The sequence below is a fragment of the Panthera onca genome, chromosome E2 (assembly GCF_046562875.1).
Source record: "Panthera onca isolate mPanOnc1 chromosome E2, mPanOnc1 haplotype 2, whole genome shotgun sequence".
Classification (NCBI taxonomy): domain Eukaryota; kingdom Metazoa; phylum Chordata; class Mammalia; order Carnivora; family Felidae; genus Panthera; species Panthera onca.
Genome location: NC_138353.1, coordinates 46,644,310 through 46,788,488, shown reverse-complemented (window position 1 = coordinate 46,788,488; position 144,179 = coordinate 46,644,310). Strand labels below are relative to the sequence as shown.

The following is a 144,179-nucleotide window of genomic DNA, read 5'->3' as shown; positions in this document are numbered from 1 at the left end:
CCCCACATCAGGCTCTATGCTGCCAGTGCAGAGCCTGCTTCAGATTCTCTCCCCCTCTCTGTGCCCTCTCCCCACTTACTCTCTATCTCTCTCTCAAAATAAATAAAAATAAACTTAAAAAAACCCACAAAAAACAAAGGCACAAACTACCAGATGGCTGGAGATAACCAATGCTAAAGTACGGCAACTTTTGCCACTTTTAATCCTTGTAGTTTCTCTATTTTCTCATTGTAAATGAGTTTCATGATGTATTTGAGGGGGTCATGTGATGATAAAATTGAATCAAACAGGCGGATACCCCTAAAATCTTAATACACACATTTGTGTGTTTTTACTATCTGTTAATGAGAGCTGCATGAGGAGGAGTTGGATAATTTTGGCTACACCAGAAGATAGAGTTCTAAGTTTAGGAAACATTTCAACTGACCTCTCTGACGGGCTTGGCTTGTCATAGAATCTTATAATGCCCACGTGCAAACGATTAGGATATAGCTAGGTTATCCTATTTTATCACCGGGAAGATAGAGAAATTCTAACTGCAAAAATCTTAAATTTTAAGAGGAAGTTGAAATGGCTCTAAGTCATTTTAAAACATTACATATTGCTGTGTTCTCATTCAGTTCTATGGTTTTAATTACTTACATGTCCATGAGTTCAAAAATCTGAATCTGTAGCCCAGATTTTTCTCCTGAGCTTCAGCCTTATGTATCCAAAATGCTTGGATGGTGCGCTGGTGAACTCAGTGTACTCAAAGCTGAATCTTTCACCTCCTCTCTCCCCATAGTTTCCCAGCCTTGTTCTTCCTCCTATCTTCCCATCTCATCACTACCTACTTATCCCAAGCCAAAAATTTGGGAGTCATCATCAACTTCTCCTCATTCTTACCCTCTACATCTAATCAGTCACCAAATCTTGTTCTAATGCCTAAAAATTTCTCACACTCATCCTTTCTTCTCCATCATCACTGTCACTATCCTGGATCAGCCCCTCATTATCTCTTGCCTGGATTACTGCAGTAACCTCCTAACTGGTCTCCCTGATTCTGGTCTTGCTCTCTCCATTCCATCACTCACATCCCTGTCATAAGCATATAATCAATCTGGATGAAAAGGAGCTGTAAACGGCAATAGATATCAATGTCTTCAAATCATGTTCTTTAAAAAATATGATGTCATAGGTTAAGACATAATCAGTTAAACATAGTTCTCCTGGAGACAGGTTGACCGCTCAGCACAAGAATCAAATGAAATATAACAATGAACGATGTATCAGTTCACTTGAAATAATACTCATGGAGAACCGACATTTATTGGATTGTGCAGAGATGATGTGGAGGTTAGTAATGCTGGAAGGGCATGGTGGATTAAGATGAACTTCTCCAGCATTCCGAAGGCCATCTGGTCTTTGTGATCATGTCAGAGAAAGAATCATTTACTAAAGTCTATTCTATCTTGATAATTCCAGGAGCAAAAGTTACAACCAATAGGGACAAACTATGCTACCCCCTAAATGATAAATACATTGTTAAAGTGGTTAGGAAGGGGCTTCTTCAAACTTCATGACTACAGTGAACCCTCAAATACTAGGGGCTTTAAACAAAGATGTTACCAGAGCAGCTTTAATACACTTACTGCCTGCAGGTTAAAGGGGAGAAAATGGTCTAAGTTTAGCATGTTCAGAGAAAATGGCATTGAGTATAAAATGGAATAAAATCTGGAGATTAGCAAAAGCAAATAAGACTAGCAAAAAAACCCAGCAGAGATGAGACATGGTATTTTAATTAGCATTTCCTAAACTATCTGTGGTAAAGAGTTTTTTTAAAAAAATATCCAAACCATCACAGACTAATATTTTTATAAAACAATAAAATTAATACTAGAAAAATGAAATGTAAAATAAAAACAAGATGCTGTGACTGCTTTTTATGACTGGGTTACCCAGACATAAAATTTCCCAAATGCTCATTTTTAATTTTTGTGTTTATCTCATCATGAACCAGTAACAGTTCATAGGCTGGTACTGGTCTATGGACCATGCTCTGAGTAGCACTATTTTAAAGGATTTATTCCGAATAAATGGCAAAGACTTTTCTCACAAAGATATACTGTTGGAAAGACACTAATCTGTTAATTAATATTCATGTATCTTTCTTTCAAAGACTGAAACGTTTGGCTGTTTGGGTGTTGAAAAAGTTCCATCTCTCATCAGGTTAAGTTGAGACCATCTCTGAGAAAATGCCTATCAAACCGGTGAGCCTCAAGTCAGCCTCCAGAAAAACAATGGCTATGTGGATTAAAAACTCTCATCAGAGAATACATAAGCTGTGACTATAACGTTGACTGTATTGTTTAGTGATGGATTTTTCGGTCAATCAACCATTAAGAATGTCTTTCTATCCCACCCAGATCTCAATCAATTATCACGATGTCTGATTTGATAGGCTGATAGTCACAGTTGATAGAAACACTAGTGATAGGGCAGGTTCCTTAGACTATATCGGACAATAAATATCCATCAAGCATGAGCTATATTCTGGCTTCTTTCTGTCCTTATTCTAAATACAAGGGCAGCTGTCTCCCTCTGAAAAGACATGTATAGTCTGTGCTTAAACAGCAGATGGAAGATCTCAGCTTCTCCGATCCACTATTGTTTTAGGTTAAAGGGGCTAAGAAATACTGACGAATCTGGGATAGTGAAAGGATGGACAGAGACTTTTATTTCTTGCCTTAAAAATTTTGTTAACAGACAAGCTATTCTCAAACCGTGGCTTTAAATCCCATTACCAGACACATTTAACATGACTCTCATGGGTTGTTTTCATTATGGCCAATGGTGAAATGATGCTTAGTGATAAGTTTAGAAATAAGGAAATGGATATAAGGCATGGAGAGGATATGTATTAATTTATATATCAACTTGTAATTTGAGGAGACTGACATACAGAGTTTGGAGGAGAGAAGACTTCAGGAAGACACCCTTCAGGCAGGTAAAAACCAAAAATCCCATGGAAGTGGCAGCTCAGGATGGCAAACATGCATTGAATGTGTTCTAAGCATTGAGGATGCAAAGTTAAAATGCTGTCTTTGTTTTTGAAGGTCTAGTGTCAGAAGCAGACATACAAACAATTACAAAATAGTGGGAGACATGCAAAAATAGGAATTTGTACAAGGTACTGATGACAGGGTGATTAACTCTATCAGGTGGAACTGTAAACAAATACAAAAGGTTACAAAGTAATTTATGTTGGTAAAGTGACTCCCCAAATGTAAGGGTAAACCATTTTTAGAAGTTGCTAAAGGGAAACCTGAGGTCTAATTCACAAGTCAAGCATGCCCACAAACCTTCCACTTGTAAAGATATAGGTTAAAAACTCTCCATTAGAGGGGCGTCTAGGTGGCTCAGTCGGTTGAACGTCCGACTTCAGCTAAAGTCATCATCTCACACTCTGTGAGTTCGAGTGCTGCGTTGGGCTCTGTGATGACAGCTCAGAGCCTGAAGCCTGCTTCAGACTCTGTGTCTCCCCCTCTCTCTGCCCCGCCCCTGCTCATGCTCTGTCTCTCTCTGTCAAAAATAAATAAACATTAAAAAAAAAAAAACCTCTTCATTAGGAATATCACCCACCACCAAAACTATACACATATATACCATCATCCCTATCCATGAATCCAAAATACCCAGCAAAGCTCTTATTTAACTAAAACCATTTTGAATGAGCACTGGAGGGATCCACAAAAAGGCAAACAGTAATAGATAAAAAGAATGAATTCTACTTGACTTAAACCTTCAGGGGTTATTATAAATGGAATTTTTTTGGTAATTTCATTTTTGGATTTTCATTGCTACTGTATATCAATACAATTGATTTTTGTATATTGATCTTGCATTCTGCAACACTGTTGAACTTGTTTACTAGTTGTAGTAGTTGCTTTTTAATGGATTGCTTAGGATTTTCTATATACAAGATCATATCACCTGAAAATGATGATGGTTTTACTTTTTCCTTCCCAACCTGGGTGCCTCTTATCTCTTTCACTTGCCTACTTGCCCTAGATAGACCCTCCAATACAACGCTGAACAGAAGTGGTGAGAGCAGACATCCTTGTGTTGTTCCTGGTATTAGGGGGAAAGTACTTAGTCTTTTGCCACTAAGTATATTAGTCTTGGGGTTTTTATAGATGTCCTTTTTCAGATTGAGGGATTTTCCTTTTAATTCTAGTTTATTGAGTGTTTTTATCACGAAAGAATGTTGGATTTTGTCTAATGCTTTTTCTGCTATTTCTCTGTTTTTGAATTAAAAAATTGCATTGCTTGAGTCTGGCTTTTCTAGGAAGGCAGATCACCTACCTAATTGGTGGATTCAGGTGAAGAGGATAAGAAACAGAAAGTTACTAGTATGACTTAGTTTCTATTTCCTACATTTAACAAGGTAATACAAGAAAACAGGGGGCCCAAGAAAGAACTTGGCAGCTTGTAAATGGGGTTGAAAAATATAATTATTTTTCATTTCCAACTTGCAAAAGATGAAACTGAGAAATGTTTTGAGCAAGAAGACTGATTTTTAAAAAGCCTCACCTGCAAAACCTTATCATTATCAACATCACGGCCATCATTTCCTCTGCTAAAATCTCTGAGTTGAGTTGGTGGTACCCATTCAATGTTTTCAGTTGGACAAAATGACAAAGGAAAAGAAGTGATGATTGAACCATAATATGGCTAAGTTTCTCCTGGGAAATTGTACAATTTCATTTCATTGGCAAAAGAAAGTCTTATGGCAAAAGAAAGCCTGATGTCAAAGAGACAGTCACTTATATGAGTAGGGGCTGAAAATCAAATGAAAATGAGTGGTATGTATAATCATTTCATAGGGAAGGGGAGACAATAATTGAGAAGAGTAATAAAATCTGTCTATTCTTTTGGTCACAAATACTTGCTCCTTCTTTTATATGCAAAACACTTCCATCTTTTCTTTAAAGAAAACACCCCTAAGTCTCATCCAATCACATTTCACACTCAAAGCACTGGATCTCATATGGATCCTCTTGGTCCAGACACTTGTGAACTAATAAGCCAACTTACTTGCCCTTGCAAGCTCAATACATAGTGATGGAAGAGGGACAGGGTAACTACAATAAATATTTCCATTTACAAAGGGAAGCAATGGAAATCATACAGCTGTCACTGATTCTCAACAATTTTGGATTTTTGTGATTGGGGTAGGGAGTGTTCTTTACTTGGGCTCTTGTTCTGCTTCCTGGAGGAGTTTCCTAGTTCATTGTTTTCCACGGTCCTGGGAGATCCTATTATACTCCTTGGCCACATCTGAAAAGGGTATTGAAAAATATGCTTTCCACTGTGCTTTGGCCTGTTTTCTGTAGAAGACTGGGAACTTCAAAGTCATTTTTGTCATAGTAGCCATATAAAACAAACAAACATACAAACAAACAACTCTGTGGCAATGGCTCTTTGGGAAGTGTTGCAGTCGTAACAATAGTAAATCTTCCAGTCCATGACCATGGGATGTGTTTCCATTTATTTAGGTCCTTAGGCTGTAATTTCTTTCAAAATATTTTGTTTGTAATCTCTTTTAAAAAATATATTTGGCTTTGTATTTGTTTGATCCTGGGCAGGTCTCTAGGTCAATAATCAATTGCTTAATTCTTTTTGAGACATGCCTCCCTCTAGACTTGATTACAGGTATCTTGAGTTATGAGTTCTGTGGGAGAACCAATCATTAGTCAATCTATGGGCAATATCACAGACCATGTAGTACCTGCTATGTTTTCAAAATATGATGAGAAACATGAGCCTTGTTATACAAATAAAGTTGTCTCCAAAACATGGGACAACTAAGCCCATTTTGAAAAATGAGAACCATCCCCTCTAGTTCAGTGGTTTTAAACCAGGGGTGATTTTGCTCCCTAGGGGACATTTGGCAATGTCTAGAGACATTTTAGTTGTCACAACCGGGGGATGCCACTAGCATCTAGTGGGAAGAGGCCAGGGATGGTGCTAAACATTCTAAAATGCACAGAACATCCCCCTTCCTGCCTCTTCTCTCTCTCCCCAACAAAGAATTATCCAGCCCAAAATGTTAACAGTGCTGAAGTTGAGAAACCCTATTCCTAACAGTACCACTGAAACAGAAGTCCCATTAATACTCCCGATAGCTCTCCAGAGCAAAAACAGATAACATGTTTCTGTGTTTACCCCACCAGCCAGATCTATGTTCTTCAATTTTTTCTTCCCCAGAAGCAAAAAGTAGGATCAGAGAGACTATGAAAGCCCACTTGTTTTGATACTTGAAGGAATCACAATTTGTTTTTTAACCTTTCATTGTCTATTGACCACATCTCCATCTTCCATCTTGTTTGTTAAGATTTTTTTTACACAATACATAATCTTTTGATCCCTTCCTTTAGCTATCAAAGATTCTCCATCATGCTAAAACACATTCTTGATTGACATGGATTTTATTTCTCCTTTTAAAATTCTTTAAAGTGCAGCCTTTCTTTGGGTCCTTTTAGAAGGAAAAGAAGAGATACTGAGAAGTCCTGTTCTGGTTTTATAATAATGTCTGGTTTATCAATATTACTATCTAGCACCTCCAAGAATGTTCCTATTGTTATAAAGTGTTTGTGAAAAAAAATCCATCAGTTTCACACTAAAACAGGGGTTATGCTTGAGGGGTTTCATGTTCAGGACCTTGGAGTCCTCAAGCACCAGGGAGATATTTTAATAAAAATATGCAGAATGGTTCAGACAGACATTAGTCTAACAGGAGACAGAACACAGGAAAAGGGAAATTATAGATGAAAAAAATACCTATTATGTCATATAAGGTAGACCTTTCCTAAGAGACCAAGGTAGGCTGTACCCTCTAAGGATCTAGATTCTAGGAGAAGAAAAGAATATGCTGTTAGTCTTAGTTTTAGTCATGTCACCAATTTACAAAGCCTAGGCAGGATCCCAGTGACTACAGTAAGAGTCCATGCTTGATTATGACTGAATTTTTCTAATATTTCAGAAGAAAATACATAGAGAAAATTAGAGCAGTGTGACTTTTGGAAGCAGCATTTGCTTTCTTGGCTAGTTTTAGAAATCTCTACTACTTTCCTTAAAGGACAATTCTGTCTTCTAATAGAATTCCTGACTAGGCAGATAGTTTTGTTAGATAGATGTTCTATTAACATTTTGCTTTTTTCATTTCATACCATTTACCTTTTATTTCTTTGTATCATGGTTGAAAATGAATACGATTCTTATCTCTTCCTCAGGTTTTTCTTTTTTTCATTGTGACATCTGTGCATTAATCACTGTTTAGCCAAGCTTCAGAGACCTGATTCTTTTAATGGGAAGTGAGCATGCTTCTGTGGAAAGCATGCCAGCTTTTAAGTTAGAAGCCTGGATGCTAGCCTGGTATCTGCCATTCTCTGGTTGAGTGTTCTAGGACAAGTCACTTCTGTATTTTTTAGTACAATTAAGGTTGTACCCAAATATCTTTAAGGGGTCACTTCTATCTCAAATATTTTCCATATGTCTAATCTTTTGTGTATATGAGAACAGTAGCATGGTAGCTAAATATTTTCTTTTCTCTGCTTATTTTGCAACTATCTGTTAAGGTAGAGCGTGTGTGTATGTGTGTGTGTGTGTGTGCGCGCGTGCGTGCCCGCATGTGTGTGTATGATGGTGGTGAAGGTAGAAGTGGAGAATGGGGAGAGAATGGACCACTTAACCTTGGTAGCAATAACAAGGTATAATAATCTATACACATAACTTATGTTGAAGATATGCAGGTATTTAAATACCTCTGTTAGAGGAAATATGGAAGCATTCATCACGGTTACAAAATAGCATTCTCAGAAATGTCATTCTCTCCCTCCCCCAGGACAGATAAAGCACCTGCAGACTTTGACTGGTCACTGAAACAGCCATGAAAACCCTTGTGCTTTTATAAAGCAGGACAAGGCTTTGAAGCTCCAGCTTTAAATCGCCCCAGCATCTCCCAGCTGTAATGAGGACAGCATTTCCCTAGTCAAAACATCCTGATTCTATTTATAGGCTTTCACTTATCTGAATAATAAACAGAAATAGACTGTTCTTATATCATTTTCCTTCAACTATCCTACTACTTAATACAATGACAACAATTAAAAAAAATTCCAGAACCACAATACGTAAGAGTGGGTTTAGCTAATTACCTTAGAGAAGACACTGACCAATGTATATTTGAAAAGCCGAAGTCTTGCAAGAATGTTTGATTGGCTTTTGTTTACCAAGGGTTTCCAATATCTCCCTTGCTATTATTTCTTGGGGAAAAATGTTTCAGCCCTTTATATGATTCCAGAAATATCCAGTCTCCCCGGATGAAGGGAGGCTGTGTTCCTCTGCTAGGTACCTCCCTTAGCTGATGTTGCTTTAAATAAGGACGGCAGACAATACAGCATCCACGGAGACAGCCACAATTCATTTCTATTCTTTTTCCAATGTAAGTTTGTATTAGGTTATTTAATGGACCACAATAGATTCAGTAGGTACAGAAGCCATACCCCCAATGGCTGGTGCTTAATTCCATCCCTGCAGTCTGTTTTAACTAAGACGTTTTCTCCCGTGCATATAATCTTCATTATCATAGAAGTTATTTTTAATTTATAATTAACATAGTTTCCTTCTCATTATGGACGCCTTGATCGACTTAGCCCTCCAGACACATCTTGTCTGGCGCTGTGCTGGCTATGTCCTGCAGTTCTCTGAATGTGCAGTAGGTGTCTATCTTAGCCTTTCCTTCATCCTTCCTCCTCCTCTCGTCCCTGACACTGTGATATAGTGCATAATTCCAAAATGGCAGCTTTTTGAAAATTCACCTTGATTATCAGACATTAAAAGTGACTCATCCCGCAGTGACTGTCTGGCAGAAGGGATGGGATCAGACAGCAAGACAATGAGGGGACTGGGCGCATTAGCGCACTAGATTACAGAGCCCATCAAAAATACCTTTGTTCTGTCAAAGATCCAATCATTTACTAGTTGTGTTCTGCAGAGGAGAAAGAATGAGAAGAAAAAATCCACCAAACAAACAAACAAAAAAATCCATCCAAGAATTTAAAACCTCCTCAGATCTCTCTCTACTAAGAAGGGAGGGAAGTGTCTGATCAACCATTTCAAGAGGAGGCAAGATGGGGATTGTGCTTGGGAAATGGGAATCTATAGAACCCTTTCTTTCAGTGGCTATCACATTTTCTATCCTAGATTCTGTTCTTTGGGTCTTGGTAAGAGGGAAATAGACAAGTGAACAGGGTCTGGTTTTGCCCTCAGCTGTCCTCAGGCTAATTTATAGAGAATAGTTAGTAGACAAAATATCTCACAATTAGAACATTCATTTTCATTAAAAGAAAGCTTCTGATTTCTATCATATCACAATATAATGCTAACCAAGAAATGTGTGAGGATTAAAGGAAAATATGTGTAAGGGGTATTATTGATAAATACTTTATAAGCATTTAAACTAGCCCATATGAAAAGGCACTAGGATTCTTTGAAAAGATAGAGCATATGAATTCTTGCATTGAGCATGTGTGTGTTTGTGTGCAAAGGGGAGGAGGGAACTGGAGAACAGGGGCGGGGGTGATGGTGAGAGATGAGGACATTCGTGTTGAGCCCTGTGTGGGTGTATAACTGGGTAAGATGTGTGCTGAATCGTCAGCATGACTGCAAGCCTGGCTAGCTTGTCTGATTCTCCAAGGAGACAAATAACCAAATGGGAGGTTGGTGCCTGGCTTTCTTCTTCTTTTCTTTCTTTTTATCATTTTTATCATTTGCCTATGAACTCAGAGGAGCAGTTTATCAGTCACGGAAAATGCCCCAAAGGGGCCCAGATCAAAGGGAGGCTTTGCATTGTGTACTTAGGTGGATCTCCCTGCCAAATACATTAATGCGATTAAAACACAAATTCCATAAACAATTATTTTCCATCTGTTTAGCAACAGTAATAGTGATACGATGTGCCATCAAGAGAATCCTTCTCTTACAGAGATGTACCAAGTGAATTCAAATGCTCTTGTGCACGTGGATGCTGGAGCACTTAGGGAGGATTTGGAGGGTGTTATTCGCCAGCAGGACAGGAGAGTGGCTGCTGTTACCATGCAGGGATCTCTTGATAAGATGGTATTTCAAATGGCTGTCATTTATTAAAATAGGTTCATTAAAATAACTCAACGCATTTCACCGATTGTGCATTATACTTGGAGGTTTGTCGTTTTTCTCCCCTGCCTTCATACTTATTTCTACTCTCAGGTACAGAAAACATATCCCTTTTTTTGCCCCTCTTAATTACCCCTAATTGACTTCATGCTTTATTGATGGAGGAAGGCAGATTCAGCAGAACTGCCTGTCTGGTCAGTCGGACTCAGTAACAGTTACACATTCAGAGACCTGTTCGTGTTTGTTTGGGTCCACAACACATACTTTGAGTAGGAGAAAGAGAAATCTAAAAAGCTTTAAAAATCTCTCTCTAAACCTGACCAAGAGATTAAAGGGGAGGGCAAAAGGGGAGGGCCCAGACCAATTTCCACACATCAGCACTCGCAATACAGGGATGGATTCATGAAAGAGAGACCTGCAAGAGAGTTTTCATCAGTGGAATTTTAATGAGCCCTAAAGGTTAGCCTTCGACTTCGTTAACAAACAGCTCTAGAGATAATTTCCAATTTTCCGTGTTTATAGAATAGCGGTTCCTTGGTCATAATCAAATTCTGAGACTGTGGAGAGCCTACTCTGCATATCCAGCTGATGCCGAAACACAAACCACCAGAAATTATTAAATGTGTGCTCAAAATCAAATGTAGAAGAAACAAAAAGAAGAAAAAAATTTTTGCAAATTAAAATGATCACATTAACCTTCTCTGATGAAATCAGTTCAAATGAAAAATGCTTATTTTTTTAAAAACCTGCACAGATATTTTGGCTGTTAAAAGGGTAGTGATTATTATAATACTTAAATGGACAGAGACAAGAAAAAAAAGATAATAAACGAAAGAAGACATCATTCCTAGGAATGGCAGACCAGAGTCCCTGGTACATTTTAAATAGGTTTCAAAAGTGTAGGAGAAAATATAGAAGCACAATTTTGCAAGATTGACACTAGATAGGTCAGTTTGCCGGGGATGTGTCCCATCTTTACCCCGCCTTCTGTCTCCCCCTTCTTCCTTCTCTTTTCCATCTCTACTGAGCCCTTGCAGAATTGCCATAATTGTACCAGAAGGGGAACAAGTATGACTAGGATTCCAGCCATATAGAACAAGAGCAAAAGGTAGTTAAGACAAAGGGCCAAATCCAAAGACTTGACTTTTAAAAAAAGTGACTGCAGCATTGAATGGAAAGTGGACCACTTGCCCTGCAACGGTGATCGATCTCTTAATGATGGGGACCAACAGCAGGTGCTTGAGATATAAATGCTGAGAGAAATATTCTAACATGATGCTAACTTTTATTTCCTCCAATGCAACAGATCCCTTTTCATTTCCAGGCTTGCCACCTCTTGATCTGCAGAGGGATGGAAGGGGTTAAAAAAAAAAAAAAAAGACTGGCCTGAGGCTATGCAACTGTAAGAGATTAAGAGTGAGGCGCCCAGCTGGTGATGCTTTGTTCATTTTTTGGTACATGGAGGGGCACAAAAGGCACAATATTAGGGGCTGGAAGACCTGGGTTCTAATTCGGATTTTGCATCTTATTCCTTACTCCCCATGTAACCTTGGTGGAGGGGGTAGGTGGTCAAACCCTCTGAGTTACAGTTTTCTCCTAGGATAATAGGGACTGGCAAATTCAGGCAATGTTAGAATTGTGAGGGACTTCCAGGATCATTTAGTTAATTTTCCTCATTTGATAGATAGAAACTAAACAGTAGTAGTAGTAATAATAATAATAATAATAGTAATAATAACTACTACTATTACTACTGCTAATATTTTCAAGCATTTAATATGTGCCAGGTACTGTTCTAAGTGCTTTATAAATATTGTTCTACTTTCATAACAGCCTCATTTGGTAGGTAGTGTTTTTACTCCCATTTTACAGATAGGAAAACTGAAGTCAGTAAGATTCAATAGCCAAGGTGATATAGCTGGTAAAAATGGTGGAGGTGAGTTTTAAACCCAGACAGCCTGGCTCCAGAGGCATACCCTAGTAAGCTGTAAAGTCCCCATTTATTCTCATTTGCACAGGCAGTGCACTATCTGGATTAGTGCTGCACACGGTCCTGAAAGCATAGACTCTACGGACAGTTGTTCTCAGTATTAAGGCAATGCTGACAATGGCCACTCTGTTCCCTCCAAATTCCCTGAGATCCCAAGGTCTCTCCAGCCAGGCTTTGTGCGGGTACCCTGTAGTCCTCCCAAGATGCCCTGCTCTATATATTGCCCTTCCCAAAGTCAAACTGCCACCCAAAGTGTCTGTCTGCTGATCTTTTCTCTCTCCATTTCCTTGAAATTCCCTTAAGCTGCTATTGCACTTGTATTCAAACACCCAGCATGATACTTTTTACTTCTTTGCTCTAGCACTAGAACTTGCACACCTTTTGTTAGCCACATGGATCAACACTGCTTCTCAGAGCAGAAATATATTGCAGAAAAGAGAGCTCATGGCAGAATAAAAACCAGTGGCAGGAAAGACACTCAACTGAGGATAGCATGATAAAGCACTCATTGGGTAAGTCTGGTTATAGTGTTACACTACTGCTCATTGGTTGAAAGAAGAGACTACAGTTTGTCATATTAGTTTCCATTGGTTAATAGCACACAGTGCCTGGGGAAAATATATTAACAGTATTTGGTAACGGACTGTTGCTAAAAAGAGAATAGCATTGGGACATCTGGGCGGCTCAGTTGGTTAAGCTTCTGACTTTGGCTTAGGTCATGATCTCACAGTTTGTGGGTTCCAGCCCCACATTGGGCTGTCTGCTGTCAGCACAGAGTCTGCTTTGGATCCTCTGTCTCCCCCTCTCTGCCCCAACTTGCACTCTCTCTCTCTCAGAAATAAACATTAAAAAATTTAAAGGAAAATAAGAACAGCATTACTGTAAAATTATTGTTGCATGGAGAAGTGTTAAATAGGCTATGTGTACTCTATGCCCAAAGGAGCTTGTTGACTTGTTCAGACACCTGAACAAGGCTGTCTAGAGGAGAACCGTTCTGTGTTTTCCTTTTTTTCACACTCACACTTCTCAAACAATTCTAACACCAGATGTGCGGGTTTTTCACACCAAATAATTCTCCAACACTAGATGAGTGTCCCATAATTCAATTCAATTTTGACACTAGCCAGAATTAGCACAGGCCCCTACTGGTTAAGGGCTCACTCCCATAAGACCGTTCCCCATTTCTGACACCAATTTCAAGTAGCAGGTCCCTAGATTACTCACAGTATCTGTCGAATATGGCTACAATTTGAAGGTTCGCATCACCCCCTTCCTCAGGTCCAATCATTTGCTAGACTAGCTCACAGAACTCAGAGAAACACTGACTTACATTTACTATTTTATTATACAATAAAGGACATGATAAAGAATACAGAAGAACAGCCAGATGAAGATATAGAGAGGGTGAGGTCTGGAAATGTCCTAAGTGCAGGAGCTGCTGTTCCCATGGAGTTGGTAGGTGCTACCGTCCCAGCACAGAGATGTGGTCACCAACCTGGAAGCTCTCTGAACCCCACGCCTTTAGGATTTTTACAGTAGTTTAATCACGTATGCATGAGCAATCAATTATTAACTCAATGTCCTGGAGGATGGGAGGTGGGGTTGACAATTCCAAGCTTCTCATCATGGCTTGGTCTCTCTGATGACCAAGCACCCAACCTGAATCTGTCCATGAACCCACCAAGAGTCATTTCATTAGAACAAAAGACATTCATATAAACCAGGAAATTTCAGGGGATTTAGGAACTCTGTGCCAGGAACCAAGGGCAGAGACCAATATATATATTTTTTCTGTTATTTCACAAACCCACATAAGATTCTTTCTGATCTGGCCTCACCTGTCATATTAGCCACCTACTTCGCACCTTGATGTCCTCACACCTGCTGTCCCTTCTGCTTGAGGCAACAGCTCCTCCAAGCCCCTTTTATCATGCCCTCTTCTTCAGTTGTAAATGTCTGTTCATCTTTTAGGATCTGGCCCCAAAGTCACTTTCTCTTTGCAGCCTCCTGACTTCTGGCATTTTCTATAGTACACATGGTCAGAGCACTCATTGCAAAGGATTATAATTAATTGGTTATTCTTATTTCTCTTACTTACCAAAGAGTCCCTTGAAGACAGAGACTATATTTCATTTATCTGTGTATCTTCAATGTTTAGCACAGGGCCTGAATCATCTTATTTACTCAATAAATATAGAAGGAAGGAGGTAAGGAAGAGAGAGAGGGGGCAGGTGGGGAAGATGTGTCTTTTCTGAAACTACAAAACATTATGAAAATACAAAGAATTACTAACCAGAGAAAGACGTCTATTGTTTGATGTACTCATCCTATATAGGAATGAGCTCACTGTCTTCATAGGCACGATGCTTAGGCCTAGCATGGAGGCCAATGACAATGCTAGCAGGAAGCAGACCTCTTATTCCTCATTTACCTGCTGATGAAAAGGTAGGTAAACAATTTCCCCAAGACAGGATGAGTGCTCTTAACTAATGTCATCACTAGCAGTAATTCAGTTAGCTGAATAAGCATAAAACCTAAAGAACACAGAGACTTAAGAAACTGTTTAATTCATGGTACTAAGTTATTTTATCAGGTGGCATGTAGTTAAGTGCACTTAAATACAATCACATAGCATTTTGTTTGGTCATTCTCCTCTGGGGTGTTAGAAGAACCAGTAGAGAAAAGAAGCTTCCTCAGGGATTTTTCCTTACAGTACAATTTTTACAAAAAGCTGAGTGTACAACTTGCAAAATAATAAGCTTCAGTGATAACACAAGCTTCAGCTACAATTATCACAAAGAGCAACTCTGCTGCCCAAGCTCCTAACTTATCCTTGTGACTACAGAACAGTCCAAAATGTCACATTCAAGTTGAAGTGACTGCAGCCAATTAGATAATTTCTACCAAACTGGGTCCACTAATTGTTGGGCATTATCTTGAGGGACAAATAGGGGTCTGTGACAGGGTACAATGTGGCTTGTGAAATATTAGTTTTGGGCAATCACAAATGAAGATCCATGTATGTTAAATTATTCAGCATTCTTGACCTCATTTATTAAGTGACTTCATATGGGTTTTTGCTCATATTCATATAATCTTAGGCTCTAAGGAGCTTGATTTTGTTTCCTTTCCTTAGCTGTCTCCCGATTTCATCTTCATTTTGGCTTCTCCAGTGTTTATGTATCAGAAGTTTAGTATATATATCTCTTTCTATTTTTTATTCTGTTTAATTTTATAATTTAAAGGGCAATGTTTGAGAAATACACAATGGAAGCAGTTGCTAATACAAAGATACATATCAGAAATATGAGTACTAGTTAGGAATCTGGCTCCCATGCCTTTCTTTGCTAGCACACAACCTCAGGTAATACAAAAATCTTCCAAATTAACATCTGCCTTGGTCCACCATCTATGAAGCAGAAAGTTGTGATTGTGACATATGGGTCAGAGCTTTATAAATGAATAAGAACTTCAATGCCAAGTCTGCTTCTGGAAGTGTTCTAAAACGATAGCAATAAGAATGTTTTCCAAAACAAAGGGAGAAAGCCACAAAAACACTCCAGGAAGTTCATGTACCCAAGATGTTTGTTGATTCCAATTTGTTCAAAAGATGTTGAGAACAATAGTTCATTGATGCTGACAGGATTTCTCCAACAAATTAGTGTTCTTACATGTTGTAAAGAACCAACTGCATAACTATCCTAAGAATATTCCTAGCAGATATCTTTTAAATTTACAATTTAAAATATATCATGGGGGCAAAGCAATAAAATGGACCTGGAAAGTGAACATCGCCAGATAATGTGATGGAATTAGTGAACATCTACCAAAAGAAAGTTTTTACACTAATACTCTTTATGAGATTCACAAAAGAAATTAGGTAACATTAGGCTTCTCAAGGTAGTTTCTTCCTTGAGATATGTGTGTTTTATAATGTTGTCCATAATTCAAATCATAACCAATACTCTGAAAGTAGAGACACAGAATTCCATTTCATCATACCCAGTCCAAATGGGACCAGAACAGGTGTAATCACTTTAAAGTGTTCTTCTCTATAAATCAACTTCGGATATATTCCAGACTGGAGCTGTCAGCCCTTGCAACCCCCTGAAGTTGAGAATTTTTAGCAAACTAAACACAGGCATTAAAATAATGTTTGAATCACAGTGGCCTCTATTCTCATGCTTCTCAGGACCCTACTGTATCTCTTCCATGTGTGAGATGCATAGGAGGGCTGCACATGGGCAAGACTCACCAGAGTGCAGAGCAGGAAGGAGAATTTAGGTCAATTATCTTTTGAAGTGTGATCCCTTTAAACAGCTACTCAAGGTAGTATCTTGCTAACTGTGCTGTATATAATAAAGGTGACCTGTTCTGTTTCTTTAAATAGTGTTTTTGGTTATAAGCGATCAAAGTATTAAATTTGTGTAAGGAAAAAAAAAAGATCAAGAGAAGTGTCATCCACATTCTTTCTGGAATCTATTGGAAGGATTAGGTATGTGTTTTACCTCCTCTGAAAGCCTGGGCATGAAAGTAGGTGCATCCATTTGAGTCTGTCCCAGCTGGATCTTTGTTTTCTTTATCTATAAGCTAAGGAGACAAGTAGTTTAGATGTCACTTCAGGATCTTTGGTAAATATTTTTAAAAATGAAAAAAATATATGGAGTTGATGAATATATGGGGAGGTGGGAGGTGGAGGCAGACAGTATTTGCTATGGGTCCGTTCTCCAAAGCTTAAAAAATATATTGTGTGTGTGGATATGCATTTTCATTATTTCTTGAGGGAAAAAATCACTGAAAAAATGGTTTTGTGGTTTTTAAAATATCTTTTTTGGTGTGGAAAAATCTTAGAGTCTTTTAATTGGTAAAATACTTCTACTGCTGTTAGCATCACAGCAGGCTTTAAGAGAAAGCAAATAGATTTAAAGCAACATAATTAATACAGGGAATACCTCTGATAGATATTCAAAGAAAATGATGTAAAGCGTCTAAATATTACTTGTACAATTAATTGCTCTTGTGATTATAAAAATAATACACATTTGTGGTAGAGAATTTGAAAAATATGTAGACATATATAAAAAATACAAATCACCCTGGATCTTACAATTCAGAAGTAACAACTTACCAAATTTCCAGTATATAATGATACACACACACACACACACACATGCACGCACACGTTGAAAAAAGTGAAGAAGCAGTAAGATAGCTTGCGCATAAAACATTTTTTTTGTTTACTTGTTTAACTGTTTTCAAGGTTTTGTATCTAGCTATTTTTCCTTATCGTATACTGAGTCAGCCAAAAAATATTTTTAATAAAGTGAAAAAAAGTGAGTTCATTTCAATCCTATGAAGAACTATGCCAATGAAAATGATAAGAACCTGGTTTCTGCCATTGCCTTTTTTCCAGCAGGCTTATGGGTTATTAGAAAGTTTAAGATGGCTTTCAGAGATTAATTAGTTCCACGTTGAATTTCAACAAATATCCAATGGTAAGAGCATAGCACAAAATCCATTAAGCCTTGTGACTGTTCATTATGAAATTCTGAATTTTAACCGTCTAGCAACGTAATCCAAGCTTAGATTTATCTTTTGTCCCTCAAGACTGTAAATTCCAAACAGAGTATGGACCTCTTCTTTGGGCCTAGGAGGCTACAAGTAGGCAGAGGAGGAAAGAGCTCCTTTGCTCCCCCCCTGGGTTTTCTGTCTACATGCTTGCCTAGCACCATGGCTCATTCACCAAGCATGTGGGTGACTAGCAAAGAGATATCATTCCCCTTCTCCCTCTCTCCCTCTCTCTCTGTCTGTCTCTTTCTCTCCCCCATTCTCTCTCTCTCTCTCTCTCTCTCACACACACACACACACACACACACACACACACACACACGCACACACATATTACACAGCCATAAAAAAGGGAAGAGGTCATGCCACTTGAGACAACACGGATGGAAGACCTAGAGAGTATTATGCTAAGTGAAATAACTTAGACATGAAAGGCAAATACCATATGATTTTACTCATAAGTGGAATTTGAAAAACAAAACAACAAATAAATAAACAAAAAGCACAGTCTGACCTATAAATACAGAAAACAAACATGGGGGTGAAGGGAGGGGCAAAAGGGGTGAAGGGGAGTGGAAGATACAGGCTTTCAGTTATGGAATAAATAAGTATAGGAATAAAAGACACAGCATAGAGAATATAGTCAGTGATATTTTAAGGGCAATGTATTGGTACAGTTGGTAGTTATACTTGTGGTGAAGATAGCATAATGTATAAACTTGCTGAATAACTATGTTGTACACCTGAAATTAATACAACATTGTGTGTCAACTGTATTTAAAAAAGATCTTAGTGGAGCATACACTCTAGCGAGCACAACAGACAAAAAAGCTAACATTCTACGGTGAAAATGCCACAGGAAAAGAAAACAGCAGGGTAAGAAAGATTGAGAGTAGAGAGTGGAGAGTGTTTTAAATAGGATGATTGGGAGAAACCTCACTGAGAAGGTGGCATTGGGGTCAAGATGTGAGAAGGTAAGGGGATAAGCCATTTACACATGAGGGGAAGGGTTTTAGGCTGAAGGAACAGCCACTGCAAAGGCCCTGACACAGGATCAGGCTTGTAGGTTTGGAGAAGAGTGAAGGAGTAGAGATGATGAGATCCAAGATATAAGGGGTGGGGAGAGGTGTGCATGTAGGATCTTGAAACTTATAAGGATTTTAGATTTCTACTTCAATTTGAATCCTTGTACCACCACTTGTCAAAAGTCACAGACTCAGTGACTTGCTTGCTTGTCTGTAAAATGGGAATCTTATTGACTATACAGTATTTTTGAAGATTAAAATGAAATATCAAGCACAGTGTCTAGCATGTGGTATGTTTGCAACAAATGTTGGTTTCTTTATTCTTTTGGGTATTATTTTGTGTATTTTATAAATGTACACATAGGGGCACCTGAGTGGTTCATTTGGTTAAATGTTCAACTCTTGATTTTGGCTCAAGTCATGATCTCACTGTTTGTGAGACTAAGCCTCGTGTTGGACTCTGTGCTGAATGAGTGGAGCCTGCTTGGGATTCCTTCTCCCTGCCCTGCCTTGCTCCTCCCAGACTGTGTTCTCTCTCTTGTTCTCCCAATAAATAAATAAATAAATAAATAAATAAATAAATAAATAAATAAATATTTAAAAATAAATGTACATGTAAACATAAAAGGGTGATATAACCAATAGTTACCAAGAGGTATGAATCCAAGTATATTTTAACTCTGTAAATAAATAACAGTTTCCCCCAAAACAATAAACACTATTATCTAATACAAACTGTATCACCAATACAAACTAATAGATGGGTTGAGGATTCAAGTTGAGCAAGGAGCTAAATCTTGGTTGAATGTATTAGCCATTGGTGACAGCTGGTATATTAGTAGAAATGTACAGACAAATCTCATTATTTCCTATTTCCATTGAATGTCTATTTCAAGGTTAGAAAAAATGCTATCTGTCCTTCTGGGGGGCATCTGAACATTCAAACAATGCCAGATAAAATGGTCACTTGCAAACTTTTGAAAACACCATTGCCGGCAAGGTTGAAAGGGCCTCTCTTAGATAACAATTTGCTCTGCGTTAACTCTTTTTATATGATGGTGGCAGTTTTTCTCTTATGTGGTGGTATCATTAGAGTTTCATCTGAGTTCACAGAAACCATTTTCTGGCAAAGTTGCTACTCGAACCCAGTTGCTATAGAAGTTGAATATCAGTGGGGGAGGCAATTAGTTAGCTAGTTATTATGACTTTTCTTACTTAGTACATTTTTAGCAGAAAGAAAAATGACAAAAACCTAAAATAATTCTATAGAAATAGACAAATAACTTCTTTTACCCATAGATTATTAGCACAGTGGACAGGATTTCCAAGAATCTACCAACACCTATAACATCCTCTCCTGTTGTATTATTATGCAGTTGTAATCAGTTAATAGGGCCAACAGGAACCATTTTAATAAAAGTTACAGGGTACTTAGCATTAGAGGGCCTAAAACCATGGGAAGAACTAAAGATAGATTCCTCTTTGTAGGTCAACAGCAACTGTACATGTTATTGCCGAGACAGTTATACGACCTTTGGTGGTATGGCTTCTGGGAGCTTTAAAAAATATTTGCTAACTTTTCCAGGGGAACACTAGTCTCTGTTGACTATCCTGCAAAGTTTGCTCTTAAGCATTAATATATTATTTGATCTGTATCCTTTGGTCTGGATTCGGAAGTTTACAGATTACCTGATAAGGGCTTTTCCTTAAAAAATTGTCTTATGATTTTTGTACCATATATTAGGAGCCCAATAAATGCTGAATGAATGAATGGGAAAAAACCCACTTCCTTTTCCTTCTACTTTTTATGTTACAAATCAAAGATTGAGCACACACATATTAAATATTTTACCCATTGCAAAGTATATACATATACTAACGTATGCATAGATACGTGAAATCTGGCTTTTTAAAAAAAAACACACATACCAGAATATATAGCTCCAAATGAGAGTTGCTCTTTCTGAAGTTATCTAAAGAGATAATCCATTTATTTTTCTTTTTGAAATGTTAATTTATTTTTGAGAGAGAAAGAATGCACATGTGGGGGAGAAAAAGAGAGAAAGGGAGACAGAGGATCCAAAGCCAGCTCTGTGCTGACAGAAGAGAGCCTGATGTGGGGCTCAAACTCATGAACTATGAGATCATGACCCAAGCCAAAGCCAGTCGCTTAACTGCCTGAGCCAGCCAGGCACCCCTAATCCATTTATTTCTCAGATGAAAGTAAAAACTTTGGGAACTTTCCTCTGGGAAGTTCACTCATGACCTCTGGTCATTATTTTGGATACTGTCATAGTCAGCAAATGTTCACCACTTGATAGATTTGATTTCTAAAAATAGCTAAAAGTCAGCTGGAACCAAACTTCTGAAATAAGTAAATAAACAATCTGGATAATACTATTCTTTATCTAAAAAAATTGGGTAGTACCATAAAGTAATAGGTTAATACCTTTTTTTTTTTTTTTTTTTGTATGGCTTATAAATTGCTTTTTAAAAAATAAAACAGATTTGGGGCACCTGGCTGGCTCAATCAGTAGAGCATGGGACTCTTGATCTTGGGGTTGTGAGTTTGAGCTGCATGTTGGGGGAAGAGATTATTTAAAAACAACAACCCGGATTTATTGGGAAATAATTCACATTCCATATACAGTGTACAATTCAATTATTTTTAGTACATGCATAGATATGTGCAACCAACATCACAGGTAATTTTAAAATATTTTCATTTCCGGGGTGCCTGGTTGGCTCAGTTAGTTAAGTGTCCTATTTCAGCTCAGGTCATGATCTCACAGCTTGTGACTTCGAGCCCCATGTTGGGCTCTGTGCTGACAGTTCAGAGCCTGGAGCCTGCTTCAGAGTCTGTAGCTCCCTCTCACTCTGCCCCTCCCCTGCTCATGCTCTGTCTCTCTCTGTCTCAAAAATAAATCAAAACATTAAAAAAACTAAATAATATTTAAAATATCTTCATTTCCATGAAGAAAAACCCTGTACTCTTTAGCCATCTCCTCTCTTCCTTCCTTCCCTCCCTCCCCACTCTCCCCAGCCCTAAGCAAACACCAAACTGACTTTCTGTTTCTACAGATTTGCCTATTCTGGACACTTCATATAAATAGAATAACATGCTATCTTTGTGACTGCCTTCTTAACATAATATTTTCAAGTTTCATTTATATTGTAGCATGTATCATTCCTTGTTACAGATTAATATTTCACTGTATGGATATATGGCATTTTGTTATTCTTTCATCTGTTGATGGACATTTGAGTTGTTTCCTATTGTGTATAGAGTCGGTATTACCATTTATATACAACTTTTTGTTAGAATACCTGTTTTAAATTCTTTTGTGTGTACACTTAGGAATAGAAATGCTGGGTCAGATGTTAATTCTATGCTTAACTTTTTGAGGAATTATCAACTGTTTTCCATGGAATCTATACCATTTTACATTTCTATTAGTGCTTTATGAAGGTTCTAATTTCTCTATCTCTTTGCCAAAACTCATTATTTTCCACTTTTTGAAAAACGATGGCCATTGTAGTGGGTGTAAAGGAGTATCTCATTGTGGTTTTGATTTGCATTTCTCTAATGGCTATTAATGTGGAGCATTTTTTCATGTACTTATTGGCCATTTGTAGATTTTCTTTGGGAAAAAGTGTCTATTCAATTTCTTTGCCTACTTTTTTTTTTTTTTTTAAAGAGTCGCATGCTTTACTGACTGATCCAGCTAGGCACACCTCTTTGCCTACTTTAAAATTTGTAATGGGCACTTCCAGAAGAGAAGATCCAAATGTTTTGAGCCATAGCAGCACTGTTGGAACAAATGCATAGCCTCCTGGAGTCACTAAACTGGAGTGTGACACATCTTTGACCATAGAGTAAAAACTCAAGTAATCAATCATATCACTTTAAGATGATTCTTTGTCCTACATTTAGCAATACAATATCCATGGGTTTCTACAACAAATATTTACACATCTGTTGCATATTCATAGACTATATACTGCTGTGTATATAGTAGGGACTTACTAAATAACACTAGTGGCTACACAATTTCCTTGAAGGAAGGGTTTAGAGGGAGCAGTCTAGTTGGAAGGAGGAATGCCCTGAAGCTGTGTTTGCATAACACTCATATATGACTATCAAAGTATGATTACTCTACTACAAAGAATAGGGGAAGCCTGATAGAGATCATGGAGACCTAAAGCTTCTCCCTTTTGCCAGCATCTATAACTAACTGAGAATCTGAGGAACTGTAATCGGAGAAGGAAACATGGTTCCCAGATTTACCAATGGCTAGTCACATGGATATAGGCACAACACTCTTCTCTCCCTTTGCTCCACGTATGGATATATCCAAGCAAACTGATAGATAGATACGTGAAAGGTGGTGTGGATTAGCAGTAGGAGGGGTAAGCAAGCCAGTAAATGGATCAAAGACAGTAGCATCGTGATGGGAGAAAATGGACTGATAAGTGGGTAAAAGTATGGATGGGTAGTAGAGAGGACTTCTGTTTAGTGCAGCAACCCAGGCTGCTGGCAAGCAGTAATTCAATACAAGTCTTAATAGTCTAAAAGATTAGTCAGCTGAACCACAAAACCAGGTTCTGATGGGGTCCTTTTGAAATATTCAATTTCATCCACCCTGTCACCTCTGAGAATTAAAAATTGCCTCAGTGGGTCCAAGTGGTTCTGACTAATTTTTCCCATTCAGTTCTCTCCAGATCTTTGGTGTGGATCAAAACCTCTTGAGAAAAAATGAGCAAGGGGGCTGCATGCATTACTGGCAATCAATTACCCAAGGTTTTAAACTGGGAACACACAATGGTCTCAGCTTTTCCCAGGGCTGCTCTGTGAAGAAAGGACAATCTATGAGAACAGAATAAAAACACAAACTGAAAGAAGATGGAATTTGTGACCAGCTTAGGGATTTTCTCACTTCTCTCTAGGGTCTTCTGTTAGAAAACAAAATCAGAATTATGTAATACAATTCCTTCCATGCCTTTCTCTTGCTTGGAATTAAAAATCATCTACTGAAGACTTTCTCACTTCAAAACCCAGTCAGGCGCTTTCTACTATCAAGGAAGGTGCCTGAAGAATAAATTGCTCCTATCAGAAATAAAGCATTTTAGTTCTGCCACAAGCAGTGAGATCTATGTTTATAAGTCTCTCCAAAGGCAACTCCATTTTTGCTGCTCTCCTCTCATTTTCTTTTGATGCATAAAACCTGTAGACTGGAGCGCCGTGATTGCATTCGGCTCCGGAGCAGTGTAATTGTAAATATTCATTGGAATTCAAGCTAGCTTTCCCAGGTCTCTCCTAGGGCTGTGCAGCTATGCAAACAGCGGCGGTGCCACGTTAGCTCACAGCCCGGAGGCCGCCTCTTTCCCCACAGCCCCTAGTACCCTTTCTGTAGAGTGAGTGCGTGCAGAGAAACTGGCCCTTAAACACCATTTCAATCTACCATTTTACTTCTTTCTCTCCTTCTCCTCATGACCGCTGATCCTTAGTAATTCTGTCTGTCAGTCCCAAACATGTATTAAAGAAAGAAACATCCTCGACTAAAAGCTGAGTCTGAATGCTCTCACTGTGCCTGTGTTCAACATATTTAGAAGATTAATCAGATTTCAGTCACTTCATAAATTTATATACAAATACACACAAACACACACAGAATTATATATATATACATACATATATATACATATATATGTATGTATATATATATGTATATATGTATATATATATACAGGAACTCCAGGTGACAAACTAGGATAGAGATCTACTCTAATTAAGATATAAGAACATTCATGAGTTATTCTACCTTTTTCTAAGTTAAAATCTGCAGGAATCAAAAATAAATTAATATGGGATTAGGAAAAGTATATTACTTGTCAGAAACTTAAAGAGTTATTTACATATTTAAAACATAAAAATTGGGCCAGAAGGAACCTGTGTTTCACTATGCCGATTCAATTCTCAGTGTACTGCTGCTAAGGCTGAAGTTGAAGGTACAAGCCAGGCTCACCAGACCACTCCCTGATATACCTTCTGAATCGCAGATGATTAGATTCCGATGGAATTCAAGGCAACTGCAATATTAACTTCAAAACAATCCAAGGAACAGATCTATGCACAGAAAAATGACCTATACAAAATAATTTTTGGAGTTAAAAAAAGGGGAGATATGTTATTAATGTTGAAATATTTCAATGCAAAAGTAAGTCTAGATTGAAATTCTTTGGGTCTGGCCAACATTTAGATTTAGTGATGAAAGAGAATTACTTTAAGTGGCAAAAAATATAGAATGGTAACTTCATACTTATAAGGAAATTTATTTTAATTTTATTTAACTAGGTGAGTTCATGAGCAAAAGACACTCTGCTAGGCATTTTGAGGACTACAAAGATGACAGACGTATGCGCCTTACATCTTGAAAGCTTTAGAATTTAACGGCAGAGACAAAATGTGCAGAAATAGCTATACTACAAGAGGGGCAAAATACTATGTTACTTAGAGGGAGTGGGTGAGGTGGAATTGTGAGCAACCACATTGCAGAGGTGAAAACCAACCAGACTCTGAATGAATAGAAGCATTTGACAGATGGAGTTGGATGGAAGGAGAAATCCATCTCTACAGAGACGCGTCATGAGTTGAATTGTGTCCCCCCAAAAAGATATTGTTGAAGTTCTATTCACCAGAAGTTGTGAACATGACCACATTTGGAAATAGTGTTTGTAAATATAATCAAGTTAAGATGAGGATGAACTAGATGAGGACTGGCCCAAATTCAATGACCAGTGTCCAAAGAAGAAGAGGAAACTTTGGACCCTCTCCTGGGTAGGGGAGAAGGCCACATGAAGATGGAGGCAGACGGAGACTGGAGAGATGCATTTACAAGCTAAAGGAGCACCAAGAATTGCCAGTAACCAAATGAAGTTAGAAGAGGCAAGGAAGGATTTTTCTCCGAGAGTCTTCAGAGAGAACGTGATGCTACTGACATCTTCATTTCAGACTTCTAGCCTCTAAAACTGTGAGAGAATACATTTCTATTATTTTAAACCACCCATTTTATGGTGCTTTGTTATGGCAGCTGTAGGAAACTAATGTAGGAAGAAAAGAAGATGTGGCTCAGCAGTGGGAAGTGTGGGACTTATTCTGAAAGGTGAAGTTTGGGTTGGCCAGGGAGTAGTGTGTGTAAAGACCAACAGTAGGAATTACATCTAGGAAAATAAGAAGGCTCGGATTGTGGAGTTTGGGCCTTTATTCGTCATCTTTAAAGCATTATTAGGAAAGGGAGTGATAGAGGATTCAGGATGAGCTGGAAGAATACACAAGAAGAAACGGAAATAGCCAGAAGGCTGTTGGGATATTTGAGATAAGAAGTGATATACTGGATGGTGGCTGTGGTTATGGAAAGGGAGCTATGTGTTTGACAGAGGTAGAGGTAGAACTGATGGAATCTGGAGACTAATTAGGTAAAGTAGTCATGAAAAATAATTTGAACTTTGAAGTCTACAGGTTGAGATGGAAGGATGGAGAGGCTAGTACCAGAGACGGGAAACCCAGGAGGTATAATTGGTTGGGAGAATGTGTTGAGAAGAAGAGTCTGGATTTTAGTAAATGTAGAAGTCCAGCAGAATTCTGGAAATGTGGACCTGCAGCATGAGAGGTCTGTTGGGCTGTGAGTATAGGTCTGGGGCCATCTGCACTGAGGAGATATCAAAGGCCTGGAAATGGTTGAGGTCAACAATGAAGATGGGTGAGCATAAAGAGAAGAGCTGAACATTGGGGGAGCACCTCTGTTTAGGGGTGGGAGATGGGAGAGGCAAAGACAAGCTAGAGAGGCAGAGGGCAACCAAGATCAACCCAAGTCAGGGAAGCCAGAGAATGTAATGCATGAAAGAGAGGGTGATCAGCAACATAAAATGCTGTAGGGAGGCTGAAGAGGTCAAGGACCCAGAAATAGTCATTGGCTAGAGGGATTAATATGCCAATGATAACTTAAAAGAGGACAGTTTCAAACTAGGGGTATGAGAGATCATTTTGGAAGGGTTTGGAAATGAAGGGGGTGAAAGAGGCTAATATTCTTTTGACAGGTTTGGTAATGAACAGAAGGAGAAAGATAAGAGAATTTTTATTGTTCTTTCTGTTTTAAGGTAGATAAATACATGAGCATGTTAATATACTAAGGGGAAGGAATAAAGGATTTGAGAGAACTGAAAAAACAAAACAGAGCAGGATAACTGTTGGAGCAGAGCCCTGGAAGGAAAAAGGATGGATTGGGATCCAGACAGAGAGAGAAGAATTAGCCTCAGAAAGAAGCTGGGACAATTTTCCCTCTGAGCCAGGCAAAAAAGATAATAGGAGGGATTTTATATCATTTGAATATGGAAGGAGGAAGTTGAAGGAGTTCATTTTAGAGAATCTCATTTCAATAAAGCACAAAGCAGGTAGCCTCATGAGAGAGAGGTGTGGCTGAGTGGGTTGCAAGTATGAGGGATGGGAAAGAGGATATGTTTGGGGAATATGATACAGAGTGAATAAAAGGATGGCTAATAAGTCTGGTTGAGGTGGTAGTAACAGTGCTAATTGACAAAATTAATATTACTTGACAAGATGTAACTTCCTCCCACAAGTTCTAACAGCTTACGACAGGCAGGCAGGTGGAAAAGCAGATGGTAGGGAGAGGCCAGTGTTGGTTATGGGCCAGATAATGACAGGAAAGCTCAAAACCAAGGGATTCAAGGTATAGTAAAGGCTAGAATAGGCATTCGAAAGACTTTTTCAGAGGGTATCAGTGTCCTTGTGCTTCAAAGTAACCTAAAAATAGTAACAGAATAAAAAAATCAAGAAAAAATGAAAAAGTAAAGGATTGTAATGCTCCTTTCTTCCTATGCATTCCTTCTTTTTTCTGTTATTCATTCAACAAACCCTTGCAAAATGCCCATCCATGTAAAGGCAAGGAGAAAGAAGGTAGTAGGTGTGTCATGTCTGTGAGATCAGGTTCCTTACCCTTGAGAGTCTAAGATAACACGAACCAAAACCAAAACCAACCAACAAACCAACCAACCAAATGACCCAAGAACAATAAGCACTCAGCTCACACTATCCACAAGCAATTGCTTTAAGTGCCTGCCCACATATTAATTAACCAGTTGGTACTTTGACCCTGGGATGTAGGAACAATCATTATGTCTAATTTCACTGATGAGGATATTGAACTGCGGAGAAGTTAAGTGACTTGTCAAGGTCACAGAGCTAGTTGCCAGTAGAGCTGGGACTAAACTTAGTGAATCTTGCTCGTCTGTGCCCTTAATGACTATGCTATGTGAACTAAAAAGATTTTGAAATGTGTTATAAGTAGGATGATTACATATTCCAAACAGTTTGGGACAGATCCACTTGATAGCTATTGTCTCAGTGAAAGTTTTCATTGTATCCCCTTTCAATAGAAAGTTTGGAGGATAAAGTACATGGTTCTCCTTAATTAAAAGAGAAACTAAACAATTGCTGGGCTTTTATTCAAACAATTAATTGTTGGCTTATGTGATGAACACAAAGAACCAGAAGACATTTGAGGAAAATAATGAAATGACTATCTCTTGTCATGATACACAGCCTCATGGCCTGAAAAACCCAGCATCTTTGATCCCCTTGGTAAGATTACAGCTCCTGTCATATTCCTAGTGGCCTCTGTCCCTCTAAGCACTTTAACCCTACTGCTAAAGGAGTTGAAAAAGAAACAGAAAGGTGCATTCTCTGAGCTGCTACCAATTGGACTTCTACATACCCATTCTTTAGGCAGTAATAGAAATTGAACCACAAAATCCTACAGTGAAAATTTGCCCTCCCATCTCTCTCTCTCTCTTTTTTTTAACTTAACATTTTTAATTTATTTTTGAGAGGCAAAGAGAGAGCACAAGCCGGGTAGGACAAACAGAGAAGGAGACACAAACTGGAGCAGGCTCCAGGCTCTGAGCTGTCACCACAGAGCCTGATGTGAGGCTTGAACCCACAAACTGTGAGCTTAGCAGACTGAGCCAACTGCGCCACTCAGGCGCCCCTCCCATCTCTCTTTCTTAACTCCTTTTCTTATCTCCATCCCCAAGAGACACTCCACCATTTCCTCCAAGCCAGCCATAATGAACATGTGTCATATGGATATGCAGCCTCAGCTAGAGCTGGTATCAGGCTGATGCCAGGCCATTTGCAGTAATGTTGGCTGTTTCGTGGATGTTGGTAATGGCTTCACATTGTGAGCTACATCTCCTTATTGTTTTCAGCCTCCAGTGGGAAGCAAGAAAATTGGTACCAGCCAACGGAGATCTGGTACCCTATGAAAAAATGTGTTCTTGTCATCGCCAAATTAGTCCCCTTGGAAGATTTAGAGATGTACACTCAACTCCCTGTGGACAAAAAATGTATCACTTAGTTTTCTAATGCTCACTGACGACAGGCATTTATACAACATTGTGATTGGCTCTTACTCTAGTAATGCTGTTTAAAATGCTGCAATGTGCAAAAATGATGGTAATGCCTAGGCCAGAGCAAGCAGAGAACCAACTCAGCAAAGTGAACAGAAGACATCCATCCAGGGTTTTCAATATCCTGCTGAGCGACCATTGTTTTGTAAGGCTTTATTATTCTCTGAGGTTTTAATATGCTGGTCCACAGAATTCTCTTATTATTTCTCTGACTGCTTTTTCTATTGTCTCCTCTGTCCATCCTGGGCTCTCTGTTTTTCCTTTCTCTGGACTCACTCGTGCAGTAAATTTTATGCATTCATACTGATTTCAACTACAATTTGGATTACAAAAGATTCCAAATATACATTGGAGCTGCCTGAAGGGCATTTTACTCTTTCTCCTTTCCTTCTTGGTAAGCTCATCCTCTAATATGATTTCAATAATAGCTAACATTTATCATGTGTCAGGCACAAAATTGATGCTTAGAACCCTGCAAGGTAAGTACTGTTATATCTTTGTCTCCCAGAGAAGGAGTTAGTATGTGGCAGAACTGAGATTTGAACCCAGGAAGTCTTGCTTCAACACCTATGCTCTTAGTGACCACACTATGATGCCTTTTCACAGTCAAACACTTGGTTCTCTACCTTGTGACTAGATTATACCAATGGCTTTCTAGTACTCTTTCTGGCCTCAGCAAAACTCAACACCATTTTTTCACAAGAAAAATTTTACTGTGTTCTCTATTGATCAAATTTAAAGTCCTCCAAAATTTTCTACTCATTTCTTTGTCACCCAAGCCCATTCAGAATCGATTCTAGCTAAGGAGATTTGCATGCTATGCAAAATGTTCTTACCATTTCTTTAGGCTATTCCCTCTACCTAAAACACTCTTCTTATCTCCTCTCCGGGAAACCTCTTACCTCCTCTTTTAGAATTTACCTCTTTCAGGGAGGTAAATGTAAGAGTAAATTATATCTAATTAGGGATCCTGTGTTTTAGTTCTTTATATTTCCTACAGAGTCTAGTAATGTTTATCATCCATTGATATGCATTAAAGATGACAATGTACTGACATAACCAACCTAACTAACGATGGAAAGAACTCAAGAACTCAATGGATAGCTGAGAGGCACAACTTTATAATTACTAAAGACCGAAGTGTAGGTCTTCATCTATGGAGAGGCTTCTGTTTAGTTTCTGGGTTGTTTTCTGTTTGTGTTCGCTTCCATTGCTCATTCTTTTCTAGTTCTGCTCTGTGCAGTTGGGAGCTGAACCCCTGTAGGTTGCATTTCTAGGCTCCAAAGTCAACTAGCTACCAGCTAGATTTGACCAAGTGAGAAGAGCTGGAAGGGGAATGGAGTGTGGGAAGGAGGAACTAGGCACATTTCCCCTCCCTCTGCTTTGGGCTGGATTCCAGCAGCAACTGTGTCTCCTTTGTAGCTTCAGCTCTACTCCATAGGCTTGACATGATTTCAGTTCCCATGAGGTTACCCAGGTCCCTGGACTCTGAGAGCATCATCTCTTCCTTTTGTCTCTGCAGGAGGGTAGTGGCTTCCTGCTGTTGTTAACTGCCCCACCCCTACTGGTGTCTCAGGTCCCCTATGTAATTCCCTGCATTAAATTCCCTCTTGTAAATACCTGAAGTGCTTTGTTTTCTTGGTTACACATTGAAACAGCAAGAAACCCATTTTTGTTTCTCCATCCTAATAGAATCATGGAAAAATTCTCCTGGTAATCTTAAATTGTTATAGAGCTATGATTAATTTCTGTCCTCTGGTTATTTAGGAGGTGTTAGTTAGCCACATCTAGTAAGTTTATGGAGGAAGAGATGAAAGTGATGTGGTTGTAACAATGGCATTAGGCCTCTAAGATAGTACTGATGTGATATGTTTCAAACTTACAACTCTTCCATTCTTGAGGTTCTCCATTATAAATAAATTTTGATTATACACTAGGAGGGCATAGTTTTGTAAGTAGTAAGATAGAAAAATGAAAGATTTATTTATGATTTCACAGGTAGATGAGATTAGCTCAACCTAAACATTACAAACCTATCACATTATTTTGTTAGTATTTTTTAAGTAGGCTTGGCGCCCAGCGTGGAGCCCAATGCAGGGCTTAAAGTCACAATTCTGAGATCAAGACCTGAGCTGAGATCAAGAGTTAGGTGCTTAACCAACTGAGACACCCAGGCCCCCCTTCAATTGGTATACTTAAAGGGACTTGTTTAAATGTTTATTAACAAGCAGGTGTGTTTACATTGTTATATGAAATGTGATGAACATTTTTTTACCTCAACACAAATTCCCAAGTAAAGCCAGTCCTTAAGATGAGCCATAGGAGTGTCTGGTTGGCTCAGTTGGAAGAGAAAGTGACTCTTGATCTGGGGATTGTGAGTTCTAGCCTCATACTGGGTGTAGAGATTATTTAAATAAATAAATCTTAAAAAAAAAGAGGCATAAATTCACCTTGTGCAAATCCAATTAGAAACATGTGGTGAGCAAACAGGACAGGTGTAATCTATGTTTGAGGAATTCTTGTTCAGCCATTTACCCATAGCATCCACCTGCCCTATTCCCAACTCTTTTCTCAACTATGTCATCTTGAGAGATCCTTGGGAGTTTCTTTAGATAAGGCTTTGAAGTTCCTGTCTGGATACAACTTCTTTGATATGGAGGAGAGGAAAAAATTAATTTAACTATTTGATGACATCAAGAGTAAGACCTTCCCAGGAACCAAGAGTCCCAGCTACAGCAGAATTTAAGCTATGATCTTGAGCTGAACTCCAAGCCATTATAAAGGATTTTCAAGACCCTAAGAAGGATCAAACTAAATATAGAGAAGAATTTAGGATTCTTCTTGGAGTTTATGACCCTGGGCTCCCTGATTTGTACCAATTTGTTCACATGGTGTTAAGTCCAGGAGATGCCCAAAGGTGGCTCCATGCAGCAGACTCCTCTAAAGGAGGAAAAGAGGAAAGACTCCTCTAAAGACTTTGAGGACACCATCACACATGCCTCAAAAGATGAAAAAAAAGAGAAAGAAAATTAGGTTAATTGCTACATGAAGCCATATGAGTGTTTTTCCTGTGAATATTGATTGAGTTATAATACAATCTTGTAAACACAAAAGGGATGAATCAGTTGCAGACTTTCAAATCTGTTTAGAAGAAATATTTAGACAGCATTCTGGTCTCAGGGACTCTGAAGCTAATATTGCCTTGTCTGCTCATTTTGTTAATGGGCTTTGCTCTGAGCTTAATGATTTATTAAAGAAGCATAAATTAGAATGAGAGATCACTCCCCTTTCTGAGCTCCAACATCTTGATGAGTATTTTGAAAGAATTTTTCAATGGTGGAAGTCATCAAGCAAATAAGCTCATGATCCTACACTTACAGCAACTATAGGGGCCTCAACAAATCTTAGAACTAATTTTTCCCCTGTTGACAAAGATACCTGTTGATACTGCAAACAGAAGGGACATTGGAAAAGGGACTGTCCCTTCAAACAACCTAGTTATCCATCTAGAGGGAACATTCAACCATCAGGGCTTGGAGGAATTGCCTAGTAAGCTACTCCTAGTAATTCCTATAAATCATCAGGGTAAAATAAAACTTAAAATAAATGGAGAAATCTGTATTGTGCTAGTGTGACTTTAAACTCCATCATGATACATCAAGAACTTCCTTAGAGTAATTAAAATGTTTTGGTGGTGGCTGTGTCCAATCAAAATCAAAGGGTTCCTTTATCAGAACTGACACTGTTAACCTTGGTCCCTTCTCTGAAAACCTTGTCTATTATGGGAAACTGCTCCTATAAATCTCCTAGGAAGAGGTCTACTTTCCAGATTAGGAGGCCAAATAAATTTTGCCTCAGGAGAAACAACATTGGAATTTCCAGACTCAAAAGACCCTGAAACATAATGTGCTCTCCAGGCCCAAATTGAGGACATAAACATTGTATACCTCTCCACACTCCCTAACATGCTATGGTCCTCTTCTTTCACAGATATGGGAACAATTAAGAGTGTGGAACTATTAAAATTTTGATCAGGAAAATAGTGTGGAGATTCCTCAAAAAATTAAAAATAGAGGGGCACCTGGTAGCTCAGTTGGCTGAGTGTCTGACTCTTAATCTCAGCTTAGTTCTTGATCTCAGGGTTATGAGTTCAACTACTGCATTGGGCTCTGGCTGGGTGTGAAGCCTACTTAAAACAAAACTAAAAATTGAAATACCATATGATCCAGCAATTCCACTACTGGGTGTTTACCCAAAGAAAACAAAAACACTAATTTGAAAAGATACATGCACCTCTATGTTTATTATAGCGTATATGCACCCCTATGTTATTGCATTATTTACAATAACCAAGATGTGAAAGCAACCCAGTGTCTATCAATAGGTGAATGGGTAAAAAAGATGTGACATATATATAATGGAAAATTAGTCATAAAAAAGAATGAGATTTTGACATCTGCAACAACATGGATAAACCTAGAAGGTATTATGCTATGTGAAATAATTCAGACAGATAAAGCCGAATACCATACGATTTAAATTACATGTGGAATCTAAAAAACAAAACAAATGAACAAACAAACAAAAAGCAGAAACTGACCCATAAATACAGAGAACAAACTGATGGCTGTAGACCTGAAACTAATATAACATCGTACACTTCAATTTAAAAAAAAAAAAAGAAGAAAAGAAAAAGAAAGGATGATAAATTAGAAACAACTAAGAGATTACTTAAACATATTTGGTACAAACATAACAAAATTCAGATTCATCCTTCTAAACTGTTTCCAAAATTGCCCCAACATCTTTAAAACCTGGAGTCATACAAGGGCTTACCCCCATTTTAGAAGATTCAATACATTAGGAACTAATTATCTCTTGTATCAGTCCTTGCAACTATCTACCCATGAAAAAAAAAGCCCCATGGCTGAGGGTGTAGATTTGTATGAGATCTTAGGGCTACAAATACAACTGTATTCCAAGGTTTCCTGTGGTACCCGACCCAAACACTCTGCTGTCAAATATTCCCACTCATCTAAATGGTTTACAGTTGTAACTCTATGTTTTGCTTTCTTTAGCATCCCAGTAGATAAGGAAAGTTAGTATTTGTTAGCTTTCTCTTGGAAAAATCAACAGTATACTTGGATAGTATATTCACTCAAGGATTTACTGAGGCCCCTTCATATTTCTCACAAGTGTGACATCAGGAATTAAGTACACTACAACTTTCCAGAAACTCTAGCTTGATTCAGTATGTAGATGGCTTACTTCTTTGCTCCTCAACCAGAGAGAACTCAGGAACTAACTCAAAATATCTATCGCAACAGCTAGCTTCTAAAAGCCACCAGTCCCCTACAGATAAACTTCAGTTTTTACAACAAAAAGTACATTACCTTGATTATGATTTATCAGCAAAAGGAATAATTCTGTCTCTGGAAAGAATAAGTTCCATCCAAAACTACCCAAGACCTAAGGCTAAAGGACAACTTAGAGGACTCTTTGGACTTGCAAGATATTGCCAATCTTGAGTCCCTAATTTTTCCTTATGGCCTCTTCACTCCAAGAACTGACTGGAAGGAACATTTAGGAACCTGTTCCTTGGGAAACAAATTATGAGGAAGCCTTTACTGAAATCAAACAAGCCTTACAAGATCCTTCTGTATTGGGGATTCCTGGCTATAACAAGCTTTTTATACTGTTCATGAATGTAACAGGCTTTGGGAGTCCTTACACAAGAACATGGAGGAAAAATAGACCATAGTTTGTTATGGTCTTACAATGCCCTGGTATCCAGGGCATAATCACATTGTTTAAAGGTAGTTGCTGCAGCTGCTAAAATTGTAGAATCCTCTTTAGAACTTGCTCAAGGAAGTGTATTAAGTCTTCAAATTTCTCATGCTGTAGAAAGTTTGCTAAACACTGAATGCACTGAGAAATTATTTTTTTTTAATTTCTTTTAATGCTTATTTATTTTTGAGAGGAGAGAGACACACAGAACACAAGCGGGGGAGGGGCAGAGAGAGAGGGAGACACAGAATCTGAACCAGGCTCCAGGCTCTGAGCTGTCTGCACAGAGCTAGACACGGAGCTTGAAAACAGACTGTGAGATCATGACCTGAGCTGAAGTCAGATGCTTAACTGACTGAACCACCCAGGCACCCCAGAAATTCTTAATTAGTAGACTAACATCACATTCTACTCCTGTCTCCCTCAAAGCTATACATTCTTTGATGCAACTCCTTAAACCCTGGTACCTTCTACCTTTCCCTGACAAAGGAGAAGCACATAACTGTGTAGACTCGGTCTGTCAAAATCTGACTCCTAGATTAGATTTATAAGAAATTCTAAATTAGCCAATCTAGACTTAGTACTCTATGTTGATGGCTCTTATGCCAAAGATTCTGAAGGGAAATATCAAACTGGGTATGCTCTAACTACTCAGTATGAATTATTAGAAAGAAGAGATCTTTCTCAACTTAACTCAGCCCAACCTGCAGAATTATTTGCACTCACTCAACCTTGTGAACTAGCAAAAGGAAAAACTGCAAATATCTACACAGATAGCAGGTATATTTTTGGAGTGGTCTATGCCTTTGGTACACTTGAGAAACAGAATATTTTGAATATCAAATGGCATGCTCATAAAAAATGGACCTCAGGTTGCTTATCTTCTTTCTGCTGTTATTATTTTCACAAATAGCTATTAGCAAAATTGAGGCTCATACCCACCGATCAGACTCTGAATATCAAGGAAATGCTATGGCTGAGGTTCATGCTAAGGCTGTTACTCAAGAAATTCCTAATGTACCAAAACTCTGTACTTTTTTTTCCTTCAATATATGAAGTTTATTGTCAAACTGGTTTCCATACAACACCCAGCGCTCATCCCAAAAGGTGCCCTCCTCAATACCCATCACCCACCCTCCCCTCCCTCCCACCCCCCATCAACCCTCAGTTTGTTCTCAGTTTTTAAGAGACTCTTATGCTTTGGCTCTCTCCCAATCTAACCTCTTTTTTTTTCCTTCCCCTCCCCCATTGGTTTCTGTTGAGTTTCTCAGGATCCACATAAGAAAACTCTGTACTTTAAATGAACTTTGTAAGACAGATCCAAATCTGGTTACTTAGGACAATTTGTGTAACATACAAAAATTGTGTGCAATACTGAAAAACAAAAATGGCACCAAGAAGGATGTAAATTTAACACCAACAGCAAAAGACTCTGAGAAAGTCAGAACAGCTGTCTGGGGCTTCCTGAATCTCTCAAATTGCCACTCTTGTGAGCACTTCACATGACTACCTATCATGGATTTGAGAAAATCATCCAAATTATGAAAAAAATATTGGTGGAACGATTGTTCTAAATTGTCATAAAAGATTTATAATCAGAGTTTAAGCTGTAAATAACCCAGGTAAAATTACTGAACTAGTCCAGGGGTTGCTACCCCACTATCCAGACTGTTTGAACATTTACAATTGGACTTAATTCAATTGCCTCTTTCTATGGGTTATTAATATGTATTTGTAATGATATGTCTGTTTTCTAGATGGGTAGAAATTTTCCCCTGTTGTAAAGCTGAGCTTGCTTTGGCAAAGAAATTATCAGAAAATGTTTTCTCACTATGAGGAGTTCCAAATGAAATTTCAAGTAATCAAGGGGCTAACTTTTCTGGACAGGTTATAAAACAATTAAACAAGGTTATTCAAACATTGTGGCACTGTTATTGTTCCTATCATCCTCAGTCTCAGGGAAAGTTGAATATACCAATGGTACTCTGAAATTGAAATTGGCAAAACTGACTGAAACCACAAGATTACCATGGCCTAATGTGTTACCCTTAGCTCTTGTGACTTTATGGTCAACACCTTTTGGGAAGCATAAATTGATACCTTATGAAATCATCATGGGTGGCTCATGCCCTTAAAGATAGAAGCCCAAGCACATTTTGCCCTTGTAAATTCTGATATGACCAAATACTGTAAACCACTAATACAATATTCAAAAACTTACTTTCAATAGCTCAATGTACCCCATATATTGGAACCTGGAGACTGGGTATTCTGGGAGGAACATCAGGGAAAAACAGCACTTGACTCTTGATGGAAAGGGCTATAATAGGTTCTTTTCACTTCTTACACAGCAGCTAAATTACAGGGTATTGAACCTTGGATCCATGTTTCTCATTTAAAGAGAGCTCCCACCGACTCTTGGACTTGTCAACCTGCAACTGACTTAAAATTAAAGATTTCCAGGAAAAAGTCTTTCCCTACAGCAGATGACAGCATGATATGGACTTTTGCCCAAGATCACTGAAAAGATTTGCAGAATTCATCATTTATTTTCAAGATTTAATTTTATAACAATTGTTGTGTTATTACTATCTTGCAAACTAACTCAAAATGTTAAAATTTCTGGTTTTCTTTATGTTGGGAATTTTCTTTATCTAGACTGAACATTCGCTAAGGTCCACCATCAAACAAATACCTTCTTTTACTAGTAAAAGTGATTTTTGGTTATTCAGCCATTTAAATGCACAGGAAGACACCCAATTAATATTATAATCATCTCCTGTACATGCCTGGAAGGACTAATTCAGGAAAACAGCTTTATGGAAAGGTCTGGTATTTTTCCCTTGGCCACTCAACTAATACTTATGGCCAATTAATATGGAATTGGGAAGAAGCCTTAGAGGCTAAGGGCTGGCTATAACCACTGTAAACTTCATGGCTGGTAACTTGTCACTATGTATAGAAAACCTTAATGGTATTAGATCTTCATGTGGGGCAGTGTTTCCGACTCACTCTTCATTTTTTTAAAATGTTTAGTCATTTTTTGACAGCGAGAGAAAGAAAGAGAGAGAGAGAGAGAGAGTGTGTGTGTGTGTGTGTGTGTGTGTGAGCGAGCAGGGGAGGGGCAGAGAGAGAGGGAGACACAGAATCCAAAGCAGGTTCCAGGCTCTGAGTTGCCAGCACAGAGCCCGATGCAGGCTTGAACTCACACACTGTGAGATCATGACCTGAGCCAAAGTCAAATGCTTTGCCAAGACACCCAGGCATCCCTACTCACTCTATATTTGACTTAGATGAAGAAGAGTGGACTTCTATATATATTGATGCAGATTTAAAATTAGATAATGACAATGATACCCTTAATTATATCATGAAAGAAATGCCTAAACCTGTACACTGGTTCAATGAAAAATAAGTAGGTAAGTGCAATGCTTCCATAATCCCATAATGTAAAGTAAATAACAGTTTCACTTATTTGATAGACCAATATTCAGGGCACCACTAGAAAAGAAATCAATCATTTATCAACCATGATATAGTACATATAGACTGCTAAACCAAATTCATAAGAATGTTTTTTGTTCCTATCCAAATGTAAACCAAATTTCTATCCAGATTTAAACCACAGTCATTCAAGATGGGAATGTGCTGATGCCTATATGGCAAAGAAAAACCATAATATCCACATTGCTCCTAATTGGTGCATCATGGGATCTACCCTAACTCTCTCTCTTTTTTAATTCACAATGTTTTGTATTCAACCAAAATTACTGCTCCAAAAATAAAACAGATGAGGTGAGCATTGCATAATGCATAGAATTGTTGAATCACCAGGCTGTACATCTGACCTAACTCTCCCTCTTAATCCTACTGGGTTATTCATCCTCTATGGTAATAAAATATACAAAGGTTCCCCCCCCCCACCCCAAATGGTCTGGATACTGTGGTTTAGGATAATCTTGTACCCCAAAGGACTAAATATGACTCCTTGAGTGCTAGCCAAATTTTAAATTTAAAATAATTTATACATAAAGTAACTTGAGCTTCCCGTGAGTTTCCAAATCCTATTGTTCAAAAAGCCCTAGTTTCGTATGTTTGTAAGAATGTTTTTTCCTCAGTTGGGAGTTAATGAATTAGAAAAATCACTTATTAATATTTCTGTGACTACTGAGAAAAGCTTTAAAGATACCCTAAATGTTCTTCAAGCAGTACAAACTGAAAGGGTTTATTTTCAGTGGTACTTCAAAATAGGATGGACCACTCAAAAACGAGGTGCATGTGCTATAATTAGGGAAAAAATGTTAAAAAAATTTTTTTAATGTTTATTTTTAATTATTTAATGTTAATAAACATTATTTAATGTTTATTTTTAAGAGAGAGAGAGAGGAGAGAGAGAGAGAGAGAGACATAGCGCAAGCAGGGGAGGGGCAGAAAGAGAGGGAGATACAGAATCTGAAGCAGGCTCCAGGCTCTGAGCTATCAGCATAGAGCCTGACACGGAACTTGAACTCACAGACTGTGAGATCATGATCTGAGCTGAAGTCAGATGCTTAACTGACTGAGCCACCCAGGCACCCCTGCTCACTCTGTATCTAACTCAGAGGAAGTAGCATACACTTCTATATATATTGACACAGAATTTAAAATTAGGTAATGACAATGATACCCTTATAATTATTATCTTCAAGGAAATGCCTAAACCTGTACACTGGTTCAATGAAAAATAAGTACGTAAGTGCAATGCTTCCATAATCCCATAATGTAAAGTAAATAACAGTTTCACTTATTGGAAAGACCAATATTCAGGGCACCACTGGAAAAGAAATCAATCATTTATCAACCATAATATGGTATAGGCACTCCCAAAAAATGTTGTTTTAATGTTGACAAGTCAGAAATTGTTAGCCCAAATCCAGAGGAATGGAAAGACCAGATAAAAATTTTTTATCAAATAAGTGACATTTCTTTCATAGACCTCTTTAGTTGGTTAAACCTTGACTCCTGGGAATCTCTGCTCTGGGGAATTTTTCAATCCTATTGTTCTTCTCAGTCATGACATTAACCTAGTGAGGTGTATACTTTCGAGCGTTTTAAATACCTGTTGGCAGCCAGTTGCATGCCAACTGGTATCTAAAAGGATCGGGCAACTGGAAGAAATCAACAATAAATACATAAATGATGAAGACTTCAAGACCCTCCAGGCTGGCAACTCTTCTAATGGAAACAGAATATGTGACTCTTAGACCTGACTGTATCAACAGTGGTAACTGAGGATAATGCTACTGCGCTCAGAGAGCATGACCAAAAGGGGAGAATTGTTAAAATTAAATACAGGGACCAGACCTGAAAATACCCTGAGCAGACAAAACCAGTTAGTTAGACAAGCAAAGCTTAATTTAATTTATTTTGCAAAACAAGTGAGGTTAATCTGACCTGGGTCACTTCTTGCTTATGCCACTGAAAATCCTAAGTGAAATATAAAAAGTTCTTCACAAATGATATGAAGTAACCACTAACCAATTCCCTTTAAGAAAATTCTAATATTGTAACCTATCACTGTAAAGCATAAACACTCACTGCCTTGTACTATACAAGTTTTCTATAACAATATACCTCTCAGCATAATTCCATGTTTTGGTTTGAGTGCTCCTGGTTTATCAACTATATTTTTGATGTGTGTACAATAAACTTTTACTAATTACTACTTAAGTGATTCATTGGTTTTACTTCTGTCTTTTTTAATGTTTATTTATTTTTGATACAGAGAGAGAGAGAGAGAGAGAGAGTGTGTGTGTGTGTGTGTGTGTGTGTGTGAGAGAGAGAGAGAGAGAGAGAGAGAGAGACAGACAGACAGACAGAGAGAGAGAGGGGCAGAGAGAAATGGAGACACAGAATCCAAAGCAGGCTCCCCCAGCAGGCAGGGGTCGAACCCACGAACCGCAAGATCATGACCTGAGCTAAAGTCAGACACTAAACTGACTGAGCCACCCAGATGCCTCTTACTTCTGTTTTTTGTTTGTTTTGTTTTGTTTTTAATGATCTTCTGGCAGTAAAATGCTGCATCTTATGGTGGTCCTCACACTTTTGTATTTCACATCCCATCAATCATTGAACTCTGAAGCCAGTTTCCTTCCCACTCTGGTCCCTTCACCCTCCAACCAAAGACTGGTAGGAGTAAGCAAGAAAGTTTCTTTTCCAATCATAACAGTTAAATGTTATGGGCATTCCATTGCCATTTTATAATTTATGTTTTTAATTTTTTTCTAGGACAGAAGACATTTTAGGGAGTATATTTTATCTTGAATCCATAAGTGTTCTAAAAATCTTGCAATCCACTTAACCTATTTTGTTTTCCTGCTGGTGGAGAATCCTCCTAGCATCTTGCTCCACACTCCTCTTTAATACTCAATGTCATGGGCCTTACTTAACTTGAGGCACCTTGTCCTCTTCTAGTTCAGGTATAGCTCAAGCATGCAAAGTGAAAAGGAGAATCACATGCACCCTGAAACTAATAAAAGCAATCGCACAGTTGACTGTAAACACCAAGGGCTGAGGATGCATGAAGTAATCAAATAGCCTCCCCTTTGGGACAGCTGGAGGAAGAAGCGGTCAAGACTCTTCAGGGCAAAAAGCAGTCTGCAAACCTAGGTCACGAACCTTTTGTTCGCACTGGCTTGTTAGGGGGGAGAATTCTGGCACCGTGACTGGCCACTGATGGTTGCACAGCAGCTAATGACTAAGGAACAGAGGACAGAAGTTCTGGGTTATCCTAAGTTTTGCAACTTCCTTAACTTCTCTGCACCCCAGTTTCTTCAAATGCGAAAGCAGAAACAATGGCATTGCACGGTTGATGTGAGGATTGTGTATGGATGTTCGAAACTGAACTCTGGAAAAAAATTCAAGAAGTAGTATAGAAGGGTCAGAATAGCAGGGAATAGTCAGCTGACCATTGCTACTCTGGCAGTTAAGACCAGGTTTTCCACTGTGAGAGATTCCAGAAGTTCAAATATATATTTAATATGTATTATGTTATATTATCATGTATTATTACAAAACAATATATTGTTTTGTATTATATTTTTCATATGTATTTATATACATAGATATTTAGACATATATACTACAATAAAATATAAATATTTTGGGGGGACTTCACTGAAGAAGAAGAGATCAAAGGCTTGGAAAGAAGGATAAGTAAGGATATGCCATCTAAGTGAATCAAATTATTCAAAAATCCTTTTAGAAAGGCCAAAGCAGGAGGTGAGGAGAAGTAATATTTATTTCTCTCTTTAGGGGAGATAAAAATCCTTACTTAGTTTTCTGAGGTCCAGAGGATCCTTCCATTGGCTTCTCCACAGCCCTGGCTCTCATTCCCCAAAGCAGTAAGAACAGAGTTCTCAGCCTCTACATTGATGATTTATCCCGGTCACAGAGGGGACACTCGGCTAACTGAGGTTAACAGCTTTCTCGGTTTCATTTCAAAAAGACATTAGCATGGAGGCTCTATGAAATGCTGATACGCCAAATACTGATTCATTTACCTGCAGAGTTCGCTATAAGGCAGGGACCTATTTGACAGGCAGGGATGAGCTCCCAGCCTTTTCCTAAAGGGCAATCCCATAATTCATCTCCCAGTGCTAAATTACACCTGACACCTCACTGAAGACTTCAGGTGCACTCACCCAACTGCAATAAGCCTAATGTGGAAGAAGAAGGTTGGGAATGACAAAGATATTCTTTCTGAAAATAATGTAACTAATTTATTATATATATCTGTAATATACATTTCCAGGCAGAGTTGGGTTAAGGGTAGGAATTGAGTAGATGTAGGGGTGTGATAGCCATATACACAGCAGTACAGGATGGCCCAGGTCAGGTCTTTACCCCGGCCACAGTCTTATGCATGGGGACTTCCATGTTGTGCATTACTACCTGAGGAACATGCCGCTTGACATGCCCTTATGATTGACCTATTCACCAAATGAATGCCAAGCTTTCTGTAATCTGGGCTTTCCATATTCTATTCTCATTCCAAATTTACCAGAAAGCAGGTTGTCCAGAAGCTGCGGAGAGGTAGGCTCTATTACTCCTCAATGGAGCTTTTTGTAGAGAGGCTGGACAATGTATAGAAGCAGAACATCTGTCTCCTACCCTTCAGCAAAGGGTGTCTCAGTAGCCAAGTTCTTTAGCATGGTGGTTACCTTGTCAGACAGGGCTATAGAGGCCACAGGGGTGGTTTGGTAGAAGGGAAATAAAAACAGCTTGACAAGTTCATTCATAGTCTAGCTTCCTCATGATTCTATCCAGGACTTCTCTTCCACTTTTTGTATGTGCTGGAGGTCTTGGGCCATTTTACTTCATGCTATGTGAAGAAAATAAGCAAGCACATGAGCCTGGTCAAAGCTCAGGGGACCTTTGGAGGAGTGAGACTAGATGTTTTCTGTCTAACTCCGGAAGTTATGTGCTAGATGTTGGGGACACTGCAGTGAATGGTCAGACACAGGGTCTTCTCTCATGGAGTTTTTAGTCTAATTTGGATACCTGAGCTTAAGAGGAAGAATTAAGTTGACTAAGAAGAAGAATTAAGGTGTGCATAGCCAGACAGTGCCCATCCTTATTAGGTGTTTGATAACTGTTTGCTAAGTGAAGAAATTACAAATGGGGTGAAAAGAAAAGAAAAGGAGATAAACATTATTAAGTGCATTTCACGTCCCAGATTCCATACTAGATCACTTTCTGAAATATTTCTTTAATTTATACATTTATTTTGAGAGAAAGAGTAAGAGAGGAGGGACAGAGAGAGAGGGAGAGACAGAATCCCAAGCAGACTCCATTGTATCAGCGTGGAGACTGATGCAGGGCTAGAACTCATGAACATGAGATCATGACCTGAGCTGAAGTCAGACTCTTAACCACTGAGCCACCTAGGTGCCCCATGCTACATCACTTTCATCACACTAGCTGATTCATCACAAGATGAACAATCAAAGTCAAGGTCAGACCCTGGTATATGTTTCTGAGAGAGTGTCTTTCATGGCACAAACATGGGAAACTGTGGTTTTAGTAGAAAGACTGCAAGACAAGTTGTCCATAAAATTGGAGCTTTAGTACTCACTCTGTTGTTTGTTAATGGCATAACCTTAGACAAGTCATTTATCCTCTCTGAGCCTTAGTTTCCACATCAATAAATCAGGGATGATAATACCTATCTCCTAGGATGGCCAAGAGGATTTAATGAAATGGTTAATGTAAACGGCTTTTAATTATAATTAAGACCCTGCTCTCTGTAAAACAAATATCAAATTTTATTCAGTTCACTTTTTAAGAGTTCATTCTGCTTCTAAACAATGACATTTTAAATGGTTTTAACAGTTCCAACAACAACATCAGAAACAATAGTAAGGTTGTCCTGGCAGTTATCAAAATGGTACTTGGGGACATTTGTATCAGGAAAACTCTTATAAAAAGATGAAGTTTCTTCAAGGTGATTATTTTCTCTGTACTTATCAAATATTTGGGAAAATTACTGATACCCCAATATTAATGCATGTAAGTCTATATAATTAAGTTTTTTCTTTATAAATCTATCTCTTTTGCTCCTTCAGAATTCCTGAGAATTCTTTAGAAGAATTAAAATTTGGAGAACACAGGAGAATAGATTTCAGACTCTCACTGAATAAAGGACTATTCTATTTAATGATAGTAAGTGCACTTTCCCCAATCAGCATTTTAACTATTATTTTCCCAGCAATCCTTTGCTCTTCTTTTAGTCAGGAAAAGAGGTTAAGTATCACCCCTGTTTAACTTTACTCTCTACTTTTATTTTTAACTATTTTTTGTTCTCTAATTGTGTCTTGGTTTGTGACACTTCTTATGTTGAAATCTGTGAATTCTATAATTTCCTTCCCCTTCTTGAGATCATTAGTGAGGTGGTTCTATTATACCAAAGTGGGAATCAGTCCTCAGGGATGCACTGGACAGTCTCCCACCTAAATGTGAGGGATCACCATTTGTCATTACTCCTTGTTTATGGTCCTTCAGCCAATTTTCAATCTATGTGACCATGCACATATTCTACCCAATTTGAATTAATTTTGTAAGTGGAAATTCATGGAGCAGTGTATCAAATGCTTTAGTAAAATCCATATATATTACCTCTAGTGCATTCCCTTCATCCATTAATCTCGTAATGCGATTTAAAAGAGTGATCACATTTGTCTGGAATGATTTGTCCTTTATCCATCCCTAAAGCTGCCTCCTGCTCTTGGCTCCATTATCCCCTACATCCGTTCAGTTTTTCTCTCTGCACATTTGAGTCATTATATTATTAGCCACAGAGGTTACATTTTAATAGTTGATAATTACTGGGAACACCTTTTTTTTTTCTGTTTCGAAAATAGTTTCAATTTTCAAATCTTTAAAATACGGATTACTGAAAATAATATCTACTGATTGTTAAATTCCGAAGCAAATTGCCTTATGCAATCTCTTTATTTCAAGCTATGATTCTGTTAACAATTAATTTGCCTAGGTCCTTCTTTTTTTTTTAAAAGTAAGTTTTTATTTTTATAAAGTATAGTATATTATTTAAGCTCTCTTTCCTGTTCTCCTTATTTGAATTGCTTTTCCAGAATCATATTTTCATTTCTTCCTGGGAAAGATGTCTACTGTGTTGTGTAAGGTAAGGGTGATTATAAATATCAGATTCTTGCTGTAACTCTAATGTCATCATACCAGCTATGAATGTCTATATTTATTTGCAAAATAAGTCTTAGCATATGTTTTCCTATATGTATTGAGAGCAGTTTGCCTGCCTGGTAAACATATTCCTCACCTTATTTTGATTTATGTAGAATTTTCTTCTGAAGAAGTTAAGGGTTATATGGCAAATCAGTAAATTTGGGGCAACAGTTGACTAAAAATAAAATATGTTTCAAAAGAGTAAGAAGAGTAGGAATGAGAGTGATAATAGCCAAAGAGAAGAATGATAAAATCAGGAGAAGCAGGTATGTAACAAGTAGAAAAGCATGCAATAAGCAAAGGACTTTTAGAAACGTAGCAACAAGAATATCAATTAAGACTATGGAGGGACTTCCTTTCAAAAGGTGAGGAGGCTCAAATATGGATTGATGCTTTGAGATCAATTCTTTGGCACATAGCTCCAATGCAAGCTACTTCTCCCTATCTATCATCACAGTCATTATCCAATGTTGCTTTTTTCCTCCACCAACATTCTGTTTGGGAATGGAGGATTCAGCACTTCTTTTTCAACTTTCTGCTTCAGTGGATGAAGGTAAGTGAATACTGAAACAAGGTTAGGTTCACAGGATATTTAAGCATCTCCTCCGTGGACACTCACCACTGACCCTGATAAGATACCACTTGTAGGATACATGCAGTGCACAGGGATCAGTGTCTTATTAACTGATGGGGTGAAATGAGCTTTACCCAAGACAAGAAATTATGACTTTATATTAAATAAGATTCAATTTTATAATCTAAATTTGTGGTTGACTAGTGTATTTCAATAAGATATTCTATAGAGGTGTATTGAAAGCCATTGAACTACTAATCAATGACTTAGGTTCAACATGCACTCAAGCAAAAGACTATTGAATGGAAGACTAGACAATAAAAATGGCTATAAATTGTCTTCCAATTTTATCTTCATTTTGATGTCTATTCTCTTCCTCCTGTAATAAACAAGTCCATTGTAGATCAAAATCAACTTGTACCCAAGAAATATGCAGCCTCACATTGATATGTGAATATCCATTCATTTGGTTAGAAATAGAAAGTATTTATTACTGGGAAGCAAGAGTTGCATATGAAATTATGTCAATATGCATGAATAAATTCTGATTTTATGTGACATTAATATTAAGAAGTTGCGGGCATGTCTCAAAGTGTACCTTCCTATGTATAAGCGTCTATGCTTATACTACACAAAGCATTTGTATTGAGAACTTAAGAGGCTTTTATTACTCATGCTCTATTTTTCAAGGAAATTTTCATAATCATTTCAAATACGTAGAGTTTTAGGGAGAATTTACACATTTGTATATGTGCCTTAAAATAAAAACCATTTTCCCTGGTTCTTTAAATTTGACTGAGAAAGCCCTAAAGTCTCAGTTTGTGAAGAAAGCCCTCTATCTCCATGTCCATTCTGACTTTCCCTTTTCTGGACTAACAAAAACCTAAAAACTGGGTCTGAAACTGGGGTATTTTCATTATTATATACTTAATACAGGATTATTATTTTTAGGAAGCTATTACTTAAGAGTTGCACTAAGAGGGAAGTAGAACAGGGTCCCTGTGGCCGTCTTTACTGCCTGGCATATGAAGGTGCCATGATGGAAAATGTGACTCAAGCAAACATTCAACCTACTAACTTTAATTTTTTATTAATTTTAATTTTCTGTGATGTATAGCTTCCTTGTCTTTGAATTTTCCTTCCTCCTCCTTTTTAATATCTAGTGCACTTCTGTTATGTGCCAGACATTGTGGTAGGTGGTGGTAATAAGCCATGAGCCATGCCCTCAAGAATGTGCACTCTTTAAGAGGGAGAGACAAGTAAATTGATATGAATCCTGTGGAGTGCTAAGTGTTAGAGAGGTGAGGGTGCTCTTAAAGCACAGAAAAGTGGCAGTTTATTCCTCCTGGGAGAAGGCTGGTGAAATTCCTTAGAAGAAATGATGCTTAAGTAGAGTTTTGAAAAATGAGTAGGAAGTATCTAAAGTAGGGTTTTTTAACCTGGCATCCATGGATTCCTAATAAATCTATGGATAGAGTTCCGTGGGTCCGTAAACTTGGATGGGACCAAAAAAAAAGCACCTTTACTTTCACTAATATTGAACCACATTTAGCATTTCCTTCAATTATAACTGCAGGAAACAAACCACAGTAATATTAATGGTCCCAGTGACAATGTCACCAACAAAAATCCTAGCTGTTTTCATATCACATCCATACCATATATTTTAGGCAATTTCAAAACATCCCTAATGTTCACTACTCCTTAAAATTATAGCACTGGACCTTATTCATCCAAAAATTACAGTTACAGTTCTACTCCTGGACTATATCAACATTTTAATAAAAATTACACATATGGTCATAATAGAAATTAATTTTAATAATTTCAATGATTTTAATCTTTTGATAACTCAATCTCAATATAAATTGGTTTCTCATGGATTCTATGTATTTTATTTCAGACATTTAAAAGTATTACTCTGAGAAGAGGTCCATAGGCTTCAGGGCTATGGCAGTCTAGAAATAGGGTCCATGACACAGAAAAAGTTAAGAACGCCTGAATTAGTAAGAAGACTGGGGAAAGGACAGTGGTTCTTTCAGGAAAACAAAAAGTTTATGTTTGACTTTGAGCACTTTATCTTGATGTTTCAAATTATACATACTATTTATTTATTAAAAAATGTTTATTTATTTATTTATTTTGATAGAGAGAGAGAGCACAAGCGAGTGCACAAGTGGGAGGGGGCAGAGAGAGGGAGAGAATACCATGCAGGCTCTGCACTGTCAGCAAAGAGTTCGATGTGGGGCTTGAACCCATGAATCATGAGATCATGATCTGAGCCCAAATAAAGAGATGCTTAACCAACTGAGACACTCAGATGCCCTATACATGTTTCTTTACAAGCAAATGTTGCTGGTATGAAGACTAAATATGTGCGTGTCAGTTCTGTGAAATGCAATGAGTAATATATACTCACTATGTTTTCATAGGGACGTGTTCCTGGGGAACAAAACTATTGATTAGGCATATAAATAACTCACAAAATTTCTAAGTCTAACAAGGACGGTCTGTCATGGCGTTAGACTCTGTAGCCAGTTGTGGGTGATAAAGGCCAAAGAAAGATGCCTGAAATACTTACTTACTCCCTTTTCCTGCATGAGCAGAATGCTAACGATCATTTAATATCAATCAACATTTGTCTTACCTGCATTTCAATGGTTGGATACATGCTGGAAGTACAGAATATGCTAAAATTTTATCAAATATTAATGGAGGCATCTCATAACGTAGGAGAGAATACCTGACCAGGGATCCATAGCCTGATCCATATGACCAGGTCATAGCCCCAAGTCTGATACTAATATGTGTGTCACCTTGTGCTTGTTTATTATTGGTAAAATAGAGGCAATGACTCTCGCTTTAACTTATCTCATAAGTTTGCTCTTAGGATCAAATATGTCATTATATTTTATGTTATGAATGTAGAAATAACAGTGAAATGTTTTATCCTTGCATTAAAATTTTTTGAATATAGAATCTTTTAGACAAATGGGATTGAAAAATATATCTGTATGTGTAAAATATAAAAGGCAGATGTAGCGTATGACATATATCTGTAACATAGGAGTTAAATTCTTACAAGACTGAAAACATTGAACTTGCTATCCTAAGCCACTGGATTATTCCATAGTATCATTTCCCTATGGCTGGTAACAGGCTTTCAAATATGACCTGTAGGAACTGTAGTGCAAGACAGCAATGAATTTATGTATGCGCTATTTAGATTTAGTGGCACTAAGATCACAAGAAAACACATTTAATTAGTGGAGTGCATTCAATTCTAAGATTTAGATCACTTTCTCCAAATAAGCTTGTTCTTCATAGGAATCACGTAAGCACATGTTGACAAATATTGCAAACAATGGGAGAAAGACACCTATCTCAGGACTTTTCTTCCTAAAAAAATTCTATTCTCATTTATTATGCTTTTCATTAAAACTAGCAAAGGATGTAAGTACTGGCCTGGGTCTTCTATTCTTTAAGTCAACGTTGAAAGTTTATTTCTGCAGTAAAATACACCTTTCACATTCTGAGTGTCGCCATATAAATCAAACAAAGAGAATTGCATTCCAATTCTCTCCATTACCACAGAAGCATACAAGTTACCAACCAGAACATTCTTCCATTTTTAGCTTGAAGTATTTTTCAAACTCAAGTATGCTTAGAAGCATTCTTAAGTCAAGGCTGTTGGTGATTATACCTGTTAGACTTATTCTGTATAAGTTATCTAAGCCAAATGGAGTCCAAAATACTGACCCTTGACTGCCAATTGGAATAGTCCCTAACCCTCAATCATTTGCTAAAAGAGACAAATGAGCTAAATTTGAGTTCAGAAACTACTGCCTCTGAATACAAAGAAAAAAAAGAGCAAAGCTTAATATGCATCTGGGAAAGATACAGTTAATGCAGAAGGAAGAGAAACATGGGGTACCACTCTAACCAGCTCATGGTCATGGCTTCCCAGGTACAGTCACCTGCACAGAGATACATAGACATACATTTATCAACTCACATAAATGGACCGGAGTGACTACACATTCTGAAATGAAGAGAAGAAAAACCCAATGAATTTCTCCCACATCTTAGACAGTACATACATCCCCACTAACACACTCCCTCAACAAGAATAAGATCCAGAAGTCCTTAAGCAGTTTTGTGGGCATCAATTATAAATTAATGAAACCTGCTGAGGGCAGACACACAAAGACACACAGTTCCAGAGGTAAGCACTGAAGCAGGGCAGACACCTGACAGAAACAGAAATTCCAAAACCGAAAAGATTGTATCCTGGATACCAAAGCAAATGATGGATTCAGGGTGAACAGATTTGTATCCTGGACAGTGAAGCACACGGTAGGTTTATGAAGCATGGTAAATGACTTCTAAAACCATTCTCCCTACTACCCAAATAAAAAAAAAAAAAACAACTTAAGTCTAATGGTTCCTATCCTTTATAAGGTTGTCCTTGCAGTGGAGAAAGCTTTGGTCAATGGTCTTGGTCTTTTCAACTGGCTTCAAGGGCTCTGCCTCTGAATAAGTCCTCAGGCTCCTTTCTTTTTCCATTCTCTTGGGTAAGGGATGCTCTGTTTACTTCATGTGAGCTTAGATTTATGAGGTGCTGAGAAACAGGAGTATGAGGACCTTCAAATTTTTCTTCTAGATTTAACTGCGAGTCAACACAGCATCTTGGCATTGGTTAACACATTTGCGTTATAAAGCTGTTTGTTACTGGAGCCAATCTGATGCCTCAATGAAAGCAAGAACAAAGCAACAACTGAAGAAGTCTTCCCCTTATTCCCCTCCAAACAGCCCATTCCTTTCTGAGTCCAGACTCCTGACTGCACATGAAACTGTAGAGCACTGACTGGGGGGGTAGCGGCACTCCCTCCTCAGCTGGAGACTGCATTCAGAAAGAATAGATTTTTCCTGGCTTCTGATAGTCTGAGACATTGTGCCTGTCACTCAGAGGGTGAGAAAAATAGGGTTCAGAAGAGAAAGCAGAGATGTATAAACAGATGCGAGAGTGGGAAGAGCATACAAAGTAGGGAGATGGCAGAGACTGATATCACACCTACCCCAGGATGGGCCACTCTCCCTGTGCCTGAAAGAGGCTTCCAGGCTATTTTAATTATAAATATTTATATCCACGGAAGCAAATTCAGAAGGATTTATATCCCAGGAGAGCGCAGATCAATAGATCTGAGCAAACCTCATCTCCAGGCTGACCACTTAACACTGTTATCACCGATTAGGGCTGCCCGGCCCTCTGGGAGGGTGTCGGGTTCTCCTCTTGTCCTTTGTAGGTCCACCCCATTCTTGGCCCCAAGAGGAAATCAATATCAGGAGGCACGGATCGATACCCAGGACATCTGCTTGGCTGAAGCGGCTCACCTTAGGACCGGAGTATGGTTAGCCCTCATCTATCCCGCAAACTCCCTTACAAGCCCCTACACCCTCCCAGTTCTACTGGGGGCATCCCGAGTTTGATCTTTAGCTCATTTAGCAGAAATGCGGCTGACTCTTTTGAGTAAGGAAAGAAAAACTTGGTTATCATTTGCCTCACTTTCCAAAAGTGAGGAAACTTACCAGACCTCAAGGATTGGGTCATTTCCTGCCTCATGCTTCCTGCTGCCGACTCTCTGGCCACCAAGTACTGTCGGAGCGGCTGGCGCTGGCTGGGTTTCTGTTCCAGGTCTGCCTGCGTCTCCCTATGCTTGGTCTGCAGTTGATAGATCCTCTGCTCCTGAAGCATCCAGCTATTGACCCGCCCAGGGAAAGAAAGAAAAAAAAATGGAAAAAAATCAATTAATACTAAACGGCTTAACAAAAACCCTGCATGCATAGCACAGGCCTGAAGCTTACAGGGTAGGAGTTGGGGTGGTCTCAGTGACAACACTGGTTGTGGGGACAGGCTCAGCCAGCTAGAAAAGCTGATGTTCCAGGGACAGGAAGCCAATATGGTAGGCGTGATCACACATACAAACACACACACACACACACGCACATGCACAAGCACGCACACCCATGTCAGCTCAGTCTGACATGCCCTAGTCTGGGAGCAGAGGACAGTGCAGGTGCATGTTCATTGTGAGCTGGTGCAGGGTGACACATTCACCAAAACAGAAGGGTTGCAACCAAACTCATAGAAGGGGTGGGTATTTTTCTGTTTTTTTTCTTTTTTTTAGGGGGAGGGGGAGGAGCGGAAGGGGAGGAGATATTGTTTTGTTCTGAAAAGGTAATACCATTTACGTGTTGCAGAGAGGTACCCCGGGCATTTCTTCGTGCGTCTCCCCATCACACGACCACATGCAGGCACACATGAAGCTTTTTAAAGGGGAGCAAGAAAATGAGGGAGCACCATACCTCAGCTGCCAGGCCCTCTCTCTTCTGCAGGAGCTGGCTTTGAAGGTTCAGGATTTTTGCATCTCGCTGTTCCAGCTGTAAAGAGTTTACATAGGGAGGGAGCAAGGAAGGATCATGAATGTCAACCAATGAGCAATTAGCATGACAAGACTAAAGTATTGATCCACTAAAGCTCACTGCACTGCTGTAGCCCCAGAGGTAAGGCAGCTCCCCTGTCACTAACTCCGACAGTGCATTTCAGAAGCCTGTAATGTAGGGCTGGCTACTTTTGTAACCCTGACCCTTTCTCAGGGCAGGGGAGGGTGGCACCCTCATGCTGTTCAGCCGCAGCTCTAAGAGGGATCTCTATCCCTGGGCAGAAAGCTGCAGAAAAGAGCGGAAAGAATGGAAAGATTTTGGCTGTTCTACTTCATTCATTTTTTTTTTTTTTTTAAATACAGCTCCCTCCCGATGGCACCAGGCAGCTCTAGGTATTGATTGGAGAAGGGCTAGGGAGAAATCCTGGCCTGACAGCTGGGGCTGGAACTAGGGTGGTTTACCATTCTGCATGGTCAGGGGCAAAGTGCCTTCTGTAGTACTAACTTCTGGCCAACCCAAATACGTACTTCCTGGGCACATTTTACTCATTTTAAACAGGAAGGTCCAAAATGGGAGGGGAAAACGTCTTATTTCACTAAAGAGGAACCCTTATTCCTAGGTATAAGTCTATAATACAACAAAAGAGAAAATGATGGAGTGTGGGATTCGGCAGACACAGTGTTTTGCTACACCAGCCAGGGGAGGCATTTCCTGTTAGTTTCTCCATTCTCCACTGATTCCTCTCCTTGCTACTCTTAATTATACACATACTAGCCTTTCTTCATCATTCTTCTACATTTTCCCTATCCATTCCACACCTTTACAAGTTCACTTCTTAATTGCTTTTCCAGTTTCATTCCATAGCTTCATTAAAGATCTACTAGCAGTCCATCTCCTCCCTGAAATCTTCCAAGTAGTGGTGATCATTTATTCTTTTCTGAGCTTTTACTATGTGCCCCAAACTTCTCTCCAATGATGGGCAATAACAGATATGGTCTCTATACTCAAAGAACTTACAGACTAGCTGAATCAATGAGCTACCCATTGACAACAAAACCACCCATCCATTCTTCATCCGTCCATCTATCCATTTGTTGATTCATTCAATCTGTGCTTATTGAGAACTTCCTATTGTCAGGAACTGCTCTTTGCTAAAAATATAAAATGTGACAGAGACTTGAGTGCTTGCTGATAACCATTTCCTCTTCTTCTTCCTGGGTAATCTATATTTCCCAGCTTTTTTTGTAATAGAGCCTCATGACTGAGTTCTGGCCAAGAGAATGTGGGTGGAAGTGATGCATGCCTGGCCTGGCTCATAAAAACCTTCCACCTTATCCTCTGTTCTCTTTTCCTTCCATTTTACCCTTGATGGCAATATGTTGAAGATAGTGGTGCAATCTAGGTCTGGCAGAGAGTTGCCTGGACCCACAGTGGATTATCATATGAAGAATAAATCTGATGTGAAGTTACTGAGGACTTTTTGTGTGTGTTAATGTCCATGTAGCAGTTAGTGTTTTCTTACTGACTAATAAAAATGTTAAATAAGAATAGACATAGCACTTGCCTTCACAGAGCTTACAGTCTATTCGGTGAGAAAGAGATTTAAATAAATAATTACAAAAATAAACATAAAAAGACAACTGTGATAAGTATAATAGGGAGAGGTCTGAGCCAATATACACACATATCAGAGGAAAGTTACCTAGACAACTGCGATTGTGCAATTATGCTGAGAGCTGAAGGGTAAGTGAATTGGGAGAACATGAGGACATTCCAGAAATAGACAACAGAACCAGCAAAGTTGCTATTGTAAGGAGTGAGGTACATTCTAGGAACTGAAAGAATCCATGTGTTAGTAGAACAGAGAATGAGAAGAGATATGGTGCAACATTAGGACGGGGAACTGGGTAAGGTTCATTCAGGGTCTTGCAGGTTATGGATCTTAGTTTCCATCCTAAGATCACTGGGAAGCCACTACAGTGTTTTAAGCAAGACTGATAACAAAGTTTTATTTGTATGTTGTATGAGAAGTTCTCTCTGGCTGCAGTATGAAGAATGAATTGATAGTCTCATTTCCAGCCATATGGCAGAACAGAAATATTCCTTTAATCAAAAATCTTAGGATATTCCAGCTAAAGTAGAACAAATGTTCTTTTATTTTATTTTTTAATTTCTATTTAAATTCTAGTTAGTTAACATGCAGTGCAATATTGGTTTCAGGAGTAAAACTCAGGGATTCATCATTTACATACAACATTCAGTGCTCATCATAACAAGTGCCCTCCTTAATACCCATCACCCGTCTAGCCCATTCCCCCACTCACTTTCCTCCATCAACCCACAGTTTATTCTCTACCGTTAAGACATCTGTGTTTTGTTTGTTTGTTTGTTTTGTTTTTTAACAAATGGCTAAGTTTGCAAGTACAGAACTCCCGAAATGCCTTGAAGAGCACTACCTAGTCTCAGTTACTGGAGAGATTAGCTTTTAACACTCATGTGGACCCAGTGGCCCATACAAGTTAGGAAGTTAGAACTGATATTCCCCATACAAAACTGGGACCCCTAAAAGGATGGCCTAGGGGGAAAAAAAGAAAAAAATCTGTTTTTCCAAGGATGCTTAACTTCCCCTGACCCATGGGAAAAAGTCTCCCCTGAGAATTTGCGACTATGCCTTACAGGTTTGAGGATTTATACTTGCTACCCACCAAGTTCAGAGACCTCTAAGCTGAAAACTTAAAATCAAACTTGGTCTCAGGCTAGTAATGTTCCTGTGGCATTTGACAAGGGCAAACCCAAAAATACTCTGGAAGGCCACAGCTTCATATAGGTCACCTGGGATTCTTATCAAGAAAGCTCTGCTTAAGATATATCCACATGTTACAAAACTAAAAACCATGAGTGAGAGTAATAGACAAAGAAAACAGCATGACTTAGATGTCTGAGAATTTCAGATGATAGAGCAATCTGGAGGAGACTGCAAAGTAAGTGTGCTTAAAGTTATTAAAAACATGAAAGAAGGTATCAAAATCATACAAAAATAGTGAGGCCTAATGAGAAAATAGAATGAACTGGAGAGAGGTCATACAAGTAATGCATGAGGATCAAGAATGCAACCCTCTTGCCAAATGTGCAGGATTTGGTACATATTGGGATTCAGGAAGCAGTCATTTTTATCTTTCTCTTTTCACTCCTTACGTTAGGTATGTAATTTACACAGGACAAATCTCCAACTTACTTTGTTAGTGATATCTAATGTATATGTGCATAATGACTGCCCCAAAGCCAGAAAATATTTTTCATATTTAAAACTGATGGTCAGCTCATAAGACATTCTCTGTTATGATTGTTGAAGTGCCTCATAAAGGAAAATATCATCTCAGTGTGATTTCTTTGCTTCTTTGCACTCTTCAGCTCAATGTTCTCTTTCCAGCTGGGCACAAATTGAGGACACTGGCCTTTTCAATGGTGGACAAAGAGCCATAATGGGAGGGAGGTGGCAAGTATCAAAGGAAGGCTCAAAATAAGAAAGGCTCATTATTTTATCAGAAACCTTTTTTCTTGCTACTGTTTAAAAAATTATTTCTATATCTCATAAAGGAACTAGGAATAAGTAATATAGTAACATCAAAAGGTTACCTGGTCAGCCTGAGCTGGTGCTGTGGAAGAACCAATATTGCTTTACAAATCCCATGATATTCCTTTATAGACCCAATTTCAAGTATAATAAGAGTTTTTGGGAATGGGGAGACTTAGACGGAATTGGATGATCCTAAACTGGTGAGATCAGGTCAATTTCATCCACCTCTAATCTCATGAGACAGTGATCATGATCACTACCATTGTTACTTTTTACTGAAGTTTGGCTAGTTGCCTGACCACGTGTTATTCCATTTAATTGCCAGAAAACTTCTGCAGAGTGAGCACTAATATCCCCATTTCTCAGATGACAGATACAAAAAAATGTAATAATCCAAATTCTCAAATTTTACATCAGAACCAGGGGTAGGATAAATGCCCTTAGCCTTCCTTAGCAGGTTTGGATAGAGGCAAAACCATTCATAGCACTAAAAAAAGCAGGGGCTCATAGAGAATTTCTTTCTTTGTGTACCTTTACAGAAAGTTGTGTTCTGAGCAGCAAAATGAGACAACTGAGCTCAACAACATTTGTTTCTCTTCCAGTAGCAAATGTAGACTTACTCCAGTAGGAAAGAGAGATTTGGACAACGGAGATTTATCAAACTGGGTATACTGGTGAGGCTGCTTTCAATCAGGGCTGTTTATCATGAAAAGAGTCAAGTTATCTGAGCTCTTTTCTTTCTCCCTCAGCCAAATATCCCATTGATCCATGAGGTGTGCTGGTTGTCCCTTTAGATGTGTCCCTTTAGATGTGCCTTCTGGTCTGTCTGCACCAGGACCCCAAGGCCATCTTTGTCCAAGCCACCATCATATTATTCCCAGAAGCCTCTCAATGGGCCTGCCTGCCTGCACTTTTACAACTTGGGACCAGTTCACCCCACAGCGGCCCAAGCAATCTTTTACAAATTAAATCAGACAAGTCTACTCCCTCTCTTAAAGCCCTCCAAGGCCTTCCCATTTCACTTTGACAAAACCCCCTTCTCTTTGCCAAGGCCTGCCCTATCCTAAAAGATCTGGCTTTGCACATTTCTCCCCTTGGCTTTCTTTGCTGGAATCGCTGGGTCACCTTTCTGGTCCCCAAACACTCCAATATCCTGTGTGCTGGGCACTCAGTGTTCTTCTTTGCCTGGAAGTCTCCATCCCCACATCCTTCCTTGGCCGTTCTTCTTGTTCTTTAGCTGTTGGCTCAAATACCACCTTCTGAGAGACCACCCGCCTCAGAGGCCACTCCCCATCACCTTACCCTGCTTTGCTATCTTGCTTTTGAACACCAAATCTCAATTACCAAGCACAGTGCCTGGCATATGGACATTTAGTAATATTTACAAGAATGAATAATGAGTTCCATATCTTCATTGACACTCATGATCTTCTAAGATAGAGGAAATGAGATACCCAATGAGTAAAGAAAAGTTATTATTAGTAAGTCAGCCTTGGAAAGAAAGTCTTTTGAGAGTTTTCTCAAGGTAGATAATAATTTAAATGGGGAAATCAGAAGAGATAATTGTTTATATTAGTAATGTTATGGGTGAAATTAGGCTGATAAAAATAAAAATCTGGGCTGGTGACTATTCGCACTTACTATTTATGAAGTTGCAATACTAACAATCAAGTGATATTTATATAGTATTTTTCTAGCATAAGTAGCACTTTTGCACATATTAACTCATCTTTTTAAATAACAACTTTATGAAGAAACAGGTATTATTCTCTGCATTTTACAGATAAGAAGATTGCTAGAGGCATTATAGCTAGTGAGTAGCAGGTCACAACATGGTCTGGTAAACCTGAAAATCCAAAGATCCACCTTAAGAGAATATTTTCATTTATAGCATACTTGGAAAAAGGACATATGGATACACAGAGGAAAAACTATTGTTTAGGGTGGTGCATTAAGTTCCAATAGGCTGGTGTGTTCTTTTCCTAGGGCTATTGTAAAACAGCAGAAGTCTATTCTCTCACAATTTGAGAGGGTAAAAGTGCAAAATCAAGGTATTGGCAAGGCCATGCTCTTTCTGAAGTCTCTAGGGGAGGACTCATCCTTGCCCCTTCCATCTTATGGTGGCTCCTGGCAATGCTTGGCATTTCTTGGCTTGTAGCAACATCACTTCAGTATCTGCCTTTGTCTTCACATGAATTCTTTCCTCTGAGTTTGTGTTTTCTCTCCTCTTCTTAGAAAGAAGGACATCAGTCATTGGATTTAGGGTCCAGGTTAAGCCAGTATGACCTCAACTTAACTAATTACATTTGCAAAGACACTATTTCTAAATAAGGTCACATTCTAGAATTCTGAGTGGACATGAATTTGGGGGAGATACCATTCAACCCACTGTTGATGGGAAGTTTCAAACTGTAATGCTTCCCTTTCCTGTTTACCCTCAGTTTCTGTATGTCCTCTAAAAGAGTAGGTATCCCTATATTTGTTAATAGCATTTTGCTCTCTCCCCTGCCAGTGACTTAAACCCACCAACTCTTATTCCTGTTCCTTCCCCCACCAGAAATATTTCTTTAATATTCTTTGTGGATTAATACACACACACACACACACACACATCATGAATGTGTCCAATGTACAGTATTTTTAGAGCCTTTCCTAGGGTAAGGATCCTAATTATGTTCCTCAAGTCAAACAATTAGTAGATTCAGGCTGGAAGTATGATGGCTGTTAGGTCAAATAGTAAAATAACTAGTGATTCCAGACTGTAGTAAAGGAAGGTTGGAGGAAGAGTTCTTTAATAGCTATAACAATCATAGAGCTCTATTAGTTACATAACTAGGATTTTTTTTCAATAGAAGATTTGAGGTTTGCAGTCTTTATGGTGTTCTTTCTCATACACTCCTATGGAGTGTATATTTAAAAGACAATGCTCTACCCTATGATCCAGTAATTGTACTACTGGGTATTTACCCCCAAAATACAAAAACACTATTTTTAAAAAATTTTTTTTAACATTTATTTATTTTTGAGACAGAGAGAGAGCATGAACAGGGGAGGGTCAGAGAGAGAGGGAGACACAGAATCCGAAACAGGCTCCAGGCTCTGAGCTGTCAGCACAGAGCCCGACACGGGGCTCGAACTCACGGACCGTGAGATCATGACCTGAGCCGAAGTCGGACACTCAACCGACTGAGCCACCCAGGCGCCCCACAAAAACACTATTTAAAAGGATACATGCACCCCTATGTTTATTGCAGCATTATTTACAATAGCAAAATTATGAATTATGGAAGCAGCCCAAGGGTCCATCTCTAGATGAATGGATAAAGATGACGTGCTGTGTGTATGTACGTATATGTGTGTGTGTGTGTGTGTATAATGGAATATTATCCAGCCATAAAAAGAATGAAACCTTGCTGTTTGCAACAACATGGCTAGATCTAAAGGGTATAATGCTAAGCAAAATAAGCCAGTCAGAGAAAGACAAATACCATATGATTTCATTCATACATGGAATTTAAGAAATAAAACAGATGAACAAAGGAAATTAAAATAATAAAAAAGAGACAAAGCAAAAAAACAGACTCAACTATAGAGAACAAACAGAAGGTTACTAGAGGGGAGGTGGGTGGGGCATGGGTGAAATAGGTAAAGGCTATTAGGACTTCGCTTGTCTGGATGAGCACTGAGTAATGTATGGAACTGTTAGATCACTATATTGTACACCTGAAAGGAATGTAGCACTTTATGTTAACTACACTCGAATTTAAAAAAAAGACTATGTCTTATTTTAGAATTTCTTAGTATTGTTCCACTTGAAGCCAATAGGCCTTATGTCAAGTGAATGTTTACATAGTGTCTATCAACACTGTTTTTACATAGCAGCATCTCATGTTCATAGATATTGTGGTATGTAAGATCTCTCCTGTCTTCTATTTCATTTTCCTGCCCTGGTTATAGATATAGAGGAGGACTCACCTATAAAGAACCATTTGTGTTTTATTTGCTTTTAGCTTGAACTAGCTCATTGTCTCATGGAATATAGTTATATCCAGTTCTTACTGATAGCCAGAGAATTTCAAATGAAGATTTTGTTTGTTTTCTTTGCTAAAGAAGTTTCTGGATCTTAGACCTTAAAATTGTGTCTCTTTTCTTCTTGAAGGGAAAATTTAAAAGAAAACATTATGGATTCTGTGTCTCTCTCTCTCTCTGACCCTCCCCCGTTCATGCTCTGTCTCTCTCTGTCTCAAAAATAAATAAACGTTAAAAAAAAAATTAAAAAAATTAAAAAAAAAGAAAACATTATGAAATTATGCCTTGCATATAATAGTAATTCAATCAATATTGATTTCATTTGGATATTTGGAACAATATTTTGACTTAGGTTGTATTGGAGGAAAAAACACAAATGGCATTTTCTCAGTAAGGGAAAAATGGTGTTGGAACAATACCCAACAAATGCACTAAAATATGTTCCAGATGAATTAAAAATATACAAGTAAAACTGCAAAATTACTAGAAGAAATAATGAGCGAATTAAAAAAAATAATATTGGAGTGATATGACACACTCCAGAAATCATAATATAAGGATTCATAACTTTATTATATTAAAATCAAGACAAATTTCTGTATGATAAAAACATCATAATTAAAGTAAGAGAGAGACGACTGGGAAATTTTATAATTCATATCATAACAAATTGCTAATTTCTATAATGTATAAAAAGCTTCTACAAATCAATGTATAAAACTACAATACCTAATGGTAAACAAACAAATAACTCATAGGGAAAGAAATAAAATGACTTTTAAACACACAAAAACAATCTCACTTAGAATAAGAAAATTCAAATTAAATCCTCAATGAGATACAATTTCATATTGAATATATTGTCAAAAATCCAAAATTATTGATAATGCAATGTATTGGTGAAGATGGGACAAAACAAGTTTTTACACACATTGCTGGCAGAAGTGGAAACTGGCACATTCTCTATAGGATGCGATTTCCTAAGATCCACTGAAATAATAAGCACATACCCTTTGACTTAGCAAGTCCAGTTCTGTGAATTTATTCTACAGATATACCGGCACACATGTAATGGCGATGCATAGCAACTTTGTAAAAGATTAGCAATTACCTAAATGTCTATCATTTAGAGACTGGTTAAATAAATAATGTTTTATCCAACAATGAGATACCATGAAGCTGTAGAAATGACTGAGGACTCTCCTACGTAGAAATTCCTTCTCTGTAACCATTGCAGGAAAATTAAATAGGTGACAGGAGAGGTCCAGAAATACCATAAATACCTATAAATATGATATATGTATTTTAAAAAGGTACAGAGCAGGATGTTTAGTGTGTTCTTTGTGTAAAAATGATGAGGGGAGTATATGCATATATATATTTGTTTGCATATGCATAAAATATTTCTAGGGGTGCCTGGGTGGCTCAGTCGGTGAAGCATCCAACTTCAGCTCAGATCATGATCTCACAGCTCATGACTTTGAGCCCCACGTCGGGCTCTGTGCTTTGACAGCTCAGAGCCTGGAGCCTGCTTCAGATTTTGTCTCGGTGTCTCTCTGCCCCTCCCCTACTTGTGCTCTGTTTCTCTCTCTTTCTCTCTCTCAAAATATAAACATTAAAAAAATTTAAAAACATAAAATACTTCTAAAAGGACACACAAAAACTTGGTAACATGGATTGCCATTGGGCAAGGGAATCGAGTAGGTGGGAGACAGAGAAAGAGGATTTTTGTTGGTACCTTTTGTACTTTTTGAATTCTAGGAATGTATTCCCTATTTAATAAGTTAATTAATTAATTAGAAATATCTCTCACATGTAGAAATGCCCATAGCCACACACACAGATCAAACTTCATTTGCTATCAGACTTCAGACCAAGAAAGATACGTAAATCCCCAGCATGCTAAATTTTTGGCAACATTATCGGGTTACTGGGCCTTGGAAGTGAAAGACACAAATGTTATAATTAGGGTAAGTAGAACTCATCAGCCAAGCATGTCCATTTGCTGAATTCCTAGCACTTATTATGCACATTCACTGAATGAAAAAATTAAAAATGAAGGATAAACTACAGCTTAAACAGAAAATGGCCTTTGTGGATAATCTCAACTATTCATAAAGTAAAAATAAACATGGTTGCTATACCTAGTAAGACCAGACACTTGGTTTCCACCACCCAGCTGTGAGCTTGGTAAAGTCACTTAAGCTAGGACAGCTGGCTCCCACATTAGTAAATACCGTGGACTAGAACATTTTTTTTTTTTTTTTTTTTTTTTTTTTTTTATTTATTTTTGAGACAGAGAGAGACAGAGCATGAACGGGGGAGGGGCAGAGAGAGGGAGACACAGAATCGGAAACAGGCTCCAGGCTCCGAGCCATCAGCCCAGAGCCTGACGCGGGGCTCGAACTCACGGACCGCGAGATCGTGACCTGGCTGAAGTCGGACGCTTAACCGACTGTGCCACCCAGGCGCCCCTAGAACATTTTTTTTTAATTAAAACATTTTTTTACATTTATTTATTTTTTTATTTTTTTTAAAATTTTTTTTTTCATTTATTTATTTTTGAGAGAAAGACAGAGACAGAGCACAAGCAGGGGAGGGGCAGAGAGAGAACGAGACACAGAATCTGAAGCAGGTTCCAAGCTCTGAGCTGTCAGCAAAGAGCCTGACCTGAGAACTCACAAACCGTCAGATCATGACCTGAGCCGAAGTTGGACGCTTAACCAACTGAGCCACCCAGGCACCCCCGTGGACTAGAACATTTCTAATGCTTCTTCCAGTTGCATTTCTCTTAGAAATATCCTAATTATAACATTCTTTACCAGAGCATATGGCCAAGCTCTTTACTATGGGGTTACATCTACATCTCTAGCTTCTCAGACCTGTGAAGACCCCAGAGAGTTCCCTTGCATTTCAGTCTCACTCTTTTCCTCTTTGCCTTAAAATACACAAAAATCTTCCTGTTATCCAAAAAAGTCTCTCTGGAACCAATAGTTCATCTAGCTATCTTCCTGTTTCTTTCTTCCACTTCTCTGCCAAATTTCTTAAACATGGAGCTTAAGGGGTACCTGCTCCACCCATGATTTAAAACAAATGACTTTTTTTTTTTTTTTACAATTTTTAATGTTTATTTTATTATTTTTGAGACAGAGGGAGAAAGAGGGAGAGACAGAGTGTGAGTGACGGAGGGGCAGAGAGCGAGAGGGAGACACAGAACCTGAAACAGGCTTCAAGCTTTGAGCTGTCAGCACAGAGGCCACTGCGGGGCTTGAACTCACCAACTGTGAGATCATGACCTGAGCCGAAGTTGGACACTTAACCGACTGAGCCACCCAGGTGTCCCAAAGCAACTGACACTTCTGCCTGTCTCTCTTAACAAGGTGAAATTCACATTACATAAAGCTAATCATTTAAGGTACAATTTAGTGGCATTTAGTACATTCATAGTGTTGTCCAACCATTACCTCCATCTAGTTCTAAAATATCCTCATCACCTTCAAATCAGACCTCATGCCCATTAAACAGTCACTCCTCACTCTCTCCTCCCCTTAGGCTCTGGCAATCATTTTCTATCTTTATGTCTCTACGGATTTAACTATTCTGGATATTTCATATAAATTGAATGTGACCTATGTCACCTTAGGTATCTGGATTATTTTACTTAGTGTAATTTTTTCAAGGTTCATCTTCTCTTGTTTACATGCACAGTTTCTTATATCTTCTCCTAAAATGTAGCTTCTGCTTATATCATTTGCTGCTATATCAACTGTACTTGGCACATATTAAATGACTGATAAATATTTGTTGACTGATGAATAATTGTACTACAGTTGTGCCAAATGTTATAATGATGGTGTATTGAAGGCACGGTATCAGCTCCAATAAGGGAGAGATCCTGGAGGGATTCTGTTTGAGTGCCGTGACATTTTTTAGTGTCTGGTTTCTAGCTTTCTACCTCCATGCCCACCTTCACAGTTACCACAATCATGTCTATACCCCATGCAACTCTGTGTCCCATGCAACCTACTGGAAATTTCCAACTTGTCATTCCCTCATCTCAACTCAACCCTGAATTTTTTTTTTTTTTTTTTTTTGCAAACTTAGGCCTGCTTTAACCACTTTGTTCTCTTCAGCTGTGACATCCATCCTGTGAAAACGCCAGTTTCTTCAATGCTTCTAGTCTTATGTTCTACTCCCTAAGAGAAGCAATTGATTTACCCAGATTCTAAACATATCAGAGTTAGCATATTGTGATCCTCAACAAATGTGGCCTCTTCTTAACCACTGCCTATCAAAATTGCCCTTCTACCTGTATAAGGCCTTTGCTGACCATTGCAATTCTCATTTATTTGTCCCTCATCTGACCTCCTGAAGTCCATAATATCTGTGCCTTTCTTTTTGGTACTTAACAAATATGATCTTGTTTAAATAGAAATCATTCACTGATTTATCCCAATAGAATAGAAAATTCTTGAAGTGTAGGCTGTTTAAAAATTTTTAAATAATCTCCACAGCCTTGCACCCAGAACTATTTGCATAGTATATATACTTAAGTGATATCTTAATGAATAAATAAATATGGATATTGAGAAACAATGACAAAATCTCTCATGGGCTGGGTACAGGTTTCCAGAGAGGCTAAAAGTACAGATGATTCGTATCTTTGCTTCCTATACACCTTTTTTGCAGTAGTTCCCCAAAATGGCTGCACATTGAGTCACCTGGGAAGCTTTACCAATTCCAGGGCCAGATAGAAATTGTGACTTCACTGGTCTGGTTTGGAGGATGGGTGTCATGTGAAAACTCCCCAAGTAATAGTAACGTATAGAATCACTGGGCAAGACTTTCAGAATGTATCATGTTTTACAAATTTCTAATTATGTATTTCCATAGATGCTTTCCTTTTTTCTTGAGTTTGTGAGTTTTATGTATGACAAATTTTAGGTGTTATGTCAAATCAGTATATGACCTACACAGTACAGCAGGAGTACTGCTGACACAGGAAATTTCAGTTTAGAATAATCTCAGTATGGAGTGCTTGGGGAAAACAGTAAGACATCTGTTGATAACACTGAAACAACAGAGAAGTGGCAGACACTATTTGTTGGTCATTCAATGACTACTACAACTTTTCTTCCTGGCTTACGAAGTCCAGATTTTGTTCAGGTGGCAATGTGCTCATCCTCAGGGGACTTGCCTATTTGACAATTCCATTGTCCTTTTCTTAGTACTCCCCTTCCCAGACTCTGAAGCTAAGGTGGCCATATGAAAAAGTCACAGCCAATGATATTTATGGGCAAGTCTACTGATGGGCAACTGGGAAATAGTTTGCTTTCTAAAAAAAGAGACTGGCTTATGTGTGCCACCTATTTTCATTTCCTTTTCCTACTATATACTTTATCAGTCATCAGCATAAAGTAACAAACAAAGGGACAAAAAGCCAATATACTGAAGATGGCAGAACAGAAGGACAAAAAGGTTTTGAGTTTGTGATAATAATGTTGTTGAGTCTTTGGAACTACCAATGTCCTAACATCCTCTTACTATGTGAGATTGAATGTCTTTATTACAGACTCAACTAATAAAATGCCAGAAGCATTCCAAGCTGTCTTAATCTGCTTGTGCTGTCACAACAAAACTATAAATTGGTGGCTTAAACAACAGAAATTTATTTTCTCACAATTCTGGAGGCTAGAAATCCCAGACCTAGTTCCAGCAGGGTCTGTTCCTGGTGAAGTTTCTCTTCTTGGTTTGAGATGGCTGCCTTCTCACTGTATCCTCACATGGCCTCTCCTCAGTGTGTATGTGGAGAGAAAGAACAGCTGTCTTGTGCTTCTTCTTATAAGGGCACAAATCTCATCTTGAGGAATCTACCTTTGTGACCTCATCTAAGCCTAATTACCACTCAAAGGTCCCATCTCCAACTATCATCTCACTGAAGGTTAGGATTTCAACATAATGAATTTTGGGGTGGGGGCTGCAAATACTCAGTTCATATACCAACTGATAGAAAATTCCTCTGTTCACGTATAGGAATATTGTTAGCCTATGAATATGCCCAAGGTAAAAGAAAAGCCTCATGTATATTTTTAATGCCATTCTTCAGAGTTTGGTTGACAATTAAAGAATTACCATAAAGGAGAGCACACACCACATAAAATGTAGCAAGAATACAAAATATACCCCCTCACCACCACAAAACAATTACAAAAGTAGGAATCATTTTGTTTATGTGTATTCACTAAATATTCATTGAATGCTTACTCCGTGAATTGTGCATTTTGGGGATTTAAAGGTAAAAATTTCAGGGTTCCAGACTTGTATAATCTATTAGGATAGATAAGAGATATGTAAATGAATGATGAAGAAAGTATAATACTCACCCTATAGAGTGCAGAAATTCAGTGTTAGGAAAGAGAGCTTCATCAAAGAGGTGATTTGGCATGTCCCTTAGGTTAGCAGAATTTCTATAGAAACCAGATGTGAACTTCGGAAGGGAGCCACATGAATACATGTTCTCAACTTAATCATGAATTTGGGGCTAAGTTTTAATCCTGCCCTTGCTGAGGAAGAGGAATTAATAATTGCCTGAAGGAAAAGATACTAACATCTTTAGGCTAGTAGGTTTAGGAACCTGGCAAATTAATTAACCCACAGACTGTGTTAATACACTTAATAGAACATAAAATCCTTGTTTACTTTGTCACCAGATCCATCATCAGTACCCTTAACTACTGAGGACATAGGTACTTCAGCCTTTAATGAACTGTTGGGAAAAGTGTTGGACTTATGAAGGCCAATAAATTGGCCCTTTAAAGATGACTAAAGCTTATGACAATCTAGATTATATAGTCTCTTCCAAACTTACACTCATCTCTATCATTACACCAGTGCTACTCCAGGCAGCCCACCCTAATATTTGCAGAACCTGGGATGAGAGCTTAAATGGAGGTCTACATACCATATGTCTAAATATTTAAAAGTTACATGTCAAATGGTTGCAGAAAACATGTTCTGCCTTCCTGCTCTGACAAATATATACATGTTCATTAACACCCTGGAAGGCCAGGTCTAGTGATGAGTCCTCAGACTTTAGACCATGGCTGTGTGGGGAGTTAGCTCACAGTCTCCAAACTCTAACTCATTTCCCTGCTCTTGCCACCCTGGCTTTGTCTTTCAGTGTGAATGACTTCATGCACACATATGTGAACATTATGCCTGCACACCCAACAGCCCCCACTGCATGGGCTTGGTGGTGCACACCAAGAGGGTGGCCCTAGGGAAGACTCCAGTGCGGGTCTTAAAAATGCACTTAAAATTCTAGCGGGCTGGGTAGTAGAGTATGGCCTCGAGGCGGGGAGGGCTGGGAGTGGGTAACCTCCTTTGATCTCCTGGACTCTTCAAACAATGGGAAGGGATGAGATGCAACCAGAGTAAAGCCAGAGGACAGCCCTCTAATATGTTGTGCCTCAGCACTCCTTCCTCTGTTGCTTGTCAGGATTGAGAACTTGTGTGCAACAGAAAGAGAAATCAAGGAATCGATGCCATTTACAATTGTACGAAAAATCTTAAAATTCCCTAACCAGAGAGGTGAACTTGTGCGAGTTCTTTAAACTATACGAGCCTCAGTTTCCCGATCTGTATAAGGGATCATAAAGGTGCTGCTACTGCTACTACACATGGTTGTTGAAAGGTCCAAACAAATTTAACCGTGTATGTACAAGTGCTTTGTAAAGGTGCTATATGCTAGTAATGCATTGTTATTTATGCTGGTTTTGTCGGCCTGTTTGCTTTCCACTGTACCATGTACTAAATCAAAGGGCAAAGCAGCTGCCTGCTGTGCACATGCTCTCGTGTTCTCATTAACATATAACCAAAGAAGCAAATATAGAGAGTGGATGACAAAGGAGGCAAAAGGTTATTAAATATCCTTCAGATTTCATGTTTCCTAAACACGCTGCCTGAGTCCTCCAAGTCCAGACTGATTTCTTTAACTCTTCTGAGTTGGTGGACATGTGCTAATTTGCCTGGCTGATCTAGGCCCCCACAGATTGATGCCAGGTAAGGGACATTACTCTTCAGCTACAGAGCAGGGTAAACTCCCGCATTAAGCAGGAAGCAGACTGATATCTCATCGGTTCAGCCGGCACAGAATATGCAGTGCACCTTTGTGGCAAAAGCAGGCTGCCGAACGAGCGGGGTGTGCCGGGGAATGAATTACACCCTGAGCTTCTGCATCCATAAAAATGAGGCCGTTCTGGGGTCAGGCGGGTGGGTGATGTGTCATGGAGGCAGGTTAAACCGATTCGACCCTCCAGCTCCCTGATTTGAAGCTGACAAAAGGGGCTGTGCTGTGGCTCTGGGCTCAGAATGATCTTACTAATGTCTCTGGCCATTGTGAACCAGGGAAGACTCTGGACTTCTCTTTCTTACAATTGTGTTTTCTTTCTTCTTTAAAAAAAAACCAAACACCTCTTATTCCTATCTGTACAGGAATCCCAATCAGTGTTATTCTCGGGGTAGAGATTTTGTTATGTTTGGGGAAAAATCCTCATAATCTTTATCCCCTTTGAGCATCTTACTAAATAGAACAAATTGTGCTATTTCTGTTTTTTTGCTTTTCAAAAGCAATTACTTTCCTGTCATTTTTTAGACATTCAGGCAGAAGAGTCTGCCTTGATTACTCATCCTTACTCCCCTCCCCCTCTCAAGTCCTCAGGCTTCTGCACTGCTAGAGAAGGATTCAATTAAATGAAGTGTCAATGGAGCTACAATGGTTTCAGGTCAGAGACGTCAGGAAAAAGCTGCAGAGCTGTGCTGCCCCCATGTATGTAAATGTATATATTTATACCAGGGATGTCAACTTTCAGGACTCTCCTCTTCTGCTCTTCCCTGATCAAAGATGATTGCTGAGGCAATTACTGCAAAGGAAAAGAAAATCGGGGCCTCTCCTTCATCCTTGTGCTGTCGGAGTTTAATTGCTTGGAATAATGGAGCAGGAGTCCCTTTTCTTTGCACATGGCCATGCTTAGGCGCACACAAACTTTCACACATGGCTGTGCTGGGACACAAACACACACGATGGCAGTGTGGGAAAACATGCGTGTGCCCCCTTAGTCCTGATCCTCATACATGTGCAGAGGGCTCCCTGCACCACAAAGAAAAACACTACACTCTCTGACTAATTCAATAAAAGCCATGTATCTGGATCACAGTAAAAACAGTGTTTTTATCTTCTTTATGAGAGTTAACAATTTTTATTCCCTACTGAAAGAGATAGCTAAAGTTGAAAAATAAAAAAAAAAAAAAAAAGAGAGAGCGTAGAGTGAGAAGTCACAGCAACAAAATACACAAATAGTTCAAACTGCTTTTGTTGTTTAATTCTTCTGTACACATAGTCACAGAAGTCCTAGGTCTCTGCACAAACACTTCGCATATTAAAACTCCTCTCAGCCCCTTTCGGCTTTGTGAAGGCAGTTACAGGGACAAATGGAGTATCCCATGCTATTCAGTGTGTTCTAGGCTCTTCTATTTTGTTCTCATAAGAAGTGGAGAGGGATTCTCACTTGCATCAACAAATAGGAGAAACGACAGTCAGATGCAGAGAATTTGAGCTTTCTCTCTAATTAGTTCTGCTGTGTCCAGACATTGGGAGCGCACGCAGCTTCGAGCTAGGGTGAGTCCCTGGTCATGCATAGAACACAGGCTCTAAAGCATCCATATGGCAGATTTAGTTTTTCATTTCAGGCTCCCGAGGGCTGTCAGATTTTAAATATTATTATTATTTGGCCTAATTGGTTCCTCCTTTGATGGCAAGAGAGTAAAGACAGGGAAAAAATATCCTCACGAACCCTGTCAACACAAAGATGTGCTGCAGACACTTGGCTTTGTGTTTCAACCACTCAAAGTTTTCCTTTTTCTTTTTGTGGATTAAATAGTTGAGGCTGTATACGTGAAGCACATGTCCATCCTTCCTAGGATGGTTGAGGATAAACATAGCTTTTCAAAACAGGTATTTACTATTTTCAACAGTGGTGACTGTTGAAATTAAGAAAAAAATTGTTTTCTGAAAATGTCAGAAAATGCTGGTGGTAGCTAACAAAGTGCAGACCCAAAAGGATCCCAAAGCACCTTATTTAGTAGGCGTGAAGATAAATGAGGGCCCCAATGTTACAGTTGAACCCCTGATCGTATCTCTGATAGGGCCCTGATGTTATAGGTGAACCCCGATCATGTCTCTGATATTTTGGTTTGTTTGTTTCCTTGTTCTGGTTCCTAACTGAACCCTGGGCTTGGATTTTCCCTTTCTGATTCTCTTTCCTAACGGCTCTCGGTGCCTCACTACAAAGTCTGTACCTCCAGCTGCAGCCTCCCTGCTGCACTGATGTTAATGAGCTCAGATGCTGCCCAGCCTTCAGTGTTCAATCTAATAGGAGAGGCAGAAACATAAACAGATAATTAGAATACAGGATAAAGGCCATGATAAAGGTGATGGGAGAGCACCCAGGAGGGCCACAAAACCTGTTTGGGAGCGAAGGAAAAGACATGGGATCCTGTTATGGAGAAGGTGATTTCTGGGCCAGAATTAGCCAGCAGGCTGTCAGCTGCAATGCCCAAAGCAGCCAAAGCCACCTTGTATTTGTAATTAATATTTTCAAATGATGTGATCTCTCTAACCCTCATGTGATGGGAAGTCCAATCCTCTTTTCCAGAGTTCTGTAAATTCATGTTTTAAATGGCTTATAGTCCAGCTTCTATGGTACATATGATGTCACTGGAATTCAACTTCATTGGGCCTGTTCTTTCCCTCTGGTCTGTATCAATCCCACTGTGATACCTGGTACGACGCCAGTACTTGGCACTTGATCTGTATACACCACCCACACAGGGTGTTTGTGTGAATACCTTGAATTTTGGAAGGCTGGGGATGTGACATTCCATATTCTTAGCTCTTTCTTGGTTTTCCTATTTGCCTTTCTTTTCTGCAGCTCCTTGTCTCAGACTCCTCCCTTAGCAACTCAGCTCTGCTACATCATTATGGCAAGCAGTAAGAGAGTTCTTTACCTCTTTCACTGCTCCAGCATGCCTCCATACACCCGATGTGTATATCCACTGTCCCACTTACATATGTACACAACATACTTCCCTCGCAGAGGCTTTGAAATTTTAGAATTTTCCTTCTTCCTCCTCTACCTGTCACTGCAGAGATGGATTTCCTCATCCTAATGATTAAAGAATCTTTCCTCATTATCTCCCCAACAAGGTAGGGTCATTCCACAAATAGTTACTGTGCAACTGTGTGCCTGGCTCTGTTTTGTAGGCACTGGAGACATAGCAGAAAACAGAGTCCTTGTGCCCACAAGATCAGCATTGCTTTCTAATACCACTTCTCGTTTTTCCAAGAGGTAAAACGTATTCAATGAATGTTTGCTGGGGGAAAGTTCTCACTCAACTTTCTTCTGCTGCCTTATCTCCCTTTATTCCACTTCACCAATCTCATGCTCCAGTCCCCACTGCCAACTCCCCAAAGGCCACCAGACCATTCCTGCTTCTAGAACTTTGTAAGGGATATTTTTAAAGCTAACATTTATCGTGTTTTTCTCATGAGCTTTGCAAAGTGCTTTATATGCATTCTTTCATGTAATCCTCACAAAAACCCAATGAGGTAAATAATATTAGTTTCATTTTACACATGAATAAACAGGAGCTTAAAGCAGTTACTTTTTTTTTTTTTTTTTTTGCCCAATAACTGCTCTCTATCACAATCCTACCCACCCATAATATCCAATTCCAAATCATGTGTTCTCTCCCACCTTTGAAATTCCACATCACTGTGTTTCAGCTATCTGACTAGCCTAATTTACTAATATACATTTGGTTTTTTTTTTAATATTAGATTGTAAGCTCCTCAAGGTAAGGGGTGGATACAGTTCATACTTGGATCCATTCTGTTCCTTGCATAGGGAAACATCAGTAAATATTTTTGGATTAATTTAAATTAAATAATGATAGCAAATGGCTCATTTAAAAAAGGGGGTGAAGCAAAAGGCTCATTTAAAAAAAATGAACACTTAAATTATCTGTATCTATGAGAAAGTTCAAAAGACTGTTCTGGATTGAGCCAGAATTTTGAAATAATTTTAAGTATTATATAATATCTCTATAGTATGAATTAACATGGCTCTAAACTATTTGAGACCATTCTGAATTATGGTAGGAATAAAATAATACTACACAAGTTAAAAAACTAAAAATGAAAGTTAAACCAATTTTAGACTCAATAATGAGAGGTCTTACAGCTGCTATTGTAAACAACATAATTTATGCTTTCAGTACAGAGAAATTTTGTACATTGCTTGGGTGAGAAAAGACTTGTAGCTAGAAAAGAAACCCTGTTCCAAGTGCCCAAGGTCTGTAGTTGGTGGAGTCAAAGACATTGGTTATCTATGCATGGGCCCAATTTCCTTCTATTTGTTCCCTGACAGTGAATCTATGACAAAATGTTTTCTCTAGGGTCACAAAAAACTCATATAGAATGTCCACTATAGGTAAGGGCTAGAAGGAATTACAAGTGTCAAATCCATTTCTTTGTGGTAAAGCTGAAGTCTGTCTATTTCTCTTCCATGCCATGTAACCGATATTTATTTTATATAGCTACAGATAGCAGTTAAAATGGATAGATAGCAATGCCTAATATAGGTGAAGATATGAGGAAATAAAAGTAAAAGAAAGGATGACTACTGGAATAAAAGAATATTAAGAGGAAGTGGTAAAATAAAGAGGAAGTGGTAGAATATGGACAGTAGGACTTAATAAAGAGAATATAGTTCATTTTTACTAAGGCTATCATTCATTTCAAAAAAACGGCTTTGCCTCATTGATTTTCACTGGTCATTGAGTCATTTATTTGCTGGCTGGTGCTTTGATTCTTTAAAAAAAATTCTTTATTCAGCTGCTTTGAACCTCTGTAATTTTGTGTTACGTGTTGTACTACTCAAATGCCAAATCGAGCAATGTTTTAATTATGAAAATGTGGTTCAAACAGTTTTGTAAAAAGGATATAATCTGTGTGTAGTCGAGAAAAAGCTTCCATGTAAGATTTCTCAACTATACAGATGATGACCTTTATGAAGGGCACTCAAGACTTTTTAGCAATAGTTTTCAGGTTATCTTAACCTTAGTGTGCTGGGTATTTTCCATTTACCCTTCCAGATTTACTCTGCCTCCTTCTTCACTAGGTTTGTGTGGAGGCTGATCTCTGTGAACTGTATCAACTGGCCCCCTTGTCTCTGGTTTCCAGTTGGTTCAGCTAAAGGGAATCAGTGGTAAAAAGGAGATCCTCTCCCTTTCTGAATATCAGTTGAGGGCAGCTGTGTTCTCTGACCGAACACTGCAACTCTTCCCAAATGTCTTCTCTATACAACACTCTTGCCTTCCTCACATTCAAGGCCAGGGGTGGTAACAGCTCTCCTGTTCTGTTACTAGCTCTAGGATACTGCACTATGCCTTGCCATTGTTTGCACCTCTGCCTAAATATTTGTAAGTAGTTGCTGAAGTAGGCCCTTTTTAAGTTCTTACTCTGAGTATGACACCTGTTGCTTGCTGAGACCTTGATTGGTATATTCAGGTATCATCTAAACTTAATTCTTAATACTTTCTACCTGGTCCCTCTATTCCAATCAGGCTGTTTTGATTGGTATACCTAACCCAACTTCTATTACTTTGTCTTTCGGGAATAGCTTTATATTTCTGTCTTCCAGACAAGGTTTATCAATTTCTTAAGATACAATTCAGGAGTCAACCCCTCCCCATTACCTAATTCCAAAGCAAAATTACTAATCTCTCTGTACATCACCGTAGGCAACCCATTTTATCATCACTAGACACATATATCTTTTGTTGTTCTATGTATGGATGACTATTTGCATTTGTTCTTCTCAGTGACAGTATAAGCTCAAAGAAGGTCAAAGAACCTTTCACTTTTAGATTGATTGATTAATTAACTAATTAAAGAGCTTTTGTTCCAACCAGACATCAGGCACTGCTCTTGGTTTCAGGGATAGAGCTGTGAATAGAACATACAAAAATTCCTGCCCTCTTGGAGCTTATACTGTAAAGGAGGTGAAAAAAAAGATATAATGATAAATTAGTAAAAAAAATTTTCATATGTTAGTTAATGATAAGGGCTAAGGAGAAGAAATAAAGGAAGAATAGGAAACTTTGGTGGGGAAATATTGAAATTTTAGGTACAGTGGTCAGGGAAAGTGTCACTTAGAAGATGATTAAATGGAAGACATCTATGTAGATAGTAAGAAGAAGAGCATTCCAAGCCCAGGAAATAGTAAATTCAAAGATTCTGAGGCAGGACAATTCATCAAACAGAAGGAGATCAGGTGACTGGAACAGGAGAACCACAGAGAGAATAGATGAGGTCAGAAAGGCACCAAATCCTAGATATTTACATAATAGTTTTTCGCCAAATTCAGGCATTTTAGAATTGGAAGGAAAAATGGTTTGAAAGAACCATCAGGATGACAGAAATGAAAGTAATAAAAAAAAAAATCCCAGAAGATATTGGCAACAATCAGAAGTCTCTTCTTTCCCTCCTTTGAGGCTATATGTATTCCAAGCACCTGTCCCTCCTGCTGTCTTCTTTTTCTACCAGTGTCAGAAGTGAAAGTATTACAGGATATGAATTATCAGCAAACCCCTCATGATTTTTTTTGGAAATAACAGTTTCAATCAAAATAGAATACTCAAAAGGAAAGTGCCATCAACCCAACAGAAAATTAGGTAAAGTGTATGACCAGACAGTTCATGGAAGAAAATTTTGGCTCATAGAGTAGAAAGTACAAAGCTCAGAGATGGGGGTGGGCTTGGCATATTCAAGAAATAGAAAGGAGACTGGCGTGGCTGAAGTGCAGCGAGGAGGGAGAAGAGCAATAGCAAATGAGTTCAGAGAGGTAGCCAGGGACTATATAATGGCAGGCCATTTAGAGCCATACAGGCCATTCAAGGACTTACATTTTATTCCAAGAGTGATGAATCATTAGAGGATTTTGACTATAGAATACCATCATCTGATCTACATTACAAAAGGCCAATTCTGGCTACTATGTGGGGAAAAACAGCATAGGAAGTAAAAGTGGAAACAGATGCCAGGTAGGAAGGTATTACAGTATTTAGGTAAGAAAGGATAGTGGATGGTAGCAGTGGAGGAGGTTGAAAGAATCAGAATAAGGATACATTTTGTTGGTGAATCAAGACTTGCTGATAAATTAGATGTGGGTGTGAAAGAAAGAGAGGAGTCAAGAACACCCCAAGATTTATGGCCCTAGCGATTCAGTAGTGCCATTTACTAAGGCAGGGAGTACTTATCATAATTATAATTTGACAATAATTTGTGTGATACTTTGATTCACTGGTTCTCAACTGGGGCTGTTTTTGCCCCCATGGGATATGTGAAGATGTATGGAGACATTTTTGGTTGTCACAATTGGGGCAGCGGTGTTATTTTAGTCTTCTTGGGCAGCTAGAGCAAAATACCGCAGACTAGGTAGATTAAACAACATAAATTTATTTCTCACAATTCTGGAGGTTGGGAAGTCCAAGGTGCTAGTGGATTTGGTGTCTGGTAAGGACCTGTTTCCCCACTTATAGAGAACCACTTTCTTATTGTGTGCTCACATGACTTTTCCTTGGTGTGTGCTCATTCTCTTTCTTATAAAGACACTAATTCCATCATGAGTGTTCTACCTTTATCACCTAATCTAAACCTAATCACTTTCCAAAGGCTCCACCTCTAAATATGATCATATCATAGGCTAGTTCTTAAACATATGAATTTTGGGGGCACACAGCTCACAATAGGTGTTCCACTGGCATCTGCTAGGTAGAGGTAGGGGATCCTGCTAAATATCCTACAATGCATAGGGTAGCCTGGCACAATAAAGAACTTTCCAGCCCAAAATTTTAACAATGCATCTATTGAGAAATATTCTCCTATTAAAGACTGATCTTCAACGTTATATCAGTTCTATTATGGCAAAGACCCTGGAGGAGAAGTGCCTACCACTGTACTCCTACATCTGACACATGGAGACTCAATAAAACATTTGTGACATTAATATGATATTTACACAAATAAACACAACAAATAAGTTCTTGAGAGAAATGAGAAGTTATAAGGAGGTAAACGTTAAATAAAGATAAAGGATTCAAGATTATCCATCATCACACTTTTCAACAGTAGTGTTTTATGTCAGAAGAAAAGGGAGCAATACACCTAGTGTATTCAAGGGAAGAAAATGTGAATCTCCAATTTCATACCCAGCAAAATTGACCTTCAGGAATAAAGGGTCACAAATTGTGAGCATGTAAGATATAAGAAAGTGTTGCCATGAACCCTTCCTAAGAAATCGACTAGAGAACACACTTTTAGATGACTAAAATGATGGAGAATTTATATATATAAATTATAAAAAGTAAAGTAATACATTAAAGTAAAAGATAAAGATACATTAAAGTAAATGAGTAATTATGGTATTCTAATTATATCCTCCCATGTGTCTTTGAAAACCAAAAATTAGAATATGTAAGAAAAAAGATATAGGTATAATACAAAATATACAAATTATCTGTATAGTCCTGAATTTGAATTGGAGACATCAACATGAATTTATGAGGTATATTACCTCTCTACATAAGTAAATATAAGCTATATACATATGTATAATAAAATAATATAAATCTATGTAATAAATAAATATATATAGATCAAAACATATGTTATATTTCACACACACGTATATGCATTCACAAAACATACACATACATATATTTCCTAGCCAATCCACTGAAAAGGTCTAGAAACCATGACCAATTCAGTAGCATTAAGAATCCTTAGTGCTCCCATTGTGATTTTGATATACCATTTTACATGTTTAAAAAAAACAGAGTTTCTTAGAAAAATGATTGATTCCAGGTCGATGTCAGAAAATATGAAAGATGAGCTGAAATATCTTAAAATACTGGATAGCACAAAAGCTAATCAAAGATTAGTTGGATCATGTCAAAACATCTAGAATGACTTGAAGAGATTTTGCCCCATAGGAAAAGATGGTATATTTTAAGCTTCAATAAACATAGGAATTGCAATAAATTGAAGCCTATAAAATATATTTAAATCCATGAATGAACAATTATGTATATTTATTTAAAAGTTAATTGGTTATTTCCTGAGGGTAATGGGACTAATTCAGTATCCTGAAGTATCAGATAGAGAATATCAGATAGATATCCAGATAGAGATAATGTCAGATAGAGAATATCACCATTTTGCAATGCTCAGTGGATTAAGGGATCTAGGCATTGAACATTAATGGCTATTAACATTTAAAAACAAAACAGCCATTATATGTCTACTGATGGAAGCATATAATTCTTTGAATATCCAGAGGTCAGCCTCTGGATCTAGCTGCCAATTTCCAGACAGAGGACAGAGGAATACACTGAACTGCACTATGAGTCTGCAATCAGCAAAATCCAGAATAAGAAGAAACTTTATGAGTCAAATAGCCTGAGTTCAACAACAAATAAAATGTAAGAAAAGGAGAAAGATGGAGAGGTAAACTATAGAGACTTCAATGACATATAAAGGTAAAAAAATATGGAGGAGACTAAACTATAGTGTTTACAGCTATATATATGGGTGATGAAAACATGAATAAATATAAATACCTAATATCATGGTCAGTAGAGGAAGGAAGAACATGGAAAGACATCTGGGTGGCTGGAAAAGTACTCTTTCTTCATCTAGATGGTGGTTATAAGGGTGTTCACCTTATAATAATTCACTTAATTATCTGCTTGTTCCATGTAGTTTTCTGTGTCTGTGTGTTTTTTAAAATAATTTTTTAATGTTTATTTACTTTTAATAGAGAGAGAGAGAGCACAAGCAGGGGAGGGACAGAGAAGAAGAGAGAGGCACAGAATCTGAAACATGCTCTAGGCTCTGAGCAGTCAGCACAGAGCCCCACGGGGGCTCAAATCCATGAATTGCAAGATCATGACCTGAGCCAAAGTTGGATACTTAACTGAGCCACCCAGGTACCCCTGTGTGTGTATGTCTTTTTTAAGTTTATTTTTTAGTAATCTCTATACCCAATGTGAGTCTTAAACTCACAACCCCAAGATCAAGAGTTGCATTCCCTGCCCACTGAGCCAGCCAGGCACCCGTCTGTGTTTTATTATACATCAAAAAGATACAAAAAGTTAATAGACTATATATACATATGTGTGTGCATATATGTGTGTGTGTGTGTGTGTGTGTGTGTGTGTGCGTGTGTGTGTATACATACCTATACACTCATACATATGTAGGTGGAAAAATTAATAGGTAGGTAGGTTAAAAAAAAGTTCCACGATAAGTGGGGTGCTTTTGAACAATTACAAATGGCAGGAGTTGGACAATTCACTAAAGAACAGCACTCTAAGCCTGGCGGGGCCCTATCTAGTTTTTTGGTATAAATTGAGCATTTGTTAACAGTAACTTTTGTTCTTTGGTCAGAGCCTGATATCTACTCTCTGAAGAAAGTAATTGTTCTGTTCAGGGATGGTTATTTGGAGAGCACTGGGGTGTAAGAGAAGCAGAGTAGAAATTGAGTCTCTGTACCATCAAGCAAGACCTGAAGAGGAGAAACAAAAAGGACGGTTCCACCAGAATGGTACATGCAAAACAGTCTTACTTCCATAGGAATGTCTTCCTGGCTTTTACAATCACTGGAATCCCCAACCAGCCTACCTGCTCCCAGCCTATCAGTCAAAACCCACTCAGTCATTACATGGTACTGGAAATCAGCCCTTCTTTTCATTGGTGAGACCTATTGGGCAAACGGATTTACCAACCAGAGGAAACCATGATCCTGATTCATAATGTTGCATAGACAATAATAATAATAATAATAATAAACCCAAAAAACAAAAAGCAAAGACAATAACAAAAATAAAAACTTTAGCTACTTAAAGGACTCAACAAAATGAAGGAGAAAAATCCCAATATATAAACAGTACAACTAATCCTGGAGGAAACAGTTATTTGAGGAAAACAGAAAAGAACCTTATATAAATGTTAATTAATATGCACAAATAGATCTGAGAAAGTATTGTAGTACTGTCAGGTAGATCTGAGAAGCCATTATATTTGTTAAATAAGATAAGATACTATAAGAAAGGAAAAATAAAAGAAAATTCTTAGAAGTTAAAAATTTCAAAGATAAAGAACTCAGTAGTTGACTAATTAATTAGACATAGCTGAATATTACATTGGTGAACTGGAAGATAAAGTCAAGGAAATCTCCATAATGTAGAACAAAAGAAAAAAAAAAGAAAAATGTCAAATAAAAGTTAAAATACACAGAGGATAGAACCAAAGCTCTGACATATGTTTAATAGAAATTCCCGAAGAAGAAAATTAATATAATAGAGAGGAGTAAAACAATCATAAAAATAATGGACTATACTGAAAATTTCCCTGAGCTGAAAAAGACATACATCTTTGGATTGAAGGCAGTACCAAATATCAGAGACCAAGGGGAAAATGGCTCACATCTAGACATATTCTTGTAAAATTTCAGAACTTCAAGAGTTAAAAGAAAATTCTAATAGAAAATAGTTAACAGAAAATTCTAATTTGGTGAAGGGCGAAAGGTTATCTATAACAATAAAAAGCATATTGATACTAAATCCTTATCAGCAACAATTCATGTTAATAGACCTTGAAACAATGCACTAAAAATTCTTAGGAGAAAAAAAATCTGCATGTGGCCAAACTATCAATTAAATATTAGTGTGGAGGGGCGCCTGGGTGGCTCAGTTGGTTAAGCGTCCGACTTCGGCTCAGGTCACGATCTCGCGGTATGTGAGTTCGAGCCCCGCATCGGGCTCTGTGCTGACGGCTCAGAGCCTGGAGCCCGTTTCAGATTCTGTGTCTCCCTCTCTCTCTGACCCTCCCCCGTTCATGCTCTGTCTCTCTCTGTCTCAAAAATAAATAAATGTTAAAAAAAAAAAAAAATTTTAAATATTAGTGTGGAATTAAATTTTTGGACACGTAAGCACGCAGAAAGTTTACCACCCACATATTTTATATAAAAAAATACTTAAGTGGATTATTTTGAGTAAATGGCAAAGGAACCAAAAAAGGAGGATTATATCGAACACAAAAAACAGTAGTAACCAAGTATGATACTGAAAAAGTAAAGGAAGCTAGAAAGATAATTAAAGAAAACTGATTAGAGATTTTGGTGCTTGGGAAATTCTCCCTCAAATGGCAACCTTTCAATGATATAGGATTACACCTCCTTCTCTAGTGTTTCAACCATTATACGTGGTTCTATTGTGACTATACATTTATAATGTAAAAACTGCATTTTATCTTGAATCTGTAAAATCACTCTATGTACAATGCATGTAAAACTTAAATTATAGATAAAATTATAAATGTTATAAACACTGATAAAAACAATTTAACTACTAAAAACTTGGTGGGACAATGGAGAGAAGCAATGGAAGGAGGGACAAATTCAGTATTTTCATAACCTTTTATTGTACTTTCATAGGGTAATAAATCAAGGAATAGGTTTTTAAAACCTCTCAGGGTGCCTGGGTGGCTCAGTTGGTTAAACAACGGACTCTTGAATTTGGCTCAGGTCATGATCTCAGGGTTCATGGGATCAAGTCCCACCTCAGCCTCTGCACGGACAGCTCTCTCTCCGCCTCTCTCTCTGTCCCTTCCCCACTTGCACACACACTCAATCTCTCAAAATAAATAAACAAACATGAAAAAAAAGTGCTATCATTTAAAATCATAAGGGCCATCACCAGAAGAATGTAGGCCATATAGCTAAAGAAAATCGTGGGTAGCAAAGAAGGTGTATGTGAGAGGGCAAGTAGTGTGAGTGGACAAAGAACCTCAGCCTGGAATCTATTAGGCATGACTAATGGTTGAAATATCAAGACAGAAGTATAATAATGTTAATAGTTATAATGGCCAATTGGCCAAGTCGAGCTGGAAAGGGATTTGGAAAATAAGTGTGTGGTGTTTTCTGTAATACTCATAAGGAAGGGAATGCTCCAGTTATCAGAAGGAAGCGTAGGTGGTAGGCAGTTAAATAAAATAAAAATGAAAAAAAAAGGAAAAGAAATAAAATAAAATAAAAATAAAATATACCATACCTCTACCATGCTTTCAAGGTCCTATTTAAATATCTACTCCTCACTAACCTGCCAGGTAGAGGCAGAGTGATTCTTTCCCCCCTTCTATTAATCATAAGGAAAGAGTGAGAACGGACACCAATTAAGTAGCTACCTTGTACCTTTATTAGGCATGTCATTTCTATTATTTAATATTCAAAGTCACTTCATAAGGTAGATATTGCTATTTCCATTTTATAGCTAAGGAAACCAAAGCTTCAAGAAATTAAGAAATTTGATCATGGTTTTTTGGGTGGAGGCAGGAGAATCTGTATGAAAAAAATCAAGGCTGTATGACCCTGAAGTTCATGCTTCTTCCACTTCTTCATGTTACATCTCTTTGTTAGTCTGTACTTCTGCACATGGTATTGATTATATACACTTTTGTACCATGTATGTTTTATCTCTGCAGATAAATTGCAAGCACCCTGGTAAAGGGTTCACTGTCTTGAATGATTCTTGTATCTCTTACAGCACATAATGCCCTACCTTTTATATAGAATGGGCTTAATTCGTATCTGTTATATGACTCTGAAATATTTACAAATAAAAAGGAAAATCATATTTTTGAGGTAAGTTAGGTCTAATAAAGGATCAGTGTTATGAAACTCTGTAATCCTTGAAGCACATCAAAATGTCCTTCATAAACTAATAAGTCTTCATCTTTCCCCTTATACTCCTAATTAAGTCATTTTCCTCAAGATTACAAACAAGCAAAATAAGTCAGTATGCAATTATTCTTTCCTGTTTTAATTTCTAGCTTTCCTGCAATGTTATTTTTTATTCATTTTCTTTGTATTAGTCTTATTTTGTGTATTATTTGTTTACAAAGACCTTTGAAGGCTAGCTTATGCATCTCACCATCTGTAACAATATTTTTTGAGGAACAGTGGCTTAAAGGGCTTAAAAATGGAATATGGGATATCACACTTTTGTAAACAACAAGCTTCTTGTACACAGTCTGTATTTCATAACGTCTAGTTCAATGCAAATGTGAATGCTAGTTGAATGTAAAATAAGGAGTAAGTCTTTATAGACACATTCATTCTTGGTATAGATGCAGGTGAAATATGTCTGTTCCTACATCATTCACATGTTAGGATGTAAATGCTGCAGTGCTTTATTCTTCCTCTCATTCATACAGTTGTCTACATAGCCCCTCCCGGTTGGAGGAGCACATACTCAATAATCACACTACTCTGCCAGTGTAGATGGATTTCAGTCTGTGTTTTGTTTCACTACGGCAGCATCTTGTTTCAATAAAGGCTGGCTCTCAGGCTTTTTGTGGCTTTTATTCCAAGCTGAGGATGCATGCTTACAAGCTGCCTGTCTCTTTGCATTTAGCTGGAAGTGTTCACTGCCCCTCCCCCAACCACCCTTCCCACTGTTTCTGCTACTACTTTTATTCAATTCAACACTTGAGGGGACTGCAGATGAAATGCCTCTGAATCTAAATTGCCAGCAATGGAAATAACAACCTATTTTCTGACCTTCCCTTCCTCCACCCACACTTTTTGAATCCAAGTTGAGGAGCACACAGCTGCTCTATCTCTGTCTCTTGGGTTTAATGGTATAGTGGCTTTGCTAGGCTAGAAAAAAAAAAAAGTACAACCTCAAATGAAAATCCATTAGGAAAAATATTTGGTGAGGGAAAGAAAGAAGTGGGTATGCATAAGCTTATTGGGTATATATAAATGCTGCAAAATACATGATGTAGAACAAAAAATCAGATTTTACACACCACACCATGAAGTTGTCACCTTGGGAGACTGTACAGTAACTCCACCAGCACTAATTGCTGCTAACGCACTTTTGAAATTTCTCTTACAGAATTGCTCCCAGTGTCAGCACACAGGATACATGAGAAAATAAGCCTCTTAACACCTCATTTTTAAAAATCCTAGACAGTATTACTCAGTTTAATCACTCACCATAAGGCTTCTCTATGAATGGGCTTTGCCAGTTTAAAAAACATCAAATCCTCTCCTCAAAAAAGAAAAACTTAACATTGTTGAAATTTTAAAATGTGATACAAGTTTTAATGAAAAACCTAGTATGTGCCAGTGGGCAGAAGTCACAGTAAGTGGTAGTATTCCCATCTTAGAGTTAAGAAAACTGGCTTCAGAGAGATTAAGTAACTTGTCCAAGGCCACACAGTCACTAAATAGATAAGGGGATTTATCCATTTATCCACTTACCTGCTCAGCAAAACAGGAAAAATGCCAGCGCTGTCTCCCAGGATGCTTGCAAACAGAATTACTCCCCTGGGGAAGGCTTCAGAGTGCCAAGGAGAACCCCAGGTACTCTGCTACCAAGGCTCCTGAAATGCCTACGTGGGTGGACATGGCTTCAATGTCAGGGTGAGGCTGGAGACCCAGGAGGGGCAGAAAGAGCAACAGAAGCAGAAGTTTCCTCCTGAGGGGCTCAGCAACTATGACTCATCTAAGAAAGTGCAGGACCCCAGTTATACCCTTCCCAAGGGACCCTTCCTGAGGACATGCCCCCTCCCCATCTCAGGCTGCTAGGCTGAACAGATTTAGAACTCCTGAGAAAGGGAGACTTTTTTATTCCTAAGCAGAACAATGGGTGTTTCATGTCACATAATAAAGGAAATAAAGGACATTTTGTGAGGGAGGGGGGAAATGTATATATATGTAGGGGTATTTTAAATACTTTGTCCAACTAGGTTTTTTAATAATAATATCATTTAGAATGAATTCACATTCTGATTAAATTTTTATTTCTATTTATCTTAGCATAGATTTGTTTTTGAACCTCTGTTTGCAAGGTCTTTTGAAAAGAAGGTTTTTAACTCTATTCTTCTCTCTCACCCCACCCTCCTTCCTGTTCATTGGTTTGTAGTTGACTTTAGGCAGCCCCTCAGGGCATCAAGTCCCACACCAAGGCTTAAGTTTGGGGTTGAGGACCCCTGTGATATTGGGGACATCACCAAATTAGTCACTGTGCCAGTGAGAAGGTTTATTTATTTTCTGGTACTGAGATTGTCTGCTCTCTCCTGAAGCCCCATGCCAAGAATCAGCAACAGCTCTGCCCTCAGCCACCATTTAAATGGGCTGTGGGCTCTCCACCTTGGTCCCTGGTTTCAGATATTGACTGGCTCCTACTTCCCATCCCCTTTCTCAAAAGAAACAACTAATTTAGTCCCCATCACCTTTAGAGGCTGGCCTACATCATTGTTTTCAAACACAGATCCCTCCCCATCCATGGATTCAAACCTTTTCTCCACTAATTTCAGTTTTTGTTTCATTTCTTGGCTTTAAGGGTATTTCTCTTACTTGTGAATACAACCACATCTCAATTTTTCTTTTTGTACTTAATTGTTGCTTTTGTGTGGAGTAGGGGAGAGGGGTTGCTCAAACAATGAACCCATAGAACCATTTTGACTGGAATTGTCCCCATTGAATTTGTCTTTAGAGATTTCCTTCAGGCATTTCAAATTTAACGAGTCTATGACTAAGTTCATTATCTTCTCTCACCAAAACCTGCTCCTCTATATTTACTTCAACTTGATGAGTGGTATAAAAATTGACCTGGCCTCCAAAATTAGAAACATAAGCTTCATTCTCAATTCTTCCTTTTCCTTCCCTCATCATTCCAAATCTGTCACCATATCCTATAGACTCTATTTCAACAGCAACTTTTGAATCCATCCATCCAGTCTGACCCCACTTTAGTTTAGAATCTATCATCTCTCTTGCCTGAGTGTCAGCTATAATCTCCCTGCCACCAACGTCTTTCAACTCAAGTTCATCTTTCAACTGTTTCCAGATTTATTTTCCCAAACAAACAACCCTAAATCTCTTTAAAGACTTCAACTGTCTACTATCTGGACAATTAAGTTCCAAATTGTTAGCAGGGGTGATGGTGGATTGGTAGGTTGAGGCTGAAATGTATAATGTTAGGATGTACTGTGTGGCTGAAGTGTAGTGTTTAGAATGAAGGATAAATGGGATTCATGTTTGTGATGTTCTTATATAATATTAGAGATGATCTCTGGTATGCACTAACACGCAGATGAATGAGGCATAGACGTAACTGTCTAAGGAGGGTGTGCTGGTTATTCTGGTTACTGTCAGATCCATTCTTTGCTCTTCTCTAGCTCTGTGTCTGAGAAGCTGACCTCTATTAACCATATCATCTGTGATGAGGTTTTGGTGATGGTGGGGTCTGGAGCCGATGGCCAAGAAAGAATTCTTGAGATGTCTTTGGTGCAAAAAGGTGATTTTATTAAAGCATGGGGACAGGACCTGTGGGCAGAAAGAGCTGCCCTGGGACCCTGTGGGGAGACTGGTTATATACTTGGGAGTTGGGGGAGGTAAAGTCAAGGGGAAGTTTCCAAAGAGATTTTCATATGCTAAAGGAGATTCACAGGATCCTGGAGACCTAGCTATTGTCAAGCTAAGGTTGTTTTTCCTTCTAGCAAAGCATTAACATTAAGACAGCAGGGAGTTCCTGGAGAAACGATTTACTCTGCCAGCCTCAAGTAGCTGTCAATGGGCTGTGGGTTATAAGGAAATTTACTTTTATCTGCCATGTCCTTCTTGCCTTTGTTCCCCGCATCACTATGGAGGAGAAGGTGATGGTGGGGCTCCAGGAAACTGAATCTATAGGTTGCTGGAGATCAGGCTATTGATAAGGTTGTCTTTTTCTTACACTTTACCAAGATATTTGTAAACTGATGGAGACCTGTGTCATGAAGGACTGTGATCTCTATTACTTAACCATTTGTTCTCCCCTTTCTTTGGGCAGTTGGGCATTCCTGAGATATATCACACGTATCACACCTGGGGGTGGGGGTGTTTGTGGCCTATCAGCTTGCCTTATGCTCCCTTATCTTCTGGACTTTCCTGTGCACTGGAGCCACCTCCAGGAGATAGAAGGGTAGGAGGAGATCTGGATAATTATTCCTTTCACTCTTCCCTGTTTGTCATCTTTCCTATTCTGGAAGTGTGGTAGAGCCCCTACCTAAGGAATGTGGTGGAGGCTTCCTCAGAACACGAGTCCATAACTTGGACTGTAACAAATCAGACTATATGTCATCATATATGGGAGACAAAGAGGTAGAACTTGCACAAAAGGCTATAGCCTGCTGTGCTCAGGACTCAGTTTTTCAGGTACCAGCCTGTGCCAGCATGATGAATAAAGTTGCTTCCTAGACAGAAAATCCTCAGTGTCCCGTCTCTCTGTGAGAGAATTCCACTACATCTCTTGGGGGCTTGCATCTAGAATTTGGAGACAGTGGGTTTCCACCTCCTTTGTTATCAGGTGTGAACCTCGGAGTGCCAGAAGAAGCAACCTTGCCTGGTGCCAGCAAACCACGTAATCTGTAGGAGACCAGCCCCTCCTGGCATGCCGGGGCAAGGACCTCAGATGCACCACGGTACCAGGTGAAGCCCAAGAGTCAGCTCAGGGAGCGCCACCTGTCAGACTGGTGAGAACCTGGGTTCGTTTTGGTAGACCTGCCCATAAGAGGCAGAATGGGAGCCGATTACCTCCCAGAATTGCCTGAGTAGTTCTGTAACAAATCAAACCACAGCTCCAAGGCCCTGGGCATTGGGCAGTGGGTTGGGATTGCCATGTGACTGTGTGAATGAGAGGGATAGCGGAAAGGTTCCGACCTGACCAATGGGCCGAAGCGAGTGTTGAGTCCTAATCCCCTCTTCTGTGGCAACCTCATATGACTTAAGGTGGCATCAGACTTCCTGGGGAGTCTGATCCGGGTTAGGATTTAATAGTGAACCTTCCAATGCTAAGAGGCTCCTGAAATATCTTCAAGAATGGCTGGAAATGAATGAAGTGAGTGTGCATCCTCTCCAAATTAGTCCCTCCCTTCCCCCTTTTTCCTCTTTCATGTCCATTAGGGGAGGAAATGGGTGGATATGAGAGTAAACCGACTCCCCTAGAGTGTATATTGAGAAATTTCAAAATGGAATACTCAGGAAATTATGGTGTGAAATTAACTCCCAGAAAGCTCTGGACATTCTGTGGAACTGGCCATTGTTCAGGTAGGCTGGCCCTCTGAGGGCTCACTTGATAAGGAACTAGTTGGCTATTTAGGATAGCTGTAGGGGATCCAGGCCACCCCAACCAATTTCCTTACATTGACTGTTGGCAAGATCTGGTCCTATCCAGTTACCTTGGCTAAAAGTCTGTATTGAAGAGACCTGTAAAGTTATGATGGCTCATGTCATGGCTTCCTCTAAATTCTGGCCAGAAACTGAAAAACCCATACCATTGGGAGCACCATATGCCCCACTGTACCCCTCACTGCCACCAGTGCTTCCAGCTGCCCTGGCTGCTGAAACCCCACTGGAGCCTGCCCCTTGTCCTGAGACCTCGCCACCTCTAGCACCATCAGCCTCTCTGGATGTGAATGGCTCACCTGTACCGCCGTTCCTAACCCCATGCACCCCTCCCGGAAGGCAACTTAAAGATCAGGCCAGTGGAGACAGTCCCTCCCTGCAGCAACACTGGGGATCCCTACAGATGCCACTGAGGGAAACGAGGGGACCCATGATCAGGAAGGCCAGATCCGAGGAGGCCAGTGTTTTTGTATACCAACCCTTTACCACTATGGACCTCCTAAATTGGAAGCACATACCCCCTCCTATACAGAGAAGCCCCAGGCTATGATTGAACTAATGCAGTCCATAATTCAAACCCATAAACCTACCTGGACAGACTGCCTCCACCTCCTCCTGGCCTTCTTTGACACAGAGGAGCATCACCAAATTACCCAGGTGACCCTAAAATGATTAGAGGAGAATGCTCCAGCTGGGACGCTAGACACCCAGGCTTATGCTTGGGCCCACTTCCCTGGGGAGGACCCCAAATAGGACCCAAATGCCTCAAGTGTAGATGGAGTGCTCATAAGGACTGAACTAAATGGCATGAAAGAAGCGGGGGGAAAGCTATAAATATGAGTAAAACGTCAGAAGTGTTCCAGGGACCTGAGGAGAGCCAGAGCCAGTTCTATGAGAGGCTACGTGAGACATTTCATCTCTACACCCCTTTTGATCCAAAGGTGCCCATTAACCAGCAGATGGTCAATGTGGCTTTCATAGATCAGGCCCAAGGGGACATCTGGCATAGCTGCAAAAGCTAGAGGGTTTCACCAGCATGAATGCCAGTTGAAAGGGCGGGCCTACGCTGGCCAACTCCATCTTGTTCTGTGTCCTTCACCTTGACCACGCCTCCTCCCCTTGAATAACCTCCCACTCACCTGCCTAACAGGACTCGGACCCTTCCCCAGCCAATCGGCTGAGGCCACAGCCATTACCTCACCAACTGCCCCTAGGCCCCAATAAAACCTTTGTCCTTTTGAAACTCCCTCTCCCCGGTATCTCACCGCTGCATCAGTGCAGGTAGGGGATTGAGCTCGAGCTAGCTCGAACAAAGGCTCTTTTGCTTTTACATCAGACTCGGCTCCCTGGTGGTATTTGGGGATCACGAATTCTGGGCATAACATTTGGGGGCTCGTCCGGGATCCCCAAGACCCCCGAGGGACCCCCGACCCGGAGAGCCTGACTGGCCACGGTTAGTGTCTGTTCGTTCCGTCTTTTCTGTGTGAGCTCATTTCTGAAATTCTGGTAGTGCCTGACGTGGTCTAAGTGGACGCACTGGAGGACCACGGGCCAGGAGTTTCGGAAGACGTTCCGATCCTCCCTTCTGGAGGGACGTGGAATCCCCTCATCGGTTTTGGAGGGACGTGGAATCCCCTCAAAGGTCTAAGCTAGCTTTCAGTTTTGCTTCGATGGAGTTGGAAGACTTTCTAGGGGCCCTCTGTTTGTCTGTTTTTGTGTTTCTCTGTTTTGTTCTGTGGACTTACTGGACTTACTGGACAGACGTTGTAGGACAGACTCAGACTACTCCTCTAAGTATTATGATTGGTCACTTTAAGGATGTGAGGGGAAGAGCTAACAACCTCAGTGTGGAAGTCCGAAAGGGTCGGTGGCAGTTTTTTTGTTCTAGCGAGTGGCCAACTTTCAATGTCGGATGGCCACCAGAGGGGACCTTCAACCTCCCTACCATCCGTCGAGTCAGGAGTATCATCTCTTGGCCTAAGATGGGCCATCTTGATCAGCTCCCTTACATTATCATTTGGCAGGACCTTGTAGAAGACCCACCCTCTTGGCTTAAGCCCTTCCTAGCCCTGCTCCCTCTGGAGCCAAAACCCATTCTTGCTTTGCAGGGGACAAAGAAGAAGAAAAGTCTTACCCAGTCTTCAGCACCCCTCTACCCTGTCCTACAAGGGGGTACTGAAGAAGAATTAATTTTTCCTCCCCCATATAACCCCTCTAGGATGCCGGAAGAACACCATCCTCCCCCTCCAGGGGAGGCAGACGCTGTTCCGAGAGCGGGAGGCAGAAATGCTCCAGTGGGAAGCCCACCCTTTACCAGACAAAGGGCTCAGAGGGAGCAATCTGCCTCCACCGCTGACTCCACTATTCTGTCCCTGCAAGCCACCGGACCCCCGGACGCGGAGGGGAATCAGCCCCATCACTATTGGCCTTTTGCCACTAGTGACCTCTACAATTGGAAAGCTCAGAATCCTAAGTTTTCCGAGAAACCGGCAGGGCTTATTGATTTATTAGACTCTGTTCTTTTTACCCATCAGCCCATGTGGGACGATTGCCAGCAGCTTTTGCAGGTCCTGTTCACGACTGAAGAAAGAGAAAGAATCCTTAATGAGGCCCGAAAACTAGTTCCGGGTGCAGACGAGAATCCCACCACCAACCAGGCTCAGATAGATGCCTCCTTCCCCTTAACTTGGCCCCAGTGGGATTTCAACACGGCAGAAGGTAAGGAGAGGCTCCGGGTCTACCGCCAGACTCTAATGGGGGGGTCTCCGAATGGCTGCTAGAAAGCCAACCAATTTGGCCAAGGTAGGAAATGTGCAACAGGGAAAAGATGAATCTCCAGCTGCCTTTTTAGAACGAATCATGGAGGCATTCTGTACCTATACCCCCATGGATCAAGAGGCTCCGGAAAGCAAGGCAGCTGTTATCATGGCCTTTGTAAACCAATCGGCCATAGACATTAGGAGAAAATTACAGAAAATAGATAGACTAGGAGAAAAAAGTCTGCAGGACTTACTGGTGGTAGCCGAAAAGGTATATAATAACCGGGAGCCTCCTGAGGACAAGCAGGCTCGTGCCATGGCTGCTGCCAGCAGTAAGCAGACTCGAGGCCTGGCCAGAATACTACTAGCTACCACTGCTGACTTCCCCGAGGAAGGAGACCGCTGTCTCCAGCAGCTGGCAGATGATGCAAGAAAAGGTAAAGGAACCACCAAGGGGGGGGGGGAGGGACGCAGAGGCTGCAGAAAGATCAGTGCACATACTGCAAGGAGATAGGGCATTGGGCCCGAGATTGTCCGAAAAGGGCCGGCAGGAAGGGAAGCAAGACTGATCGAGTAAAAGTCCTAGAGCTAGATGAACTAAGTGATTAGGGGAGTCAGGGTTCGGGCCCTCTCTCCGAACCCAGGGTAACTCTTAAAGTGGAGGGGACCCCTGTTGACTTCCTTGTCGACACTGGAGCACAACATTCGGTCCTCCGCACCCCACAAGGAAAACTAGCCAGCAAGAAGTCCTGGGTACAAGGGGCAACTGGTATGAGCCAGTATTCATGGACTACCCGAAGAACAGTAGATTTGGGGATGGGCCGGGTATCCCACTCCTTTATGGTAATACCAGAATGCCCCTACCCGCTGTTAGGACAGGACTTACTGACCAAGATTGGAGCTCAGATAACTTTCAGACAAGGGGGTCTCAGGTCACTGATGGCAAGGGCCACCCCATCCAGGTCCTGACCATGAAACTAGAGGATGAACCAGGTCCATGAACCAGGATGCTCATGATGAAACAGGACCATGAACCAGGAGGCGCTCCTGAGAGAGGATAATATAGACAGATGGCTACAAGAATTCCCCTCGGTTTGGGCAGAGACGGGGGGGATAGGACTAGCCGCTCACAGGACCCTGGTCCTGGTAGAGCTCAAGCCAGAAGAGAGTCCGGTAAGGATCAAACAATACCCCATGTCTCAGGAGGCCCGGAAGGGGATCCAGCCACACACCCGGAGACTACGAAGCCTAGGGGTACTAGTTCCTTGCCAGTCTCCCTGAAACACCCCCCCTACTGCCGGTCAAAAAGCCTCACACAAATGACTACCGACCAGTACAAGACCTCCGGGAAGTAAATAAGAGGATCACGGACATACACCCAACTGTTCCCAACCCATATACTCTCTTGAGCTCCTTGGCGCCCTCCAGGGTCTGGCATACTGTACTAGATTTAAAGGACGCCTTCTTCAGTCTGCCACTGGCACCCCAGAGCCAACCCTCGTTTGCCTTTGATTGGCATGATCCGGAGGAGGGCTACAGTGGGCAACTCACCTGGACATGGCTACCGACCAGCCCCTCCCCGATGCCGAGGCTACTTGGTTCACTGATGGCAGCAGCTTTGTGCGAGACAGACACAGGTATGCGGGTGCAGCGGTGGTCACCGAAACGGACACCGTATGGGCGGAGGCTCTACCCTCCGGAATGTCAACCCAGCGAGCAGAGGTCATAGCCCTCATCAAGGCGCTAACGTTGGGAGCTAGAAAATGGCTTAACAATTACCGGACTTGGGAGACCCAGTTTTACCAGACCTGCCCAAATACTCCCAGGAGGAGTTACAGCGGATCAAGAAACTCCCCATGGCCCAGGAGATAAAGGGATGGTGGTATACACCTAACAAGGAGCTCGTGCTGCCAGACCGGCTTGGAGTCTCAATATTAGAGCACATACATCGGTCTACTCACATGGGGGCCAGAAAATTAAAAGACTTAATCTGACATGCCAGAATCAAGATTCACCAACAGGACACCAAAATAGAGCAAGTTGTATCTGCCTGCAAGACCTGCCAGCTCACCAACGCGAGGGCCACATCAAATAAAAAAGGAACCAGGCTCTGAGGCACCAGACCGGGAGCCCAATGGGAAGTCGACTTCACTGAAGTCAAACCAGGAAAATATGGTTATAAATATCTTTTAGTATTCACAGACACCTTCTCTGGCTGGGTAGAGGCATACCCAACCAAGTATGAAACAGCTCAGACGGTGGCTAAGAAGCTACTAGAAGACATCTTACCCAGGTATGGTTTTCCTGCTATGGTAGGATCAGACAATGGACCAGCTTTTATCTCGCAGGTAACACAGGCAGTAGCCAAAGTGGTGGGGGCAAATTGGAAATTACATTGTGCTTATACGCTCCAGAGCTCAGGGCAGGTAGAAAGAATGAATAGAACCCTAAAAGAGACCCTTACCAAATTAACCATGGAGACTGGCAGGGACTGGGTGACTCTCCTACCGTATGCCCTTTACCGGGTTAGGAACACTCCTTATACTCTGGGTTTTACTCCCTACGAGATCATGTTTAGCAGGCCACCCCCTATTCCCAACCTTCAGTTTAAAGATCAAGAACTTTTTCTTTCCTTGAGAGGGCTCCAGAGGGCGCACGAGGGCATTTGGCCATGCCTCCGTGCCATCTACGAGGCTGGCCCGACCCCGACACCTCATCAGTACAGGCCGGGAGACTGGGTCTACGTCAAGAGGCACAACCAAGAGACCCTCGAGCCGCGCTGGAAAGGACCCTACATCGTGGTGCTGACAACCCCCACCGCTCTCAAAGTAGACGGAATCGCGACCTGGGTCCATCACACCCACGTTCGGCCAGCGGACCCCTCCTCGATCTGGAAGGACTCTGTCACGCGATGAGCCATCAATCGGGACCAATACAACCCGCTCAAGCTCACCCACCTAATATTGGTAACTCTGTTAACTCTGCATGTCATTGCTCATGCTGCTGGGAGTCCCCACGCCCCCCAAAACATCACCTAGCAGATCATAGACACCAGCTCGGGGACAATACTTAATCAGACGTCCCAGAGCCACCCCAGGGACACTTGGTTCCCAGAACTTTGCGTAAACCTCCAAACTCTGTTCCCCTTGTCACCATAAATGCAGCAGGTCCCATGATTGTGTCCGTAAGTTACATGACAAGGGGGGAATGAAAGGGCGGGCCTACGCTGGCCAACTCCATCTTGTTCTGTGTCCTTCACCTTGACCACACCTCCTCCCCTAGAATAACCTCCCGCTCACCTGCCTAACAGGACTCGGACCCTTCCCCAGCCAATCGGCTGAGGCCACAGCCATTACCTCACCAACTGCCCCTAGGCCCCAATAAAACCTTTGTCCTTTTGAAACTCCCTCTCTCTCCCCGGTATCTCACCTCACCGCTGCGTCAGTGCAGGTAGGGGATTGAGCTCGAGCTAGCTCGAACAAAGGCTCTTTTGCTTTTACATCGGACTCAGCTCCCTGGCGGTATTTGGGGATCACGAATTCTGGGTATAACACCAGTCAGTTGCTGAAAGTAGCAACTAAGGTGTTTGTCAACTGTGACCAGGCAGTGCTAAGGGAAGAAGGCTGGAAGGTGCAGAAAAAGGCATACTTGTTACCTGATGCCTTGGTGGAGTGGTAGGAATGCTCTTGGAAAGGTGCCCTGCAGGGACAAGGCTGGGGCCAAAAAGGGGAACAGTGGGGAGGATGATCTCTCCCAGAACCAAAGTTAGGACTGAACTAGTATGCTCACTGTTGTAAGGAGGGCCACTGGAAAATGAGTGCTCCCTGCAGCTGGGTAATTGTCAGCAGGGCCCCAAGCAAAAAGAAAGAGGTCATGTGGTCTAGGGCTGGTATCAACCAGCATCACAGCCTCATGGGGCTCCCAAAGATGATTTTGTGGGGACAGCTGCCATACAGGACTATGAGGAGGACTAGGACAGACTGGGCTCTATTTTGTTAGGCCCCCAAGAGCCTATGGTCCAAACAAATGTGGGGGCTGACCCATAGACTTCATGGTAGATACTGGGACAAAACACTCAATGGTGACCCAACCCATGGGCTCCCTCTCACAGAGACAAGCCACCATTGTGGGGGCCATGGGCAATCAGATATGCCATCCCTTCCTTCTGCCTCGGTAATGCAATTTAGGTGGCCATGAAGTCATCCAGGAATTCCTGTACCTCCCCAACTGCCCTGTGGCCTTAGTGGGTCAGGACCACTTGGGAAAGCTGCAGGCCCAGATAACTTTCAACTCCCACAGACAAGCTGCTCTGGCCCTACGAAAGCTGGAAGAAAAGATTATGACTCTCCTGATTCCCTAAGGGGAATGTACAGTCTCATGGAGGAACCACAATAGGGACCTGAGTTGCTTTCAGAGTACTGGGGGTGTGAGTACTGGGGGTGTACTGGGGACAACCCACCAGGACTGGCCCAGAAGATACCTCCAGTAATTATAGAACTAAAGCCAGGGCAGAGCCCATCTGCCAAAACCAATATTTCATCCCTTGTAAGGCACAGGTGGGGATACAGAAGCACCTGGAGAGACTTCTAAAATATGGGATCCTCCAGCCCTCAGTCATCTTAGAACACACCTCTTCTACCAGTCCAGAAGCTGGGCACCAATAACTATCTGCTGGCCCAAGACCTTCACCCAGTAAACCAGGCTGCTGTCACCCTGCACCCAGTTGTCCCAAACCCATACACTCTCTTGGGTCTTATCCCCGCTGAAGCTGTCTTCTTCACATGCCTAGAACTCAAGGATGCTTTCTTCGGCATCCATCTGGCCGCCCAGAGTCAACCAATCTTCACCTTCCAGTGGGAGAATCCTGAAAATGGTGACAAGGGCCAGTTGACTTGGACCAGATTTCCTCAGAGGTTCAAGAACTCCCCAACTATTTTCAGCACTGCATTAGCTTCAGACCTAAGAGCCTTCCCAGTGGATTAACATGGCTGTGTCCTGTTACGGTATTAGATGACTTACTGCTGGCTGGAAGGTCTCAGGAGAACTCCATGGAAGGCACTCGGTAGCTCCTTACCCTCCTATGGGAAACTGGCTATCAGGTCTCAAGGAAAAAGGCCCAAATCTGTCAAAAGAAAGTCAAGTACCTTGGCTTTCACCTCTTCCAGGGGCAGTACCAACTTGGCCCAGAGAGAAAACAGGCCGTTTGTTCGATCTGGGTCCCAATGACTTGACATCAGTTTTGGGACTTTCTCAGTGCCACAAGTTTCTGTAGAATCTGGATACCTAACTTCTCAGTCTTGGCAAAACCACTTTATGAGGCCACAAGTGGGGAGAGCAGGAATGTCTGTTATGGGAGCAAGTACAGCAAAGGGCCTTTGAAGGGATCAAATGGGCCCTTAGCAATGCACCTGGTCTGGGGCTCCCAGACATGTCCAAGTCCTTCTTCTTGTACGTTCATGAATGTACTGGCATCACAGTGGGTGTTGTAACCCAGATATTGGGGTCATAGCACTGCCCAGTGGCATATTTCTCTGTCTCCCAAGGCTGGCGACCCTGCCTATGGGCATTTGCAGCCATGGGCCTCTTAGTGTCTGAGGCTGACAAGGTAAGTATGGGGCAAAAATTGACAGTCTGAGTGGCACATTCAGCACTGACATTAATGGAGTACAAAGGACAATATTGGCTAACCAATGCCTGGATGATCAGATATTAGGAAATGCTATGTGAGAACCCACATATTCACCTAGAAGTAGTGTGGACTCTAAACCCAGCAACCCTACTGCCAGTTGGACCAAGTCAACCAGATCAAGGCTGCATTGAAATCATGGATGAGGTGTTCTCTAGCTGATGAGACTTGAGGGACCAGCCCCTCAAGGACCCCTATGCTGAGTATTTCACCAACAGTAGCAGTTTTGTGAAAGAGGGAGAATGCCTTGCAAGGTACTCCGTGGTGACCTTGAATTCTATCACTGAGGCCAAACTCCTGCCAAAGGGGACTTTGGCATAGAAGGCAGAGCTCATCACGCTAACCCAAGCCCTCCAACTGGAAGCATGGATATGTGTTAATATATACACAGACTCTAAGTATGTCTTCACCACCCTCCACGTACATGGGGCTTTATATAAAGAGAAGGGTCTAGTAAACTAAGGAGGAAAAGACATAAAGTATGGTAAGGAAATCCTCGAACTTTTATACGCTGTGTGGGCCCGTAGAAGAGTGGCAGTTATGTATTGTCAGGGACATCAAAGGGGAGACCACGGCTTCGTGAGGAAACCGTAAGGCAGACAGAGAGGCAAAGCTTGTGGCTTCCAAAGGAACAGTGGAATCAATGGCTTTAACTGCCATACTGTTCCATAGTCCACTAGCAGAATAGGACCTTAATTACTCACAACATGAGAGTACCTGGTTTAAGAATGAAAATGGAAGCTACCTTCCAGGTGGATAGCGTAAATTTGAAGATAGGCGGGTAGCAATTCCTGAGGCCTGGCTCCAGCTTTTTGTCAAGCAGTTTCATCAGTTTTATACTGGCCGGACAGCTCTAGGGACTTCGTTGAGTCAACATTTCTACATCCCTCGACTCTCTAGTATAGCCCGAGCAGTATGGTAGTGATGTGAAATGTGAATCTGGAATAACCCATATCAGGGACTCAAGGCTACCCCTGGGATGCAGAGTGTCATGGGAGTCCCATTTGAAAATATGATGGTGGACTTCACTGACCTTCCCTGGGTCTGAGGCTGTAATACCTGTTGGTCTTTGTGTGCACTTTCTCATGCTGGGTGGAAGCCTTCCCTACTCACACAGAAAAGACACATGAAGTGGCCTGTCTTCTAAAAGAAATCATCCCTCAATTTGGAATCCCTATCACTATGGGATCAGTTAATGGGCCAGTTTTCTTGGTTGAGATGGTTCTGCTGGTGGCAAAGAGGTTAAAGATCACCTGGCAGTTACACACAGCATACTGACCTCAGAGCTCCAGGAAGGTGGAACGAATAAACAGAACCCTGAAGGCTCAACTAAGTAAATTATGTCAGGAAACCCACCTATACTGGGACAAGGTATTGCCAATCACCTTGTTAAGAATCAGGTGTAGCCCCACTAAGACAGGGTCCCCTTATGAAATCCTTTATGGGCACCCTCCTCACCATTATCAAGGGCATAAGGGGGGATCTAAATGAGATAGGCAATCTAACCCTAAGGCAACAGATGCGGGCCCTTCCTTGGTCCTACCCTAACCACCTTATATCACTGGGTTAGGGAGCGATTACTTGTGAGTCTGACCATAGACACTCACCCCTTTAAACCATGAGATGCTGTATGGGTGAAGGAGTGGAATGTCCAACCCTTAAAACCCTTCTGGAGGGGCCCATTCACTCATTTTGCCCACCCTTACTGCAGTAAATGTAGCTGAAGTGGGTCCCTGGATTCACCACAGCAGAGTGAAGCCAGCATCTCGAAACTGGGAGTACATTCCTGATCCACTGACGCCATGCAAGCTGACCATATGGAAGAAGCAATCTACAACTCCAGAGGCTCTGGGAGACTGTAGCCCTGCTTCAGTCACTCTGGAAGCTGACTAATCTACACACAGCAGAAGCTTGAGGAATCAACAGTCTGGGGGAACAAATACACTGTGTCCTTATTTTCTGTATGTTTCCTTAATGTGAGGCACTGTCACCCTTGTTTCTTGCTGTTATTGTGATTCTTCCTCTACTTTTTGCCATAGGATTACAGAAGCCACACCGGACAGCTGGGAGTGTGGTGAGAGGTTTCTGTTAGCACTCACATTCCTTTTGTGGATAGGATGCTTCATTGGTATTGGTTGCTTCTAATCTGGATCCCTTCTGTAGACCTATATTCCTCATCCTGGGACTCATGTATGCACATAACCAGGTCAGGCCAGGGAGTCACTTGGACCTTACTATCCCATACGCACTTCTCATGCCAGGAAACGATTCTGAGGACCTGCATACACAATAAGACCACCTATTCTATTTGGTAATGGGAGAGTCAATACACTTGTTTCAACCCATAGTACTCCCCAACAGAGGAATGGCTAGAGGCCCAGAGTCACCCCAAGATAGGCAACGCCGATGTGGGCCAACGAATTAACAAAACTCAAATACCAATCCAACGTGGCTGGTGTCTATATTCTTTGATGTATGTACAGCCATAAGTGACACATTGCTGTATGGTTTGCCATGTGAAGGTCTGACATGGGAACGACAGTACCAACTCAATGATAAATATGTGTGAGGAGTCTGGTATGTGTGGTTCCTAGCTACAGGCACCTGAATTCTTCTGTCCTTATTGAAGCAGTGTCACATGGGCCATTTGGCAGAGTAAAGACAAACAGCACTCCTCCAAAAGGGTATGGCTGAGTCAAATTGCCAATTGGGAACCTGTAGCCCCATTAATTTTACCATCCTTGACCCAGGAGACTCAAAATGGAAAAAGAACTACCAGATTGGCATACTCATCTATGGGCAGGGCACAGACCCATGTTGTATTTTAAGAGAGTTATTGTCACACATAAAGCCACACGATCCACCAGGTCTTTCATTCCTTTTATGAAGAAATGGAGAAGGGTCCTCCTCCTGTCTCCATCATGATGAAAAATCTGTTTCTAGCCCTAGCAGAGACTATAGCCCAGACTCTAAAGATCTCTTCTTGTTATGTATGTGGGGGAACCAACATGGGGGATCAATGGCCATCGGAGGCTAGAGTATTAGATCTCTGTGAACCTTATAATGGAACAGAATACCCAAACCCTACTACCAGGGTTTGGCTCCTCAAAACCTCAATTATGGGAAAAAATTGCCTTGCCTGGTGCAGAACAAAGTTCACCATCTCTTTTGGAAGCTTAATGTGCCTAGGCCAAAGATTTTATAACTCAACCACCCAGATCCCAGTGGTGGTGATCCCCAGATCACCTTGAGCCAGATCTCCACCCCTTGTCTAACTTCTCTCACCTCCAAGAGGCCTGGGACAATCTCGATGCAACAGTTGAATGGCGGGCTCCAGGTGGACTATACTGGATACGTGGAAAGACAGGCTATATAGTACTTCCCTCAGGCTGGTCAGGGTCGTGTGTGCTGGAACTATTCATCCATCTCTCTTCCTGCTCCCACTTGTCAGAAGGGAACATTTGGGAGTCCAATTGTATGCAGACAAGAAGACTCAAAGGGAGGGATGTGCCCTACAAATTGGCAATTGGAAAGATGATGAATGGCCTCCCAAGCATATAATCCAATAGTACTGCCCTGTCTCCTGGGCAGAGGATGGGTCCTGGGGGCTACCACACTCCCATTTACATGCTAAACCACATAATCAGACTGCAAGCAGTTATAGAAATTATAACCAAAGAAACTGCCAGAGCTCTTAACTTACTAGCCAAGTAGCAAACCAAAATGCACAATGCTATCTATCAAAATTGCTCGGCCTTAGATTACTTGTTTGCTTTCAAGGGAGGAGTTTGTAGAAAGTTTAACCTCAGCAACTGCTGCCTGCAGATAGATGATGAAACAAAAGTCATAGAGGAGATCACAGATCTAAGGAGATAGGTTCCTCATGTCCCAGTCCAGGCCTGGAAATGCTGGAACCCCAGGGAGTTATTTGGAGGATGGTTTTCGACTCTTGGGGGATTCAAAACCGTCATAGGTATTAATCTCTTGATTTGAGGAGCTTGCTTAGTCCTACCTTGCCTAGCTCCCCTGGTTATATGGTCTCTCTCCAGCCTCACTGAGGCAGTGGTCAAAAGGAAAACAGCCAAGCATGTGATGATGTTACAGAAATATAAACCTCTAAACCAAGATGATGCTCTTTGACCCAAAGGAAGGGAGGTCCCAGCATCAAAGGGGGGAATGTAGTGGAGGCTTTCTCAGAACAAAGGAAGGCAACATGGCCCAATCAATTCCTATACACATATGCATAGATATGACATGATTCTGTAACTTGGACTGTGTCCAATCAGACTGTATATATGTCACTATATATGGGAGACAAAGAAGTAGAAATTGCATAAAAGGCTACACCCCGCTGTGCTAGGGGCTTAGTTTTTTGGGTATAAACCCACTGAGCCCACACTGGTATGACAAATAAAGTTGCTTCCTGGACAGAAAAGCCTCAGTGTCCTGTCTTTGTGTACAAGCATCCTGCTACAGCAGAGACTAGGGTCATTCATGGCTAAAGCTGTCATCTAATAACACCTTCTTCTATGCTTAGCTCTCAAGGAGCTCTGGTAAGCTCCATTCCTTCCTTTGTCCCTTTAGTCTCAGGAGTGGGTGGAAATGGCTTCCACTGCAACTAGTCTCTGAGTCCCTTGCCTGCCACTCCTTGCTTCCTTTAACCATGCCCACAGCTCTCTAGTCAATTTGCAACATTATTTTTAGATAAACCCCTGTTTCCTGCTGTACATGATAAATAAGATATGTTTGAGAAATAATCAAATGTGAGTTTAAGTTCATTTAGGAAAAAGACAAGAAAAACCTTCAAAAACACGATATCCTACATTTTTAGGAATAAAGATTATTTTCTATTTTAATGAGCATTCAGACATTAGAATTCAGGAGGAAGGATGTAGATGTATTCCCTTAAATTCAGCTCTGAAAGAGGAATTAATGAATTTATTACTGAAATAATCTGACTTCCCTTACCTTCTTCTTGTATTTCCAATCAGTAGCTATAACATTTGGGGGAGCTATTAAAAAGAAGTTTATTCTGGAAGCAATATAATTGGACTAGCTTAATTGATAATATTTCAATATTTTTCAATTGACAAATGCCTATCCATGAGTCATAATTAATAAATCCACAGTGCTGAGAATATGATATAACACACCATCCTTCTGGGAAAGAAACCAGTTTATGCTCATTTTTTCATCTAGATGTAGAGGTCCTTCTGACACATGCTCTTTCTTCTCTGACCTCCTTTCCAAAGTCAGAAGCACATTTTGTTTCTCTCATAGTGGTTAAAAAATGACACACTGGGACATGTCTATAGGCTAAAGTATGAGCCAATTTCTAGGAACTAAAAAACGTTGCCAAAAAAGAAAAAAGAGACACAGAGAGCAGCACCTCAAATAGTCCCTGGATCCTGTCACTGAAAAATAATGACTTGAATTCTGTGTAGCAACCAGGAAGCAATATTGTATGACTCTTCCTTACTCTCAGCCCCTCACAATCCCCTTTCTCCAACATCCCAAATTTCATTCACATATAACACTGGAAAAAGTATGAAGAGATGAGGAAGAGTAAGTGTTGGCATCATGTTCTTTGTTGGGGAAATCTGCAAGCTCTAGCTGTTTCCATGTGAATGGCATTTCATTTTGCTCAGTTCAGCATTTGCTGATTGTTCATGCTGTCTAGAAAAGCTTTGATTAAACCTCCTAATTTCCAGTAAGCTTTTTCTCTCCTGCAGGGCAAGCCCTTGTCCTAAAAGTATAGATATATGGTCAAACGGAAAACAACAAAGTAGGAGAATTGAAGGAAAGGAGTTAAGAAGCTTGAAGGAATTACAAGTTTGGTGAATTTAACCAGTATAATGTTATGTTAACCAAGCATCTCTTTTGATACCCGTTTTACTAATTTTTTACACTCTATGATCCTGATGTATAAAAAAATAAAATCACCTGGGGTGTCTGGGTGGCTCAGTCGGTTAAGTGGCCGACTTTGGTTCAGGTCATGATCTCGCAGTTCGTGGGTTCGAGCCCTGCACTGGGCTTTGTGCTGACAGCTCAGAGCCTGGAGCCTGCTTCAGATTCTGTGTCTCCCTCACTCTCTGCCCCTCCCCTGCTTGTTCTCTCTCTCTGTCTCTCAAAAAATGAATAAAAACCTTAAAATTTTTTTTAAAATATTAAAAAAATAAACTCACAAACCCATTTCCATGTCATTTATATTTTTACAATATAAGTGATATAAAGCTATCCCTTGTTGGTTTCAAACACAGATAACTTTGCTTACAGAGGGTCATTTATATTTGATTCATGTGAGTAGAAAAGCAGAAGTTGCTTATTTCTCCAGCATGAAATTCTGACTTTGTTTAAATATGGTACTTGTTTAGGGGTGCCTTGGTGGCTCAGGTCAGTTAAGCGTCCGACTTCAACTCAGGTCATGATCTCACAGTCCGTGAATTCGAGCCTCGCGTTGGGCTCTGTGCTGACAGCTCAGAGTCTAGAATCTGCTTCAGATTCTGTGTCTCCCTCTCTCTCTGCCCCTCCCCTGCTCATACTCTGTCTCTCTCTGTCTCAAAAATAAACAAAAACATTAAAAAAAATTTTTTTTAAATATGGTACTTGTTTAGCCAGGTCCTCTGAATTCATTAATTATTATTAAGTGATTTTTAAATAATTGTGAGAAATCTATTATGAAAAAGCCAACTTATTTATAGGCACGTGTGTATGAGAGAATGTGTATGTGTATACACATATATATCTCCACAATTATTTAGAACCTTGATATATATGCATATTAAAATATTGTTCATTATGGAAAAATGTAGAAAATAATATAATAAACGTCTTTGTATTTGCTATTTTATATTTACTACATATTTCATCCTTCCTACCCAAGTTCTGACTCAACTGATAGAGTCAAAGAAATTAGGCAAAGGAAATAAGATCTGCTGTATAATCAATAAAGTCTATATCAGGGGATATGGCATAGGTGGGTGTAGCAGTATACAACACTTTTTCCTTTCCAAGTTCTTAAAACCAAGTAAGGGAGACAAATACAGGCAGATAAGACTCTAAATAGCAGCTGATAAGGCTCTAAATAGCAGTAAGTTTGAAAAATTGGCTTGGGTAGAGTAAGAATTGGCTAAGACACCTGTACTCACACGGATACAGTTTTCCCTTGTTTCCAAAATTGTAACATCAGGTCAGAGTAGAAGTTCTCTGCAGATGGGAAGATCTCATCTGTATTCTTCTATATAGATGTTAAGCACAGCTTGTCAAGTTTCATGAAAAGGCCTTTTAGTAATTAGTTTTGAATTGCATTGAATACATATTGATATAAAGAACAATTTAGCCTTTACAACACTGGGATTTTCTATCCAGAAGCATGGGATATCTTTCCATTAATCCAGGTCTTCTAATGTCCATCAACAATGTTTTGCCATTTCTCTACATTAAGGTTTTGAGATTTCTTGCTAGAAATTCATAGACATCTTATAGTTTGGGTTTCTATTTTGACTCTATTTGATAAAAAAAGTACTTCAATTTTCAGATTTACTTAAGTTGGTTAATATTAGAGAAAGGGAATACTAGTAATTTTTGTGTGTATATGTATCCACCAACCTTGTTTAATTATCTTTCTGGTTTCAGTGTTTTTGTCTCCAAGTTTTCTGGGATCTTTTAAATAATTATATCATTTTCAAATATAAGCACTTTTTGTCTCTTTTGTTTCATTTTCTCCCCTCTCACTCTCCTCCATTGGTAGTCTTATTACTTTATAAGTCCTGATATTTGTTAGTAAATGTTGAATATTAGCGGGTACTAGTGGATATCTTTTTAAAAATCAATTTTAATAGGATTACTTCTAACCATTAACCATTCATTATATCTGCAACAGTTTTTTTCTAAATCAGACCTACTGAGATGTAATTCAGATAGAGTAAAACTCGCCATTTTAACTGTACAGTTCAAAAAAATTTACTTTAGAAAAGTGTCTATTCATGTCTTCTGCCCATTTCTTCACTGGGTTATTTGTCTTTTGGGTGTGGAGTTTGGTGAGTTCTTTATAGATTTTGGATATTAGCCCTTTATCCGATATGTCATTTGCAAGTACCTTTTCCCATTCTGTCAGGTGCCTTTTAGTTTTGTTGATTGTTTCCTTTGCAGTCCAGAAGCTTTTCATCTTGATGAGGTCCCAATAGTTCATTTTTGCTTTTAATTCCCTTGCCTTTGGAGATGTGTCGAGTAAGAAATTGCTGCGGCTGAGGTCACAGAGGTTTTTTTCCTGCTTTCTCCTCTAGGGTTTTGATGGTTTCCTGTCTCACATTCAGGTCCTTCATCCATTTTGAGTTTATTTTTCTGAATGGTGTAAGAAAGTGGTCTAGTTTCATTCTTCTGCATGTTGCTGTCCAGTTCTCCCAGCACCATTTGTTAAAGAGGTTATCTTTTTTTCCACTGGATACTCTTTCTTGCCTTGTCAAAGATTAGTTGCCCATACATTTGTGGGTCCAATTCTGGGGTCTCTCTTCTATTCCATTGGTTTATGTGTCTGTTTTTGTGCCAATACCATGCTGTCTTGATGATTACAGCTTTGTAGTAGAGGCTAAAGTCTGGGATTGTGATGCCTCCTGCTTTGGTTTTCTTCTTCAATATTACTTTGGCTATTTGGGGTCTTTTGTGGTTCCGTGCAAATTTTAGGATTGCTTGTTCTAGCTTTGAGAAGAATGCTGGTGTAATTTTGATTGGGATTGCATTGACTTAGCAATAAGGAAGAGTGAAATCTTGCCATTTGTAGCAATGTGGATAGAACTGGAGGGCATTATACTAAGTGAAATAAGTCAGGCAGAGAAAGACAGATATCATGTGTTTTCACTCATATGTGGATCCTGAGAAACTTAACAGAAGACCATGGGGGAGGGGAAGGGGGAAAAATGTTACAGAGAGGGAGGGAGACAAACCATAAGAGACTCTTAAATACTGAAAACTGAGGGTTGATGGGGGGTGGGGGGAAGGGGAAAGTGGATGATGGGCATTGAGGAGGGCACCTGTTGGGATGAGCACTGGCTGTTGTATGGAAACCAATATGACAATAAATTATATTTAATATAAAAATAAATAAAAACAAATGAAAAACAAAAAGTTCAAGTATGTATAGTAGTATAAACATAACCACAATCACAAACAAAACATTTCTATCACCCAAAAAAGTTCTCTCATAGCCTTTTGTTGTAACCTGTACTGCTTTGCTTTTTGTCACTGTAGATTAGTTTGCACTTTCTAGAATTTCATATAAATGGAATTATACAATATGTACTCTTGTTTGGCTTCTTTCACTCAGCACAATTATTTTGACATTCATCCATGTTGTTACATTTCAATAATTCATTCCTTTTTATTTTTGAGTACTATTCTATTGTATATATACATAATCAGTTTACCCATTCATCTGTTGATAACCCTATGAGTTGTTTCCAGTTTTTAGCTATTATGAATAAAGCTGCTATCAACATTCATGTTCAAGTCCTTATATTGATATATGCTTTCATTTCTCTTGGTTAAATACTAAACTAGAATTAAAATGGTTGGGATATATGGTAGGTATATGTTTATTTTTTAAGACACTGCCAGATTGTCTTCCAAAGTGGTTGTTGCATTTGACATACCCACCAGTAGCTTGAGAATTCCAGTTGCTCCACATCCTTGCCAACACTTGGTATGATTTTTATTTTTTATTTTAGATATTTTAATAGGCATATAGTAGTATCTCATTGTGGTTTTAACTTGCATTTCTCTAATGACTAATGATGTTGAACATCTTCTTGTGTACTTATTCACCATCTGTATATCTTCTTTGGTGAAGTGTCTATCTAAATCTTTCCCATCTTTATTTTTAAATTATCGAATTTGAAAGCTTTTTATGTGTTCTGGTTACAAGTTCCTTATCAGATACATGTTTTTCAAATATTTGCTCCAGCCTGTGGCTTGTCTTTTCATTTGTCAACAGTGTCTTTTCAGGAGCACAATTTAAAAATTTTTGATGAAAGTCATTGTATCATTTTATTTTATGGTTCATGCTTTTTATGTTCTAAAAATATTTTCCTAATATAAGAATTTTTATATATTATACAAAGGTCTGAGAATTTTTTGTGTGTGTATGTTTTGATGTCTAACTGCTCCAGGACCGTTTGTTGAAAAGACTATCATTTCTCCACTGAATGGCTTTAGCAATTTTGTTGAAAATCAAATTGACATTATATGTGTTCATTTATTTTTGAACTCTCTATTCTGTTATATTGATCTGCACATCTTTCCAATATATATTTTTTAAGATTATTGTAGTAGTTTTTAAGTCTGAAATCAGGTAGTATCAGTCTTCTACTTGTGTTCCTTTTTTTCAAAAGTATTTTGTCTACTTTTGGTCCTTTCCTTTTTTTTTTTTTTAATGCTTGTTTATTTTTGAGAGAGCAGTGAGCGTACAAGCAGGGGAGGGGCAGAGAGAGAAGGAGAGGGACAGAGAGAGGGGGGACAGAGGATCCAAAGCAAGCTCTATGCTGACAGCCCCATGTGGGGCTTGAACTCAGAAACCCTGAGATCATGACCCGAGCTGAAGTCAGATGCTTAACTGACTGAGCCACCCAGGCACCCTGGTCCTTTGCTTTTTTATACAAACTTTAGAAAAAGCCAATAAACCTCTACAGGGAAAAAGAGTTGCTGGGATTAAGAATGGCATTGCATTGAATCTACAGATGAAATTGAGAATAGACATTTTATCATATTGAGTCATCCTCTTCATAAATATGGTGTATTTCTCCATGTAGCTATTTTAAAAATTTTTTCTGTCAGCAATGCCTTATAACTTTCAGCATACACATGTTATACATATTTTATTAGAATTACCTTATTTTATGATATTTTATGCTATGTTTTTATATTACATTTTCCATTGTTTACTGCTGCTATGTAAAAATACAATTGATTTTTGCATATTGACTTTGTATCATGAGATTTTGTGAAATTCATTTATTAGTTTTATGAGCTTTCTTGAAGATTCTTTGAATTTTCTATAAAGTTATTTATGCCAAGTGTGAATAAAGACAAATGTAACTCTTCCTTTCCATTCTGTATGCATGTTGTTTATTTCTTATTCTTACCTTATTGCTCTGGCTAGTACCTCCTGTGCAATATTGAAGAAGAATCTTTCGTTGTTACTGATCTTAAGAGGAAAGCACTCTGTTTTTCACCATTAAGTATGATGTTAGCTCTAGGCTTTAGTTGATACCCCTTATTAGTTTGAGGAGATTCTCTTCTATTCCTAACTTGCTGAGATTTTAACAAAATCAAGAATGAAATGAATTTTGTTAAATACTTTTTCTACATAGGTTGAGGTTTTTTGGGGGAGGTGGTTTTATATGGTGCTTAGTTGCCAGTTTTGATAGATACAGTGGTTCCCGCTTACCCATAGTTTTGTTTTCTGTGGTTTCAGTTACCTATGCTCAACTATGATCCTGACACATTATGTACTTTACATATGTTGCAAACTTTTATTATAGTATACTGTTTTAATTTTTCAATTTTATTATTAGTTATTATTAATATCTTACTGTCCCTAATTTATTAAACTTTATCATAGGTATATATGTGTAGGAATAAATATAGCATATATAGAGCTCAGTACTATCCTTGGCCTCAAGTATCCACTGGAGACCTTGAAATAAATCCTCCATGAATAAATGGGGAAAATTGCTCTCAAGTGTTTGGTAAAACAGGGCTGGGTGTCTTTTATATGTGGATACTTTGATTACCAATTCAATTTCCTTGATAACTATTGATTTATTCAGATTTTTATTTCCTCTTGGATCATTTATAATTTATATTTTCTAGAAATATGTCCATTTCAAAATATTTTACAATTTATTGGCATAAAATTATTCACAAGTGATCTAAAAGTTATCTACATATCTATACCTCTGCACTATTTTTTATCATAATTTTTATTAATCTATGTTTTTTATATTTGTTTCTTGATCACTCTTGCTCTAGGTTTTTGTACTTTAGTTTTTGAAAGGCTCACTTTCAGTTTGTTCCTCTTCTCCATTATTTCTTTGTTTCTCAATTTATTAATTTATGTTCTTATCTCTGTTACATCATTTCCTTCTATTTTCTTTCAATTTATTCTGTTTGTAGTATAAGCCCTGGTGTTTGTCTTGTTCTTTTTGTAATCCAAGTGCCTGATTTAAGCTTTGATTGCCAAGGCATCCACTTCAATTGCCAGCCACACAAATAGATAGAGAGATAGGCTGCCTCCATTAACTGAAGTTCCTTTGTTTAGAGATCTTGGTTCATTTTCATAACTGCCAATTTGGGTCACTTGTTCTTTCTTTTCCTGTGCTTTAAATTCCCACTTTGATATTTTAAAGTCACTAAGAGTGGGCCCAAGAAGCCCTAGGTCCTACCCTCAACCCCAATAAAACCTAAAACCCGGGTGCATGTGCTCTCTCTCTTGTGTGTGCACTCTCTCTGACCTTGCTGTGTGGCCCTAGGTGTGCTGTGTAATTTCCAGGTCTTGTAAGTTATAAACTTTTATGTTTTGAAAGCTTCCTAATGGTTGTTGCAAAAGGGTGTCTTGCAGTCATAATAAGAACCACAGGTCTGGTTCAAAGACAACATTGATTATTGATAAACTAAGACTGGTACAAAACAATTAATGTAGTCAGCAAGATTGCATGATTGTCCTTGTAATTAACCAAGGGAATGCCCTTTATCTGCAACTTGCTTACTAACCACCTAAGTCAGGTGGGTAATACCATCTGGGAAAGGAACACTGCTTGCTGGCAGTCTGTCTTGCTGCTTTAGCATATTGCTTCTCTTTTGTGTTGTCTGTGATATCCAATCCAAAAGGTCATGGCTGCCATAATAATCCAAGAATATCCCCAGAGTACTGTGATCAAGGCCATATAGTCTAATGAGACAATTAGAACACTAATTATAAAGGTCTTAATTGGCTTTTAATGTGCATAAAAGTCCTTCATGCCTCAAGGCCAAGGAGAGCTAAGGAGGGTATATTGGGTCACAAGGCTATTGTCTTGACTTTTGTTAAGTACAGGTTTCTGATAACTCTCAGATCATACCACTGAACTGAATAATAATTTATTGAACTCTAAGTAAAAAACTGGACTCATAAAACTCCTAATGAAAGAACAAGATCAACAAAAATTAATTTCATGGGGCTGAATGAACTTATGAGGATGATTACAATTTTGTATGACTTTTATCCGAAACATAGATGGGTCAATTTTTTTTCCAGATTAAAAAAAAACTTTTTCTCTTAAACTAACTACACCTTATAGCAATTTGGCAAAGTCTACCTTTGTGAACAAAGATCAAACAATCATTTTTTCTCCCTACCTGATCCCTCCAAAATTTGGAAATTCTGAGTGAGTGTTCTTACTCTCACAGCAATATAGTTATTTGCATAATTTCAATAAGAATCTGTCCTCCTTGTAATAGGACCTAATTGGAAACATTGGTTGTATTACCAGATCTTTACCTGGAGTGACTGGACAGCTTTAAAGAACTAAAGTTGACTTTATGGAGCTAATAAAACCTCTTGGAAAAATACCTACAGAGTAATTGCTTACAGGGTTCCCAGCAGCCTTACCTGAATAAAGAAGGTCACTTTCTGGCAGGCCCAGGAACCTCAGGATATTTTGGAGACAACTACACAGAATTCACCCAAATCTATCAGTATTGCAGGGGAAATCTAAGGGTTGAGTTCTTGATTTGAGTTTTGAGTCTGAGTTCTTGGCTTGACTTCTTAGTTTTGAGAGGCTTTAAAAATTCAATCTGAGATCTATTATAAGAAGTTCCAGCAGAGCAGACTTAGAAGGGCCTAAATGGTGTATTGCTATTCCTGCTACACTTACGTAAATAATCAAGCCAAGTTTATGGAAACTAGATTTACTTTGCAAACACATTAGTCTTCTTTTGGTTATCTTTGCTTGAAATGGAAGTGATGGTACAGAGCAAATTATGTTTCAGTAAAAACTATAATACATGCTTGTGGATATTAGATTCTAGTTCTGTTAAGTGTCTTTGAAGTTTTGTTTCCTACCTGTCAACTGGACTAGATATTGCATTCTCATTTCCTCCAATATCTGGCTACAACTTTCCAAACTAATGTTTCCAATTTTCTTCTACCCTTCTGACTTGGAATCACTGAGAACTAAAACTGTCTTTTTTTCCAAAGCCATGCAAACTAAAGTGCGACAACTTGACATGAACGTCAGAGAAATCACCACAACAGATCATATATGAACAACCTCCATGCCTGTTGTCATATGGGCCACTTAGAAAGATCACTAGAGACATTCAAACTGGAAACAAGTAAAACCTATCATATTGCCACTGGTTGCCCTCACTCTATTTGAAGACGCTTCAAGCCTGACATCTAGAAATCTGTTGGACTGGATGCCTTAAGAATTTAGAATTTGGGATTATAATCTGCTCCAATCAGTAAACATGATTTCTTTGTTTCTGTGGAAATGCCTCTTATTAAACATCTGATGCAAATATTTGCATCATAGGAGCCTAACTTGGGGAACCCACCTTTGTCACAGTCTCCCAAAATGAGACACAACCCTCTCACTGAGCTAACCTATTCTCAGGACTAAGAGACTATAGTTCAATGGGATATGAAGTAACCTACCAAATCAGGACAGGTTCAAACCTACTTAGACCAGATGGCCCAAAATATTAAAATATTCCACAATATGATCACAATCTTTGAACATATGCCTAGGTCCTTCAACATCACTGACTTAGTTTCATTGCCAGACCCTTCAAGTTTGGGAGAGTGGCTATGGACTGGATTTTAGACTATTGCCTGTATAATTATAGGATTTGCTACTATAATCCTATTTTAGGGTGTGCTCGGGATTCTCTCTCTCCCTCTCTTTGCCCCTCCCCTGTTCACACACTCTCTCTCTCAAAATAAATAAATAAACATTAAAAAATCCTATTTAGACATATAATTTCTAGTTTAAAATGTGTCTTACCCTTGACTTTTAGCATATTACCTACTCAGGTAGTGAAGGTCTCTACCATTGACTCTGATGCCTCTGGCATCACAGAGTAAATTATAGTATAAACCCTGAAAGTTATTATTATTTTTATTATTGTAATGCAAGTGCCTGATTTAAGCTTTGATTGCCAAGGTATCCATTTCAAAAAAGCATCGACTTCAAAGACAGCATCTCAAATAAGCACATTGCCACCCACATGAATACATAAAGTGCTAGGCCTCCACCCCCAACCAAGGCTCTTTTGTTTTAGAAACTTTAGTTGATTTTAATAACTGACCATTTGGACCACTTGTTTTATTCTTTTCCCATGCTTTGCATTCCTGCTTTTATTCTTAAAGCTCACCAATTAAGAATCACCCCACAAATCCCTAGGCCCCCACTCTCAACCCCAATAAGCAGAACCCCAGGCCCATGTTTCTCTCCCTTTCCCTGACACTTTGCTACGTGTCCCCAGGCGTGTAGTGTAACTGCCAGGTTTTTAAAGTAATAAACCTTTATTTTTTCAGTTTCCTGATGGTTGTTACTGAAGAGCCTCTTGCAATCATACTATGAACCACAAAGGCTGGTCCAGTCACAACATTGATTACTGACAGGCTGACACAGCAGAAAGCAGTGTTCTAGTTTCACAAGTTGAACACACATCATTTATTCTCAATCTTTCTTGTTCACAAACACATTTTTTTTTTTTACTATTTATTCATTTATTTTGAGACAGTAAGAGACAGAGAGAAAGAGGGAGGGGCAGAGAGAGAGGGAGAGAGAATCCCAAGCAGGCTCTGCACTGCCAGAACAGACATGGGGCTTGATCCCACGAACCAGGAGATCATGACCTGAGCCAAAATTAAGAGTCAGAGGTTTAACCAACTGAGCCACCCAGGCACCCCTTCACAAACGCTATACATTTAATATGTACTACTTTAATTTTAATTCATAATTGGATATTTTTACCTTTTTATTTAAAAATTGTTTTTAATGTTTATTTTTTGAGAGACAGAGTGTGAGTGGGGAAGGGGCAGAGAAAGAGGGAGACACAGAATCTGAGGCAGGCTCCAGGCTGTAAGCTGTCAGCACAGAGCCCCGATGCAGGTCTTGAACTCACAGACCATGAAATCATGGAAGCTTAACCAACCGAGCAACCCAGGAGCCCCTTATCTAGATATTTTAAAATTTCCTTTGTGGTTTTAACTCACAAATTATTAATGAGTAAATCTACAGACATCTAACCATATAAGCCTTTTTTTGCTATTTATAATTGTTGATTTCTAGTGTAATTTCGCTGTAGACAGAAAAAATTGTATGAACTTTGTTGAGGTTTACTTTGTGACCTAATAAGACATGTTCAAATTTTATAATTTTTCTGTATGTACCTGTAAGGAATGTGTACTCTTTATAGGGATAGAGGCATCTTTATTTACCAACTAAATTAAGCTTATTAATTTTGTTGTTTAAATTTCCCATACCCTTTTTATGTTTTATCTGTCTCTGCAGTACTAGTTCGTGACAGAGATGTGTTAAAGTCTCCCACTATTACCATAGTTTTGTTAAGTTCTTCTTGCTATTTAGTAATTTTTCTCTATTTATTTCAAGTTCCTAATTGTTATATCTTTCTGAGTTTTGTTTTTTGTATAATTGTGCTTTGTTCCTCTTAGGGCCCTTTATCTTAATTCTATTTTATTGCTATTAATCCTGCAAAACCAGTTTTTAGCATTTACCTGATAAGTCCTAATCACCCTTTTATTCTCAACATTTTTATGATTTTTGCTTTAAATGCTTTTTTAAATTTATTTTGAGAGAGAGAAAGAATGTACATGTGCACAAGGGGGGGAGGGACAGAGAGAAAGGAAGAGAGAGAATCCAAGCACATTCTGTGCCTTCAGCACAGAGCCCAATGCAGGGCTTGATCCCATGAACCACGAGATCATGACCTGAGCTGAAACCAAGAGTTGGATGTTTAACTGACTGGGCCACCCAGGTGCTCCTCAATGCATTTTTGTTTTAGATACATATTTTGTGATCAGTAAATAGCAAGATTTTGTTACTTTATCTCATCTTATCATCTCTATTCTTAAAAATATAAAGAAATCTATTTACATTTGTAGTAAGATATAACTGTAAGGTTTTTGGGGGCGCCTGGGTGGCTCAGTCGGTTAAACGTCCGACTTCAACTCAGGTCATGATCTCGCGGTCCGTGAGTTGGAGCCCCGCGTCGGGCTCTGGGCTGATGGCTCAGAGCCTGGAGCCTGCTTCCGATTCTGTGTCTCCCTCTCTCTCTGCCCCTCCCCCGTCATGCTCTGTCTCTCTCTGTCTCAAAAATAAATAAACGTTAAAAAAAAATTTAAAAAAAAATAACTGTAAGGTTTTTGGTTTCCAAACTGCAGCCAGGGCAATGGGTGAAGAGTAGCTACACAATAAAGAAAGGAACTAGACTCATCTTTAAGACTTTCTTAGAGATAGCAAAACTATTTCTGCACACACACACAACCCCCACATAAAACAGAAGGCAAAAAGCTGGTTCTGCAACTTGTACCCCATTATCTTTGCCTAGCATATTTATAAGAAAGCTTGAGGGAGAGAAAGGAAGGAGGGAGGGAGTGGAGTGGGAAAGAGAGAGGGAGAGAAAAAAAAAGAATGGGAGTGGGGAGAGAGGGAGGGAGAGAGAGAGAGAGAGAGAGAGAGAGTGAGTAATTGGCCTGGTGGGAGAGTATTGTGTCTTCCCTATCCCATCTCCCAAGACAAGAAAGGTAAGAGGGGAGGGGTGAGGTGCATGCCAGAGGGGAAGGTGATGTCTCATAGGTATCTCACCCATGTGCATGCTGAATGAAGACACCTGCAGACTTGATGCTGCCTTGATACAGAGCCGAGTGAAAAGAGAAAGTTTTTAGAGAAACTGAACTGTAGCTCTTGAAGTTGGCAGGGCCAGAGAGACTGATGCCTGAAAGTTGCCCAGATAAGTTCTTCTCCCCCTGCTCTTTCTCCTTCTTCTCCTTTTAATATTTTACTCTACTATTCGATTCTATTGTTGAGTTTCTTTTTTAACAGCTCTATTTATATGTCTGACATATAAAAATTATATGTATTTAAAGTGTACAACTTGATTTTTTACGTGTACACATTGTGAAATGATCACCATATCAAGCTGGTTAACATATCCATCACCTCTACATCCCATAGTTACCCTGTGTGTGCACATAGAAGATTTAATTTAATATCTATTCTCTTCATGAATTTCAAGTTTAAAATATGATATTGTTAACTATCATCATCATGCTGTATATTAGATCTCCAGAACTTACTCATCTTGCATAAGTGAAATTTTTTACTCTTTAATATTACCTCATATCTCCTTCATGTATCCCCTGGCAACCACTATTCTATTCTTTGCCTTTATGAGTCTATTTTAGATTCCACATGTAAATGAGATCATGCAGTAGTTCTTATTCTGTGTCTTCCTTATTTCACTTAGCATAACGTCCTCTAGCTCCAACCATGTTGTTGCAAATGGCAGGATTTCCTTCTTTGTTAAAAAAAACATTTTAAAATGTTTATTCATTTATTGTTTATTTATTTTTGAGACAGAGAGAGAGAGAAAGCGTGCCCACAAGCAGGGGAGGGACAGAGAAAGAGGGAGACACAGAATCTGAAGCAGGCTGCAGGCTCTGAGCTGCCAGCACAGTGCCCCACACAGGGCTCGAACCCACAAACTGCAAGATCAGGACCTGAGCTGAGGTTGGATGCTTAACCAACTGAGCCACCCAGGTGCCCCTCCTTCTTTTTTAAAGCTAATATTCCATATATATGAATGGATAAAAAGTTTATCCATCAAAGGACATTAAGGTTGTTTTCATATCTTAGCTATTGTGAATAATGTTGCAATGACATAGGAATGCACATATGTTTTTAAGGTACTGATTTTGTTTCCTTAGGATATATATACCCAGAAGTGGGGTTGCTAGATCATATTGTAGCTCTACTTTTAATTTTTTGAGGAAGCTCAATAGTGTTTTCCATAATGGCTGTACTAGTTTACATACCCACTAGCAGTGTACAAAGGTTCTCCTTCTACCACATCCTCACCAGCACTTGTTACCTTTTGTCTTTTTGATAATAGATATTTTGACAAATGTGAGGTGATACCTCATGGTGTTTTGACTTGCATTTCCCTGATGACTAGAGATGCTGAACACCTTTTCATGTACCTGTCACATGTGAAAATATTCTTTGAGAAGTGTCTATTTAGGTCCTTTTCTCATTTAATCAGGTTATTTGTATTTTTGGTATTCACAGTTGTGTGATTTCCTTACACATTGTGGATATTAACCCTTTATTAGATATGTGATTTGCAAATATTTTTTTCCATTTCATAGGTTGCTTCTTTATTTTATTGTTTCCTTTGCTGTGCAGAAGCTTTCTAGTTTGATGTAATCCTGCTGTCTATTTTTATTTTTGTTGCCTGTGCTTTTGGTGTCATATTTTGGTTAAAAAAATCATCAATCATTGCCAAGGTCATTGTCAAGGAGGTTTTCTCCTATGCTCTCTTTCAGGAGTTTTATGGTTTCTTATATTTGAGTGTTCCATCCATTTTTAGTTGGTTTTATGTATGGGCATGAGATAGGTCTATTTCATTCTTTTGCATGCCAATATTCAGTTTTCCCAACACCATTTGAAGAGACTATTCTTTCCCCATTGTGTTTTCCTGGCACCCTTATCAAAGATGAGTTAACCATAAATGTGTGCATTTATTTCTGTGCTCTCTACTCTGTTCCACTGGTCTATATATCTGTTTTTATGCCAGTTCCATACTGTTTTGATTACTACAGCTTTGAAATATAATTTGAAGTCAGGTAGTGTGACTTCACAAATGCCTCCAGCTTTGCTTGTCTTTCTCAAGATTGCTTTGGCTATTTGAAGTGTTTTGCAGTACCATTTGAATTTCATAATTGTTTTTCTCTTTCTGTGAAAAATATCAGTGGGCTCTTGATAGGGGTTGCATTGAATCTATAGATAGCTTTGGGTAGTATGGACATTGTAATATTAATTCTTCCAGTTCACGAACACAAGATATCTTTCCATTTATGTCTTTCAAAAAATTTTTCTCCATCAATGTTTTATAATTTTCAGTGTGAAAAATTTTCACCTCTTTGGTTAAGTTAATTCCTAAGTATTTTATTCTGTTTGTTACTAATGTGAATGGGATTACTTTCCCATTTCTGGATTGATTGCCTTTTTTTTTTTTATTGCCTTTTATTTCTTTTTCTTGCTCATTTGTTCTAGCTAGGACTTCTAGTACTATGTTGAATAGCAGTAGCATCCTTGTCTTGTCCTGGGTCTTAGAAAAATAGCTTTCCCCCCATTGATTATGATGCTAGTGGTGAGTTTTCATATACGGACTTTATTGTATTGAGGTATGTTGATGTTGAATTTTGTCAAATGCTTTTTCTGCATCTATTGAGATGAGCATGTGGTTTTTGTCTTTCATTCTGTTAATGTGGTATATCACATTGAGTACTTTCCATATTTTGATCTATCCTTGCATCTGAGGGATAAATATCACTTGGTTGTGGTATATGATCCTTCTAATGTGCTGGAGGATTCAGTTTGCTAATATTTTGTTGAGGATTTTTGCATCTATGTTCATCAGAAATACTAGCCTGTAGTTCTCTTTTCTTGTATTGTCTTTGGCTATGGAATTAGGGTGATGCTGGTTTCATAAAATAAGTTTGGGAGTATTCTCTCTTATTCTGTTTTTTTTTTTTTTTTGAAGAGTTTAAGAAGGGTTGGTATTAGTTTTGAAGAGTATAAAAAGGGTTGGTAGTAGTTGGTAAAGTACTACTCTGAATATTTGTAGAATTCACCCATGAAACAATCTGGTTCTGGGCTTTTATTTGTTAAAAAGTTTTTGATTACTGATTCAATCTCCTTATTTGTTATCGGTCTCTTTAGGGCTTCTATTTCTTCTTGATTCATTCTTGGTAGATTGCATGTCTCTAGGAATTTATCCATCTCTTCTAGGTTATCCAATATGATGGTATGTAATTATTTATATTAGTCCCTTACATAATCCTTTTTATTTCTGTGTCATCTATTGTAATGTTCCTTTTTCATTTCTCATTTTATTTATGTGAGTCTTTTTTTTTCCAGTGTAGCTAAGATTATGTCAATTTTGCCTTTTCGAAAACACAACTCTTAGTTTTATCAATTTTATCTATTGTTTTTCTATTATTTATTTCATTTATTTCCACTCTAATATTTACTGTTTCCTTCCTTCTTCTAATTTTGGGTTTAGTTTGCCCCCTTTTATCTCCTAGTTCCTTCAGTTGTAAAGTTATGTTGTTTAATTGAGGTCCTACTTCTTTTAAAATGTAGGCATTGGTTGCTATAAACTTCTCTTAGTACTCCTTTTCCTGCATCCCATAAATTTTGCTAAGTTGTATTTTTGTTGGTCTCAAAGCATTTTTTTTAAAGATGGATGTTCTTTTTTTAAATGTTTATTTATTTTTGAGAGAGAGATACAGTGTGAGCGGAGGAGGGGAAGAAAGAGAGGGAGAGGATCCAGGCTCTGAGCTGTCAGCACAGAGCCTGACGTGGGGCTTAAACTCACAAACTGTGAGATCATGATCTGAGCCGAAGTCAGATGCTTAACCAACTGAGCCACCCAGGTGCCCCTGTCTCAAACTATTTTTCAAATTCCTTTTTTACTTCCTCTTTAGCCAATGGATGTGCCAGACTATGTTGTTTAGTTAACATGCTTGTGAATTTTCCTGTTTATGTTATTCATTTTTTAAAAAATTTAATGTTTTATTTACTTTTGAGAGATAGAAAATGAGTGGGGGAGGGGCAGAGAGAGAGGGAGACACAGAATTCGAAGAAGCAGGCTAGAGCCTGATGTGGGCCTCGAACCCACCCACTGACGGTGAGATCATGACCTGAGCTGAAGTTGGACGCTTAACCAACTGAGCCACACAGGCATTCCCCCTTTCTTTTATTGATTTCTAGTTTCATTCCACTGTAATCTGAGAAGATACTTAGTATGATTTCAATCTTTTAAAATTTGTTAAGACTTGTTTTGTGATATAACATGTGATCTGTTTGTTGTTGTTGGGTGGGATGTTGTATACATGCCTGTTAGGTCCATTTGGCTTATGATATTGTTTAAATTAGCTCTTTCCTAGTTGATTTTTCTGCCTGCATATTCTATTCATTATCAAAAGTGGGGTACTGACATCTCCTACTATTATGTATTGCTGTCAGTTTCTCCACTCAGATATGTCAATATTTGTTTTATATATTTAGGTACTCTGATTTTGGGTGCATATATATTTATAATGGTTATATATTTCTGTTGAATTGACTCTTTCATCATTATATAATGACTTTCTTTGTCTCTAGTGATAGTTGTTTAAAGTCTATTTTGTATGATACAAGTATAGCCATACTTATTTTCTTTTGGTTATCACTTGCATGGTACATCTTTTTCCATTGCTTCTCTTTCAGATTATGTATGTCTTTATATTATTTTTTAAGTTTATTTGTTTATTTTGAGAGGGATTGAGAGAGAGAGAAAGAGAGAGAGAACACACATGAGCAAGGGAGAGGCCGAGAGAGGGGGAGAGAGAGAGAATCTCAAGCAGGTTCTATACTGTCAGGGTAGAGCCTGATACAGGGCTTGAATTCACAAACTGTGAGGTTATGATCTGAGCCGAAATCAAGAGTCAGACACTTAAATGACTGAGCCACCCAGGGCCCCCTGTGTGTCTTTATATTTAAAGTGAATCTATTGTAAATAGCATATTATTGGATCTTATTTTCTTTTAATCTATTCACCCACTGTATGCCTTTTAATGGGGAGTTTAATCTATTATTTTTAATGTAATTATTAATAGATAAAATGCTTTCTATTGCCATTTTGTTTATTGTTTCCTGTTTGTTTTGCACTCCATGACAAATAGCCAGCCTTCCCATGACAATGTGCATATGACAGCTATAATAGAATTCCCTGTTACCTTTCCCTGAACCTCTTCATTGCAACCCTGGAAAAGCTAAGGTAGGTCACACATTAGGGAAGGGAAACAAGAGCAAGGAGGAACCTTAAAAGGTAAACCATGAGAATGCTTCCCCATTGCAAGTTCCCATGGCTTGGTCAGGCCTGAGCTGCAGGGGGGATAGGGGAAGGGTAGAATCTTTAAACTGAATGAGAAACTGAAGTTTGTACTCTGAGTGGCCTGGACTTTTAATATGTGAAAATGAAGCATGTTTATTAATATGTGAAATTGACAAAAGGCTATGGGATCTATCTGGGAAACAGCAGGTCATACAGAAGTCTGAAGGGGATTAGTGAGAGGAAAACAAGTCTATTTCCTGATTGCATTTTACTAAGTTCAACACGTTCAATAACCATGTTACACATTTATTGTGATGACTGATACACCTGGCCTCATTTCTAATAGTTATTTTGTGTTTCCATTTACTCTGTTTCTCTCTCTCTCTCTCTCTCTCTTTTTTCATCTTAATGCAACATTGATAAGGTTTCCATGCTCTACTTTTTCTATTTTAGGTTTGAAAATTACGAATTATTAATTTATAAATAAGTTTTCTTAAGGCCTAAAATACCAAATTATTAGATATGTTTCTCTTCCTCTTGCATTTGACAGATTTTTGTGTACTTTAATTACCTATTAAATAATACAATCCACTATTTTATTATTGTCTATACTTTTGGATTAACCTTTTTAAAACCAAAAAATTTTGAAGCCTTTCTATAATTGGCTGTTAATAATATATTTATCAATTTTTATGCTTGCTGTAATTTTGTATATTCCATGTCTCCCTCTGTGTTATCTTTGTTTCTTATATTCTTGTCTATTTTTCAGGTTGTGCAGTGAGCATCTGTAGTTTTGCTTTCCATCTTGAATGTTAGTATAGCTGAGTATAAAATTCTAAATTGATTGTGTAATTTCTCTCCAACACTATTATATTCTGGCATTTTTTGTTTCTGTTGAGAAGACTTTTCAACATATAAAATGTCGATTACCTTTTTAAGGTAATTTTTTTTTTGTGGTAGCTTTTAACATTTTTCTTTATCCTTCATGTTCTATAGGTCCATTATAATGTGAGTTGGTATGATTTTACATTTATTTATCCTGTTCACTATTCAAGGTGCATTTTAAATGTGACAGCCACTAACTTTTGAATTCTGGAAATCTGTAGGTTATCATCTTTTCAAATATAGTTTTTTTTCCCCTTTTTCCTTCTATTCATTTCCAGTGGATTTACTTTTATTATTTTTATTAATTCTTTTTAATGTTTATTTATTCTGGTGGGGGCAGAGAGAGAGAGAGAGGGAGACAGAAGATCTGAAGTGGGCTCTGCACTGACAGCAGAGGGCCTGATGTGGGGCTCAAACTCAAGAATGGTGAGATCATGACCTGAGCTCAAGTTGGACACTTAACTGACTGAACCACCCAGGAGCCTCCCTGTGGATCTATTTTTAGACCTGGCGTGCAGCCTCTCAATATATCTTCTCTATATTAACTGCTTTTACTTATATATTATTTCTTTGTGCTTTTGTCAATTTCTCACCACTGCCCTCCACATACAGATTATTTTGTTGTTCTGTATAATCTAGATTTTAGTCCTATTGAATTTTTTACATTTCTACCTATAGCTATTAATATGTTATTATAGTTCTGATGGAGAATAGACTTTTAAAAGATAATCATTCTAGGGTTATTATTCCAAGTTTCAGGAGAAATGCACACTCCAGGATACATGGATAGAGATTATTTCTTAGAATGTACCAATTATATTACAAGATGCATATGTTTTATCTTACCTAATAAAGCCTGCTATTGTTTTTTCTTATGATACATTATAAGAATAATGTACTTATAACGCTAATAACTTTGGTTATTCTTTTTCTTTAATGGTCTGAGTTCTTAGCTCTCTAAGATGATGAGGTATTTTGTGATTATTTAAAAAGAACAGTGACAAAACAATTGCATTTTCAAAATAATATATGCAAGAAGGTTTGAAGTCAGTTTTCATAATTCAATACATTAAAGAGGGCTGGATAATGAGCACGTTTTAAACATTTCAAATGCAAATAAAAGACAGCTAAATAGACACTCTGCTGAATTTCTCCAGACAAAAGGCCTCAGAACCCACCCAAAGCATGTAATCCTTTTGTCTAAAAGGGAAAATCTACCGGAAATCATAAGAGATTAGAAACAGAACCTTTAATGGAGACTATCTGGCATTGTAATATGGTAGTATGGAAGTTATAATGGTAAACTTCAAGCATGTTTAAGTTAATGGATATTCCATGTCAGGTGATTAAATGAGGGTGGTTTGAAATAGGATAGCTTAAAATGTATTAATTATTTTTCATCTGAACTGATTAGCTATGAAAATGTTTTCCTTTACTCTGAGGAGTATACAAAATTTATTAAAGAAAACAAAAAGCTAATGCCTAATAAACCTAATTATAAACCATCTGTACTATCTCTTCAAATATAATATTCCACAATAGTCATATAGAAATTATAAAATGAGTAATAAGAAAACATCAGTTTCCTCTGGATTCTTATAGACCATCAGAAACTTGCTCAATCTTTAGCATTTGACTTGATTGATCAGCCATTCCTTTAAATAAAGATCTCATATTTTGAATCCTGTTTCTATTCCTTTCTTCTTCTTGCCCCTCAGAGTCTTTAACCCTCAGTTCTACTCGATTTGCCATTTCTTTCACATTTTCATTCAAAGTATTAACCTGTTCTCAGCATATCAAATATTGTTTCTTTCTGGTAATCAAAGTCTACATCTACATTCTGATACCATTCTAAAACGTCCATTGTGTATTTCCAACTGCCTATTAAACAGTCGTATTTGGCTATTCAGCGAGAACTTCTGTACAACATGTTTAAAATTTATTCCAAAGAATGTTTATGGAAGACTTAACTATGTCCAGACCACTGTCCTGGGTGTTGGGCCTATAAAAATCATGAAGCATAAGGAATTAGAATTAAACAGGAAGAAAGACCCATAAACAAAAGTTACAGATACAATGTGATGAAGGCTGGGAATAGAGAAATGTGCACAATGTGTTCTGGGTGCCAAGTGAAGCTGGCTGATCCCCTAAAATCCTCCCTCTCCTCCTTCTACCCACTCAACCTCCAAACACTATAGTCATTTTTCACTCACTTTTCCTATATTCCATATTACTAAAGTAGTTACCAAATGCCATTTGTGATTCTTTCTTCCAAAAATCTCATAGAAATCCTGCCGTTTTCTGTCCTTCACTCCTTGCTATCCCCATTGTCACTGTGCTGGTCCAGTCTCTCTCAATTTCACATGGATTGTTTTCATATCCCATTAACTAGACTCCCTGTTTAAATCTCACTGTCATAATGTTAGGTTATTATCAGTGTTGGCCACAGAATTAGATCAATACCTAACATCAAAAACACCTAGAATTACCACTTTGGTGTCAACATCACCTGTAACAATTGAATTATACTAGTCAATATTAATAATTGCAGATGAAGTCAACAAACAATTGCAAACATTGTTCAAATGTCTCTCCCAATCTTCTCAGTATTGAGATGAACTTTCATCATTTCATTGTCTTGCTTACTGAGCGCAGGTCTGCCACCTAATAGCTGTAAACTTACCCAAGCTGTTTAACTTTTCTGGGCCACTTTTCCTCATCTGTACAATAGATTATTTCACCAAGTTATGATTTTTTAAAAAATACACATAAGTATGAAAAACAGTGCTTAGGACAGAGTAAATGTAGTTGCTCTAATAATTCTTATTATTGTCCATTCTGTCCAACTCTTATGACATTATGCCTCTTAATAAATTTATAACCCTTTTATGTTATAGTTTTTCATATATTTTCTCCATCCTATTAAACCATATGCACCATGAAGGCAGGGATTGAATCTTATTTGTCTTCAAGCATGACTTGCGAACCAATTTTTCCTTGGCCTATGATTTGTCACCCAAAAGGATTTGACAGATTCCTGTTTGATTCACAGTTGATGGGGACAAAAAGCACCAGAGCTCAATTAAAATGATACTTGAAAGATACCTGATATCACTAAAATCTATGGAATTATGTATTAAATGGTCCCCAAAGAATCACCTATTTCAAAAATTAAAAATTATTACAAAGAGCTTAATACATCATGTTATACTATATATCATGTACATAAAAATGTCAAAAGTAGCTTTATTTTACATTACTATATTTCTTGATGGTGATCTATCTAGACAAGTAAGGCTTGCTGAATTTGAACATGGATAATAAAGCTCACACTCTAAGAAAATGTTTAAAATATGAAACAGAACAAGGGATTGTGGTAGAGAACTCCTTGGGAGAATGCAGTTAAGGGATCTTTGAATCTCAACAGTTTGCAATTCCTTTCACAGCACATAAATGATTTAACAGTAACACAGAGTGGCCAGAGTAAATTATTTCCATTTCTATCACTGCACAACCTATAATAGGTAACCAGATAAGATGCTGAATGATTATATTGTTATGATGTATGCTGAACTGATCTGAGTTTTTTTTTTTCTTTTTTGTTTTGTTTTGATTTCTGATGCATTGGATCCTTGCCAAATCATTAAACAAGTCACATTCAGCTGAAGCTGGCTTGAACAGCTTCAACATAACTTGCAAAGGCCAGTTCATCAAAACCCTTAGGATCACACAAACAAGAGAAAAATACCAAGGGGCCTCTCCTATTTGTCTTTCTGGCTATCTGTGTTCCATGGGAAGGAAAGAAAATAACATGAACAGGATTTAAATGCTCTGTTTTGACAGGTTATTAAGATTCCAACCACAACCTGTCTGCTCCCCTCTGATCAAGCCAAGTCCAGAAACATAGCAGAGTATCTCTAAAGCAGCTACACATACATATAAAACAAAAAATGCTAGAAAAGAAGGAAGAGTGGAAAAATCCGGCAAACATGAATACTCTGGCAGAGTTGTGGGCGGTTTAAAACCAAGATGCATGCTACCATGGAAGAGTATATCAGTGTAGTTGAGTGGTGCAAAATTTTCTGCACAGAATTTAGTTACTCTGTGGTGGCTCAAGTGCTGTCAATCTCATCTTGTTCTATTATGTAATCAATAGTTCCAACCAAGACCTCCATGGGAGGCCAGGTTCTTATCCTCTGAAATAAGAGCCCACCCTCGGTATGAGATTTCCTACCATGGTGGCCAGCTCTGATATAGGCAGTGGGGCACCAACTCTGATTTCTCTAAGTCCCTTGATAAATATTCTTTTAATGACACAAATTTCACTGTGGTGAGCACAGGCTTGGGTCCTTGTCTTATACTTTTCTCTCGAAGGCTGAATTGTAATAAAAGATGGGGGTTTCCATAGTGAGGGACATTGGGGAACCCAGGCTGGATATAAGACTAAGGAAATTCTGAGAATTATAGGAGTAGAACACTCTGAAACTACATAGAATGAGTTATGTCATAAATGACTATCTTTAGTATAGAGCAAGGATTGGTCAGACTTCAGCTTATGGGCCATTTCTGGCTTTCTGTCAGTTTTTATAAAATAAAGTTTTATTGGGACATGGCCATGCCCACCCATTCATTTACATATTGTCTATGTAATGCTGTGTTTTGACCTAAACTGTCAGAAGTGAGTAGTGGCAACAGAGAATGTATGGGGTTCAAGCTTAAAATATTGACTGTCTAAACTTTACAGAAAATAATTTGCTGACGCTGATATAAGTAACTGAGCAAAATCACCTAGGCTCAGTTCTTTGTAAACTGTGTTTATTTTGATGGGAAATAACATGCATATAAGATGAAAATCAGACAGGCCTGAGAGAACAGGTCATAGCAACAATACCCTCCAGGAAGGCATGTATTGGTGTATCTGTTATGAGAGGCAGTATATATGGTGCTATGAGAGGCACTACAATATCAACTTGAACTGGGGTTTGACCCATAGTCCTGCCATTTAGTGGGCCTAACGAACCATGTCTCACAAGTTTATTATCAGGATTAGATGTTATGGCTTACGTGACAACACTTAGTACTCACAAAACTGTTGTGTTTTTTCCGTCCAGTCTTCCTGTCTTCACAGTTGCTGGCACAGATCATCAGCACCTGACCTTGACACATTTTGAGTAAGGAGGGACACCTGTCTGGAACTGCATCCTGACTCTGACTGGCACTTTTCCTTTGGGTGATGCAGAGCTTCCAAATCCTTTAGGATTGTCATTGTCAACATCTATGATAGTCGTCCATGGCTTTAAAATCTTTGCCTCCTTTCTAGAACCTAGAAAGCATAAAGAAGATGCGTCATATGCAAAAGGGAATCAGGAATTATTTGCCCATAATTAAGTACAGGTTAAAAGATCCATTCAGCACTCATGATGATAGGTTACTATCAGTGTCAGTCACATGATTATATCAACACCTAACAGTAACAACACCTCAATTACTACTTTGGTGTCAACATCACTCATAATAATTTAATTATACTTGTTAATCATTGCAAATGAAGTCAACAATTTCAGACATTGTCCAAAGTAACCTGATACAAATTCACGAAATTATTTGTTGAAAATATAAAAATACATTTCCTGTTGAAAGCACTGTTTAATATCTTAGTGCTATATTATTATTAAAAATGATAATAGTTAATATTCATCAAGCCCTTACTGAGTGTCAAGCAGAGTAATAGATTGCACAAATATCGTACTTAATCTTCACAACCTTATAAGAAAGGTAAAATCGTTATTTTCCCATTATAAGAAACTAACACTTAGAAAAGTTAAAATGACAACCAGAATACAGAAATTGGCAATAGCACTTCATTGACAAATTCTATAATTTTTAAGTCACAAAAAGATGTTTAAAAAATATTTGTTGTAACAGAAGAAAATCCTGGGCAGGTCAAGTTAGACAAAACCTGTTGTTCTATGGTTGTGTATCTCCTCACTACATTTTTGTGTGCTGAGCCCTTGTACATGTTTGATCTTGAGTTAATCTGATCACATATCACTTCCATGATCAGGTATCACTAGTCAATTGCTTTTTCAGATTCAATGTGATTTTGACTATTTAAATTTTGTTATCAACATTTTTAAAAGTTTATTTCTTTTGAGAGAGAGAGAGAGAGAGAGAGAGAGAGAGAGAGAGAGAGAATGAGTGAGGGAGAGGCAGAGAGAGATGGGGACAGAGGATCCGAAGCAGGCTCTTGCTGACAATAGCGAGCTGGATGTGGGGCTTGATACTCATGAGCCATGAGATCATGACCTGAGCTGAAGTGAGATGCTTAATTGACTGAACCACCCAGGTGCTCCTGTTCTTATCAACATTTTTAAGTAGATTTTTTTTGAAAGTCAAAATATTCTATAAATAGAAAACAGCAGCCCCCACCCTGTTCCATCTCTCCTCAATCTAAGTTGCACTCTTCAGAGTTAACTACTTTCAAATTTTAGCTGTTTTCTGTGGTATTTCTATCCATAGTTCCAAATAAGATACATTGATATTTGCAACATCTTGATGTTTTTCTGGCTTAGGCATGGCATCCTGAATTTGTAAAGTTGGGAAATGAGGATTTAGCTCTCTTACCCTTCTCCTACATGCTGTGTATGCACACAGACTCACATATACATATACATTCCTTCACCCAATCCTCCCAAAATGGCTATACAACAATTTCTTATTAAAACATTATTCAGTGATACCTTATTATGACTATGGAATATTTATTCACAGCCGAGTCATATAGTATACTATGATTATATTTCTAAAACTTCTTGCTTTCTCTGAAGTCCATAATCACAGGATTTTTTTCTCTGCTTGGTTTCAATAATGTTCTGCTCTCAAACTTGGACAGAGCTGTAATTTTCCTCTACAATAGGTCAAATATGTCAACTGACCAATCTGTTCCATTTGTTTTGGAACCCTCTGACCTTCTTGCTCCAATCTGGACTAATTGCCTCAAAGCTGTCAGTCATCTTGAGAATTCTAGTGGATCAGGTTTAATTCAAGCCTCTGTATTTTTACTTGCTTTTGTCTATAGATTTCTGGGAAAAGTGTTTTAAAAATCTCCCACTCTGATAAAAGATTTGTTAATTTCTTTTATTTTTAACTTTTAAAATGTATTTGAGGGAGAGAGAGAGGGTCCCCACGTGCACTGGGGGAGGGGCAGAGGGAGAGAATGAATACTAAACAGGTCCATGGCCAGTGAGCAACCTGACTGCATGTCTCAAGCTTAACGACTGTGAGATCGTGACCTGAGCTGAAATCAGGAGTTAGAAGCCCAACTGAGTTAGCCACACAAATGACCCAAGATTTGTCAATTTCTTGTGACCTGAGAAATAAATTACACTTATGGTTGAGTCTGAACACTTTTTTCCTCTTGTATTTCATGTCTTCCTCATTCTTATATTCCTTTCGTTTTGCTGCTGTATGTCCTTGAACAATTATTTTACAGAGGGTTTTGGTTAATAAAATCTCTTTCAACGTCTGAAAAAAGGACCCTATTTTGCCCACTCATGTTAATTTTTGTTTTCTTGGTTACATGATTCTTGCTTCAAAATGATTTTCCTTCACATTGCTTTGTGTATTTTAATTTTGTAACTCTTATGTGAAAACCTGATGCAACACACAGATTTCACCATAAAAACTGCAAAATAACCCTATGTATTATAAAAAAGCATCAGAAATTTTCTTTAAATTGCCAATATTTTCCAATTTGTTTATATAGAACATTAATTATATAACAAGTTAAACTGAAACTAACATATTGGGGGCCATCATCAACAGAAGCTTAAGTAAATCTAAGTCACTATGAGAATAAAATTGAAAATTAAATTTACAAAATTTGAGTTACTCTAGAATTTTAAGAATAATACTCATTGTATAAATTGAGATATATATGTATGAGGTAGAGACTTTGTTCTGTAGGGGGAACCTGAGAAATCATTTTAGAATAGCTCTTTAATTTTACAGATGAGAAAACAAAAGCTTAGACACCTGTTGAGGGTCATGCAACTTATTAGTAATCCAGCGGGGACGAGAACTCCTAGACCACACTGGAATGTTATATAAACTGTCTTTTCCCAACTATTAGCTTTATTCATCCTTCCCCACATCTCCATTCCCCAACACACTGATAAAATTCTCCTCTATTATTATTCTTGTTACAATGAACTTAAAGTTATTTATGTATGTCTATTTCTGTCACTAGAGCATGAACTTCTTTTTCAAAAAAAATTTTTAATGTTTATTTTTGAGAGAGAAAGGCAGAGCGTGAGTGGGGGAGGGACAGAGAGAGAGAGGGAGACACAAAATCTGAAGCAGGTTCCAGGCTCTGAGCTGTCAGTACAGAGCCTGATGCGGGGCTCGAACCCATGAACTGCGAGATCATGACCTGAGCTGAAGTTGGATGCCCTACCGACTGAGCCACACAGGTGCCCCTGAACTTCTTTTTTAATATTTATTTTTGAGACACAAAGAGAGACAGAGTGCAAGCGGGGGAGGGGCAGAGAGAGAGGGAGACACAGAATCCGAAGCAGGCTGTCAGCACAGAGCCTGACACAGGGCTCAAACCCAAGGACCAAGAGATGATCATGACCTGAGCCAAAGTTGGATGCTTAACTGACTGAGCCATCCAGGCACCCCTAGATTTTTACTACATTTTACTCCTGAAGTCCAGGACAATGTCTGATTTATCTTTGTAGTTTTTCACATAGTAGGTGATCAATAAATATTCAATATTCTATCTCAGTTATTATCTTTATGGTATTGCCAGTTTGGTATGAAGGGCAATATAAAATAATTTAGCACTTATACTTGTTATAACTCTAATAATAAAGCAATAGAACTATTTAAGATCTAATCCTCATTTTAGAGATGACTAGATTTAGGAAGCTGAGCCTTAACATCTCTGCCATGTGTTCTGATATATACATTATAGGAGAGATGAGTCTTGAGCAGCTGAGCTTGTCTTATCACCCTAATGGTCTGTGACTCAATACATCATAGACAGGCTTTTCTTAGGGAGGTGAGTTTGACTGACCCCCAGTTCTCCCCAGCATCATCTTAATCTTGTATTCCTCCACATTCAGGCCCTGCAGGTGGTGCATGTTTAAAAGATTTTCACTCACACTGTTTTGCCAGTGTGATAGATTTTATCCACTAGCTGGGATTTTCATGTGTTCCAATAACTTCCTATGGTTTTTCATTGGGCTTGGGTCTCTCTGCTTCTCTCATATTAGTAATGATTCTGGAATAATGGAAAAGGGCTCATATTCAAGCTTCATAGCAATTTAAATATCACTTTTATCGTTTTCTTCCTCACATTTCTACAACATCCTCTCTACTAATATTAACACCACAGCTTGAGGCAGGCACAAACCAATTTGCCTTTATGGATTCTTTGACCCCTAAATGTCCTTGCTCTGTTTCTGAGCCCTTCCAACAGAAGTCAGGCCTTAGCCCCATAAGCCTATATCTACTTGTCCTCCACAAAGGCAAGCAAAAACTAAGGCAACCTGTACCTTTTCCCTCATAGCAAAAAGACTGTACAAGTTATAAATGTATACAGATCCTTGTTTTCTTTTAGTAATTCAAGTAGGAAATGTATATATTTTGAAGATGTATAAAGTGGATTTTTTTTGTTGAATGACATTATCAGGCTCATGGAATGAACTTGATACAAATTTATTGAAATTACTGTGGTTGACATTATAAAAAACTTGCATTTCTAGTGAGGTCTTTATAGAATCAAAGTTATGTTTTTAACATTGTGTAAATATTAATTTTGTTAAGGGGGTGACCAGAAAATAATGCTTATGTTCTACTGAATTCAGAGAAAATAAAAGAGCATTTTGTACTGAATATCTTCCTCTATCTTCTCAGTACAAATGAATGACTAAATCTGTTATATAAAAACATCATAGCAGATGGTCTTTCCCATTAATGACTACGTAATGAAATAACAAATGTGAAGAGAAAGACATGAGAGATTGCAGATCAGTTGTGCAGTAAGTCATTTATCTCAGGACCCAGAGGTCAACCAACGGGAAAGATGCCATGAGGGTAAACACTGAATCTCCTCTTCTTTCCCTATTTTGCTGGTCATTTATAATGCCTTGTGTGATCTATTCAAATTATTAAGTCTTCATTTTGAAGCATCCCAGAAAAATAATCCATGATTCACACAGATGAATCTAAAAAGGGTAGTCTCATTTATAACTATATGCAAAAGTTATGATAGTAACAAAAAGAATTTAGCAATGTTTCACAATAATAATATGGCATGACCAAGAAGGATTTATTCCAGGAATAAAAGAGTATTGTGATACTAGAAAATCAACACAATTGATTACATCACCAAATCCAAAAGGAAAAACAAAACTGTGATACCAGTACCTGTTGAAAAGGCATTTAATACAGTTCAGAAGTCCATCCTAATAAGTAATAAGACTCTACTTAACTACAATAAAGGCAATTTTCTAGAAACCAACAGAAAATGTCAGTCTAAATAACAAAACTCTAAAACATTTCAATTAAAATAAGGAACTATTTAGGAAGATCCACTCATCATAATTCCTATTTTACCACTGCCTTGGAGATTCTAGTTATTGCCATAAATGAGGAAGAGTAAATCATAAAAACAGGCATTGGAAAAGAAGCCACTAAGACAGGCGTGCTGAACCGTTCTACTCTTAACTAGATGACAAAAAGAACTGTTTCTCAGAAGCCCTTCCCTGTGATTTTGTGTAAGAGTTAGTTGAAATTGAAAGTCACCTGAGACTTGGGAGGTAGACATATAGCAGTAACCACTATCTCTGAAGATCTTTGATTCAGATATAATGAAGGACAGATGCAGGATTGCCTAATGAATTTCAGTTTGTCATATTTTCCCCTAGGCCACATCCAATTCTACTTCCTGACTGGTAGACCTCCTGACCAAAAGTAGCCCCAGGCCCTCCACCAGATGCTTGACTGAAGACCTCATACGTGGGAACTGCACAGAGGTGCTGGTTTTCCAGAAACGTTTCTGCCAGTTCCCTTTAATGTTCCCTCTCTTGCACCTGGATGTCTCTGGCTTTTCAGATTTTCATTAAAACACTTTTAAGAAGGTTGGGTAGTAACTTTTCTTTGATCTTTCAACTTCCCTTTTTGGTCTTTACTTCCTAACAGCTCCTACAATTATGTAAGGCCTTGTTCCTATAATTAAACCTCATTTCATGACAACTCTTGCTTTGCTTCTCTGACTAAATTCTGACTGACAGAATTAATAATCTGTTAAGGGTCTGGATACAGATAAATGCTAAAAATAAATGTGTTTTAGCAATATGGACCTAGAAATAAAAATGGAAAAATGAGTATTTTTTCACAATAGTGACAAAAACTATAAAATAACTTGGAATAAAAATCACAGAAGTACAGCATTATATGAAGAAAACTAGAAAATCTTATTGAATGACATAGATCAAGATGCAAGCAATTAGAAAGGCCTTTCATGATCTTGGGTGGGAAACCAAAGATGACAAAATGGTAATTCTCTCAAATTAATCTAAATTAATCTAATTAGGATCCTAACAGAATTTAACAAAAATGGTTATTATTATTTGAAAATTCATATGTAAGAATAAATACCCTACAATAACCTAGAAAGATATTAAAAAGAAGTGTATGTGGTAGGGGGCCCTTTACTATATACGAGAACATATTATACAGCTTTTGCAATTAAATCAGTATGGTCTCCGCATGAGAATAGATCAGTTGACAAATGAGAAGATCAGAACTAGATCATAATATATATATAAGAATTTAACATGAAAAATCTGTAACTCAGTTTGGTGGGGTACACTATACTTAAGCAATGGTGTTTACACTAGTTCATATATTGATCTATGAGTATTGAAAGTTTCAGAAGGATACAGAATGTTGTTAATACAAGTTGTCTATAGGGTGGATGTGGGACAAAAGGCAGGAGTTGGGGAGAAGAAAGTGACAAAAAGAAAACAAATCACTAAGCAAACTTAGAACATATGATTTATACCATGCATATATAATTATATTTTAGTGTGACTGTGTGCAAATATATATGGAAAATGGATAAGAGAGAGAGAGAGAGAGAGAGAGAGAGAGAGAGAGAGACTGACTTGTAAGAATTTGTATGGTGTATCAGTGAAGGAAGCAAGTTGAAGATTAACATGTATAACTTCATTCTGTTTAGAAAAAAACAAATAGATGCCCTGTATTAATCAGGGTTTAGTGAGAGAAGGAGAACTTCTGGGAGTCATACAGAATAAGGAATTTATCAAGATATTTGACTATAATTTGATGCAAGGTCAAAGTGGGAGCTGGTGAAACACTTTATATATGGCTGTTGCTTCTGTGTCCAGTTTGGGGGCCTGAAGTCTTCATGGCAGGCAGTTGGAAAGGAAAGGTGAACATGAGGTGGCATGCAATTCCAAAGGTAAACTGGAGTCTAAGAAGACAAGCTGGAACCCAAGTGGCCCTCTCATTTCCTCCAAACATACAACTTTGATGATGTGGGTGACTCTTGCTGAAGAAGCTGATGCCCTTGGTAATGTTGTGGAAAAGGCAGCTGACCCAGGAATAGAACCTGAAGGAGGAGATCCTGTGGAAGCTGGAGAATGTGTGGCACAGCTGCCACCTGACACCAACAAGGTGAACCGGCAGACTCATACAAGTGTGTACAGGCTGCTGTAACACCTGATCCTGTAGCAATCTTCTCCATCTAATTTTTCCTGCTGCTTCAATTTTGCTTTCCAAATACCATGCAAATTTCTCTGTGGCCACTTTCAGCCTACAACCATACAAGGAAGGGATTTCTAGGGAAAGGAATCCTGGTAAATGTAGTCATTGAAAAAACACACACACACCACCACCACCACCACCACCAGCCCTATGTTGGTATAAGTAAGGAGAAAGGCATGGGAAGATACACCCCAGCCTTCTTAATCCTAGTTCCTTGGGGAGATGGTAGTGGAGGGATGTGGCCAGAGGTGAAATAAAACATGCTATATTTTTGCAACACAATGCCATGCAGCTGCTGTAAAGAACAAGGTGGGTCTGTGTGCACCCATAGGGAAAGATATGCTAATGTTATGATGCTGAGTAGAAAAAAGCAAGACACCAGAAAATATCTAAAATATAATCTTGGGGCGCCTGGGTGGCTCAGTCGGTTGAGCGTCCGACTTCGGCTCAGGTCATGATCTTGTGGTCCGTGAGTTCGAGCCCCGCGTCGGGCTCTGTGCTGACAGCTCAGAGCCTGGAGCCTGCTTCCGATTCTGTGTCTCCCTCTCTCTGACCCTCCCCCATTCATGCTCTGTCTCTCTCCATCTCAAAAATAAATAAACGTTAAAATATATATATATAATCTTATTTATGTGAAAAAAGCCCAGTAAGTTTGGGGATATAGATATAGATGACTTACTAGCTGTGTGACCTGTGAGCAAGCTATTTAATATGTATACACCTTATTTTCCTTATTTGTAAAATGGACATAGTAATAGTAGTGATAATATCTGGATTGTAGACTTATCATGAAGATTAAATGAGAGCCATAAAGTACCTAAAATAGTGCTCGGCAAATAGCAAGTGCTGAATAATATTAGTCGTGGTCTTTATCATTAATTTGTTGTTATTTCTATCATTATTAATACATCTGAATGCAAATCACTTTCCTTGTTCTCATACCCTATCAACTCATTCTATCCTGTCAAATCGAGGAGAAAAGGAAGAAGAGAAGAGGATCTGATTTAAATAGAGCTGCCCCAGAAGGTTGTCACTGGCCCATGGGTCAGTGAGTTGTAACCCTGGGTAGTCATTAAAAGGATGTCGATGGAGAGAAGACACAAGGTCAAGCAATGCTTATCCAGAAAAACGCCTGGGATTGACTCAGGCAGCTCTGGCTGTGTGAGTGAGTGTGCACGCACACATGCGTGTGTGAATATTCTCATGTTGTTAACATAAACATGCTTGGGTATACATTGGAAGGAACCAATACAACAACTGTAAATGAATGCCCTAAAAAAATTTTTTAAATACTACAAAGGTGAGGTCAGAACGCTATATAACCTTACGGTTTCTGATCTACACATGGGAGTTAAAAGAAGGGACTGCCAGTATACTCATTTACACACCCTGAGCCCTGCAATTTATTTCACCACATTTGATGTTAGCGGGGAAGCATTTATTTATTTAAAATTACTCAGAATACAGCACAAAGAGCTATTCTTTGGTATGAAATGCATCTAAACTGCAATAAAATCCCCTTCCTGCACTTTTGACACATTGTGACCACACTAAAGGCAACATGAGGTTTCTTTTGTTTCTAGATGCTGCTGGAATAAATGTAACAATGGGGCATGAACAGGTTCTCAACCATTTCCACCACCCCCCCCTACTGGGGCACACGTGGCTGACTAATGTTCCCCACACAGCGCTTTTCTAAATGCAATTCCCAGTACAGTGGCCATTACTTCATCTCATTCACTGCCACCCAAGAGAGCATTTCAAGATACAAATGAGTGAGACTGACATTGGAAGAGGATAACCTTGAAGATATTCTATTTTTAAATTAAAAATGTAATACATGAATATATTCTTATTATAAAAGACTAAAATAATATGGAAATAGATAGAATATATTCCTGTACCTGCTCTCTCACATCCATACTCCTCTTCTCCACAGACAGAAGTTAATAAATTATTAAGTTTGGTACATATCCTTTACATATTAAATTTGCATTTGTACACAGTTATATGTGTGCATGTGTTTATCTATATCGATAACCTGCATTCACAGTGGGTTATTTTTCCATAAATAAGATTATATTTTAGATATTTCTCAGTGATTTGCTTTTTTCCACTTAACATCATATTGTGTTGCATACACATACCACATTTTATATAACCTCTCCCCAGTTGGTGGATATTTATGTTATTTTATTATTAAAAACGATGTTGGACTGAGCATACTTGCTCATCCTAGTATATGCTTCTTTGTGCACAAATGTATTCATTAAGAACCTAGAAGCAGAATTGCTGGGTCAGAGAATAACTGCATTTTATGTTAGCATTCAATTAAACGCAAAATGTCCTAGAAATCTGTACCACTTTCTCCAGTGGCATATTTTGTCATTCATTCAAAAAAGGCTTACACAGTGGCTTCTTACCTCCCTCCCTCCTTCTCTCTCTTATCTAACATGTGGAGGAAAAGAAAGCAGACCAAGAGGTATCAGGAATGACAGGTTAGGCAGGTTACATATTTAAATGAGGTGATACTTGTAGCTTGCTATAAATAGGTAATCTCTGAGAAAAGCCTGATGGAAGCATTGGAACAAGCCACCCAGACATCTGAGAGAGGAGGATCTGAAGTAGAGGGAAGTGAAAGTATCTGAGGTGGACAGATAGGTGGATAGATAACTGGTGTGTAGTAGGAAAAGCAAGAAGGCCAGTGTGGCAGGATTGAAGTGAGCAGGGGAAAAGTAGGAGAGAGGTAACAGGTATATGAGAGTGTCCATCTCCTCAGCTATTTCTGATACGAAGAATTATTCATTTTTATTTTATTTTTTTAATTTTTTTTTAATTTTTTTTTAACGTTTATTTATTTTGAGACAGAGAGAGACAGAGCATGAACGGGGGAGGGGCAGAGAGAGAGGGAGACACAGAATCAGAAGCAGGCTCCAGGCTCTGAGCCATCAGCCCAGAGCCCGACACAGGGCTCGAACTCACGGAACGTGAGATCGTGACCTGAGCTGAAGTCGGACGCTCAACCGACTGAGCCACCCAGGCGCCCCAAGAATTATTCATTTTTAAAGTGTTGGCAAATCCACTGACAAATCCACTCCCTTTTTTCAAGTTGTATTCTGCTTGATTACTAATGAGATGAACATTTTCATAGAAGTCTTGGCCATTTTAGTTATCATTCTACATTTGTCTTTTCATACCTTTTTCTCATTTTTTATTTTTCTTACTGATTTTTAGAATCTATTTGTTCTGGTTATTAATCCTTTTTCGATTATATGTTGCCAGTATTTTCTCCCAGTTTGTCTCAATTTTTATGAAATCCCAACTGTACATTTTATTTATGACTCCGGGGTATGATTTTTAGCTTAAAAGATAGAGAAATATTTTCCTATATTTTCTTCCGATAGTTTAATCTTTAAAGCTCATTTATTTTTTACAGAGAGAGAGAGAGAGCAAGTGAGTGAGCAGGGGAAGGGCAGAGAGAGGGAGCCCCAATGTGGGGCTCAAACTCACAAACCATGAAATCATGACCTGAGCTGAAATCAAGAGTTGGATGCCCAACCAAATGAGGCACCCAGGTGCCCCTATTATGTTTAATCCTTAATCCACTTGAGATTTATATCTGTGAATGTCACAGTGAAGGCATAATCATATAATATAATATATGCATATGTTATTTTTTACTTCCTTTTCTAACTTGAAATATAACATTAATATATTAAAATTTCACATATATTAAAGTTTCTGTACCCTCTCTTCTATTATATCTTATTTCCCTGTTGATACCACACTGTTTCAATTATTTAAGCTTTATAAGGTATTTAGAGATCTGATATGGATCGCTTGTCTTCACTGTCTTTTTAAAATATTCCTGAAGATTCTATTATAAATGAATCTGAGAATTAGCTTATCTAGGTCTATTTTATTTGGATATTATTTAATTTTATAGATTAATTCAGGGAGAATTAATATCTGTAAAATATTGAGTGTTTTCATCTAGAAAATAGTATCTTTTCATTTATTTAGATTTCCTTTCATAATTTTCAGTAAATTTTTACAGTTTTGGTCCATATAGGTCTTGCATATTTTTGTTAGGTTTGTTCCTAGACAATTTGTGCTTTGTGTTGTTTTTTATAAATGTGTTGTATTAAATTTTATTCTTTACTATCTTGATTTAACTTTATAAGATACATTCCAGGGGAAAAATACCAGAAAACCCTGTAGCAAATAAAGATACAAGGGTACTTTTACTTTGATTGCAGTCATTTAATAATCAATTGCTAGGAATAGAGGATCTGAATTGATTCCATCATCAGAAAAATCTCTGGGATATGACAAATCAAAGAGTTTACCTTTAGCCTTTGTTTGGGACATTTATTTACATGGGGAGGAGGCAATTAGGCCAAGCCCTAAGGCTCATACGTGTTTAGTCATCCTGGAATCTGAAAACAAAGCAACCACAGCTGGAATTTCTCCTCCTTCTTTCTATATTCACCCCTGCTGTGAATTTGGACTTCCTTTTGTTTCAAGTCTTTATTTTATACAACTAAAAACTTTTAAATCATGCAATATTTTATGCACATAGAAAAGCACATAAATTAATATGACCTTAATTTAACAGCTGAGTCATTTAATATGACCCAAAATTAGTAGCTCTTAACTGCTTGCCATATTTGATTTGGAACTATTGTGCTTTTTTAAAAATTAGTTTGAAGAAAATATTACAAATACACCTGAAAACACCACCCCCTTCCTTCTCATTCACTCTGATATTGGTGTGTTTCACTCTTAGACACATGTTGAATATTTTTATGGTTTTTCTGTGCACCTCTATTTATTATGTGATTTATTATGTGGGTTCTTAGCATTTACATTGTTGGTATAACATGTGTAGCCTTTTGTAACTTGATATTGTGGGCTTCTGAAATTCATCCTTGTTGACAAGGACAGGTCTCTAAAGTTGCTCATGATACTTTTGTTTCTATCCCATCAGTCAGATTTAGCCAATCTTAGCTACCCCTAAGAGCCGGGAAAACTGAGAAATGTAGTTTTTCGTCCAGGCAATCATGAACCTTGTCAAAAATCAAGATACATATTACTTAGGGAAAAGAGGGGAACTGGCAGTAGGGTATATATAGCTAGCCATCTCTGCCAAACACTATAAATTATAATATTTATTGTAGATTTCTGATGTATACTTTAATTAGATTAAGGTATTTGTTTTTTTCTCAGATTACTAAAGGATTTAACATTGCTTTTAATTAGAAATAAGTGTTAAAATGTTCTTTGGCATCTTTTAAGATGATTATAGGAGTTTTCTACTTTCATCTGATAATATATTAAATTATAGGTTTTCTATTGTTCAACTGTCCTTGCATTCCAGAAATAAGTTTAAACAATCAATAATGTGAATCTTTTGTTAGAAATATATTTTCTTTTAAAACAGTACAGTTTGATTTATTTAGGATTTAAACATATGTTTACAGATTAAATTGGCTTATTCTGTCATTTATTATTGGTATGGATTTATAAAGATTATGCTAGCCATATAGAGTTAATGGGCAAGTTTCCCATCTTTTTTATATTCTAGAAAATTTATTTAACCTAGAAATTATCTCTTTAAATTTTAAAATAATTTCCCCATAATACCATTTCGTATAGGGTATTTTTAAGGACTAGATCTCTGACTACTTTTAAAATTTCTTCTATGATACTTTTCTATCTCTTGTTGAGTCAATTTTTATGATATATATTTTCTAGATAAGTTACTTTTAATTTAATTAAAATTAAAATTAAAATTTCCAAATTTGTTAGCATTAATTCATATATAGCTTTCTTTTATACTTAAAAAATTTCTGCATCTGTATTTACGTCTCCTCTTTATTTTCTTGATCAGAATTGTTAGAGATTTCACAATTATGTTGGGCTTTTCAAGAACAACTTAGTGGTTTTATTTAGTGGTCCTTTCACTAGGGTTTTGCTTCATTATTTTCCGCTTTAAATGTTCTCTATTCATATAGGATTTACTTTTTTTTTTCTTCTAATTTCTTACATTGTGTATGGAAGTCCTTATAGCAGACATTGTTTATTGGCTATCCATTCCTATCCCCTTAGCCCTTGTCCACTTCCAACTATAGAGGCTGAAATAGTAGGATACACATTTTCCCAGATGTTCTTGGAACTAGGTGTGACCATGTCCTCCTGATGTAAAAGGAAGACTTCTAGGGGGCATATTTGGATTTTTTGTTTGTTTTTACTGCTCACTAAAGCAAAGAAACATACACCAACTCTCTTTTTTCTCCAGTGAGTAGAAGGAAAATGGTGTATGGAGAAGACACACCTGATTTCTTTTTTCTTTTTATAAATGTTTATTCAATTTTGAGAGAGAGAGCATGAGCAGGAGAGGCGCAGAGAGAGAGAGGGACAGAGGATCTGAAGTGGGCTCTGTGCTGACAGCAGTGAGCCTGATGCGGGGCTGGAATTCACAAACTGTGAGATAGTGACCTGAATTGAAGTTGGACCCTCAACCAGTTGAGCCACTCAGGCACCCCAGACACACCTGATTTCTTAAAAGCACCAGCCAGAAATTGTATATATCTATGCCCTGTCACATACCATTGGACAGAACTTATTCATTTAGTCAGAACTATTTGTAAGGGAAGCTGGGAAATGACTAGCCATGTTGGTAGCCACAACCCTATCACAGTGGAAGCAAAGAAAAGATCTGGAAAATAGGTTTTTAGCCTATTACTTGCACCTCTTCCCACATCCAATTATACAACAGTTAAAAAATATAAGTTATTGCTTGAGAATGCAAGCTGGTGCAGCCACTCTGGAAAACAGTATGGAGGTTCCTCAAAAAACTAAAAATAGAACTACCCTATGACCCAGCAATTGCACTACTAGGCATTTATCCACAGGATACAGGAATGCTGTTTCGAAGGGACACATGCACCCCCATGTTTATAGCAGCACTATCCACAATAGCCAAAGTATGGAAAGAGCCCAAATGTCCATCGATGGATGAATGGATAAAGAAAATGTGGTATATATATACAATGGAGTATTACTTGGCAATCAAAAAGAATGAAATCTTGCCATTTGCAACTACGTGGTTAGAACTGGAGAGTATTATGCTAAGTGAAATAGGTCAGTCAGAGAAAGACAAAAATCATATGACTTCACTCATATGAGGACTTTAAGAGACAAAACAGGTGAACAGAAGGGAAGGGAAACAAAAATAATATAAAACCAGGGAGGGGGACAAAACAGAAGAGACTCATAAATACAGAGAACAAACTGAGGGTTATTGGAGGGGTTGTGGGAGGGGGGATGGGCTAAATGGGTGAGGGGCACTAAGGAATCTACTCCTGAAATCATTTTTGCACTATATGCTAATTTTGATGTAAATTTTAAAAAATAAAAAATAAAATAAAAAGATATATATAAGTTATTACTCATGAATGCACAAGCTTGGAAGTTGTTCATTAATCCTTATGGGGCCTATATGGAAAAAAGTTGAACTTTGAAAATATTCATCCAAATATTAGGGGATCCAACCAGCACTTTTACCTGACAAAAATACCAAAACTTGAGTTACAAAAATCAGATTCAAGTAAGCAATGACATAAAGCCTGAACAGTCCATTTGAAGCAATAATATTTCTATAAGGGAGGAAAGCCTATCCATAATTCTGTAAGGGGGGGATCGCACATACACACTGGCATACAACTGACTGGCTTCTCAACTCACTATGAAGTCAGACACAATTCAACCTAAATTAATAGTCACAGGTGGTTTAACTGGCACTGTCATAAAAGCAATTAGCATTGGTTTGTACCGACTAGAACTAGTGGATTTAATGACAATTGTATACACATGTAGCACTATTCTGCTGTACATTCAAAAATATTAAAAGAATAGAAAAAATGACATTACTTTCTGAGTCATTTTAAAAATTTTTTAAAATACTGTCTTTTATATTTTCTTATAGTTTGCTCTTATGAGTTTAAAATTGTTGAATTAAAAGGCCTACAAACCACTTTACTAACCTTTTTTCTAGCATAGATGCAGGTATCTTTTATAATCTTTTTATTTTAAGTCAGGTTTTAAAAAAATAACTTACATTCAATAAGATTCATTCTTTTTTCAGGTGTATAGTTCTATGAATTTTAGCAAATGAGTACAGTTGAATAGCTGCTACCGGAATCAAGGTATCAAATGTTTCCACAACTCCGTCATCTCCCCAAAAGTTTCCTCATATCCCTGTGTAACCCCCGAGTAAAGCATTTTAGAGGTGAACCAAAATTATAGCTGAGGTATCCCAGCTGGTAAGCCAGGTTTTTCAACTGGGAGAATACCATGCAGAAATCAAATGTGAATAAGCCAACTAGCTTATCTTTGTTTTTCTCCCCCACCCCTACCTACCCTGAAATCCCAGTTGTTCTTCTCAAGTGCCCCATTGGTCTAAATGATTTTAGCAGTGCATTGTTCCCTTCGCTTTGCAAATATACTTTAAGAAAAGTTTTGGAGGGATACTATTTTTAATTCAACATGTTAGCATGACTATCTTCATTAAATATTTTCCAAATCCATCAGATGCTCAAAATATGCAATAAATAAAAGAAAGGCATAGTGTTTATTCTCAAGGGGCTTTCAGATTAAGACAGAGAATAAATATGGACATATTTATAGTTAACACAATATGGTCCATGATAACCAGTAGGTGCTTAAGCATTTTTTCTTCTCTCTGTTTCTTATTGTTAGCCTGTGGAGAAGGGAAAGGAAGTTGATGAAGTGGAAGGAGTGGCTGTATTCAGCAGAATGAAATAAAGGCTAGAAGATACAGAGGCACCATGAACAGGACAGAACAGAGATTTGGGTAGAGATGGCATTATTAAAAGATGATTGGCATGTTTTGCTTTATATAAAAGAAGCATTGTATTTTGAAGTCCTTGATTTGTAGATGAGAAAACAGGTCCAGACAGGTGCAATGACAGCCTCAAGGTCAACCAGAGAGTTTGCAGCAGAGCCAGGACTAAAACCGTAATTCTGTTCTGATATTCATTTTACTGTTCTACAAGACTTGTCCTAGTTGTTTCCAGGAAACAACTGGCAATTCCTCTCTTAATTCACACTTGCTTTACAAGACCCCTTGCACCACTCTACTCTAGCTTTACAAAAAAAATATATTAGCCATCACTTGTGGATGACAACCATGGCCTTGAAGGTGCTGCCCTCACAGTTTTTCTCAGAGAGTTCATCTCCACCTTTCTTTGAAAAACATTTTTGGCAGAGTGCAGGCCTCATTCTTTGCTGGAGGCTCTGATAATGACTCACTGTAGGGCTAGCTTGAAACCTTTACTTTCTTGATATCATTCCTGGGGGGGGGGGGAGGGAATATTTTCCCAGTTCCAAATAATCAAACTAAACTTTCAACAAAAAGCCAAATACTTGGGAACTTCCTATAAATTTATCTGTGTATGTAGGTTTTCTCGTGTTCTGAAGAGAAATTATACATGCTGCGCAGATCTGAAACTATGACCTTACAAATATAGGATCAAGTATAATATACACAACTCTCAGTAGGTTCTGGTGAAAACTGAGCTTTTTCATTGCTATAGCAGATCACAACTCTACTCCAAATTATAGAGAATGGAGCAAAGTGTCTCACTATCTGGAAAACAGGCAGAGTATATGAGAAAAGAAAACTTACAGTGGAAAAGGTACTGGTGACAGTGTCTTGATGCTACAGTTCTTTGCTGAAATGTAAGTTTTTCAGGTGGTTTGTCTAAAAGAAAATGGGCTACTTGGATACCAAGCTCAAGTCCACAAAGGAAATTCAAATTAGCATCACACCAAACATAGCACTTTCAACATCACCTCTGGGTATTTTCACCACAGTATTCTATGTCCAAAAATATTTTTGAAATATCTATATGCACACAATACTGTGCTATAGGGAACATAAAAAAGAATAACAATACAAGATGGTGCATGATATAGGGACAATTTGGAAACATAAGCTGTTAAGTATTGCAGGAATTTAGAATCAAGAAATAGAACTGTAAAGAACAAGAAGGCTTTATTAAAGAAACTTAAGCCAAGACTTGAAGGACAGAATTTGTACATGTGGAGAAGAAAAAGGAGCAGAGCTACTGTTCAGTTGGATGTTCCAGTACAGTGGCACTGGCATCTATTTTGTGTGACTGGAGAATTCATTCTGAATGGTTGCTGTTCCTGCCAAATGGGTTATTGGATATTGTGAAGATTATCCCAGCAGGCATTTCAGGACACAAATGTGGAAGTGACTATGTGGTCAGGGAGTAGTTCAACTTATTGGGCCTTCAAAGGCAAAAATTAAAGTGAGCAGAAATAGAGATCTGTCTTTAATTGTTGCTGTGTTTCAGTTAAGTTTTTGCACACACTTCTTCTAAGGTTATACGACTAATCTCTTAGTCATATTGACATCAGTCCTAAACTTCATTATCATATGGCCATATGTATCAAACCAACAAACACACTCAATGGGCATAGATGATGCTTATTATTCTTTCCCAGAATGAGACCTGTACTGTCACTTATAACACTCAGATCCAATTTCAATTCATCCTACCAATACAAACTTTAAAGCAATCTCATCAAGAAATAGCAGAGCTGGCCAGTCTTCTCTAGCAGGTACTTCTGCTGTTTCACCTTTTGAGGTAAGTAGCCTCAGGGACATGGAACCAATTTTCAGCAGTGATTTGCTACAATATTGAATACACATTCAATACCCTGTAGATAGAAAAGGAGGATCTGATTCATCAACACTTTCCTTTAGGTCAGCAAACACTCAGGGAACAATTAGACTGTTTATAAAGCTTTGGTACCTGGAATAGTGCAAAGTCAATTTTAAAAATATATTGAATATGTGAGCTTTTCCAAATTGTCATCAACTGTTATGACAAGCTATTGTAGAGGACTGAAGGAGCAGCTGATTTCAAAATAGTAAATCAAGTCTTGGTCAAGAGCACTGATGAAAAGAGAACAGGATTCTTGCTGTGTTTATGAGTAGCTCAAGACAGCTTTAATACACATCAATCACAGGTAGGCAGCGTGCTCTGGTCCATGCCCCTGACTC

At 38.7% G+C, this 144,179-nt stretch overlaps 1 long non-coding RNA gene across 1 annotated transcript; it reads right to left on the bottom strand.

Moving 5' to 3' along the window:
* Positions 1 to 51,968: 51,968 nt before the first annotated feature.
* LOC132690196 (uncharacterized) lies at positions 51,969 to 125,631 on the bottom strand. Its single transcript, XR_009615303.2, has 3 exons — positions 125,348 to 125,631; positions 52,733 to 52,807; positions 51,969 to 52,125 (listed from the first exon to the last, which is right to left on the bottom strand). It is a non-coding gene; the product is annotated as an uncharacterized LOC132690196 (long non-coding RNA).
* Between the last annotated feature and the right edge of the window lie 18,548 nt (positions 125,632 to 144,179).